The 121,132-nt window shown below is 43.8% G+C and overlaps 5 protein-coding genes and 1 long non-coding RNA gene across 21 annotated transcripts; 1 reads left to right on the top strand and 5 right to left on the bottom strand.

Moving 5' to 3' along the window:
- Positions 1 to 673: 673 nt before the first annotated feature.
- Positions 674 to 1,672, top strand: LOC143828903 (olfactory receptor 10Q1-like). The gene has a single exon (XM_077319067.1). It carries the CDS (start codon positions 674 to 676, stop codon positions 1,670 to 1,672), a length of 999 nt encoding a protein of 332 aa, XP_077175182.1.
- A 4,356-nt stretch (positions 1,673 to 6,028) lies between these two features.
- On the bottom strand, positions 6,029 to 7,443 carry LOC143828729 (olfactory receptor 6Q1-like). Of its 2 annotated transcripts, XM_077318980.1 has the most exons (2): positions 7,376 to 7,443; positions 6,029 to 7,101 (listed from the first exon to the last, which is right to left on the bottom strand). In XM_077318980.1, the coding sequence occupies exon 2, from the start codon at positions 7,099 to 7,101 to the stop codon at positions 6,151 to 6,153; it is 951 nt and encodes a 316-aa protein (XP_077175095.1). In that variant the 5' UTR covers positions 7,376 to 7,443; the 3' UTR covers positions 6,029 to 6,150. The 2 variants fall into 2 exon arrangements, with proteins under 2 accessions (XP_077175095.1, XP_077175094.1); XM_077318979.1 differs by lacking the exon at positions 7,376 to 7,443 and having other exon boundaries at positions 6,029 to 7,339.
- Positions 7,444 to 13,860: 6,417 nt separating this feature from the next.
- On the bottom strand, positions 13,861 to 14,938 carry LOC143828728 (olfactory receptor 6B9-like). Its single transcript, XM_077318978.1, has one exon. It carries the CDS (start codon positions 14,935 to 14,937, stop codon positions 13,948 to 13,950), a length of 990 nt encoding a protein of 329 aa, XP_077175093.1. The 5' UTR covers position 14,938; the 3' UTR covers positions 13,861 to 13,947.
- A 2,008-nt stretch (positions 14,939 to 16,946) lies between these two features.
- LOC143828727 (uncharacterized) lies at positions 16,947 to 20,419 on the bottom strand. The gene is made up of 3 exons (XR_013227836.1): positions 20,142 to 20,419; positions 19,319 to 19,485; positions 16,947 to 17,117 (listed from the first exon to the last, which is right to left on the bottom strand). It is a non-coding gene; the product is annotated as an uncharacterized LOC143828727 (long non-coding RNA).
- A 12,572-nt stretch (positions 20,420 to 32,991) lies between these two features.
- Positions 32,992 to 34,545, bottom strand: LOC143828726 (olfactory receptor 5G9-like). Its single transcript, XM_077318976.1, has one exon. The coding sequence runs from the start codon at positions 34,543 to 34,545 to the stop codon at positions 33,610 to 33,612; it is 936 nt and encodes a 311-aa protein (XP_077175091.1). The 3' UTR covers positions 32,992 to 33,609.
- Positions 34,546 to 43,813: 9,268 nt separating this feature from the next.
- Positions 43,814 to 100,143, bottom strand: CTNND1 (catenin delta 1). Of its 15 annotated transcripts, none has more exons than XM_077321019.1 (21): positions 99,645 to 100,143; positions 74,536 to 74,649; positions 72,584 to 72,892; positions 70,586 to 70,657; positions 69,737 to 69,895; positions 68,056 to 68,588; positions 59,409 to 59,872; positions 59,135 to 59,318; positions 58,272 to 58,389; positions 56,653 to 56,806; positions 56,291 to 56,308; positions 55,031 to 55,099; positions 53,215 to 53,342; positions 51,739 to 51,886; positions 50,672 to 50,864; positions 50,454 to 50,568; positions 49,612 to 49,699; positions 48,016 to 48,063; positions 46,496 to 46,587; positions 45,977 to 46,027; positions 43,814 to 45,776 (listed from the first exon to the last, which is right to left on the bottom strand). In XM_077321019.1, the coding sequence occupies exons 3-21, from the start codon at positions 72,776 to 72,778 to the stop codon at positions 45,765 to 45,767; spliced, it is 2,841 nt and encodes a 946-aa protein (XP_077177134.1). In that variant the 5' UTR covers positions 72,779 to 72,892; positions 74,536 to 74,649; positions 99,645 to 100,143; the 3' UTR covers positions 43,814 to 45,764. The 15 variants fall into 15 exon arrangements, with proteins under 15 accessions (XP_077177134.1, XP_077177139.1, XP_077177135.1 ...); XM_077321024.1 differs by having other exon boundaries at positions 43,814 to 45,773; XM_077321020.1 differs by lacking the exon at positions 99,645 to 100,143 and adding an exon at positions 99,286 to 99,505.
- Positions 100,144 to 121,132: the final 20,989 nt, after the last annotated feature.

Genomic DNA, 121,132 nt, shown 5'->3' with positions numbered 1-121,132 from the left:
GAGGCTGGCATCCCTAAACTTCAGTGGGATACAATGCTACAGAGTCAGCCCTCCAAAGCAGCCATTTTTGCCTGGGAAGCTGATCTTTATAGACTGGAGAGGAGCAGCAACTACAGGAGACTTCCTTGAAGTCTGGAAGTGGGGCCTCAAAAGTGTGTAATGCCCCCACGGCCACCTAGCACCCCCTGACCTATCTCAGGTCAAGAAAACATTGCAGAGATGAAGTAATGTTGCCAGACTGGTGTAGGTTCATGTTCTGGAATTCCACACTACCTAGGTTTGCATGAACCTAACTAGGGTTGCCAGCTTCCAAGGAAAGCACTAAACCCACACCAAACCATGAGCTAGCACCCATTGCATTACAGCATGCAATGGGCTTTACTACTAGTAAATAAATAAATTAAACATTTTCGTACCAGTTATAGTCAGGAGAACCCCTATGAAAAAACTGAAGCTCTCTTCATAATTCCTAATATTCCTAATATTCCATGAGTTTAAAGTGTCTCTTGAAATCAAATGAGAATGAGAATTTTAATTTTTCTTAAAGAAGATGCATTTGGAATTACAGGTGGATTAAAATGTATTATTGGAAATGCATTATTAGATCATGTCAGACTAGAATTTAGTAAATATATTGTTTCCTTTATCAGCAGGTGGAAAGCAAAGTGCCTTGATGTCCCCAGGGAACCACAGTTCAGTGACTGAATTTGAGTTCCTGGCTTTCCCCATCAATATACAGCTGCAAGTACTTGCCTTCATAGGCATGCTTCTGGTTTACATAGCCATCATTCTGGGGAATCTTCTCATCCTGGTGGCTATTTGTGGACAGCCCCGACTTCATACTCCCATGTACTTCTTTCTGGGGTCTCTTGCCATCATGGAGCTCTGCTATACTACATCCGTGGTGCCTCAGATGCTAGTGAATTCTTTACAAGAGAGGAAGAACATCTCTATTAGGGGATGTGGCACACAGATGTTTTTCTTCATAGCTCTGGGCAGTGCTGACTCTTTCCTTCTGGTGGTAATGGCTTATGACCGCTATGTTGCCATCTGCCAGCCTCTACATTATACACATATCATGACTAGGCAACGATGTGCATGGCTCGTAGCTATATCACTCATCTTTGGGGGGCTAATGTCTATGGAAATTGCAGTCCTGATCTTTCGTCTTCCTTTTAATGGTTCAAACAAGATTGAACACTTTATCTGTGATGTGAATCAACTGTTAAAACTGGCCAGTGCTAACACCGATTTTGAAGAAATTGCCCAGTTCGTTGGCAGCATCTTCATATTGTCTGTCCCCTTCCTGCTAATTACTGTATCATACATCTGCATTATCAAGACAATCCTGAATATTCCCTCAACAAAGGGCCAGATCCAAACCTTCAATACTTGCTCCTCACACCTCATGGTGGTATTGCTTCAGTACGGTTGTGGCTCTTTGGTGTACCTACATCCTAAATCCAGAACATTTGACAAGATGGATCACTTGCTTTCCTTGGTGTACATCTTTGGCACCCCTATTCTCAACCCTGTTATATACAGCCTGAGGAACAAGGAACTCAAGGATGCCATAAGAAAACTCCCTCTAAAGGTCAGACTAGACATCATAAGAGAGACTGAGCTGCCACCATTCTGTGTCACTTTAGTGTCTCTTCCTCGCAATGCCTAATGTAGACAATGCATAATCTGATGGCCTCACACTGAGCACCTGTCTTCCCCATCTTCCATCACTTGGTGGCAGAAGCAGGATGATTCACTGCTTGATTGTTATCATGCCATGCATTATTTATAGTAGACATTACAAGGGAAGAAGACTAAAGGAACACAGAGTAGCAGCAGCTGTGTGTCATAATATCTGCTTTGACCCTTAGTCATGTTCTATGGGCAGTCTTGGTTATTTGTTTGCTTGTTTACTTCCTCTGTACCCCAGCTTTCTTGCCAATATGGACACTGGCTTCCTTTAGCTACATAATATTGTGTTAGACTGTAACACCTTAAGTCAAGGAAATAATATTAAAGTATTCCCAAGAGGAGCTAAGAGCAAAAAGGCAAACATCAGCTGATCTTCATTTGCTTCCTGTTTAAGGTGAAGCTGCTGAACTGAGTGGGAAGGACGCTTTGCAGATGTGGCATAGGACATATGGAGTGCTGACACCATATTACATCTGCATTTATCACAGACCTTATAGAGGTAGTAAAAGTGTTATCAGAATTCTGGCAAAAGGTCAGATCTATTTTTATCACTCCTGCAGCTGAAGACAATGTCCTCTTAATCATCTCATCAGTTTGGCACACCCAGGCCATGGAGAAAATTCCTTCTTCCAAGGCTAACCAAGATCCTGCCATCTTAGAAACTTCTATCACCCTCCTGTTTAGGATAGTTGTCACTGAAGGAGAACCTATGCATGTTCACAAGCCCTTCTGCAATATTTTTAGCATCCATCCACACAAGTCATTTAGATATATATATCTTTGTTGTTAGTGTTTTAAAAAACATCAATGACAGAAGATAACGAAATCTACTTATGTGACTTCCACTGACATCCTAAGCAAAGTCCTCCTAAATCCAGTGAAGTCAGGTGAGCCTGCTCTCTGCTTAGGATGGTACAATTCCTTCGGCAGGTATGTAGATCATTTCAAGCATGTTTGCAATGAAGCAATGAAGTGTCTTTCACATTGTTGTCATTATCAGGGCCTTTTCGCACGGGGATCTTTGTTGCAAATTGTTTGCGGAATGAGTGATTAAAAAAAAATCCCCCCCCCTCTCACAGGCCCGATTTTCGGCTGAATTAATGTGTAAAAAATAAAGGGACTTTATTTCAGCAAACGGGCTTTTATGTGGTTTGTGCTTAGTGACTAAAGGTGAAGGACTGAAGCCAGGGAAGCCTCTAAACAGAAAGAGGCTCGCTGGTGCGTTTATCCCCGCTCGCTCGGAGAAAAAAAAATGGCGATCGCTTCGCCGGAAGTTTGGAGGACAGGCTCAGGAGGAGGGACTTTGAAGAACCCGCAACAATGGTAACGCACAGGTCTTTAGCACTATTGTTGCAGATTGGTTGCAGAAGTGTATCGCTATCCAGAGGGTGAATCCACTTTTCTGGATTCCCCTGAAAGCGCTACAACGAAGCGCTTTTTGCGGGTCGGTTTCAGGATTGTTGCAGATTGTCTACGACATCGTGGGTTATGGCAAATTAGTAGCGTTTCCAATTAGCAACCATTGTGCTATTTTGAAGCCGTGCGAAATGGCCCACAGTATTCCCAAATCGCTTTTTTTTCTTGTTACAGAAAGTTTTCCAGACCATTCTGACAAGCTATCTTAGAAGCACACATCAATGACAGATATATTTAGCAAGTTATCACTGGTGGAAGTGGTGCGTGCTCCAACTATGGGACATGGAGAAGTGGATAAGGAATTTCTAGATGAACATGGCAATCTTTTTTTGAATATAGAAGACATGAAGTGAAACCATTTCTGAGTGAACATTTAACGTCCAAATGCAAAATTAGTTGTCATCAAAGGTTGTCAAATGAGGAAGAATGCCAAGATGAAAGGATTTTGTAAAGTGAGGTGCCAATGTGGCAAAACATTTATTTGAATTTTTAGACAACCATAAGCAAGTAATCAATGGCATAAAACCGCCAGGTTTTGGTTGAGGCCGGGGCCAGCGAATGAGAGCCAGCATCCCCCCCCCTCCCTTGGGCCTAGCAGGTTATATCTCCTCCCCACCCTCCCTGCCACTCTGATAGCAGCGGGTGGGAATAATGAGAGTTTTTCCACCATGTTGGGATTGTTTTTAAGTCTTTTAATGGGTATTTTAATGGGGACGAAGGCTACTGTTACCCACCACGAACCTACGTGGAGTGGTGGGAAATAAATCTAACAACAACAACAACAATAATAAATAGATCTTCAGATATACAAAATGAGTATTCACAAATTCACAAAACAATTCACAAAACAAAAGCCAACCTAAACCCCATTCTGGGTTGTCTTGGGAGCCTTAGAACATTTTCACATAATTCACCCAGAATTACAACTGATTTTTAGACTAGAGAGGTGAGTTCCCCTAGAGGAAATGACAGCTCTACAGGATGGTCTCTCTGGCTTAGCAACCTCTCTTGTGACCTCTCCCGGCTCCACCCCTGATCCCCAGGACTTTTCGAACCTGGAGTTGGCAATGCTGTTTTCCCAAAAAGTTCAACCTCTGACTTTGTGGCAAGCTCCACAGCTATGAAGAATACCAGCCCCTGTGAGAGAGAAAAAATGTAGAAAGAACTCAACATTGTCACAGAACCTGTGACTGTGTATCACATCTTTCAGAGTAAATATCCATGGAGATACAGCTTTACTTGGGGGTGGTTGAGACCACTGGGCAGTTTCTAGAAAGTATCCAAGTTCAGAAAGTTGAAACTCATGCAGAATTTGTCAGAAGAAGGGGCAGTTCAAGATGTAATGAGAGATACAGCAATCGCTACAAATTATATCCGTTACCCCTTATCAGCCTGCTTGCAGAGACCTAAATCAAGCACCATCATTTTTAAACTAAAAGGAGAAGCCCATTATGTTAAATGAATTAATTGGTCTCCAAGGTGGAAAAACTTTTACCAGAAGTTGTAACTAATTGCCTGGAATAATGAGAAGCCATATTGAAAGTGAACATTAACTGAGGTTTACACCAATGAAACTTTTCATTCCTGTTGTCTAATGTCTTGAAAATGCTTGATTACAGCCAGAGTCGTTCCTTCTTTCAGGTAGCAGAGGAAGTCTCTTTGTTACCTATGTCTTTGAATTTGAGAGTCAGTGTGGTATAGTGGAGCAGGGGTTCCCATTATGGTGCCCATGGACCATTTTTTCTGATGCCTGCAAAGTATTTTTGGAAAGTGAACAGAACCAGGTAGCCCAGCAGTTGGCAGACAAAATAACATTGCATCAGCAGCTACCATCAGACTGTTGGTTTTATTCCGATTTGCAATCCTCTTCCCCAGTTTATTTTTTTTAATTGCTCGTCTCCTGCACTTGGGCTCCCTCTGTGTATAGTTCCTCCTCCCATGATGAACATTTTGTGACTGGCTGCAATGGCATTTCATGGTTGTGCTCACCATCTTGTGTCAGAATATCAAAGGTTCCTGCAGGTGCAAAAAACCTTAAGCACTCCTCAGTTCAACCTGGGATTGCCAGTGCCTGGTAAACTGATAAAGATTTGGGGGAAGAGCCTAGGGAAGGCAGAGCTTGGGAAGGGCGAGAAATTCAGCTGTGATGTGCTGCAACAGAGCCCACCCGACAAAGCTGCCATTTTCCCCAGGGGATCTGATCTTTGACCAGTTGTATTTCTAGAAGAATTTCAGCCCTAGTTTGAGTTCGGCAACCCCAATTCAATCTTTAACAGCAGAGTGGAAATCAGAATGCTGTAATACAACTATTGGCTCTAACACTAACATTGATCAGAGTGTATCATATCCATCCCTCAAGAGCTTAGGATAGCTTACATGAGGTGTTCTCTCTTCTTCCTCAAAAAGTCCTGTGAGGGTTTAGGCTGAAAGCTAATGATTTGCCAAGGCTACTCCACGAGACTGAAGACTGAGGGCTAAGATAGATAATATGCAGGTATCCTAAGGGTGCAGGGTTTTGTTTTTCTCCCCAGAGCAGCATAGGAGAGCATAATCATTATCAAATCCAAACAACCACCCTAGTGCTGCTTTTCCCCTAGGGAGAGGAGACAAAGATATATTCTACCACGTCAGGTCTAGCTTAGTTCAGTGTAGGAATTACAGCTATGGTTTCCAACAACAACAAAATTCTCACTGCTACACTGTAGTGCAGGGGTAGTCAAACTGCGGCCCTCCAGATGTCCATGGACTACAATTCCCAGGAGCCCCCTGCCAGCGAATGCCTGGCAGGGGGCTCCTGGGAATTGTAGTCCATGGACATCTGGAGGGCCGCAGTTTGACTACCCCTGCTGTAGTGTCTAACACTCCTGTGAAGTTCAGTACAGTTCTGAAGAATGCATTCTTGGATAAAGAAGGTCACTACAAGTTCATCTTCCAAACCACATGGCAGCATATCCTGTGAATAAAGGATTATTATGCAGATTCACAGAATAATATGGATTTTGATGTCTGAGCTGTGGTTGGCTGAGCTGTGGTTGTTTATCATACTGCAACCTGCTTGGTCTTCGCAATAACTCTGTACAAGGCACCCTTCACTTCGGTATTTCTCAGGCTATAGATTAGGGGGTTGAGCACAGGGGTGACTATTGCATAAAAGACAGAGACTACCTTGTTGAGGTTGACAGATGAGGCTACTTTAGTGCGGACATACATGAAGAAAAGTGCCCCGTAGAAGACAGACACCACAGTCAGGTGGGCAGTACAGGTTGAAAAGGCACGGCGACGCCCTGCCAAGGAGTGAATCTTCAGCATTGCAGAGATAATAAGAGCATATGACATAGCTATGATAATGGAGGAAATCAGAAGCACAGCCAGGGAGACCAGGAAGTCTATCATCTCTTTCAGGGAAGTGTCAGTGCACGAGAGAACAAGGAGTGGGGAAGCATCACAGAAGAAGTGGTCTATTACATTAGGGCCACAAAAGGTCACTTGTGACATATAATAAATAGGCAGCACAGGGGTGAGGAACCCTGCTAGCCATGAGCCACTAGTCAGCAGCAGACAAGTGTCATGACCTACCATTGCTTGGTAACGCAGCGGCACACAGATAGCCACATAGCGGTCATAGGCCATAGCAGCTAAAAGGAAGCACTCCGTGCTGCCCAAGAAGGTGAAGAGATAGAGCTGGGTCAAGCAGGCAGAATAAGAAATTGTCCTACCGCTTGGGGATCCAAATCCAGCAAGCAACTTGGGCACAGTGAGAGAGGTATAACAGATGTCCAAGCATGAAAGGTGAATGAGAAAGAAATACATAGGTGTATGCAGGTGCTTTTCCATTGCCACAACTAGGATCAGGATACCATTCTCCATCAGTGTCAGCAAATACATGACCAGGAAGAAGCAAAACACAGGCAAACGCCCCTCATGGATACCTGTGAAACCCACCAGGACAAATTCTGTTACCAGGGTCCAGTTATCAGGTGAAGGCTGCATCTGGAGAATCAACACAGGAGTATCAAAATATTTTCTCATGGTCAGAACAGCAAAGACATTGTAAACCCTCATCACCTATGGCACCTTGGAACAGTTGCTCTCCCTCTGTCCAATTTACCTCACAAGAACATTGTAAGGATTAACTAGACTAATCACACATACATTCTTCGGCTTAACCATGGGTTTTCATCCAAATAAAAATAGGCTCAGTTTCTCAAAGTTAGATTAAATATTACTGCAGCATTTCATTAATCACTAAAATTGGAAGACTTACTATTAGCAGACCACACACAAGTATGAGACGAATGTGACCAGTCTAACCTGGCAGTCTCTGCAGTTCCTTGACCAGCATATCTGAACAAAAAGACAAAAGTGCCTAATCTAAACAGAGCCTTCATTCAGCATAATTTCAGTTGTGCTTATGCAGACAACTACAGATTACTGCATATGATATGGTTGCATGTATAAACTGATTCATACATCGTTATACATAGGACAAACACCTGACTATGAACATTACCGCAAATAACAGATTTAATGAATTTGTATTACTTTGCCTTACTGGAATACCCTACTTAAAATAAAAAACTTCCCACACATTGAGTGTTTTTCCGGAATCTGGATTCCTCCCGAGATTGAAAGCTAAATGCTTTTGGCACCTGTCTGGAGATCTCTTTTGTCTGTTTATAGACTGTTGAGAACACCTGCCAGACAGTGATCTAACAAAATAGAGGTCTGTATATTAATGCATATTAAATGTATATTAATGTATATTAAAGCCTCTTGTTGCACAGAGTGGTAAGCAGTAGAAATGCTTTCTGAAGCTATGTCCATGAGGTTGGGAGTTCGATCCCAGCAGCTGGCTCAAGGCCTTCCATCCTTCCGAGGTCGGTGAAATGAGTACCCAGCTTGCTGGGGGGTAAACGGTCATGACTGGGGAAGGCACTGGCAAACCACCCCATACTGAGTCTGCCATGAAAACGCTAGAGGGCGTCACCCCAAGGGTCAGACATGACTCAGTGCTTGCACAAGGGATACCTTTACCTTTATCTTATATTAATGATGCAGATGTGCATTTCACCATGGTGCATAGCCAAACCTCATTCAACCAGATGAATACATCTGTTGTTGCAGATGGAGGCCTCTAATTCACACTGACCATGTATGTTGCAAAGTGAGTTAGTAGGATTTATCTCTCCACTTTATTTCACATACATCGAACTAATGACAGCCCATCACAAATTTACGAAATTTTATTCCACGCTAAATTTGTCTTTCTTGTTATAGCACAGCACTTCTTGCCGGGCTTTTTAATGGTGTAATGGAGCTTCTCACAATAAGTACCCAATGATTTTTTTTCATAGCCAATGGTAGACCACAGAAATATCTAACACTGTAGGCTTATTCACATGTAAGTGAGCTCAAATGAGAGGTATGATCCTCATCACATGGTCAGAACTGATCTAGATGGAGTTCTTGCTACTTGACTGCACCAGTTATGATGCTTTCTGAATTTACAATGTGTTCAGGGGATATTATTTAGCTTTTACATAAATCATCTCTAAATCAGGCTGGGCCAAGCCAGGGATTCATGCAATCCAGTGTGCTCTCTCTGATGGCACTTTGATTTCAGCAGACTGGTCTGTCAGGCTGCAACTCAACAAAAGAATCACCCGGAGTGTCCAAGTTCTGTTTTCAAAACCCAACAGCCAACCCTGGAATCATTCTGAAAAATGCCAGCACATTCCAATCAGACCAATTTGACCCCAGCAGAATGCTTGAGTATGGCTGCTCATCAATGCTTAAAAGGAATTACAAGCACCTGCAGAATAGATGCAAACCATTATCTATACCTTGCAAGTTCCTCCCACCCAGAAATAATGAAGGAGAAAATGGCTAGGTATATGAAGTCCACATGTCTACATCCTACCTCCAACCTTGTTGCTTATTTTGTATATTCGCTTCTAGATTCTTGAATATTTGCTTCTGTCCTTGCACAACCTTTGCATGTGTTCCCTTTCTCTTCTGCTGCCAACTGAAACTCACACTTCCATGAATTTGACAAAGTGGGCTATAAGGGGGCTACAAAATCTTATGTCACCAGAAATTGGTTGATTCTTTGAGTTGTCCAAAGACTGCTGTTTTTGTTGTAATAGACTAAACATGGCTGCTTTCTAGAATTTGTTCTTTGCTTATGGCACTGGATTGTTATGAATAACATGCATAGGGACTGACACTGATCCCTCCCCCCAGCTAGTAGCAGAAACTTTTGGGTCCTGCCCAGCTCTGTCATTCTGGCATTGTCTCCTTTTCTGCTTTCATCAGCTACTGCCCTGTACAATCTGTCAACACAACTGAAGACAGGCAACATTTTTCTATCTAACAAAGTCTCAGTCTGTAGATCATATTGCCACTGGAATGTTACCAAGAATAACTACTTAACAACCATTTTTTAAAGTGCAATGTATGTAAGAGTTTTCAGCAGAATGGGGATTCTCAAGTTATAAATCAAGGTCAGAAATATGTGCCACAGTTAATTTTGCACAAAGTTATTGCATGGCTTACATGATTCCTCTGATTCATTACTAGATGCCGTCCATTCTGATGGACACCGCCTACCTTACTCCCACCCCATGAAGGCTGCCTTATATGGTTTCATGCAGACGCTATCAGTATCTGGTGAGCCATGTGAATGCACTGGCTTATAGCCAGCCCTCAACAGCTCTTCCTCTGTCACCATAATATGCCAAGAGATCTGTGATAAGATGGAGGAAATGGACCAGTCCAAATGGGAGCAGCTGCCTCAACTGATCATTTCGGAATGTTTCTTAGAATCAATTCTGCTTCTATAGTAACATTACTCACCATCCAATATACGTTTGCCAACCTCTGCTTATCTTGCTGTTCTCCTTGTATAGTGAAGAAGGGTATCTGGGATTGTCTCTTTGGATCACATCATTGTCTTTCAGGCAAATGACTGGATGATCATAGGTGGTCAAGAACAAACACAATATCCATGGCCTCTAAAATGGCTTGTTATTACATAATCCTCCCCAATCCCTGCCAAGGGCACCAGGGATTGCAGCTTCCCATAAAAAGCAAAAACAGAATAATGAGTAGCTAGGGAACATTAAGACTCACAGGTGAGCTACAGAGATCTCTGTATTGGGCTCTGGTGATTGTTAAAATTTCATTTCAAAGTGACTTCAAAACTTGGTCTGAACACTGCAGAGGGGACATCTATTTGGTCAGTCACCAGCACCCTTGTATGCTAATAACATTGCTGTATTGAATGCTCAGCCAAAGGATTTGTACAGGCATGTACTCTTCACTGTACATTTGATGACCTTGCAAGTGAATGTGTGGACTGACTCCTTTAAAATTACTATGCCCAACGTGATATGAAAGTTTTCCCTCAGACTTAGTGATTCAGTCACAGATGTAAATCTCTACAATAGGCTCATGGCTGTGGAGTTTTCACAGCCATCGAAACAACAGGCCTGGGTCCACTTGCTATCCTTCTAATCTCTTTCACATCCCCAAACAGCAGGTGGTGGAGGCTAGAGAGGAACTGACACTGATGTTGTGTAGTGCCAGATCAGTTATCAAGTCCTCAACCCTGTGAAATTATTTTGCAGGGCAGGGGGCAGACCTGGTTTGTGGGACTGAGACCTGTGTGAGAGAGGGCAAGACTGTCACCCTTAAAGATATGGTCCCGCCCAGGTTTACAGTCCTTCGCCAGTCTCAGATCCATGGTAGGGGAGGGGGGTGACAATCCTACTCTGGGAGTCTTTCACCTACAGGGCTCACCGGACACCATGGATCGTTAGGGTGAAGTGTGTCAGAGTGGAGTGGGGATCAGTGGAGAACGTTGCTATCTGGGTAGTTTACAGTCTGCCCAATGTTCCCTCAGCTAGCCTGTTGAGCCTCCTGGCTTTAGGCAGCTCTCAGAAACCAAAATGGACAAGTTGCTGGGGTCGGTGAGGGATACCACTTGCCCCCCTTGATCCTGACAATCTTGGTTGCTCAAAACAGCGGACCAGCGGATAGGAGGCCTTGTAGGGGAGGTCATCAACCTCTCCCTGTCTACAGGGAGTTTCTGGAGTTGCTGGAGGAGACAGTGGTTTGTCCTTTACTGAAAAAACTATCAATGGAACCATGGGACCCGGCCAGCTACCACCCAGTCTTGCATTCCTAGGTAAGGTAGTTGAAAGGGCTGCTGTGGACCAGCTCCTAGCATACTTGGAGGAAGCTTCAGTCCTCGACCTTATTAGTCAAGCTTCTTCCTGGCGGTGGGGTGGAGATAGTGTTGGGTACCTTGGTGGATGATCTCCAGTGCCAGCTGGATCAGGGCAGTTCAACCATACTTGTAATGCTTGACCTGTTGGCCGCTGGAGCCTGAATTTGGGAGATGGCCCTTCAGTGTCTGCGCTCCTTCCTCCGGAACTGGACACAGAGTGTGATGTAGGAGAGGAATTATCACATCCCTATCAACTCCCTTGTGCGGTCTGGTCCCTCAGAGAATAGTTCTCCCTCACATGTAATTCAACATCTTTATGCACCCTTTGGCACAGCTGGTCCAGAGTTACAGGCTGGGTTGTCACCAGTATGTGGATGACACCCAGATCTATCTCCTCATGGATGGCCACTTCCCCCCAGATACATTTGCCAGATATCTGGAAGCTGTTGCTGAATGATTACAACAGAGTCGCCTGAAACATAACCCCTCCAAGATGGAGGTCCTGTGGCTGGACAGGAGGGGGGCAGGACAAGAAGTGCACCTACACACCTTGACTGGGGTACAGTTTAACATCTTGCCCTCAGCAAGGAATTTGGGTGTGATCCTGGATGCCTCCTTATCTATGGAGGCCCAGGTCTTGGGAGTAAACCACATGGTGTTTTTTTGGTCTCCACCAGGTGAAGTTACTAGTGCCCTACCTAGTGCCCTACCTGCCCCTGACTGCTTGGCCACTGTGATCCATGCAATGGTTACCTCTACACCTCAAGGCCAGCCTATCTTGGGCCTGGCCTATCTGAGGGACTGCTTGTCTCCCTATGCCCTGTGCAGGGCTCTTCAGTCTGTGGGTGCTAATCTGTTGGAGGTCCCTGGTCCCAAGAAAATATGGTTGGCATCAATCAGAGCCACAGCCTTTTTTAGTCCTGGACCCAACCTGGTAGAATGAGCTTCCACCAGCACTAGAATATTGCAATACAAATGTTACACCAATATGTGTACCAGGTTCTTTAAATCCAAGAAAGGCCGTACCAAATAAAGGAAACTGGACATTCAGAGAACCTGGTACGCATATTGGTGTAAAATTTGTATTGCAATATTCTAGTGCTGGTTTTTTAAAAAAAATGGGATAAGGTTGCCATGTCCCCTCCCCTGGCCTCTAGCTGGGGATGGGAGGTTAGGGTTGCCAACTCCAGTTTGAAAAGCCCCTGGAGATTTCGGGGTGGAGGCTGAGAAGGTCAGGGATCACAGTGGGGTACAGGGCCATAGAATCCACCCTCCAAACATCCATTTATTCCAGGGAAACTGATCTCTGCAGTCTGGAGATGAGCTGTAATTCTAGGGGATCCCCAGGTCTGGCATCCCTACCTGCAGGCTGAGCCAAGGGACATCACGCAGGGCTCAGTTTCCAACAGGAAGGACTGAAAGCTGGAGGAACTGAACCTTTTATTGTACTTCATTACCTATTCCCAAGGAAGGCCTCAATCCTAGAAATCATCATCCTAGACCAGAGACTGGTGAGGCTATGGATGCAAAACAATGAGTGGATATAGCTGTTTCAGAGCCAGACATTGAAACTAGTAAGTTTTCTTCCTTTGTTGTCCCAGTTAAAAAACAGCATTTCCCCCATCAACAGCCTCACACCCCTTTGGCAACCATTAATTTAGTCTTTGCTTTGAGTAAACAGTCACCTACATTACATGAATTAACAGGAGGAAAGAATTCGAGCCCTTTGCCCAGGACTGAAGCAATAGCTGTGTCATGCTTAGTAATCAGAATCTTCAGTTTCGGAGGCAGAAAACCAGTGTCTGTGTCACCTAACCACAGTGAGGAGAATTTTAACTCTTCTGCTTTCCCACTTTTTTATTGGTATTAATGTACCTGTCTAACGTGCTCCTTACTACATGGCCAGACACCACAGCAATCAGATTTCTATGAAGTTATATATGTATCCCTCCCCCCATTCCCCATAAAAAGTCATTTAATACTTTTTATTATGACCAGGCAAAATACAAAATTCAGGAGTTAGTCTAATGTTTTGCTGATGCCAAATGGAGCTCAGAGGTCCATTAGTTCCTTCCATTAATGACTGGTTTTTAAAGTTGGTTGGATGGCTTTCATTTTTTGTTTCTTCCTCCCAGAATGCAATGTGTTCAATGTGGGCAGTTCCCTATGATATGACAGCCAGTGTTGCCTGATAGTTAGAGTTTCAGACTAGGGTTTGGGAGTCAGGTTCATATCCCCCCTCTGCCATGGAAGACCTTTGGCCTCTCTCTCAGATTTACCTACTTCTCAGGGTTGTTGTGAGGATAAAATTGAGAAGAGAACGATGGAAGCTGCTTTAGGTTCCCATTGGCAAGATAGGCAGGATAAATAAATAATCCATCACAAAATGCCTGTTAATGGGAAAGGAATATCCTGTTTGGAAACCCACAGTTTGTCATACGTCGATATGTTCCTTAAATTATTTTAGATCACATTTTACTAAAACTGTATTTTTATATTAAAATTACAGTCCTGAGCCACTGAAAACAAAAAGCACTTTTTAAAATACCTTGACTTGAGAAAAAAAATCTTCAGCTCAAATTCAGATGTAGTTTCAACAGCCTTAATTATGGATGCCTTGAGGTTCCTGTCAATAACATAAGGAGTCTCTTTCCTCTGTGCTTCAGACACTTGTTCTTTACTCTCTTGAGTGCTTTCTCCAAGGCTTTTTTAACATCTTTGTTCCTCAGGGTATAGATGATAGGATTCAGCATTGGTGTGATGATAGCGTAGAAAACAGATACTACTTTGTCCATATCAGAAGGTTGGTCTGAGCGTGGGCAGATATACATGAAGATGACTGTGCCATAGAAGATGATGACTACCACCAAGTGGCTAGCACATGTAGAAAAGGCCTTGTGCCTTCCCGAAGCAGATGGGATTCGGCAGATGGTAGAAACGATCAGGCCATAAGAGGTCACAGTCAGGAGGAGGGACACAAGTACAACCACTGCAGAGACAAGGAAGACCATCGCTTCAGCAATGAAGGTATTGCTGGTTGCCAGCTTAATTAGGGGGCCTGTGTCACAGAAGAAATGATTGATATGATTGCTGCTGTTGAAGGACAGCTGGGAGATGAAGGCTGTGGGCAAGAGGGGTGTCAGGAAGCCACTGATCCAAGAACCCAAGGCTAAGTAAGTACAGGAACAACTGTCCATGAGTACTGGGTACCTCAGTGGATGACAGATGGCTAGGTATCTGTCATAGGCCATTGTAGCCAAGAGGAAGAATTCTGTGGTTCCAAAGAAGAAGAAGAAATACATCTGGGTGATGCACGTCCAGAAGGAGATAGCATGAGAGCCAGTAACAAAGCTTCCCAGTAACCGGGGCACTGTGACCGAGACGTAGCACATCTCTAGTAAGGAGAAATTGCTCAGGAAGAAGTACATGGGGGTGTGGAGACCAACATCCAGATTTGAGATTCCAATGATCAAGGCATTGCCAAAGAAGGTGAAGAGATAGGCAGTCAAGAAAATGACAAATAAAAGGAACCGGAATTCCTGTAATTCAGGGAAGCCCAACAGGATGAATTCAGGAACTGAAGAATCATTCAGCATATTCTTGGCACTCATGTAGAATCAGCATCAGAGGAAGAATCAGAATGAAAAAAATACAGTAAGGGAAATGAGAAAGAAAGACACCAGATAACAGAATTCACAATTCTAATATTTACATCAAGGACAAGAAGCTCTGAATCCCAGAGCCAGGAGGCAACATCAGAAGAAGGTCTCAGCCTCTATGCCCTGTTGTTGGCCCAGTGTTGGCTGATTGGCCACTGTGTGAGACAGGATGCTAGACTAGATGGACCACTGCTCTTATCCAGCAGGGTTACTTTTACGTACTTATTTTAAAGCAAGTTAAAATCAGAACTATTGTTAGCATTTTCAGGGGGATTTACTGTAAGAATAAGCAATAAATTTTCCTTCATAAAATCATTTGTGCATAACAAAGTCAACAGAAGATGACTTTTCAGTGATATCAGAATGTTTTTTGGTCTTGTGAATATCCTCTGTTTAAATTCCTCATATTCTGGGAGAATCTCCCAAAAGGGTTGGGCTGGGCTATCACAGGCCATGTATCAGTCACAGCTGGATCATTCCTAATACTTTCTAATAAGAAACGGTTATCCAAATCTGCTCCAAAATTGCAGGTTAATTCAACAGTTAAAGTAAGGGGCTTTCTGCACTCCTTCAAAATCGCACAATGGTTGCCAATTGAAAACGCTACTGATTTGCCATTATGCACAACGTCGTTGACAATCTGCCACACACCTGAAACCGATCCGCAAAAAACGCTTCCTTGTAGCGCTTTCAGGGAAATCCCCAAAAGTGGATTCACCCTCCGGAAAGCGCTACACTCCTGGAACCAATCTGCAACACTAGCAGGAAAGTTCTGTGCGTTACCATTGTTGTGGTTTCTACAAAGTCCCTCCCCCTGGCTCTCTCCTCTGATCTTCCGGCGAAGCGATCGCCATTTTTTTTTCTCCGAGTAAGCGGAGATCAAATCACCGGCAAGCCTTCGTTTACCCAGTGAGGCTTCCCCGGCTGCAGTCCCTCCCCAGAGCTCTTTACAGTCACTAAGCACAAACAACAGAGAAGCCCGTTTGCTGATGTATTTTCCCTTTATTTTTTACACTGTTTTCGGCCGAAAATCGGGCCCGTGGGGGGGGGATTTTTTTTTTCACTCGGGGGGAGCGTGGCAACGATGAAACGACAGCTCAAACACACCTGCCAGCTGGGTGGGTCTCTCCGTTGCAACGAATCAACGCATATTCGTTGCAACGGGTGTGTTTTTTTTTAAAAAAAAACCTTTCTTAAAGGGAAAGGGGCTGTTTGGGAGCATGCTAACGGCCGCCCATTGGCTGCTTGACGGCCAGGGGCGGGACGAGCTCGGCAATAGCGCTTCCTTTCTAGTGATTTTTGCTGAGACCAGAAGCTTGTGGGAAACGATGGAAACGCAACTGGATTCCACTACAAAGTCAGGTATGCATAACGACGAATTCCACTATTTTAAATGGCGATTTTTCGTTCAGCAAACAATTTGCTACAAGGATCCCAGTGCGGAAAGCCCCTAAATATTCTCCCATTTCTCATTGTGCAATTCAAATTATTTTCTTCCCATGGTCCCTATACATGGTCACATGTTCCCATACCTAATCAGAAAACACTTATAATATTGGTGAGGAGTTCTAAATAAATCATAAACATTTAGAGTTGAAGAAACAGAGTTATACATGATGAGTCAACAGAATGACAGCCTGCAAGGCAAATCTGAACATCCACACATCTCTAAAACAATATTTATGAGTTAAAGAAATCTAAATCTTGGTAAACTCCAATGACCATATATCATTGAGAATGAGACATTATACATGTTTAATTGTGCATTATTAGATTGGAATGATTGGTTTTCTGGATTTCATGGGCAGAGGGGCATATTTATGATCACATTTCATACAAATTACAAAGACATGGAAATGAGGTGGAGAGTTAAAAATCTTAAGGCTCCAATCCTACACATGGTTATTTTGAATAAAATCTACTGAGTAAAGTGAGACTTACTTGAAAATTGGGCAGGGTTAGGGTGCAAGAACAGAGTAGGCTGAGAAATTGATTTCACTCAGCAAAGTTGTCTTGGTAGGATATAAGTTTTTAACAGTGTGGTAACTCCCCCATAAGCATTTCTCCTTTGGTCTGCCATTCAGTCACAGCATCCCTGGGGGCTCTTGGACTCTAAGCTGTTCAAAAAGAAAGAGGGTGAGGTGATTCTCATATAGGCACTGGAGCCTAGAGAAATGGTTTTAATCTTGCATTAGAATTACTACTGCATACACCGTCAATGTCTTCAGAAGGAGTCTGGATGAGTATAGTCTGAAGCCACATGAGCCCTGCTGACCAGGATACCAGCAACTACATTTCTTATGCCACACAGCCAATAGGTGCATCCCATTTGAGAAGGTAGGGATGCCCAGAATTTTACAGAACTACTCTTCTAAATGAAAGCTCATGCTTTCCCAATGCCATGCAAGACCAGGGGAGTTTAATACGTTGCACTGAATGCTCTTCCATTGTCCAATATCTGCACATCACCTTTGCTGAGATCCTTTAACTAGATATGTCAGATGTCCTTATGCCCCCCCCCCCACAGGACACTGTGGGTGCTAATCTACTGGAGGTCCCTGACCCCAGAGAAGCACTCCTGGCCTCGACTCAGGCCAGTGCCTTTTTGGCCCTGGCTCCGACTTGGTGGAATGAGCTCCCAGGAAAGCTGAGAGCTGTAACAGAGCTATCAGAGTTCTGCAGAGCATGCAAAATGGAGCTCTTCTGTCAGGTCTTTGGTTGAGGTCAGAGCCAGGAACAATGGGGGACTCTCCTCAGGCTATGCAGTAACATCTAGCATACCTCACCCTGGGAAATAGATGGCTGCAGGGATGGGGGAAGGGATTATACCACCAATCTTGTTTTATCCTCTTTTTAACTATCTTATATTGTGCTGTTATGGAATGGGGTTTTATCATGCTTTTGGGGAGTGTTATATTGAACCCCACCACGAGTCTCTGGAGAGTGGCAAGCTAAAAATCTAAGAAATAAATACAATAAATATATAAATATTGAAACTTTTATGCATGCAAACTATGCACTCCAGGACCAGTTTCGGGTGTTCTTTTGGGAGGGAGCCTTGAGCAGAGAATGCTCCGTTTGCCCCTCAAGCCCACTACTTGGTCCCCCTTCTTTCCTTCCTACCTCCATGCCCACACCTACTTGTGCATCCTTCTTCTGCCCACTTGCAAGTTCTCCCACCACTTGCAGCCACAGCCAGACACACTGCCTGCACTCTCTTTCCCCAGTGATGCTCAATGGTGGTTGCAGCTGGAATCCCCACTGCCATGGCCGTCAGGAAAGCTGCTGCTTTGTGCACCACTGGCATACCCTTCCCCAGCAGCACCAGGCAACGTATGTAGCTGAGCTGGGAGCCCAGGCAACAAAGCACTCACAAGCAGACAGTGGAAGAATGAGCATGCAGGCCATGAGCCCTGCCAGTTGCCACACTTCAAGGTGTGCTGTGCTTCATTATTGACCAGGATACCAGCAACTACATTTCTTATGCCACACAGCCAATAGGCCTTGACATTTCTAGAAGCATGCTGGTAACAGTGCATGTTTCCACAGGGTTGTGCTTGTTTGTGATGCAATGGGTGTTGCTTCTAAAAGGTAAAGCTGTGGTGGCTACCTGTTCTTGCATCCTTTTTATGCCATTAAAATCTAGTCTTGTTATTCAAGCTGTTCTCTATTTTTAAAGTTCCCAAGTCAACTTCCTTTGTTTTACTCATTAGCCTTACTTCAGTGACTTTTCCAGAACACAAACAGGAAAAAACCTCCATGCCCTACACATACATGCTAGGTCAAAGAAGAAATCTAAATAGGGTGTGTCAAATTATGCATGGGAGAAAATCCAAATTTTACCATCTAGTAGTCTGCTGTTGAAGTAAATTATACATGCAGTTTTCCATATCTCAACTATTAAGACTGCCATTCATTGAATGGACCTCCATTCATTGAAAGCAGGGCTGATACAATCCTTGATTAATAAATGAACATAATTTTGCTTGACTAAAACAGGGTCCCCAATTAATATATATTTTAAACTGCAGATATTAAACAGCTTCTTAGAGAGGCATTCGCTCCCATGAGAGAAAGCAGAATGCATCTCAGAAGATGCTGCAGTTGGACCTTTCATGACTGTGACAAAAGCAAGGATCCTAGAAAAGCTTTCTAAAAGACCACTCTTCCATAGCACAAAAACACAAAGATTATCTCTTCTTCCCCTGCGACCTTCTCGTAAACCTTCCTCCTGGAGTGTCACAGCTGCCCATTATTTAGTTGTGGCTTATCTATTGAAGGCTGGACTTTTCTGATTTCCATATTTTAGCATTCTTACCATTTTTTACACATATGATGCTTAATTAGTTTCTCCAAGTTCATTTGGAAGCTTTGCTCTTGCTTTAAATTTCAGTCATCCAGACTACCAACCCCAAAACAGCAAATGTGTTATTTCCATCTTCTTTGTAATCTTCATTCTTTTCATCCTTTCCATCACCCCAAAATCTAAAACCGGAGGAGAATAACAAAGTAACAATTAATCCCTAACTCTTGGAAGACAGTCGGAAAAACATTAATCAAATATTATCTGCAGGTTCTACAGGCTACCATGTTATGTAACCTCCATTTAGCCACATTGATTTTGAACCAATCAGCATCTCTCAGCTTAATCTAGTACATGGAATTCTTGGGAGGATTAAGGGAAATGAGGATATCACAAGTCTGTACATCACTCTATGGAAAACTGGGATAGGGATACAAAAGGTCTTTAGAAGACAGCTAGTAACTGGTAGAGTAACACTACTGCATTTGCAGAGGAGGATATTAACTTGCTGAAGATCAGAACTCTTGGCACTCAAGTTATCATGTCAGCTATCCAGGATGATTGTTCTTTATTGTATCAATTTGCCTAGATAAAAAGCTGATGGATGGGAGTTGCACAGTCAAAAAACTTCAGAATAGGAACACCAACTGGACCTTTATCTCATACATATGTCTGCATCTCCATACACAAAGGGTATACATTCTTAGATGATGTGCAAGCGTTTTTATTGCTTTTCCTACCACGTGGGCAAACAAGTCAAATGCAAGAAAACCATTGTTTATGTGGTGATTGCATAAAAATCTGGGATTAGAGATGGGAAGATACCTTAAGCACATACCAGGGTGTCTTGAAGTTGTTCTTGCAGGAGCGATGTAACGATCCTTTCACTGTATTGCCTCTGGTCAGTTTGCTCCAGATGACGGAGGAAAAGGTCTTTCAAAATTATCTAAAATGTCATATTATTCATTCCAGTCAGTAGAGGATTCTGCTTACAGTCCATGTCAGACCTGGTTTATCTAAGCTCTGAACCGCATTGCCAGCTGATACGCTCAGCGTTGTTTTTCCAATGTGTCCAAGACTAGTGACAGCACTACATAGTACTACAAACAAGACTGCAACACACAGTCACATCTTTGGCTATCTCTAGGGGCAATTTGGAGAAAGTGGATGAAGTGTCACTAAAGCCTCTGATGGAAGGGTAGCATGAGACTATAATGGATTAACTTCTGCTGTGGGCCTTAGAGACTTTTCATTTGTTAGCAATAGACTCACATACCAATTATCCTTTGATGACCTAAGTGGAAGGCAAGCTGGATTCACATTGCATCAAATCACTACTTAAGAACTTTGTCTGAGGCAATCAGTACCACTCAGTCCTGAAAAGCCCACTAGAGGCTCTTCAACCCTCTCAGGAAGAAGGCAGTCAGTGGGGAAAGAGCCAAATGAACAGTTACAGCTGCACAGCTCAGATATTCTGTGGCCATTTAAAGACTAGCAGATGTATCATGGCACAAGCTTTTGGGGATCAGAAACCCATTTGATACATGTTCATAGGACTGCCAACTTTGGTCCCTCTAGCTGCCCTATAATATCATTTTGATCTGGATGCAACTGTCAGATGATGTTATTTAGCTGCATGCCATGAGAAGCTTCAACTTCCATTTCCCACTTGCAAAACAAGATGAAATACATAATTTGCAGCTTTATAGGACTGCACCATGGAGAAGCGGCTGCTGCACAGTTATGAGTGTATGTGGGAAAGCCAGACAATGGTGGGCTCCAAATGTCATTCATTGGTTGTCCATTGTACTTATGTAAGCCATCATTACTTAGGAGTTGCACACTACAACCCTATCTTGTACAACCAAACACTATCTTGTAATCTGCCACAAGCCAGCTTTGACAAGAGTGGTTGGCAATAAATTCAAATATAATAAAAATAATGATGATGATGATGATGATGTTAATAACCACCTCAACAATTCATCTGAATTCACCCTCAAAGGATTTTAAATGTGATCTTATCCTCAGAGATCAAACTTGTTTTTCTTAGTGTTTTTTTTTTTGGGGGGGGGGAAACAGGGAGGAAAAGCCTTACTAACTCATGCTGAAGATATTTCAGTAGGTCTTTCATAGGAACTCTATTCAATGCTAAATGCAGTGGTTATGTCTCTGGACCAAAAAGAAGAGCAAGGGAGTTGTCATCTCACTGCAAGAAGAAAAAAATGGTATTTTAACAGGTGAAGAACTTCGCAATTTCAGTTTTGCTTCAGGAAGCCTTAAAGAAAGACTAAAAGACAGGAAAGGTTCAGGACCTCAGAAAACAAAATTTTGCTCAAGAAAATTAACAAAATTTGTCTCTTAATTTCACAGGGCTTCAGGAATTTATTTGATACAGCTAATGTATTACTCTTATACCTCTAGTTTACATTACTGAACATATTACTCAAGGAAGCAGTCTCCTAATTAGTTGGGGGAAATTAATCCAAGGAAGACAAAGTGGACTAGTATTTTCCACCTATACATATTGGAATTGTTCCCTCAAGAACAATCTCAAAATAAACCAGGCTAAGTTCACCAGAAAGGTTTTATTTAGAAGCAATATAAAAGGACAATGCACTCATTGTTGTTGTTATTGTCAGTCATTCAGTTATGTCCAACTCTTGGCCATCCCATGGCACAGCCATCGCCACGCTCCCCAATCCCACACTGCCTCCCTCATCCATACAATGTTGTGGCCGGTATCCATTCCAATCACATCCAACCACTGTGCTCCTTATCTGCCTGGTTTCCTTTATAGACTTGGCAAACAGAAAGTAACTGCTATGAGAATGGCTGCTATTCCAATCCTAGCATATTGAGTTGGATCGCATGATATGGCCAAAGTAAGTGAACTGGAGTTTTGTGATTTTGCCTACTGGTGATATATCAGACTTTATGCACTGTAGTATTTCCTTGATTGGGATTTTTGCTCTCCATGGAACCCGCAGAAGCCTTCTCCAACATCAGAGTTCAAATTATTCGATTCTTCACTTGTCCAGTTTTTTCATTGTCCAATTTTCACAGCGATAAGTAGCTATTGGAAATATGATAGATCTAACACATATACATATAACAATTAAAACACATGCAGAGGTCATTAGCAGGTCAGTCACTCTCCCACATGTCTACACTATATGTCCAGACTTGTCCTGCCATTTATTTTAGTGTCATCTTAGTCCAGGCAGTATGTTGTTTCGTGTTATTTAAAATGATAGGGTGTTTATGGTTTTCTCCTCCTCCTCACTGAGAGAAGGGATCTGACTGCTAACTATTAGGCCTTCCTTTCTCTGCAGTCCTCGGGATACTGTGGGTGCCAGCAGGGGCTGTGGCAGGCCAGCGCTGTGTATAATTGCCAGCGCTGGGCCTTTCGGTCTGCCCAGCCCATGCCCTTGCGAGCTCCCCGCCGTAGTGTGTGGTGGGAGCCTGGCCGCTCCCCTCAGCCCCTCTCCACTCCTCCCCGGCCGCTGCCACTTACACCACCTGGCAGCGTCCCGGGCTTCCCGGGCACAGCACATGTGCATGCACTACGCCGGGGCATCCCTGGCAACGGCACGGCGGCAGCGTGGAGTACCTGCCGCCGTGCATAATGAGTCATTGAGAGGTAGGGATGCTCATTTTTTACTGAACTAGTCCTACAATTTTTTTTCACCAGTGTAATGTTAGAAATTCCTGTAGTGTAACAATGTTCAATTTTCTAGAAGTACAGCTTTCAGTAGTCTCCTGGAGATTCAAAACCCAATCTAGAAGAATGGCAACTAGGTGTTCAGAGTGATTCTGGATGAGGGGAATCACCTGTTCCAAATTAGCTGTATGAGTGCCAAGGACCTCAGTGGTGTCCTGGAAAGGCTTAAGGACATGGACCATTCTGGGTGAGTCAGCCACTCAGAGGAGCTTATGCTCAGCTCCTCTTCACCATGCATTTTGGGATTTGAGCATATCACATCCTGCACAACAGCTCTCTGCTCCACCAGACACCGTATCATCAAAAATGTGGAATTTCATTGGGTGGGCATGTCCTGGAGTAGCTTGTGCTCTGGACCACCCATCTCTGCTTGCCTGACATGCAGCCTCCATACAGACCGGGTGCAGTTTGCTGTAGTGGTTAGGAGTGCGGACTTCTAATCTGGCATGCTGGGTTCGATTCTGCACTCCTCCACATGCAACCAGCTGGGTGACCTTGGGCTTGCCACGGCACTGAAAAACTGTTCTGAATGAGCAGTGATATCAGGGCTCTCTCAGCCTGACCCACATCACAGGGTGTCTGTTGTGGGGAGAGGAAAGGGAAGGCGACTGTAAGCCGCTTTGAGCCTCCTTCAGGTAGAGAAAAGCGACATATAAGAACCAACTCTTCTTCTTCTGTGAGAGAAGTGTGCAGCGAGCTGATGACAAGTCTTCCAAAGTGATTGCGTCTCCGAAGTGGCATTGTCCCATGTGAGCTTCACCACACTCCCGTGACCAAGAGCCTCCTTGACTACAAAATGAAAAGTGTGAGCCATGCACACAATGTTTCCCATTCTGACATTCCAAACAGCAGACAACATATTTGCTCCCACATCTCTGACAACACAGCCCTGGTACACCTCCCCCACTGCCCAGCCACTTGTTCAAGTTGTCCTCAGTAACCACAGCAATGCTTCGTGAGGTGTGTGCCTCATCCATCACCTAAGTATGCAAAAGGAACAACTTGTATGCCAGAAGACAGATTTTTGTGCACTTCACACGCTCAGTGTGCATGCATTGAAGGGGGAAACTCCACCCAATGAAAAAGCGTGTATTTGGAGTTCCAAAATATTATTCTGGCATGTATTAAATTTGTCCCACTGCTTTTTAAGGTACTATTGTTTGTTTAATGCCCGTTCTAGCCTGTTCCAGGATTTTCCAGAGGCATTTTGGTCTGGAAAGGGTTAATATGCCAATGACACCCAGCTCTATCTCCTCCTAGATGGCCACCTGGACTCCCCCCCACCCCACTCAGAACCATTTGCCAGATGTTTAGAAGCCATGGCTTGAGCAGAGTCATCTGAAACTCATCCCCTCCATAGGATGGAGGTCCTATGGCTGGGTGGGAAGGGGGCAGAACAGGAAGCTGGCTTACCCTCCCTGGCTGGGACACAACTTATCATCATGCCCCAAGCCAGGAATTTGGGAGTGATCTTGGATGCCCCACTGACCATGGATGCACAGGTCAAGAAAGTAGCCCGCCTGGCATTTTTCCTTCTTCACCAGGCACAGCTACTGTCCCTTGAACATCTAGCCATGGTGACCCATGTGATGGTCACCTCTAGAACTAATTTCTGTACTTGCTCTATGGAGGCCAGCCCTTGTCTCTGATCTGGAAATTGCAGCTGGTGCAAAATGAGGCTGCTAGAGTCCTCACAAGAACAACTTGGAGGGCCCATATCCAGCCTGTGCATTGGTTGCCAGTTGCAGCCTGGATCAGGTTCAAGGTTTTGGTTTTGACCTTTAAGGCCCTTCGCAGTCTGGGACCCACGTATCTTAGGGACTGCATTTTGCCCTACGTCCCCCGCAGGGCTTTGCACTCTGCGGGTACCAACATGCTGGTCATTACCAGCCCCAGAGAAGTACACCTGGCCTTGATCAGGGCCAGGGCCTTTTCGGTCCTACCTGGTGGAATGAGCTCCCAGAAGAGTTGTGGGCCCTTGGACAAAAATCTCTACTGCTGAGTCAGAAAGCCAAAATCAGCTTTCTGCAGGGCCTCCAAAACGTAGCTCTTCTGTCAGGTTTATGGTTGAAGCCAGTGCCGATGGAAGATCGGATGGGGTTCCCTCCTGGAAGATATGGTCCCATGCTGGTTCTACCATTGGCATGGTTGGTTGTCACACACACCCCAGCCACCCCGGCTGGTAGTTGGGTTGTTACGATGGATTGTTATTATTTCCGCCATATGGTTTTGTACTTTTTTGTAATTTTAATGGGATTTTAATGGGGGTTTTAACTGGGGATTATATTTTATTGTACTGGGTTTGTTATGTAACCTGCCACGAGCTGGCATGCTGAGAGTGGCGGGTAACAAATCAAGATGATGATGATGATGATGATGATGATGATGATGATGTGGGTGTTCCACTTTTTCATTTCTAAAATATTGTTCCCAAGTGTCTATAATGCATCCCCCTGGTTTTTGTAGTACTCTTGTTTGTTGAATGCCTGTTCTGGCCCCATTCCAGGCCTTTCTGGCTTTGAACCCATCCCCTTATTTAGTGGTACTTTTCAGCTTCTGCCTCTAAACCGACATATTCCCCCTCTGAGCAATTCTCTAGAGCAGTGGTTGCCAACTTTTTATCACCGGGGACCGGTCAACGCTTGACAATTTTACTGAGGCCTGGGGGGGGGGCAGTCATTTGCCGAGGGACATCGCTGCCGCCTGAGCCCCTGCTCCACTTGCTTTCCCGCCGGTGCTCCTGACTTCCCACCACCCGCTGGGGGGGCGCTGCCAGCAGCAGCTACACAGTGCCACGCTGAGAGGGAGCCCCAGCCATGGCGGCAGCTGGAGAGCACCAAAGGTGAACCGGCGGCAGAGTGGCAGGGCAGCCCCCGAGGCAGCAGCTGGGAAGGAGGACAAGGAGGAGCTGCGGCGAGGTACTGACTGATCTACAGACTGGTACTGGTCTCTGGACCGGGGGTTGGGGACCACTGCTCTAGAGATTTCTGTTTTGCTATCTGAATTTTGATGTAATTGTTTACATTACATGCAAAAACACTCTTAAAGAGAAGAAGAAGAAGAAGAAGAAGAAGAAGAAGAAGAAGAAGAAGAAGAAGAAGAAGAAGAGTTGGTTCTTATATGCAGCTTTTCTCTACCCGAGGGAGTCTCAAAGCGGTTTACAGTCGCCTTTCCTTTCCTCTCCTCACAATAGACACCCTGTGAAGTAGGTGAGGCTGAGAGCCTTGATATTACTGCTGAGTCAGAACAGCTTTATCAGTGCTGTAGCGAGCCCAAAGTCACACGTGGGGGAGCACGGAATCAAACCTAGCTTGCCAGATTAGAAGTCCGTGCTCCTAAGCACTATGCCAAGCTGGCTCTTTGTCCACATCATAAGGCCATATATGCCTCCTGGTCCTATGATTCAGAGGTTTATTTCCTCTAAACATGGACATTCCCTTCAATCATGCTAGTTGCCACTGATAAATCTATCCTCCCTGAATCACTCTAATTTCCATTTAAACCCACCAATGTCTATGGACATCTCTACATGCTCTGGCAGTAATCACTCTCTGTATAAAAAATTATTTCCTTTTGTCTATCCTAAATCTACTGCGCATCAGCTTCATTGGACACCCTCAAGTTCTAATATTTTGGGAGATGGTGAAAAAATTCTCTTTGTCAACTATCACCCCTGAAATAGTCACCACTTTTCTGAACTATATTTTTGCACCAGCAATATTGTTTGGATTTCCAGTTTTAAAGGACCAACTTTTCTGTCCATTTCTCCATTAAAATTCACCTTTCCAGGCGCAGACCCGAATTACCCTCTGACTTACCATGTATTGAGCAAATTCTCGGTTACAGCGATTTCATCTCTCAAGGCAGTATCTAATTTGATTGATGCCATTGGCATGGCATGGCACCAATGAGGCAGCATGACACTTGGACGGCCTAGGCTAGACAGATCTCATCAGATCTCAGAAACTAAGGAGGGTGACCCCTAGTTAGTATTTAGATGGGAGTCTGCCAAGGAACAGTTAATCCAAGGAAGTCCAGACTGAATATCTCTTGCCTTCAAATCCCTGAAGTCAGTTGCAAATTGACAGCTCTTTCTACCACCCACCCTCATGTTTCCAGAGCAACAATATAAATTGGTCACTATTCATAAGAGTAAAGGTGGCATGGCAAAGACCGATCTCATCAGATCTTGGAAGCTAAGCTCCCTTGGAAGGGAGACCACCAAGAAATACTCCATGGGGGATGGCAAGGGCAAACTACCTCTGTCTCTCACTTGCCTTGAGAGCCATTGTTAGGGTTCCCTTAAGTAAGCTGCACGTTTTTTAAAATTAATTTTATTTTATATTTATGAAACAAAACAAGACAATAACAACAAAACTTAACTAACATTAAGGGCCATTCCGCATCAGGATCTATGTGGCAAATTGGTTGCGGGACGAAAAAACGCCATTTTAAATAGTGGAATTAGTCATTATGCATACCTGCCTTTGTAGTGGAATCCACTTGCATTTCTATCGTTTCCCACAGGTTTCCGGTCTCAGCAAAAATCGCTAGCCAGGAAGCGATATTGCCAAGCTCATCCCGCCCCTGGCCGTCAAGCAGCCAATGGGCGGCTGTTATCATGATCCCCAAAAGCCCCTTTCCCTTTAAGGAAGGTTTAAAAAAAAAACACGTTGCAACGAATCTGCGTTGATTCGTTGCAACGGAGAGATCCATCTAGGTAGCAGGTGGTGTTTGAGCTGCCGTTTCATCGTTGCCACGCTCCCCCTGAGTGAAAAAAATACCCCCCCCCGGCACGGGCGCGATTTTCGGCCAAAAATACAGTAAAAAATAAAGGGAAAATAAACTAGCAAACGGGGCTGTTTCGTGCTTGGTGACTTAAAACAGCTCTGCAGCCAGGGAAGCCTCGCTGGGTAAACAAAGGCTCACTGGTGCGTTGATCTCCACTCACTCGGAGAAAAAAAAATGGCGATCGCTTCGCCGGAAGATCAGAGGAGAGAGCTAGGGGGCGGGACTTTGCAGAAACCGCAACAATGGTAATGCACAGAACTTCCCCGCTAGTGTTGCTGATTGGTTGCAAGAGTGTAGCGCTTTCGGGAGGGTGAATCCACTTTTGGGGATTTCCCTGAAAGCGCTACAACGAAGCGCTTTTTGCGGATCAGTTTCAGGAGTGTTGCAGATTGTCAATGACGTTGTGCATAATGGCAAAACTGTAGCGATTTCAATTTGTAACCATTCTGCTATTTTGGACGAGTGCAGAATGGCCCTAAGTATTGCAAAAATACATAATAATTTCCCATACATTGAGTTTTGAAATTTTTATTTATTTATTTATTTATTTATTTATTTATTTATTTATTTATTTATTTATTTATTTATTTATTTATTTACATTTTCCCATACTGAATTAAATGCATCCCTTCTAGAAATTGCTTGGATCACTTTAATGTTGTTACTTATTCTTTCTAAAATAATAAATTGCTTAAATTTATTCCACCGTTTTCAGCACTTTTCCAATTGTTAGCAATTACCATTCTCACAGCAACAATTATAAAGTTTACCAGTTTTTTGTTTACAAGATATATTAGGATTTAAAAATTAAATTAAAGGCTGAAAGAATATATGGTTCTATCTTTTATGTTGTTGTTGTTGTTGTTGTTGTTGTTGTTATTGTTATTACCCTCTGCTCCCAGCAAGCAGTCTTGTGGCAGGTTACAACACAACACAATAAAATATAAACCAACCCCAACTTAAAACTATTCTAAGTCAGATGATTGACTAACTCTCCCTCCCCACCCCCCCGTCTGTTCAGCAAGTCCCCCATCTGATGTCTCAGAGGAAAGAATGTAACTGGAGAAGATCCTGATGTCCAGGCCGAACTGAAGAGGGGCACTTGATCTTATTGCAACCCGGCCTCAACCAAATGCCCAGCGGAAGAACTTCATCTTGCAGGCCCTGCAGAACTGTACAAGCTCCATCAGGACCCATAGTTCTTCTGGGAGCTCATTCCACCAGGTTAAGGCCAGGACTGAAAAGGCCCTGACCCTGGTCAAGGCCAGGTGACTTCTTGTGAGCCTGGGACCACCAACAGATTCATACCCACTGAGCGCAAGGCCCCGAAAATATTTTAATGAAACGACAATCCTACCATTTTTGTCCTGAGAGCTGTTTAAATAAAATAATCTAATTGGTGCATAATACCATTTCTATATTACTTTTATACTATGTTCTTGAACATTCCTAGATATTGAATTAAAGGGGACTTGATTAATATTTTTTATATTTTATATCATTCCTGTTCTTTAATATTCATATGAAGTTCTGATTCCCTTATCTTCTTTATGGATTGAGAGAATGGCTGCTCCATATCTAATAAGATTTTATATTATCTTGATATTCATTTGCCTTCTATCATTTCTATATTTTCCACGAATAGTTTAAATTCTATTGAAAGATTGTTAATTTATTCTTGATTTTTAAAATATAAAGGTAAAGGTAAAGGTATCCCCTGTGCAAGCACTGAGTCATGTCTGACCCTTGGGGTGACGCCCTCTAGCGTTTTCATGGCAGACTCAATATGGGGTGGTTTGCCAGTGCCTTCCCCAGTCATTACCGTTTACCCCCCAGCAAGCTGGGTACTCATTTTACCGACCTCAGAAGGATGGAAGGCTGAGTCAACCTTGAGCCGGCTGCTGGGATCGAGCTCCCAGCCTCATGGGCAGAGCTTTCAGACTGCATGTCTGCTGCCTTACCACTCTATGCTACAAGATGCTCTTTTTAAATATATATATGTGCGTCATTGATATTTCAGAAACTCTTTATAACTGGGAGGGAAATATCTTCCAATATGTAATACATCTTCTTCTACTGCTGATCATTTAATATTCTAAAAGTATAATTACTTGCCAGGAAATCTTTTAAAGTCCATAGCAGAGGCTTTAAGTGCTTAAAAACTGGGATGATAAAAATAGGTACAAGACAAGGGAATCCCAGGATACAATCTGATTGTGAAGAGTAGACATCAAACAAGGTAATGTTTTTCTTCAAATTTTTAGAAAATAAAACCTGGACTCCCCCTATAAATTGTTTATAAAATACAGCTATCAATCCATCCCAGATGCTGCTCCTATTTTTAGTGAGTTAATTGCTGTAGTAATTGTTATTTGGCTATCTAACCTATCTCTCTCTTCAGAAACTAACTGGGAGATACTGTATTATGAACCTATTCATCAAGCATCTTGGGATTCACCTCCTTTTATCGATATAAATTATTATACAATTCCAAGAAGGAATCTAATATATCCACTGATTTACTAAATAACCTCCCTTTGGAATTCTTAATTAACTGCAATCGTTTTTTGATTTCTTTCAATCCTAATTCATGATATGTTTGTTTCATATACATATATTGTTTCACATATACATATATTGTTTCATATACCATAATTTAATGTTTTTATTTATCTGTAATATCCTTAATTCTTCTTTTTAAAATCTTATTTAATTTTATCCCTTATAAACCTGGATGTATGTATGTATGTATGTATGTATGTATTTATCTGTAATATCCTTAATTCTTCTTTTTAAAACTTATTTAATTTTATCCCTTATAAACCTGTATGTATGTATGTATGTATGTATGTATGTATTTATTTATTTATTTATTTATTTGGTCACAGACCAGGATAAACCTGGATGTATTATAAATTTCTGTTAGGTTACTAATTTCTAATCCAGTATTTGCTCTTTTTGTTTCTTTATTATTGATAAATGTTTAATACATACACCCCTAATTACAACTTTCATTGCTTCCCATCTTGTTGAATTAGATATAGAACAATCCATATTTCCTTGAAAATATCTTTCTAAAGTAATTTTCAAATTTTCTTTACTACCAATATCTATTAAAAGAATTGGATTAAATACCTTTCTAAAGTAATTTTCAAATTTCCTTTACTACCAATATCTATTAAAAGAATTGTATATTTACAATTATTTTGCATTATATCAATTTTAGCTGTAATGGGGGCATGATCCAGTATTTTAATTAAACCAATTGACATGTCTCTAACTGATTGCACTGCTTTCTTAGATATAAAAACTGCATCTAATCTTGAGAAAGGACTCAACTAGATGAATAAAATGTATGAGAATTATCAAAAGGATGTAAATCTGACCATACTTCACAATCCATATTGATCTACAATTTTTAGCAAATTATACACCTTCTGAAGCCTAGGTGTAAATCCTCCCCCCTATTTTTTCCTAAATCCTTATCCTTATGACATAAACATGTGGATACATTTTATAAATTGATATTCATATCTTCCCCTGTAATTCCCCTGTAATTTTAATAGATGATGCAGAATTACCCCATTCGCTAAAAAATTATGAGCAAATTGAATTTATCTTTTATTAGGGAAATACACTAGAATCATAGAATCATAGAGTTGGAAGGGGCCACACAGGCCATCTAGTCCAACCCCCTGCTCAACGCAGGTTCAGCCCGAAGCATCCTAAAGCATCCAAGAAAAGTGTGTATCCAACCTTTGTTTGAAGACTGCCAGTTAGGGGGAGCTCACCACCTCCTTTAGCAGCCTATTCCACTGCTGAACTACTCTGACTGTGAAAAACTTTTTCCTGATATCTAGCCTATATCATTGTACTTGTAGTTTAAACCCATTACTGCGTGTCCTCTCCTCTGCAGCCAGCAGAAACAGCATCCTGCCCTTCTCCAAGTGACAACCTTTCAAATACTTAAAGAGGGGTATCATGTCCCCTCTCAACCTCCTTTTCTCCAGACTGAACATTCCCAAGTCCCTCAACCTATCTTCATAGGGCTTGGTGCCTTAGCCCCAGATCATCCTCGTCGCTCTCCTCTGTACCCTTTCAATTTTATCCACTTCCTTCTTGAAGTGAGGCCTCCAGAACTGCACACAGTACTCCAGATGTGGTCTGACCAGTACTGTATACAATGGAACTATGACATCTTGTGATTTTGATGTGATGCCCCTGTAGATACAGCCCAAAATGACATTCGCCTTTTTTACCGCTGCATCACACTGCCTGCTCATGTTTAGTTTACAATCCACAATTACCCCAAGGTCTCATTCACACAGTGTTACCTAGAAGTGTATCCCCAATCCTTTTCATTTTTCTGACCCAGATGTAGAACTTTACACTTATCTTTATTAAATTGCATCTTGTTCTCATTTGCCCATTTTTCCATTGTGTTCAGATCTCATTGAACTCTGTCTCTATCTTCTGGAGTATTTGCCAGTCCTCCCAATTTGGTGTCATCTGCAAACTTGATGAGTAGTCCCTCTACCCCCTCATCTAGATCATTAATAAATATGTTAAAAAGTACCGGACCGAGCACCAAGCCCTGAGGTACCCCGCTACTCACCTCCCTCCAGTCTGATGAAACACCATTGACAACAACTCTTTGAGTGTGGTTCTCTAACCAATTCCCTATCCACCTAACTATCTGAAAATCCAGATTGCAGTCCTTCAATTTATCTATCAGAACATCATGAGGAAAGCTTTACTAAATTTACTAAGCTTACTATCAAAAGCTTTACTAAAATCCAAGTAAATGACATCAACCAACATCAACTAAGGCCAGTGTAACTAACGGTGTGATACTCAACCTCCCTTCAACAAAACTAAATCTACCATTTGGATCTCTATGTGGTTCAAAATCTATTTTGGAATCTAGCACTTTAACAATACCACTACTTTTTGAAGATCCAGAAGCTACAAATTTCCTGGTCCACTCCCTAACTGGTATCAAAATTTGTTTTTGCTTTACTTTTATGGGTTTCTTGTAAAAATTGTATTCCTGATTTAATTTCTTTTATGTATGCACCAATTCTTGTCCTTTTAATTCAATCTCCTAAACCTCTAACATTTAAAGTAAAAAACCAAAAGATTACTTATACCAATACTTCCACCATCAGCCATTATTATTTCCTATGTATTTTACTGAAATCTCAGCAAGTTGACAGCATTATACACACATTCATAACATCAACTCAAATGATAAAAGTTACCCAGATTTTAATATGATGAAAGATTGTGTTTCTGCTTAAATTTCTCAAATAAGTCTGCTGCAGCATCCCTTTTGCTTTTTTGTTTGTTTGCTGTCAAGGCACAGCTGACTTATGATAACCCCGTAGAGTTTTCAAAGCAAGAGACATTCAAAAGTGGTTTGCCATTGCCTGCCTCTGTGTAGTGACCCGGCTATTCCTTGCCTTTGGGAAGTGATTCCTGCTATTTCCATCAAAATACTGACCAGGGCCAACCTTGCTGAGTTTCCAATATCTGACAAGATCAGGCTACCTAGGTATTCTTTATGCAAACATAACTGTCCCATGGACTTTTGTAAAATCCTGGTTATTCATAAAAGAATCAGAAAATGCATTGCAACATAATTCCCATATCATATCCTTTCTTCCAAGTATGTGAATGATCAGTCCAATACATGCTTCATGAAAAAGATGAAATGCACAGATTTTACTGGAGAAGCCAGAAGAAGAAGAGCACTGGATGAAATTGTTCAGTCTGTATCCAGTGATATCTGCTAAAGAAAGATTTTCTGATTGAGCTTTTTCCTCAGGGCTTTTCTCACCTCCTCGTTCCTCAGACTGTAGATGGCAGGGTTCAGCATGGGGATCACAATGGTGTAGAATACAGACACTACCTTGTCCTGTTCCACTGCCTCAATTCCTCCAGGCTGACCATACATAAAGGTCAATGTCCCAAAGTACAGAACAACAGTCATCAGATGTGAGGCACAGGTGGAGAAGGTCTTTCGTCTGCCTGTGGATGACCGGATCCTCAAGATTGTGAAAAGAATACAAATGTAGGAGATAAGAACAATAACTGCATTCAATACCACAACAAAAGCAGCGACAACAAAGAGTACTGCCTTGGAAACATAGTTGTCTGAGCAAGCGAGCCGCAGCAAAGGGGGGATGTCACAGAAGTAAGAGGTGATTTCATTGGGGCCACAGAAAGAAAGCCTGAATGTGCCACTGGTGTGGACAACTGAAATCACAATTCCCACCAGGTAGCAGCCAAATATAAGCTGGTGACAGAAGCTTTTTGTCATAGTGACTGGATAAAGCAGTGGGTTACAGATGGCCACAAAGCGATCATAAGCCATGGCAGCTAAAAGATAGCACTCAATTGTGGCAAAGGTGGCAGCAAACCACATCTGGGTTGCACATGCATTGTATGAAATCACCTTCCTGCCCATGAAGAGATCATACAGAAACCTTGGTGAGATGCTGGAGGAGAAGCACAAGTCAACAAAGGACAAATTGGTAAGGAAGAAATACATTGGAGAGTGTCGGAGGGAATCTGTCTGGATCAGCACAATCATCCCCAGATTTCCTATGAGAGTCAGTAGGTAAAAGAGAAGAAAGATCAAGAACAAACTTAACTGCACTTCAAATCGATCTGAGAATCCTAAGAGAATGAATTCAGACACTTGGGTCCAATTTGCCTCTTGCATTCTTTCAGTATGTTTACACGAAAGGAACAAAGTCTAAAATCAGAATAAAATATATCCATTTGTAAACAGTTATAAAATAATGAAAAATTTAAATGATTAGAAATCATGCATTTTGGAAAGCAAAACCAAATATTTATTTAACAATTTTAATTTTACCATCTGGGGGGGACCCTTTCCCCCATGATATACAAGTTCACTATCCTGGGACACAAGTAATTCCTGGCATTTTCACAAAATGTAGCTACTCCAAGATTCATTTTATGATTTGTGCTTTCAGTTTCAGAGACAAAAGTTAATAGCAATTTGATTCTGAATGTATGCAGCCACCATAATTTTTGTTGATCAACCAACTGTTTGTGCTCATGGCTATGATGCCTGTCTCATTAATGCATTCCTGGATGGAACTGACTTCTAGCAAGGAACTGTCAATTCAGTCTTCGATTATATTGCCTCTTAATCTCACCTTCAGGAATGAAACATTGGAATGCTTCTATAAAGACATTTCCCCTGAGTTTCATGGTATATTTATGCTTGTCTGACTTTTACAGTAAGCCCAGCACCATCCCTACAGGCTCCTCATGCACTAAAGCAGGAACAACCATGTGTCTGAACTGGACTGATGACTCTTGCTTAGAAATTGCCCTTCCTTCAGTTTCACCAGCATGGAACCAATTTCATATTACAGTCCGAAGCAATTTAACAACAGTGATTTCCAGGACACTATACTTTTTTGTTCATATGCATCCAGTATCTTTCATGACATGGTTATTAACTTAGCCTTTGATATGGTGGCCACTCGGAAATCCAGTATAGAATTAAACTGAATTCTCAATCCAATTGACAACCAGCCAAACCCTAACTCAAGAATTATACCCTTCTCAGTACGTATGTCTACAGTCCCAGCACTCCACTTTTTAGTGTGGAGTTTCCCAGCAGATATTATAGGACTGTTTTTCAGGTGAACATGTGTTTAACTATATTGAAATTTGGATTCAAATGGATAACCATGTTGGTCTGAAGCAGCACAACAAAACCAGAGTCCAGTGGCATCTTTAAGACCAGTCAATCAATCAGTCAATCTTTGTTGGTCTTAAAGGTGCCACTGTACTCTGGTTTTGTTATATAGAAATTTGTTGAAACTCATCATGTCACCCATGATTATCAATGCATTGTGTATTTTGTAAGAATGTTCTGTGCCATCATTTAGTGAGAATGTCAACTAAATGTGTTAGGAAAAACCTTTATTAATAGTCTTGCTGAAGCATTTATTTAAATTCCCTTGCTGAGATCTACTTACTAGTGCCTATTTGGTAATTTGTGTTGCTGTTTGTCTACCCTGCCCAGCCTTCCATCAGATCCAGGGAGAGCTCAGTTTAGCCAGATCCTTTGACACCATCACATGGCTGGTGGACTTCACTGTACAGAGAATGGAGAATGCAGGAGAGAACGGGTGGTAAAATATCTTCACTCACTGTCAAATGCCTTTGAGTCAAGTGGCACCTTTAAGACTAACAAAATTTTATTCAGGGTATATAGAAGCTTTTGAGTGCATGCCCTCATCTTCAGATACTGTTAAACAGAATTTCCCCAACAATTACATATAGGTAGAGGGTGGGTAGTAAATTAACATACAACATAATGAAGATGAACATCTTCAGTATCATGGACTTTTGTTCTGCTACTTCAGACCAACATGACTCTCCACTTGAATCTATCAAATACCATGAGCAGGAGAACACAAGAAGCTATCATACATATGTAAATTTAAAAGCTGATTTTTCTCCATACCTTGAAATTTTAATAAAATTATTACAAAATATTAAATATTTTGTTACAATCAACTAAGCAGTAAAATCATTTAGATTCTCAATTGAAAATGCAAGACTTTGTGGTTTATTAAAAACAAAACCAAGTTATGAAAAACATCTATTCTTACTGCAAGCAGCAGACTCTTCTTTCCACAGTACTGTTCCACTATTAAGGTTAAACAGAGTATTCAGCATGCAAAATTGTGTCTGATTGCACAGCCTTACCTGTAGTCAATCAGAAGCTTGATCATATTGTCTGTACAGGCTGAGCGTTCATGTTAATGTGGTAAAAAAATAAACAAAAAAGAAACCTCTTGGTGGGCCTTCCAAGATACACAGCCCAGAGGGGGCATGTTCTAATTATTGCAATAATATTAGTGGTGTCTAGGGGTATAGCCATTGTATGTCAATTAGGTAGTCTGTGTATTTCTTACCCCACAGAGAACCCTGTTCATGCAATCTGTGATTGTTCCTTGAGAGAGCTCTCCTGAGGCCACTAATCAGAATCCACTATGCAGAACCACAAAACTTCACAGGATTTTTCTTGAACAAGATGATAGACTTTGCATGGAAATGAATAGGTGCTTTTAGCAAATCCAGCCCTATGTTAAAATTGGCAATTGGGGAGAGTTGTACGTAGCATCAAGGGAACTCTACTCCTTTGGAAAGGAAAGACTACTCAGACCAGCATTCTTAGAATCGTCCACCTTCCTAGGACCCAGATTCTGAAGAATATGCACTAGAAGACTTGTGTTTTAAAAGGCACATCGCTGCAGCTTGCTCTTCTGACTTACTGTCTCAATCAGTAGGACAGGAGTCTCTAACATGGCACCCACAGGCACCACAGCACCGACCAAGAGTGTTTAGGAAGTTATCAGGGCCAAGAGAATATAATGCTGATAATATAGCTTTATATAAAATACTTGACCTGTGCAAACAGTAGAGGGATATTATAAAAATATACTTATAAAAATACATATCAAAATACAGGGGCCCCATGGCTAAAAAGCTTTGATGTATCTAAGTGGAACTTCTACGCAGGACATCAGACCCTGCCAATTTGAACATATTTTTAATGAAAGTACAAGTGGATAGCTAATATCACTACATCAAATTATGGTCATTTTAAAAAGTTGCTTATGTTATCCAAATCCAGCCAGATTCTCTCCTGAACTGTATACATTCACAAGGAGCTCTTATCAGCCCTTCAGTACCACCTGTCATTGTGACAATTAAGACTGCAGGCTAAAATGGCTGGACTGATGAGAGAGGACTACATGTCAAGAGGACAGCTGGAGACATTCTCCTCCCTGACCCCTTTCCTCTTGCATATCTGTGTTAGGTACTTACAGAATGAAGTCAGATACCACCAGGTGAGAATTTCTATATGTACTCAAGAATAGTTGTGAAATGTGTTTTTTTTAATAGATATTCCAATACAGAGAGCTTCTCTCTGAAATGTTGAAACTTACTGCCAAGAGTTATAAAACAAAATTAAAGTCTTTAAGACTTTAAGTCTTTAAGAACAACAAATATTTACTCAAGGTATAAGACTACCACTTGTGAACAGGCATGCAATAATTTAGAAAATGCTATTAAGATTATTGTTGTTGTTATCATCATAATCTTCATCATCATCATCATTTTATTTATATCCCGCCTCCCCCCCCCCCGGAGGCTCGAGGTGGGTTACATAAAACAATCCCATTAAAACAATATCATAAAAGCATGAACCCACAACTAATCCTTAACAACATAGTTATAGCGGCCAAGAGTGGCGGCAAGGTTCAATAACTAACCCGATCTCTACCCCCACTAAAAGGGAAGTGGAGGGGAGGGCTGACATACGCAACCACCACTTCATGAGGGGGGGGCAGATCTTCATTGCTGCCTGGCCTCAACCAAAAGCCTGGCGGAAGAGCTCCGTCTTGCAGGCCTTGCGGAATGTTGAAAGTTCCCGCAGGGCCCTCAGCTCTTCCAGGAGCTCATTCCACCAGGTTGGGGCCAGGACTGAAAATGGACATAAATGTATGCAGATTATAACATGTAGATAGATTATCAGGTGATTGATGGGGTCAGAATTGGTGACTCGTGTCTCTTTAATTTGCATAGGAAGTCATTGCTGACTCAGATGCTTCAGCAAAATAAATGAACACAGTTCAATGAGATAATTTGAGACTCCACAGCCTTGACTCTCCACACCAGAAGAGTGTTTGCCTAATTATATTTTCAAGTGATTAACAAGAACGGTAAGATATGAATTTATAGGCTTTGGGCAGTATAACATTTCTTCTAACAGTTACTTTCATGTTACAGACATCTCTCAGTGAATTTATTGAATTCATTAATAACAACCTTGTGGGGGTATGAACATTTTGTACATTTCCAATTATTATTTGTTATAGGTAAAAGTAAAGGTATCCCCTGTGCAAGCACCGAGTCATGTCTGACCCTTGGGGTGATGCCCTCTAGCGTTTTCATGGCAGACTCAATATGGGGTGGCCTTGTCAGTGCCTTCCCCAGTCATTACCGTTTACCCCCAGCAAGCTGGGTACTCATTTTACCGAAGGATGGAAGGCTGAGTTAACCTTGAGGCGGCTGCTGGGATCGAACTCCCAACCTCATAAGCCGAGCTTTCAGACTGCATGTCTGCAGCCTTACCACTCTGCACCACAAGAGGCTCTTTTATTTGTTATATGCTACACTAATAAGGATATTTTGTTATTCAGGACTCGTTTTGTCACTGATGAAAGCACTGAAAACAGAAAACAATCTAGAGACCGCTTTGGCAGAGACCAAGTGCAAATAAAAGAGACAACAGAGACTCTTACATTTTTGATCTTTAATTAAGCCATTGGACAGATTATTTTTTTCTTTTGTTATAGGTACAGGAAGAGCAAGTGTTAGAATCAGAGTTGGAAGGGCCATAAAGGCCATCTAGTCCAACCCCCCTACTCAATGCAGAATCAACGTAAAACATCCATGCTAAGTATTTGTCCAGCTGCTGCGTGAGGACTGCTTGTGAGGGGACACTTACTGTTTCCTTAGGAAGCTAATTCCACTGCTTAACTACTGTTAATTTTTTCCCTGATATCTAGTCAGCAGAGTTTGACATGTAATTTAATGTGACGACTTTTCACATACTTAAAGAGAGCAATTATATCCCTTCTCAACCTTCTCTTCTCCAGGCTGAACATTCCAAAGTCGCCAAGCCTTTCCTCATAGGGCTTGATCCCCAGGCCCCAGAACATCCTCATCACACTCCTTTGCACCCTCTCAATGCTGTCCACATACAGTGAGGCCTCCAGAACTGCACACAGTACCCTAGGTGGGGTCTAACCAATGCAATATACAATAGGACTATGACAGCTTCTAATTTTGATGTGATGCCTCCACTGATACAGCCAGACTACATTCGTCTTCTTTGCCACTGTATTGTTGTCTGCTCATATTTAGCTTACAGTCCACATGTACGCCAAGATTATATTCACACACACTACTGCCCAGAAGTGTATCTCCCATCTCATTTTTGTGACCCAGAAGTAGAATTCTACACTTATTGAATTGCATTTTGTTCTCAGTTGCCACTTTACCAGCATGTTCAGATCTCATTGGACTCCATCTTCCGGGGTGTTCATGATTCCTCTCAATTTGGTGTCATCTGCAAATTTAAGAATAGTCCACCCCTTTATCCAGATCATTAATAAAAACATTGAAGAGTACCAAATCCTGTGGCACCCCACTGCCCACTTCCCTCCAATCTGATGAAACATCGACAACTTCAATTTGGGTGCAGTTCTCTAACTAGTTCCCTATCCATCTAAATATCTAAAAAGCCAGTTTTACGTATCAGAACAGGTTTTCTCAACAGGTTTTATGAAACGCTGGGGTTTCTTGATAGCCCTGGAAAGGTTTCTAAAATGGGTGGGAGTTATTTTTGTATATACATTTAATTAAAAAAAATTGCACTATAACCCCCCAATAGCCAATTAGGAACTTGGAAGGGGTGGAAAGGGGAGGAGCCCCAGGTGAATGTGTACACAATTATACTTCCCATCCATACGCTGCACAACCATGCCAGTTCTGGGGTTTCTTGAAGCCCGAGTTTCAGCTGTTTCATAATAGTAAAAAGTTGAGAAAGGCTGCATCAGAACATCATGGGGAACCTTGTCGAAAACCTTAGTGAAATCCAGGTAAACAATATCAGCTGAATTTCCATGATCTAGTAAGTCTGTCATTCAGTTAAATTAGAAAACCAGATTGGTTGTTGGGAGACAAATGCATACTAACTTCCCTAGATCACTAAGTTGTCCTTAGACATTTGCATATCACCCCGTTTAAAATCTGCTCAGTTCCCTGCAACTGAGATCAGACTCACTGACTGGTAGTTCCCTGGGTCATCTCTCCTCCCTTTTGAAGATTGGGATATTTGCTCTCTTCCATTCCTCCAAGAGGTCCTGCAGATGGTGGATAAAGGTTTCACACTCTCCAGAAAGTTCTTTTGACACTCATAACTTCATTCCCTGATATTTGTAGACAGGCTCGGCCTCCTCCAGAAGCTGCTTTGTGGTTGTATTTACTGCCCTTCGTCAGAATTCCAAAGGTGCCCGTAGGCTTAAACAGGATGGATATCCCAACACCTGAAAGTATTGTCTTGAGTTTGCACGGCTGCTGCTATTCCACGAGTGACCAGGAGGAGGAACTAGAGAATTAAAAATTTTATAATAGTAACTATTTTGAATAATACCCTTGAGTTTTATGACATACATTTTCTGAATCAGAGCCTACTTCCAACATATTCCTGTCAAAATGTACAATAGGACAAAGAACATATAAAACTCAGTCAGGGATGGTTCCATTTCCCTTGTTGTTGACCTTTTTAGGTTCTTGTCTTTCCTAGAAAGGAACCATGGTCATGTGACTTTCCACTTGGTCAGACTGCAAACTGGGGTTGAGTGGGCAGGTTTATAACTACTGCATCAAGAATGCAATTATAACAATGTTATGGGAGTTCTTATTAGAAAAGTGTGCAGTAGACCGTGGGCTTTATCACACTATATGCATCATCACAGTTGGTGGAAATACGGGGGGGGGGGGGGGGGAGACACGACTCAATTTTCTCGCTTCAGCGTCTCCGTTGTACAAGATGGTTCAAGAAACAGAGAGCCACTCTGGAAACTTTGTCTTTCACAAGGCTTATCAGAATCAAAGGAAGGCATTTTACACAGGTTTCTCTGCATGAACTTTATTCATGTTGATGCTTAGAGCCAACACAGGTTCTTGTCTTGGACCCTATGATAGTCACATCTGCTTCAGTTCCTGGGACTGAGACTCCAAGACGAAGGGTTTGCAGCAGACCTTCTCCAAAGCACACTACCCATCCCATGAACACAGACTGACAAAAGCTAAACCAGTCTTCAGGGGCAGACCGTTTCTGGGACAAAGTGACAGCATACTACTGGCCCACCTACGACTCCCAACTAAAACCAGGCCGAGGTGTCGTTAGTGACTGCAGCCAATTCTTGACAGATGATAGTTCTTCACAGGCCTTGGATAAGGCTTTGACTTGTTTAGATAAAGCCTCCGTCTCCCAAACAGCCACCCTCCAGCAACAAGGCACAAACCCCAACACACATTCTACCAACAGATTTAGGGACACAATTGGCATATAGGATTGTTGTAGATCAGGGTGACATTATTTAAGTGCCCTGTGCAGTGGCCTGTGCCTACTGCAGTGGTTGTGAAAAATCACTGCGCTCACTTAGGGTGCGCTTTCTCACACACTAAATAACACACATTCAATGCACTCTGCAGCTGGAGATTACTGTGTGATTACTGTGTGAAATGAAAAAAATCCACTTGCAAAAGGTCACTGGAGTGGATTGATTCAGCAAGGTAGAAAGCTCCCTTTTTGTACAGAAACGCCACAGATCATGCCTGTTAACCCCATGTTCCACTGAAAGTGGGTCACAGAAGCTTAGGCAATAATAGCCTTTAAAGGTGCCATGGGACTCTTCATTTTATTAAGAGCCAGTGATTCGTACTGTTTCTCACAGAAATAAGTATGGAGGAAAGGCACAGCCCCTCACTCACTCCAAGTTCTATTCCCTGCTGCTGCCACTGCTGCCTACACACAGTGAGGCTCTCAGGACCTGCACCACCCTCCCACAGTTCTCAGATCTCAACCCAACGGTGCACATACACCACGCAAAGATGTGGCAGAGCAAGCAGTGACTAGCAACATTAGCAAGTCGGGGGAGACGGAAGCGTTGCAGAGCACCAGAGAGTATGTGTGCAGGAGGGATTTCAAGTGATCTGCAGGGGCCATCTCACCTTCCCTTCTGTATGGTGTGTGTGTGGAGGGGGAGGGGTCTTTGCTTCCATTTTTCTCACTGTACACCCCCATATCTTGGTTGCCCCAGAAAAGGCAAGTGCAAGAATATGAATGCAGAATGCACCACATAAGAATAAAAGGTGGTGAGGCAAAAATGAAGATGAAAACCTAAGATTAGAGTTAACACAGCATGGTGAAAATTCAGGTTATATCCCAGCCCCAGCAATCTCAAAAGGGAGGGGCTTATTCCACCAAGCAGATTTTGAAAAACATGATCCTAAAATCACACAAACAGCACTTTTGTTTCACTGCAGTTATAGATATTCAAATAGATTCACAGAAGCAACAGAACAAAGTTCAAGCCTAGTGGCACCTCCAAGATCAACAAAGTTTTAATCAAGGTGTGAGCTTCTGTGTTCATGCACACTTCTGGCTATCTGAAGATGCTTGCATGCACACAAAAGCTTATACCTTGAATAAATCTTTGTTGGTTTTAGAGGTGTCACTGGACTCGAACTTGTTAGGGTTTTAAATAGCAATGGTGTTAGATGAAACATGCAAAATAAGAATAACAGCAGCTATAACTTATAAGTTTTCCCCTGACAGTGCTATGGGAGGGGGCAGAGAATGTAGGAGATGACAGCCTCCTTAGAGGAGAGGGCTGTGACTGTGAGCTATGATCTTTTCAAGACATATGAGGGCTGGCTCATACCTGGAGACACTGTTTACTCTTATAAGGAACTAACTCCTCTTCCTACTAAGTATTCCAACAGGTTAAGAGTGAAATCTCTTCATTACCAAATGAAACAGAAAATATAGTTTCTGTCCATAACCGGAGTGCTAAGCATACGCTCAAAGGGCTACTGAACAGGTTTCCCAATCACAGGGAAGGAGCAGATGATGGCTAAATATGTCAGGTATTTAAAAAAGAAGAATGAGTTATTTCCACAAATAGTCTCTGTGGGTTTTGGAAAGACCTTGTATAGCAGATCACTGGACATTTTTATAACATGGACATTTTTTTGCAGGGGATGCAACTGAATATAAGGAAACTTGTATTTAAACAATGAAGATTGTGGACCAACAGCAAGAGACAGACTCAACAGAATATGGACAGGCAATTCCATTTTAACAAATACACACTTTAAAACTTTATTTATATAAAAATCATTTCATTTTAAAAGCATTACAGAGTGAGCGCAGGACTCAAAGAACAGCAGGATGTCCCCTTCCCCTGGGGTGCAAAGAGAAAGCAAAAGTCAGTGAATTATTAGTTCCCCCTAGAGTATTGAATTGGTCAGCGGGGAAGGGTATTTTTGGTTCATCTGTAATTATCAAAGGAAATAGTGTTTTAGTTTTTTTTAAAAAGTTGAGCAACTCCTCCCTCAAAAGGCTAATTTGCATGTTTAATCCCTCCCACCCACCCCCAAAAGGAAAGACAGAACTGGGATTAGAGCATACAAGAGGCACAGAATTGCCTGTGCTAGGCATACCATCCTGTGCAACGTGGCCCAAGTGTATACAGAGAATCCCAGGAGCTGAGGGCATTGGAGCTCTTTCCAGTAGCTGGGCTGAGGCAGTGCTTTGAAGCAGGACCAGAGCACAGAGAGGGAATGGCTGAGATCCTCTTCAGTAGAAAAGGTGAGGACACCAATGTGGTGCCCAGAGCTAGTCTCTATAGTCCCCCTTGGCTGCTGCTGCTGCCTGGAAGATGAGGAGAATGATCCATCAGACAACCCTAAACTCATCCTATTCCCTGAAGAGGCACGCCGTTAAGGTGCATTATGTACTAAGCATCATGATCCCCGCCCAACAATGCCTCTCCCTTTCCCAGCCTGGGAGCTTAAAGTAGTTCAGAGATCGACCCCAGCGCTGCCATTACACACAGCAATAGGATCCTGGTCCCAATGCAAGAGCCTGGGAAGAAGGCAGGTGCAGAACCCCTGGACCAAAGTCCCTCTTCTCCAGTCCAGTCCCTTCCTAGTTCTAAACCAGCTAAAGCACCAAGCTATTTCACAGTGGCAAAGAAAGGCACATGTAGATAGTGATAGGTGACCATTTCATTCCCTGCCAGAATGGGAGGATACAGGCAATATTTACAGACAGCCTTCCCGCCCCCTCATGCAAGCTTCCTTTCAGCCCCTGGCACCTGCGGCCCAACCTGGGCACCAACCCCTTGGGGTTCTGACTGTCATACCAGGACCCTCACTGGTATCCTCTTCACTGGAGATCCAACGTTGCTACTTCTAGGCATCAAGACTCTGTCCCCTCCCACTAACTTCCACTTGACATACTCTGTCATCTTCCTCCCGCTCCTCAAGCCTCCTGTGCACCTCAAGCTGCTCTCCACCCCTCCCTCACCAATAAATAGCTTTCTAAATGGGGTCCATCCATTACAGGTGAAACCACCGCGAAGCAAACAAGAACAGGAGAAAATAGATGCCAACCACACAGAGTCCTCCTCAGCATATGAGGCTAGGGAGGGCCATCTCCTCAAAGTGGCACTCTAAGGGCATCTTGCAACCAGATGGGCCAGATGTATCCTCTCCCAAGCTGTACCCCTCCTTTGTTGTTTCCCCGCCCAACTGCCCTCTCCACCCCCACCACCAGGAATGTTCCAGTAGTCCCAGCATCCTTTGTTTGAAAAAATGATCACACACAAAAATATATTCTATAGGCTAAGAGAAGGAGGAGACCGTCTCTCTGCTCTCTCCTGAGACAGCTCCTTAAGATAAAACTAGTTCCAGTATGTAAGAGTTCAGCTGAGATCCTTCTGCATCAGTGGCTTCCGATTGATGCAGTAGAAGCTTGTCCATGCCATAGTGAGATCCATCAACAATATTTGGTCTTCAGAAACTGTTGCGCTTTTGCAAGACAAAAAAAAAAAGGTGTCCAGAAGATTGGATGCACAGTCCTTGACAAGGAGGTGTAAGGCCCTATGGATTCAGGGCGCCAGTCATTTGGCTGGCTGGCCTTGTGTGCCAACAAGAGATTTTTAAAAATTAGTCCATTTCACCACAAAGTTATACACTTGCATGTTATAAACCCAAAACAAAGAAGGCAGGGTGGTGGCAAGACTAGATCTTCTGCTGTGGAGAGAGGAGAATGTGGTTAGCCAGGGCCAACACCACACAGAGAATCAGACAGAATCATCAGGCAGCACCAACATGTGCAGCCAGGCTCTGGAACCAGAGTGAATGAAACCCCAGATCTGACCCTGTGAAAGTTTGAGATTAGTTCGTTTAAATACATAGAAACAGAAGAGCCTCTCTGAAAAGGAAGAACGTACCATAGGAGGATAAAACTGGTCATTTTCCTCAAAGGACTCCTCCCCTTCCTCCTGTGGTAGACACATGTATTGTTAGTAGGAGTAGCATATTACACAGAAGATAAGGGAAGGGAAAGTGGGTAGCCACGATGGTCTGCAGGAGAAGAGCAAGACTCTAAATCCAGAAGCACCTTAAACCCCTGGGATTCTTGTTGGTCTTTAAGATGCTACTGGACAAAGGAAGAAAAAAGCAGCTATCTGAAAAGTCACTGACAAGAATGAAGAAGGACAAGGAGCCTGGTGGAGGGCCAAGAGGTCAACAAGAGAAGGGCGGGTTAGTTAACAGGCCATGCAGCAGCTCTCCAAGAAATCAGAAAGAGTCCCTTAGCATTATTCTCAAGGCATTCTTCAGAAATGTAGGCCTTCCAGACCACAAATTCAGCATTTCCCCTCCCCAACACCACCTGCTCTCCATTCCTCAGTGCCCCAAGTCCCTACTAAATGACTGGACCTCCGCCAATAGGATTCACAAGTCTTTACCATCAGTGGTGCTCCTTTCATAGATTCCATTTCTTCACCAGATTGGTCCAATGTCCTATTATGGTCTCTCTCATTCAATGTAGAGTAGTTATCTGAAACCAAGGACACAACTGAGGACAAGGCAGTCTCACACAGACCCACGGTTTGAGAAGGGAGAGAACAGCTTCCCCTGCCTCCAACTGCACCTTTCAATCTCGCCCACCAGTCAGGCAACAAGCACAATTGTCATATCCTACCACCATATACGGAAGAGCTTCAGGAGATGCAAATGTCCACAAGCTCACTATTGGGGTCACAGCAGGACAATATGGTCTCCCCCGAATCTTGGAAATGAGGTGAGCTACAAATACTAAACCCAAAGATGCAAACAATGACTGATGAGCGATAGGCTGGAGTGGAGATACTCATGTGCCCATGGAGCCAGAAGGAAGAAATACCCAATGGATGCTGTTGTCACCCACCAAAAGGCTGCTCAGTTCTGGGAAATCCTGGCAGAAACAAGGCCAATAACCTCAGCCTATTGCTATCATATCAGCCATATCAATTTGAAGATCATGTGTGCATGTACAATATAGATATTGAAGGAGATTGGGCTACTCCCAAATCTGAAACATCTACAGAGATTCTATCTTCATCTTTCCCCAGTAAGACCCCTATTGCAGCCTGCTGGGCTGTCAACTGGGAATAAGTGTCTACTAATAGGGTACATATACAAGCACTGGAGAACGCCACAGTTCCACATGCTGTACTACACATCTTTTCTCATCTTCTAGGAAGAGAGAACACTGCACACTGACTGAAAGCCATAAATCAGTGGTTCTCAACCTGGGGGTCAGGACCCCTTTGGGAGTTGAATGACAGGGGACGTATTACAGGGGGCACATTAGGGTAAGCAGCTTGAATCACAGGGGGCGCATTAGGGTAAGCAGCTTGGCTGGGGGGGGGGGCACTGCCACTGTTGCCACTCCTCCTGCAGGCGTCTGTCTGGAGCAGCAGAAAAGAGCGAGATTGGCATGATGGGACAAGAGGCAGAACTGAACTGAGAAACCCCAGAAAAAGACAATTTATATACAATCATGAACAATGGATCTTCACACCATTTGTCAAGTTTCAGTTCAATTTCTGTGAAAAAACACTTGCATAATTTTATGGCTGGAGGTCACCACAACATGAGGAACTGTATTAAAGGGTCGTGGCATTAGGAAGGTTGAGAACCACTGCCATAAATGAATCCCTAGGCATTGAGAAGGCACAAACTGTAGTGGGAGGAGGCTCATTCTCAACACAGATCCTGCAGAGATACAAGGCGATGACCTAATGTCTATGCAGTCTGTTGTGTCCAAACACAAGATTTAGCTAAGGAGGACAAAATTTCAACCACGCCAAAGGTAAGCATACTTTGGATGCCGTGCAGAAGGAGTGGTGTGTCCATTGCTTGGTAATATCAGCAATCGTCATTCCAGTACGGATAAAATGAAAAGCTCTATCGGAAAACTAGTATGCTTTGAAAGTTCCCATACCTGATCCCATGTTGCTCATCTGAATCTCTTCTCGAGAAGATTTCTTGTCTAGACAAAGAATTTTTAAAAACAGTGCAATCAATACAGAAAAATTCTAGTTTTGGCTAACTGGTCAATGTTTTATATGAAGGCCCTAAGCAGGCATTTCTCATGAGCAAAAAACCGAAGGGTAACTTTGCACAATGGAAGACAATAATGCAATTACCTTCTTTTGCAAAGTTTCAATGACAAATGTATAATTAGAAGATAGAGGATAATATTAAATCATTTTTGTATTCAAATTTTGGTTCCGATTTCTAAAGTTATGATTTTTTCAACCCTGAGCCTGTCCTGGTTCTCACAGATTCTTTCAATTTAGATGCCACCATAGGCCCCCAGTGTCAACTGCAATAATACAATAACTAAACAAAGTATCCTTCCTTACAATGGAACCAATATTGAAAACTAAAATTCCTCCATAAAAGGTAGGGAGCAAAGGCCTTTGAAGGGATTCTAAATATCTTTAAAGACTTCAATAAATACCAAAGAGGTATGTTCATGTGAATGGTTCTCCTCAACCAAATGCAAAACTCCTTTTACCAGGCAATCATGAATGTCAGGGAGACAGCTAGTCAAGGAGCTCATCAACCACTGTGCTTTTTAAAATATGCACGTTTTGGTGGCATTTCTACCCCATGCATGCTCAAATACGTAATTCCCTGGTTAAATGAATGGGTATGTCTAATACGAACTGTAGCGTATATCAATGATCCCCAACCATTCCGAGGCTGGGGACCGGCAGGGCATCGGGCCGCGCCCGCATGGACCGGCCGGCCGCGCCCGCGCCCGTGGGGCCGCCCCCATGTATCGGGCCGCGGCCGGGCCGTGCACGCACATCGGGCCGCGCACACACGATGCGCGGCGCGGCCCTGATTCCCTCTCCCCGCCCTCCCGCAGTAAGAAGCTTCCCGGGCCGCAAGCTTGTGGCCTGGGAAGTTTTTTACTGCGGGGGGGGGGGGGCGGGGAGGTGGAGCCGCAGCCCGGCACCATGGTCTTTGCGACCCGGCACCGGGCCGTGGCCCGCAGGTTGGGGACCACTACCGTATATGACTCCCTGCTCTCCTAAGTTTCTGGGCCTAATAATTGTGGAAGCATTCAACAATGCATAGGTGAGGGGTCAGGGACAGAGCTACTGTGATGACACAGGCTGGCTGCCTTCGCTTCCAGCAAGCTCTCCCGGCCACATGTACCCCTCAGGGCAAAGCCGTCACGTGATCAGACTAGCCCACCTGCCATTAGGCTGCTCTTTGCAGTTTCCTTTTCAGCAGAAGCAGTTTTGGCAGATACAGAAAGCATACCGACCGGGTTTGTTCCAAAAGGTTTACATATATTTTAATAACTGTCCCAAGTGATGCTTGCTTTCTAAACTTTCAACATACAAACTCAGAAAGTGGAAGTTTAGTAGAGTCAGAATGGCACTCACAGAGGAGTGATTCTTTGACAAGAACATGATTTTATTTTTGTATCAGAACTTGAGCTTTAAAAAAGTATTGGTCCCTTTTCTGACACAGAATTTGGGACTACAGATGCAGAAATGCCAGCCAACCTTGTACTTACCTCCCTTTTGGTTCTTATCAATGAGAGGCAAGGTGCTGTCATCAAAGGAGTTACCACCCTGGCTTCTGGAAGTGTTATTCAGATGCACCTGAAAGATAATTTTATGTAGCTTTATACTTTACACCAGGGACTTTTTTTACCTGCATTTTCAAGAAACCTCCTTAGACATTTGAAGCCTCAGAAGCCATCGAATCACTAGCAGCACCAAGTCCCACCACATCCGGAGAGGGTAGGGGCTGCAAGAACAAAAGCTGTGGGAATGCAAGGAGGACTGCCTCAGTCACATCTTTAGATCTGGCAAGAACCCTCTTTGGCTCAGAGCTCTGCTATGTACTCCAGCAGGGACACATATGGGCCTCTGCTTCTGTGACTCTTCTTGACAGATGCACAGCACCTTATGTGAGGGGCAGGCAGGCATGTTAAATGCTTCCTTGAATGGCTTTCTCAACAGAAGTTCACAATAAGGCCAATGTGTCAACTCTCTGTTTGAGAAATTAAGGGGTTGGAGAGAGACCAGTTACGTACCAAGATAATGCAATGTTTTTTTTCTTCTGCACAGGAGGCCTGGGACAATTATTTATCTTTCATCTTAAAAAATGGCAGTGCAATTAGGGTTGCCAGCCCCAGAAATCTTCTCCATAGCCTCCCATTTGTTGGTCCATGCAGGGGTAGTCAACTTGTGGTCCTCCAGATGTGGAGGAGAAAGCATTTGCTGGCAGGGGCTAATGGGAATTGTAGTCCATGAACATCTGGAGGACCACAGGTTGACTACCCATGCAATTAAGGTACAGCAACTCCCCCCACCAAGCCCCTCTAACACATTTTATTCAATCTGCAAATACCTGGAAATCAGATCTCTTCCACCCTTCTTTCTCAAGCGGCTTCCGTAGCTCTTTATAACCCCAGACCGTCTGTAGTACAAGGGCAGCTGCTCTGACTTCCCTCTCTGAGCGATTCCTGACAGGAGGGACCAAGATACATATGAGCAGGAGTATTGCACCCTACAAAACCTTTGGGAAGGCTTCATTAGCATACAATTCCCTACTAGGGCTGCACTCACCCAGATTTGTTGATTAGTACCAGTTTCTCAATGCCTTGCGTCTCCCGCAGTTTCTTTGCTGCTTCCAAGTTGTCCACTATGACCTCATTTATAGTGTTCAGCACAGAGACCACAGTATCTTCAGAGAGGTTCTTGGCTGGCATCTGCTGTCCCCCTGGCAAGTTTTTCACTAAGCTGGGGATAGCATGCTTACCTAGAGTTGAGAGTAGATCAGGGTCACCATCCAGGAAAAAACAGACAAAATGCTAGAAATATGACAAGTTCCCATGAAGTAGTCTCTGCCTTGCTCTAAATTCTGAATATCCTGCTCAGTTTTCAACTGTTCTGCTCTCAAAAAGGATAAAGCTTCCATAGCACAAACATCTCAGATCTTGGGACAGGATTCAAGCATCCCCATTAGTTTGCCCTTCTAAGATTTGTTGATTATTGGTCTGGTTAAGAAGCAGCAGCAAAAATATTTTAATCTCACTTCAACGCCCCATCTGGCACCTATTAATACAATGATGGTCCACAACCTGGACTATTCTAATGTGGCTTTCCAAAAATGTTCTAAAACAGAAGTAGGGAGAAGCACATAAACTCCTTAGGGGTTGTGCAGGACAAAATCAAAGAAGTTTCGACAGAAGGACACACATGATGGCTACTGAACTGCAATTTCAACTGTATAAGGTTCACCCATATCAGGGGTGCTTCTGCTTTTTTTTTTAATGGAATATCCTGATACTTATCAAGCTAGGCATTCAATAAGGGACACTTAGTATTCAAGGTTATCTACATACAACTCTCCTGCATATGTTTCCACCATAAGCCTTGAATTGTTAATTTTCCTTTATAGATGTGGTCTATAGGCTGTGTCCAGGTGACAGAGGCATATGAAAGCCATAAAATCTGTTAAAAACTCCCTTTCTTGTTCTCAGCATATTTTAGAAAGGACTGAACAATTATGAAGTGGTAGCTTGGTTTAAAATGAGTGTGCATGCATCCTTATATGTCAGTAAAAAATTCCCCTGGATAAGACCCACAAAATATACAATAAGCTCCACCTTTCCTACGCTTATTGCTCTCACCTATCAACTCTTTGTTGCGGCTATCCACCGCCAGGTTGCGCAAGGCTCCAGATGCAGCTTTCACCACACGCTCATCATGGGTTAAAAGGTCAGCAACGGCCGACAGGCCTTTTTCCTGGCGCAACGCAGATCGAATGTACCGCCCGTACTGCAAGAGACAACATTAGCACAGAGCATGAGAGATACCCTCAGCTTGTTCTTGTTCTTAATTTTGCTCCCCAGCCTCACCAACTTCTTTAAGGCACTACAGTTTCGTTAGAAACATTCTTACAGCCCAAACCCAACTAATTCAGTATTATACCAACTCTGGTTATTTACAAGTTATCTTACATGCTTAAAGTGGCTTATTATCTTCTCTGCCATAATTTTGATTCATTGTCCTATTCTGGAAATTCCCCATTACTCAGTGGCAAAGGCATAAAAGGGGAAGACATCCAAGTTTTGAAATGGGCACGAGAAGGTAGATTCTCACAGTCATTATACTGAGAGCAATTCATACAGGACTTCCTCTGTCACTTCTGCTCCTCCCAAGCTGCTCAGGACGGTGTACAATATACATTTACAATGAAACATAGATATTAAGGTGCAATTTATTTATTGTTTTAAGGTTTTTCTACTCGCCACTCACATACCTGCCTTTCACTCTACCTGTACAACAAAGCACAGTGCACACACACACTCTAACTCTGGGAGGCTCTCTTCAGATTTAATTAGCAATTTAATTCAGATTTAATTGGGCCGATCCTGAGTTGAGCAGGAGGTTGGACTAGATGGCCTGTCTGGCCCCTTCCAACTCTATGATTCTGTGATTCTATGAATTCCTGGCAGATGTTGTCTGGAAAGCTCAAAGGTTATGAGGGAGTTTGGACATAGGGTCAACCACAAGATTGTACTTCCACTGAGGAGGAGAAAGTAGCTGTGGAGTGATATCAGGTCTGAAAAACCCTTGGCTATTCTGGTCCACTCTGTGAGTGTCCTGCACAGTGCAGGGGGTTGGACTACATGGCCCAGGAGGTCCCTACCAAACTCTATGATTCTATGATTCTGACTCAATTTTGTAACTTAAAATGTACAGCTGAAACTCAAACATTATGCAAAAAAAGAAATAAACAATAATTATTTTGAGAGGGAAAAAGTTATGAGGGAGGAAAGGGTAAGAGATTGGGTATAGGAGATGAGGAAAAGACACAATGGAGACAGGCCAAGGACGGGAAACTAGAGCAATGAATCACGAGTAAGAAGACCAGACTGAGCAGAGACCTGCATGGAGTGAGCAAGAGCCTTCCTTTCACTGCTTGCCAGAGCCTTGCAGGCAGGGCTTGAAGGTCAGTAGTGGGGCTAAACCCAGGCACTGCCCAGGAGCATCTTGTAAACAGCAGCCTAGCTGGGAGCACCTGCTGCAGCAACAGTTGCAGCACAAAATGGCTCTCTCACAAGCTTCCTTAAAAAAAAACAACAGAAGCCAACTTCACTCACAGTCCAGCGGCCGGCACACAAGTTCTGGATGGCTCCCGCAGAGGCCTCCAGGATAGGAGGAGTTTTGCTCTCTTTCAACAGTGAGATGTATATGCGGACAACTTCCGGCTGGAAGAGAAGTTCATAGCCTGGCAAAGGAAGAGGAGAGGAGTTATAGATGAAGCCCATCAAGTACTGGGGGAGTGGAGACTTATGAGAACTTTGCTTTAAGTGGCCATGAAACCACTCCGTTCACTTTAGAAGGCGGGGATACCACCAAGACATGCTGCTTTTTAACACTGTTCGATTGGAATACCCTGCACCTCAGGATCACTGGCCATCTGATATTAACCCCCACCCAAGAGTACACTTTCATTTCCAGTTCTGAGCAGGAAATGCAGCTGGAGCATTCTGAACAGACTTCCCCAAGTTTTCTGTTAACTCTCCTAAAATTGCTTTATTACAGTACGTTTTAGTCATTTTATAATGTACTTTATCATCTATTTTAAACAGCCAGAAAGGCTTTTTGTAAAACAAATAAATATGAGAACCCATGTTTAGCAAAGCTGGGCCTCTCAGATTTCAGGGTAACTGAAATCTTCCATGATGATTCTTTCATTGCTTTGCTGAAACATCTGTAATGATGCACTGAATACAAAGTACTTTTTTCTTACAATCATTGGATTTCTCAATGCTGACCTTTCAGGTCCAGTTCCTGAGGCCACTGTGGTTAGCGATGAAAGCAATTATAAAAACAGAAGCCTTTGATTGGAGCTCATATATTTAAAAACATTTAAAGTATCTGTTGGCACACATCAAATATCTGGGTGAGTACACTAGTATTGCCAGGGAGATAGGACTTGTGCCTAATGTGTTTCAATCTAACAGATCTTCATCAGAGATGAATTGACAGATATACACGCAAAAATATATTTGTACAATATTACAGTGTGTGTGTGTGTGTGTGTGTGTGTGTGTGTGAGAAAAGACTTATTTAATCCAGTAAACTAGTTCTGGTCCTGCAATGTGTTCTTATTTAGCAGAATCCTCAGCCAGCTTGTATCTTATGCCTCCCCTGGATATTCGAGAGTCCTACTGCATGCTGCTCTGACAAAAGGTCCAAAATGAGAGGTACTCACCCAGCTATTTGATGTGTGCCAACTTTTGATGTGTGCCAACTTTTAATGTTTTTAAATATGAGCTCCAATAAAATGTTTCTGTTTTTATAATTGCTTTCATCCCTAACCTTTTCTGTTCTTGCCTGTTTTTAGGTTGGGTTTTTTATTTCCCTTTTGGGTACCAGTTTTTCCAGCACAGCTACATAGCAGCTTGGTGTAGTGGTTAGAAGCACCAACTTCTAACCTGTGAGCCAGGATTGCTTCTGCACTCCCCCACATGCAGCCAGCTGGATGAGCTTGGGCTTGCCGTGGCACTTTTACAACTGTTCTGACCGAGCAGTGATATCAGGGCTCTCTCAGCCTCACCCACCTCACAGGGTGTCTGTTGTGGGGAGAGGAAAGGGAAGGCGATTGTAAGCCGCTTTGAGCCTCCTTCTGGTAGAGAAAAGTGGCATATAAGAACCAACTCTTCCTCTTCTTCTACCATACCTTTGGTTCAGGAGTTGGGATCACTTTTAAAGCAAAAGAGCAATCTGCATCTCCACCCAATCCCTCAATAAAACAGGTCTCAACAGCGTGTAACTCATATCCTTTGCCTTAGTTAAGAATGTGCATGTGAAACTATGTGTAGCAAGAAGCCACTGATGAGGAGATAAGCGTCACTGAAGAAGACCTTTCCCCTTCTGCATTCCCTTGTTATGTTTTTAGGGTAAAGGTACCTTTTGCAGGAGTTTGTCTTTTGGGGAAGTCCACTATATCAGCAGAAGAATCCTCTGTTGGTTTTTTACCTTGAAAGAGTGGAAATGACATTAGTGAAGGGAAGGAGGGTCTCCCAAGCACAGAAGCTCTTCACTGCCTATACTAACTAATAAGGAAATTCTACTGCCCCACTTGACAACTAAAGTTTTGAGAACAAAGAGCACGGCTGGGGTCTGCTGAGTATTAGGAGGGATGTAGCCATCACACTACCTGGACTCAGGCCAGAACAATGGCTCATCTAGACCAGTACCATGTAGGAAGCTTGGGAAGTCTCCTGGCATCCTCTAGAAAGACACACACATACCTGTGCTTTCAGAAGATTCCAAAAACTGAATTTCAGACCATATAAACGCAAAGTAAATACCCTACTAATTCACTAGCCCTCCCCCCCCTCCCCAGTTAATTCAAATTTCCAAAAGACAGAGGAAGTCACAACTGTCAGGTCAACCTACCTTCCATTTCACACTAGCCTCAAGAAAAGAAAACTGCTGCTACCAAAGGTGAGAGGAATGGTTCTGCTCCCTCAACATCCCCACCCAGTATGCCCTGGAAGGATTTCCCCAATGGGTGGGAGTTCATTTGCTCTATATTCTTTTTAATTTGTTAAACATTTATCAGGTGGTAGGTCCATATAAGGTCATGTCAACCCATTTCCCCTCCTTCCAAAACGGCCAACGGTGGCCCTGGAGCGGGTGGGAAGGGGAGGGGGTCCTGGCATGTACACAGCTATGCTCCTGAACTATATTCTGCATGACCGTAGCACTTCTGGGGTTTCTTGAAGCCTCAAGAATGTTTCAGAAGTTTCTCAAGGGTAAAAATGTTGAGAAAGGCTGCTCTAGGGCAACTCGTCTGTCTTCCTTAAATCGGCTGTAATTCTGGGTGACTTCTAGGCCCCACCTGGAGGGCTGCAAGACACAACCTGTGCATTTTCAGAGTGGTCTGTAGGATTTACAAACCTGTGAAGTGACTTTAAGCTAGCCCTCACCTCACTCTGCAATGAATATTCTGGCAGTTCCAATGGTTGCACGCAGAAAGCCAGCACCTGCTCCCAAGAATGGGTAGTAACACAGAACTTGCATAAGAGTCCTGTTTCATGCCTAAGCTACTGGATAGGTGAGAATCCTATCCAGTGGGCAAGGGCAGAAGGAAGACATGAAAGCTGTTTGCAACGCTATGCGGTTTTAAAACCAAAGATACGCATGCCAAAGAGCTCAGCTTACCTCTGGAGAACCACTCGTCTTTTGGCGGACAGAAGGACAGGGAAGAAGGGAGGCAATAGAGAAGAGATGCCAGCAGGACCACAGGCCGTTTGGAAGGAAAGCAAAGAGAAGGGGAAATAGGCCCCAGATTAGTTGAAGACCCAGCCATCACCTTGATTGACACACTCAAAAAAAAAAAAAAGCCCACCATATAAGGTATTAGGCCATGACAGGTAAGGAGCAGGAGAGCCAGAAAGTTACCACAGCTACAAAAGGCTTGTGTGGCAAGCAGCAGCTTGTCCTCCAAAGCCAAGGGTGATTTCAAGCACTAGAAAATGCCCTCCCTAAATCTGCAGAAAACTGCACAGCCTCTGGGATCTTACCTTTGCCCTTTTTGGCACCAAAGCAGCTGGCAGCATGGGGGCCCGTGTTGTTGGCCACGTTGAGGGGGGCTTCCTTATAGTTCTCCGCATTGGGGATCTCACGGTGCACCTGATATGATAAGTTCCTCAGAAGGCAGACACAGTTTTCCACAAGCTGACAAAAGACAGAAAATTCTCAAGTTAAATGTGAGTGAAGCTCTCATTCAAGGGTCCCTGGTATACACACCAGGGCATGCAAGGCCAGTAAGCATTTAGCACCTTAGTGCAAAGATCGTCAGGGAGCCTGCGCCTACTCAGCCAGAACAAGGAACTGTAACATGAACCACAAGTTTACACTTTTTGGACAGTTCATCAAAAGTGACCACCAAGAGTCTATAACCCTGATATATAACCATCCTAGTCTGTTAGGTTAAGGCCTGCAATTGCTTTGGGAAAGATGCTAGTGGTGACTACACCCACCCCTCCCATCTCTTTGCCCAAAAGGATGAGACGTTGGCCAGAGGTACAGAAAGTCAATACTGCGTAGTGGTCAAGTTCTGGGAAGCTCTAAGTTTGAATCCTCAGCCTGTCAAAGAAGCTTCATGGGTGACCTTGGGCCAGATGCACACTCAACACCTAAGCCTACATCTCAGGGTTGTTGTGAGAAAAAATGAAATCAATTATATAAGTGGCTTTTGGTCTCCATTAGGCAGAATAGCAGGACATAAATGCAGAAAAATGAAATTAAAATCATGGTACTGACTCATGAGAGAGTGGGAAAGGATAGAAAATCTGGCTCCCAGTACCTGACATTTCCCCCTGAAAATAAGGGACAGTCCCATCCTTGTTCTTGCATGCCATTCTAACTCTAAAATTGATCTGGGGAGCCCAGATGCTCAATTACACGAAACAGATGCTCTGGCCTATAATCCGGTCAGCCCTAAAGGGGAGTGAAGATTTCTAAAACCCCATACATGCCAGAAAGATATGGGGACCAAAATCTGTACAGGATCCCCGGTCCCAGGGAGATCAAACTGCTTCAAGCAGGGCCAGGGGTTTTTCAGCCCCACAGGACCTATCAGTTCCACAGAGCTTGTAAACCAGGCCCAAAACAACACACATTGCTGGCCTCCCTGACACAACCCATTAGATCTCAGCTAAGGTCTTGTGACTCCCCCCCTGCTTTCTCCCATGGGATTAAGAGGATCAGGCATTCAGTGTTTGATTGTGGTTTTCATGTTTTTAAATATATTAATTTACTTAATTTACTTAAATATATTAATTTACTTAAATTCCTAAATTATATTTTATTTTCTATATATGATATATATTGTTGTGAACTACCCAGAGTCTCCAGAGAGTGGGTGGCAAAAAGAAATGTAACAATAAATAAATAAAAGGAAGGAAAGGATAATCAACTGCAGTGGTCTTGAGACAGGTGATGGAAAATAATCCTCACGTGACAGTAACTGCTTCTTTCTGCCACTACATCGTTCTTCAAAGCCCTTCACTGACTGTTCTCCCTTTGTCTAGAGAAAGGCAATCTGTCCTTAACAGGCAGACCATTCTGTGGCTCTGGCTGTAAAAGAAGCACCACTTATTTTTAGGAAGAATAATGCTGCGTGCCCCACATTCTTTACCTTGCTGTCGGAATCTTTCTGGCCAATTTCTGACTGGACAATGTATATGAGAGCATCCACCAGACCATCACACTCTCTCAGCTTTCGACGGGCTTCGCTTCTCTCTGAGCTGACATTTCTGCAATTTAGAAATAATTAGAAATAATTAGCAAGTAATGACTGAGTTCTGATGCATCTTACTGTCTTGCCCGCAAAAAAGAAAACACGGCATCTTAGAGCCTTGCATGTTATGCATTGCTTGAATACACTTCCTAACACTGACTCTGACAAACCCAGGATGGAAGCCAATGCCACATTCTGTACCTTATCCACAAGTCCCAGTGGTCTGCTGGTCAAACATAAATAGTAGCTAACAATCCCAAATTACCAAGTTCACCACTGCAGTAATGTCAAGGATCTTGCCTTCACCATATGGACCCTCCCCTCCCCAAACTAAAGATACAAACAGGGCATTCATGGCCTATAGTTTAGAATTCAATATGGTGGCTTGGATCCTGTGGACATGTTGCTCTACCATGCAGCTTTCTTTCACTCGTATGTCAGTCTGTGCAAAGGGCCACTGAAGAGTTAGGCAAATGGAAGCACCAGCAGAACAGGAAGCATGCTTCCAGGCATGCTGTCCAGTATACTCAGAATCCAGCCATAGGATCCAAGCCATAGGATCGACAGCTAGCTAGGCTTTCCCCACTACACTAACTAGACTTCCTTGTAGACAAAAGTACAAAAAACCACAAACTAATTTCAAGAATCTGATCTTTCCCTGCTGGTTGGGCTGAAGAGCTGTCAAAGCAGTGAAAAGGACTGCAAACATAAGGCAAAGTGACACTGGGGGTATTTACAACTGAAAGACAACTTCAGCTTACCTAAGGCAGCCAATGGTATTGGTGAGCACTGACTCCCACTCTATGTGGCGGGGCTTGGAATCTTCACCGGGGTCCTTCTCCCACCCAGAGTGTGGAATGATAACCTCGTCTGTGAGGGCATGTAAGGCATTATCCACAATGGCCATCTTTATTGAGTCATGAGAAGAGAGGTTCCAGAGCGTTCCTGAAACAGAGAGCACCACCACAGTTAAGAGTCCTTTACCTGTCGAGGAGAGGTGTGAAGCTCATGCCTCTCTCCAAAGGAGGCTATTACCTGTAATCACTTCAGTGAGGTCCAGGTCACGCGCCTTCCTCAGCAGCCGCACCAGAGCAGGGACACCGTCACAGTTCTTGATGGCAATCTTGTTGTCCTGGTCCTTGCCGAAGGAGATGTTCTTAAGGGCCCCACACACGGCATAGTGCACCTCCTTCTTGGGGTGGTCCAGCAGCCCCACTAGAATAGGAATGCCCTTCAGCTTGCGCACCTCCGTTTTCACCTTGTCATTGCGGTAGCACAAGTGTTGCAGATAGGCTGCGGCATTAGCCTTCACTGCATCCAGGCGAAACCCCAGCATAGCTATCACTTCGGGGAGGTCAGGCTGGCGCCAGTTGGCCGGTGGTGGCCCTCCTTTCCGTAGGCTGTCTAGGCTGGCTAAGCTCCCTCTCTCGTGCTGGGCCAGTGGAGCCCAGTAATACTGGTCTCTGCCCAAGTCATCCACCAACATGTCCTCATAACTCCTGCAGACATAGGAAAAAGAAAGGTAGGCAATTAGACCAACCGCAGCCATCTGCTATACTGCCTTACACTGGAATTAGTACAACAAACAAGTACTTGTTTCAGCAGCCAGTTATTGGGACTCCATTAAGATTTCCACCAAGTGAGAAAAGATAAACTATAAAGTAAGTGTCTTCCAGAGGCTTTCTGTGCTGTCTGTGGTCTAAGGATTTAGGGGGCTATTACATGGAAATTAGGCAAGTTTTGTTTTTTTTAAATCAAGTCACCAGCAGTGGTAGAAATGGACAGGTGCCCAGCAGAACAAGGATAACACTGAAAGCCAGCTTCGGTATGTTACTACCAGACCAAAAGCAGAGGGCTAGGCATCCCCAGGGCTCTAATTCTTTGGCACTTCTACTGATGAAGGAGTTGGGGGCAAAACTTTCCAGAGTCCTTTTCTAGCCCTGGGCCTGGGCATGAGATGAAGCTTCTGTCCTCTTTTACTGCAGAAGTCTTCAGAGCATAGGTCATCGCAGCCCCTTGACCAGCACCCAAAATGCGCCATCTTCCCCAACTTGACCTGACAGTGTCCATCAACAAGGCAGTGGGTTAAAGACAGGCAAGCAGCTCCTAATTAAAGAAACAGGCAAATTCCCAACCACTAGAGGTCAGCCTCCATGACACACAGCTGAACTCGTGGCTTTTCTGCATCTATAGGATTTCCTCCTTTCCCCTCAGAAGCCATTCCAGTCTGGCCACCAGGTGGCAGCTTTGTGCCACCAATCCTAAACTGTTAAATTTGTGTCCAATAGCACCTTTAAGACCAACAAAGATTTATTCAAGTGTGCATGCACATTTCCTCAGACAATGGAACAAGGATCATAAGGAGAAAGTAAATTAGTAGCAAATTAGTAAACTGCATCAGAAAATCCTAAATATGCAGTATGATAATTCTTTGCTAGAAAAGCTAATCAGTCCTTTGGGTTCAGTTGCATTCACAAAAATATTGAGGGGAATAAAAATGTCAAGGTTAGTAATTAATGCCAGACACTTTCCCAGTTGTGAAAATAATTAATTAAAAGAGACTAGTTGCTTGCCCCATCCATCTCCACGCAAGCGTGGAAGCATCCCCGCAAGTGACAAGCTGTGCTGAGTTTGTTATCTTGTCCTGAGAACAGTTAGATTTTAAATTACATTGCATACTACTTACATCACATTACAGTTACATTGTCCCAAATAAAGTACAAAGAAGAGGGGACTGTTAAGGAGTATGGTATATAAGAATTGAATGAAGTTAAACTAATGTGCCTGTTGAATCCTGGGAATTTCATTGTTTTGAGTGTTGTAATAACTTGCATTTCTGCAATCCTCTCCCTTTCCAGTCTGTTCTTGAAGTTTCTTTGCAATAAAACAGCTACTTTGCTACCAAGCCATGTCAACTCCTGCATCACCCAGCTTGCTCCTCAGCTCTGATCATAGGACACCCATGCAGCAATTGGCACAGGCACAGACTGGTGACTCAGATCTGTACGAACTCAATGGTTAAGTGACACTATCAAACTGCGAAGACGGATATTCAGATATAACACCTGCAGGCTTTGCTCAAGGATGATTGTTTTAAGATGTTTGTGGTTACATCTGATTTAAGATGGTCTCTGCAGATTTCACAGTTAATTGGGGGAACGGGGTGGGGAGACCAGCTTTCCCCCACAAAGCAGTTCTCACTGTGCAGCATTCTAATTACAGATGACATCCCAGGCTGGAAATTCTGCTCAGCCGCAACAGTTCCAGTCTGCGTACTCTTGCCCTTCACAGGCAGCTGGAACAATGAGGCAAGCCCTGAACTGTCCAGTGGCCAGTGCCAATGAAAAAAACGATGTGTCTCTTTAAGAAGGGAATGAAGGAGCAAAAAGAAACAGGCAGCCTCAAAAGCCACAAGACAGACAGAAATTTCACAAGTGTAGCTCACAAATGTCAGGCTCAGATCCACCAACCGTTCCTCCAATTCTGCTCTCTTGCAGAGACCTGAGAGCCTGAGCCAGAACCAAGGATCAGTTTTTTGCTTCCTTAAGGGCAGGTTTCTGGTTACCCCAATTCCGGAAAATGCTGAAGCAGCCGAGGAGGAATTTCGGAGGCCTACTGCAACCCCTGCCCAGACCCACAAAGCTTTGATGTCTGTCTATGGGGTCTGCATTTTAGACATTTTTTGGTTGGAAACAGCAAGCAGACATTCCCTCTATCACGGGTGGGGGAGCGGTGGCGTATTCCCTTCACCTGAATAAAGTATGAAGTCCACTCAGCCCCACCTTTCTTCCTTTTTCTTCCTACACATCAAGTCAGCAACTTGATCAGCAGGCATATTGCCTTGTTCCTGGGTTATTAGGCACACCCGATCACAATAGATGCCTTTTGAATGTAGCAAGCTGAGCCACAAGGCAGCCAAGCTGTTACTACCCAGACAGAGAAGCACAGTCAGCAAATTGACTCAGCTGTTCTTGGTTATAGCATGCCGACCTTTTGTCATTCAACTCTCATCAAGCACACTTTTGCGGATTATTTACAACACAGTTGAGGCACAACCAAGAGTCATTTCACATTTGTCCAAGGAGTCACATCCCAAGCTGGGGGCAAATTGTTTTGCAAGGCAAGGAGAAGAGATTCTATGCCTTTTGCTTCATAATCATTGTCCCAACAGGCCCTCTGCCTGTCAGGATGCATCATTAGACCTATGATTTGTGTCTCCACAAGTACTGGACGAAAGAGGACCCGAGGGGGAGACGGAGCCCCTTGTAGCTTCCTTGTTAAGAGAGGCCACAGCTCTCCAGCACAGAACACACCTTGCAATAATGGAATTTAGTCTCCAGTCCAAAAAAGGACCTCTGGTCTTGAGAAAGCAACACAACCAACCCAGGCCAAGGACCTCATGAGGGAACCAGCAAATCACTAGCCTCACAGAAACTGGCTTAGGCAGCCCCTTCCCCACAATCCCTGCTGAAAGACCTGCGTACTCTGAAGGAAGGGAAAACAAGAGAAGCCCAGGTCATCACGACTCCTGTTGTCTCCAGACAGGATCTGCTACTTGCTACAAAACCACTTTTATGTATTTTAACATATCTTTACACCGCCCGTGGCGCCATGGGCGCCACGGACTAAATAAAACAGTAAGCCCTTGGAAGGCGGGCTGTGTCCGGGATGAGGAAGGGTGCCGATTGGCCCCTTCCTCATAACAGACTATCGGAGGGACCAATCGGCAGGCGCGAAGCGCCTGCCGATTGGTCCCTCCGATTCCTTGCCGGAGCAACTGCGAGCCGCGCGTAGCGCAGCTCGCAGTTGCTCCAAGCCAGCCGGCCTCTAAGAACCTCTAAGCCAGTGGTCCCCAACCTTTATTAGGCTGGGGACCGGCAGGCCATCGGGCCGCGCCCGTGGGGGCCGCCCCCGCGGGGGCCGCGCCCGCGGATCGGGCCGCGCCCGTGGGGGCCGCCCCCGCGGATCGGGCCGCGCCCGCGGGCCGCGCCCGCGGGCCGTGCCCGCCGCCGCCCAGGGAGCCCCCAGCCTCTAAAAACGCATCGCCGGCACAAGAAGATGGCCGCCGGCAAGAAGACCGCGCCAGGGAGCCGCCCGCCGAAGGAGCTGCCCACCGCAAAGGAGCTGCCCGCCGAGAAGGAGCCACCCAAGGAGCTGCCCGCCGCGAAGGAGCTGCCCGACGTCGCTACAGCCCTCTCACCGGTAAGCTACCTTTCCTCACCCTGCCCTCGCCAGTCCCTCGCTCTCCCCCCCCCTGCTAGGGCCCATTGTATTTGGAATACAATGGGCTTTTTTACTAGTTTTAAACATAAAACCCTCCAGCTAGAGATCATGTAGAATAACAATAGTGCCAATGTCAGGTAGTAGACAACTGGCCCAAGTAAAGCAGCTGCTGATACCCTCAAAGCACTGCTCAACCTCATGTTCATTTTCCTCGGTGGGTATCCAAGCAGGAGTGCAAAGGAAGCACAAGTACATTTAACTTCACCACCAGTAATACTAACCCAGAAAGTCCAATGGCTTCCGGACAATGACCCCCAGTCCGGGGAGAGTGGAATCCCCATGGGGACCACAAGCACCTATCAGATGGCACTTTCTCAGTGCCTGGCATCTGCAGAGGGTGTGCTTGGTGATTACATGTAATAAAAATTGTAATTCCCGTACGCCCCCCCCCCCAAAGCATCTTTAAATGGAGGTTCAGAAGGCCTGTAAGGCCCCAGCTTTTTTAATGAAGTAGGCAGTTTGATGAAAACTGAAGAGCTGGTCAGAAGTAAGCTGATTCTTTTAGGCAGTTCATAATCTGCACTCCACTAGGAGGGTTTTAAAAGCACATATTATGAAGCCTTTTCTTTCATACGTTTCAAGAAAAGTTCCTGAGCAGTGTTGTGTTGACTGGATCATCACACGTCAAAATGATTCTGGAAACCTCTGATCTAAAGAAAACGAGGTCTTCGTCAAATAGAAAAATCAACAATGGTAACCAACTTTCCTGAACAGCTTGATAAATGTCTAACCTTCTCCTTATCTTCAACCAACAGCTGCCTTTGCTAAACTGCAGGACACACACAAGTTCCTGTAGGGAAAGAGCAGAACCCCAACAAGCTGGGCTGGAGTCCTGTGTAAGCCACGAATGCATTCTAACCTCCCCTGGAAACAGAAAGGGAAAGAAAGGATACATATGGGCTCCTCATCAGGCAAATCAATGCGGAAAGGGAAGGAGGTTTGACAACTGCTGCTCCAAATAACAAATGTCCAATTTTAATAGTTGATTCCCATCTTGAAATGTTCACACCAGTCACTCCCATCTTTCTGGGTTATTTTTGAAAGCACATACCGCTCCCTTTTTGACCTAATCTCTTAAATCCCAGAACATACAACCCACACACATACACTCCCCAAAGCACCACAGACTCACATGTAATCTTATCCCCAGCAGTTAAACCCAATGATTCTTAAAGCTCTATTGCAAATAAAAGGCATTTGATCTGGCATCTATTCGGGGGAAATGCAGCAGAATAATCATACCCTCACAAAACAAAAATCAGCAGAAGCGAATATAAAGTCTTGGATGATACAATAAGAAAAGGAGAAAGACTCAACCATCTACAGTGACTTATTGTCAGACTACCTCAACTCTTCACGTTCTATGGATGCTGTTTGATGAAGTTCAGCAGAACACACCAAGCAGGTCCTGTGACCTCATGGTCAATTAGAGTCAGAGGATACTGAACCTCCTGAAAGTTGTTAAACTTTCCTTCACAAGGGCAGACTCCCCAGCAACAGCATGTTCCTTAGTCAAGAACAAGGATGCCAATATGTTATGTGGCTAGCTATCTTCCATAGATAGGCAGAGGAAAACCCAAGGCTCTAAGACAGGATGGTAACTGAGAAGACAGTAATGAGGAGCCAACTGCAACAAATACACAAATTCCACAGACGTCTGTGCTCTTCATCAGTCTGCACAGGACACAGCAATTTCAGCACTGGCAAGCTAGAGGACAGGGATGAAGCATACAATGAGTTACACAACGCCTTTACTGGTTAGACACAGCACAGGGAGGTGCAAATACTACTTTTAGATTAATGTGCAAGTCTGCAAGTTGTTTTACTTTTACCTCAGTGGGATTCAAATACTGGAGAACTGGCCTCTTAGTTCAAGCAGCAATGAGTCCATGAGCAACAATGAGTGCATCGAGCCACAGGACATTTTGTGAGGTTTTTCTTTTTTATAAAATGGACATTTTGGACTGCTGGAGTTCTTGGGCATTACTGCCCAATCAAAGGCCGTAAGAATATATCCGCTGTTACTTCTCCACAGAGCAGGGCACGTATGGGTAATGATACATCATGGGGAAAGGTTCAGCACAAGGTGTAGAGCTACTGTGTCACTGGCATTTATGACTTGTCACCAAAAGCATGCAGATGTGTGGGTTTTGCCCCAAACCTTCATGTACTGAATGCAAGTCTTTGGTAGACATGACTCACTTCACTGCATTCTACATGTTTGAGCCCTACCGCCTATTTATTGGATTGTCTTCAAAAATGACCATTCCTATCTCAACAGAGATAGGACTACTCAACAGGGACCTTAACTACCAGTTGCTCTGTAGTTTATGGAAAGCCCTTATGCAGAGCAGTAAGGAAACAAGCTGCATGTAAACCTAAAGTTGTAAGTGTCCCTTAGTTAGGCTTCTGCTGAGAGAACTGTGTCCTACCACGGTATCCAATTGCTTCAGTAATCAGAGGTCAACTGGTACCTCCAGCCATTTCTCCTGATTTCAGCTTGACCCTGCAGGTTTGTTTTTCAGTGGTACTTTTGTACTAAGCCTAATTAGGCAAGAGTCATTGGCACTGTGTTTGGAAGAATTTGTGGAATTCAGTAATTGTGCAAAGTTGCCATGTGTGACACCACTTTACCCACTGTAGGCCTCCACTCAGGAGTCAAAGCTATGACAGTGGAACATTCTCTTGAGCAAGATACAGACTTGAGGGACTAACAAAAGGGGTCAGAATTCTTTACTGATATGGACAAGTCCAGTAACAACTAACATTACGCAACAGGGATGCGGTGCATGCATTTAACCCACCCACTTCATTTTATCTACAAAAGAAAGAATTTGGAATGCTGTTCTAGTGTTTATCATGGATTAAGATAGGACAAACTCAGGAATAAACTCTAAGGAGACAGGAAGGCGGAGGGATCAAACTGGCATGAAACAGCAAGATGACAGCATGAACCCAAGTCATGTTAGGCAAAGCAGCACCGCCCAGCCCTATTTTGCCAGAAGCCTCAGCCACACCCACTGAAATAGAAGTCTTTAGAAATATTTATGCCCATGCCCCTAAAATCAGGATAGTCAGGATAGGGCCTTCTGTTTTATTTGAAGCTAGAAGCTAACAAATTTCCCAAAACTTCACACACGCACTTGTTGAGGGTAGCAAAAAGACAATTTTCAGTGATTATTCTTCCTACCATCTACTGTCATTTCTGGATTATCCACTGATACTATTCTGGAGGGAGGGGAACACCATTAGCTGCAGCAGGAGACGGAAAGTGGTAAAGTTCCACTCCCTTCACAGAGATCTGCTATTCTGGATCTAAGCCACTGGCAGTAACTATGCTCTGCACTCGGCAGAATCCTTGCAGCTAAAGCTTGCTAGGCTGCCTGGCCTAGATTGGAAAAGAATGTTCAGTAGTAAAGGTTTTCCAAACTTTGGCACCAAACAAAGATGACTTTGGCTGCAAATACATCACAGCCACGCTCTTGTATGAGCATCTGAAGAGAATCCACAAGGTTATTGATCGTGCAGCAGAAAGAGATGGTGACCTAAAGGAAGAGCAGCCCTGTAGTCACCACTGCAGCCTGCATTCAGGCATCCACACGGTTCACACAGCCGTGGTCTCCTCAACATGGACAAAACATCTGCCTGCCTATAGCAGAGTATTTGCCAGCTGCTGCAGCTGGCCTTGTAATTCAAAATAGGGCAAGGGAAGAAATCTTCATGTTACTAAGAACAGTGACACAAGGTCCATACATGATATTTTGATTGAGAGCACTTTTCACGCAAGCTTTCCTTGCAAAGAAACCTTTTTTTGTATTCCATCATTCAAGTGCAACCTGGAGCAATATGGCTCAGCAATACAACTTACCACTTGAGAGACCCAAGTTACACAATCTCACACCATTCTTGTAATTAACTAGAGAGCAATATGATGGCATAGCCCTCTCACAGTTACAGATGCTACAGCTGGAGGGAGAAACCTGGGAAGGACTGGCATATGCACCATTTTTCTCCCCGGAAAATCCACCCCCATATACCACATAAAGCAACAGAAAAAAGATAGTTTTTTCACTGCCCTCCCACAATGGGGACACTGAAGCCAGGATGAGGAAGTACCTTTTCTCTATAATACATAACTATATTCAGTAATGCCCAGGATGGGGGGGGACAGTTTTAAAGCCTGGTTTGGCTATGACTTGTTCACTTTTGAAAACCACATTAACCCATTAAGTAGAGAAGTTAAAGGTAGCCCTTTCCCCAACAGTAGATAAATTAAAAGTAGTCCTTTCCTAAAGACTGTGGGTTTGTTCCTCAGTGCCACTTTAGACACGGTACAACCACCAGGGACACCATGCTATTACCAAGGACTTCTACAACACACGCAGCTGTATGCACCTACCTAAGCCTCTGGCGGGGGTCAGAAGGAGTCCCAGTCCGCCTGGCGGTACCGTAGTCCGTCATTGTGCCATAATCCAGGTCTTCATATCCCATACTGCGCTGGTCATCCTCCAACCCATAGGGCTCTGCATGGAAGCGGTTCAAGTCCATGTTGCTTCCGCCCACTCGCACCTGTGGCTGGGGCCCATAGACGTCTTGACGGCTAGGGGCTCGGTAGCCATCCATGGAGGGCCGGTAGCGCTCATCAATACGGGTCACACGGGACAAACTACCATAGTTGTGTTCACTACCATGGTAGCCATCTTCGTAAGGACGGCCATAACCATCTGGGTAGTGGTAGTTTCGTGGAAGGGTAGCTGTGCCTGGCTGGCTCATGTAGGCACCGGGACCACCGTTGGTATTTTTCCTGAAGTTCCTATCCATAGTCTGAATGTAGTTGTTGGTGACTGGAGAGCCATCTACAGGCAGCCCGTCAGGACCAACAGGCACCTGCTGTACTGTGCGTGTGGTCATGGTCTTCACCACCTTCTTCACCTAGAAGATTAAACAGGTGCTGTTAGGTACCTGAAAATTTTCCCTCTCACCATAGTTGTCAGAGGCCTCAACTTTGCTCTTAGTACAGAGTTCCCCATTAGACCCATAGAACATTGCTCCGCCGTTCGCCAATACACTCAGCATTAGCAATTTTTTGTTGTAAACCACCCTTCTGTGGAATTGCATGTTCCCTCCTTCCCTTCTTGAGTGCGAAATTCTGAAACTTGGTGTGGAGTAGTAGCAGATGTCAGACTATAATTGAGGCGATCCAGGTTTAAGTATTTATTAAGCAATAAAGATCACTCACTGACCCCTCGACTTAGAATCATAGAGTTGGAAGGGGCCACACAAGCCATCTAGTCCAACCCCCTGCTCAACGCAGGATCAGCCCAAAGCATCCTAAAGCATCCAAGAAAAGTGTGTATCCAACCTTTGCTTGAAGACTGCCAGTGAGGGGGAGCTCACCACCTCCTTAGGCAGCCTATTCCACTGCTGAACTACTCTGACTGTGAACATTTTTTTCCTGATATCTAGCCTATATCGTTGTACTTGTAGTTTAAACCCATTACTGCCTGTCCTCTCCTCTGCAGCCAACGGGAACAGCATCCTGCCCTCCTCCAAGTGACTTCTCTCAGACTACCCTACTGCACAATGTTATGGAAAGAAAAAAATGGAGGAAGCAAGCATGATGCATGCTAACTTGAGGCACTTTGATTAAAAGTGGGTGAGATGTTCCTTAGCCCATGGCTTCAGATCTGGGCTAGGTGGTAACTCTGGCCAACATTATTTCCAGTGTAAACAATTAAAGGGAGTTAAAGCCTGGTAAGAGGAATGCAGAGTCTTATAGTCTTCTCCCTATTAGTTAATCATGGTCAAGCTGGTTTCATCATCTGCACCAAACTTTTGGGATGCTAGCAACTAAACAAGCAGTCATGTCAACAAGCCATCATGGAGGAGACCACATCAGAGGACAAGCTGAGGCCATTCCCATGCATCAGCTTGTTTGTGTGCCATCAGCCCTTCTCTGCCATTAGAGGCACTGAAAAGTGACATGGCACACAGAATGAATGTGCACCCTGCCCAGCTTCAATCAAGACATCAGAAACAATTCTGTAACGTGACACTTGCTAAGTTTTCTCTAGGCTTACTGTAGTTTCTGTACGGCGAGTTGTTCCATCATCTGATGTCTCTACAGAAACAACAGACATGGCACCTTCTGGGTCTTCCTCCATGGTGTAAGTCTCTTCCACAATCTGTCCTGGATCCTGCATTCTGGGAATGGTGCTGTATATGAGATGACTGTGGTCCTGGGGGAATTATTAGGACACAGCATTTCAGTTGAAATCTGCTCTGACTATATCAGAAAACTCCATATAACATATCCATCTAAAGACTCCTTAAGCTCCTGACAGAGGGGCAAGAAAGGCCAAATTTTGTTTTGCTTTGTTTTAATGACTAAATAAATGTAAAGTGCTCCTTGAGTGCTGAAATGTATACAGGATAGAACTAAATGATGCAGTGTAAGAGCAGAATCAAAGCTCCTATACATATCAGTTGACTATTTAAACAAGGGCCTGGAGAAATCAGATGGAAGACAGAAATTCTGGGTGGTTTTTGACCCAATGCAGAATGAAAGACCAAGCGACTCATGCTTGTGCTCTGAATCATATCCAAAGATACTGACAAACTCCAGGAATAACTGACAAGCATCCTTCAGGCTTGAAGAATCCTGGACCAGTTCTTAATTTTTTAAAAAATGGGTCCTGTTCATGAGCAAGACACAGACAAACAAGGGAAAGCCCCAGAATCAGTCCCTGGCCCCTTCCATTAAAGGCCATGGGAAAGGCCACTCGCTACCTGAGGCCCAAGAGAACTGCTATCAGTCATGACAGATGAATCAATAGCCTGACTCTGTATAAGGTAGATTCGTATTAACATCAGCATCCCATTCCAATAACCGAGAGTCACCAAAGCACGAAATCCTTTGTTATCTTTACCTGCGGTCCGTTGAGTTTCAGTTCTGAGAATTTCTGCCTCTCCAGGTCAGCATTGCCCAGAAAGCGGCCGTTCTGTAAAAGACAAGCAGGAGTGAATCTGAACCCATGACTGTGAAGCAAGGGGGAAAAGTTCAGCCTCTGCATGTAGCTTTGTAAATTCAGCTGGGCCACCCCATAGATTTTCTGTATGCCTGACCACCACATCCATCAAGAGGCCAGAAGTGTGCACTAGTATGATTTGAAACCGTGCGGTACACATTGGCTTTATAGGTCCTTGCAGGTTTATAAAAATGGAAAAGTTTCTGAAAAATTACATATTAAAGTCTGCATAGGCTAAAATTGTACAAGCTGGAAAAGCATTCAAACTTCTGTTCTATAATGCCCCAAACCCTACAAGTACTTAACAGTCTATAAAATAGGTGATTGTATACAGAAAGCCGTATTGACAAACAGTTCAGAGACCAGATTCTCCCCAACATCTCGATATAATAAATCCAAGTTGTTTTTCCCACCCTATATATCTAGGGTGACTCGTTTCATTAGAACCTGTCATCACCAAAATGAAAATAATTGAAGGCAGGGTCATAGGAGCACTCAGATTAACTATCTTGTAAACTTGGACTTTAATTCTTCTTGCACTGACAGCTTCTGATTCAAAACTCCGAACAGATTTTATCCCTACTGAGGCACTGGTTCTTGGCTGAATGGGAAAGAAACACTCCTATAGCCATAAGCATAATTCACAGTTGCAAAACATTACTTTGTCTAAGCTTGTCCTTCAGTATAAGTAGACAATAGAAAAACAAACAAAGTGAAAACCAAAATAACTTCTGCCTCAAAGCCCAACAGAAGCCGTTTGAAGTCAGTAAGGTGACTTTTCCCTTGAACAACTTCAACAGTTCAAAACCAGCTTCGTGCAAGGATTGCTTAGAGAAGACTGAGCTTTCTAAGAAATTACCACCACCATATGAGTAGGGAGGGTTTCTTTTCATCATCACAATTCAAGAATTACTGTCTATTAGCTCTTTACTCTACCGAAGAGATTCCCAATCAGGGGTCCATAGACCCCCAAGGGGTTTGCAGGAGCTCCGGAAGGGGGTTGCAGCCTTTCACCTCCTGTCTTCATGGATTTGACTGCAGGCCAAGTAACCAGCCGCTTCCATTGCTCCCCCATCCCAGGCATGAGCAAGTTCACTTGTGGTTTCTGCACCGGGGAGGGGGTGGAGCCTGCACACCTACTTCCACCTTAAACCACCTCTGGTCTCTCTCTCCCTCGGTCCTCCTCAAGCCTGCCTATTAACACGAATGGTGGTATCACTCCCAATGGCATGCCACCTCCAGAGGGGGTGTGGCAGGGAGGCATAACCATCTGACGTTACTTCTGGGGTTCCACAAAGCCTGAAAATTTTTTTCAGGGGCTCCTCCATGGACAAAAGGTCGAAACAAATGTTCTACCATATTTTAGAGGCTACCTCTTGCTAAATATGTGAAAAGCAACTAAAACACAGAGACATCAATGGATATTTGAGAATGAAGCCACCTGTATTATCCAGCAAGCAACTACTAAGAAGCTGTGGGTGCTAATCTTCATCACAGTGCTAGGGAGGTCGCTGCATGCAGTTTTCCCCCAAAGAATAAAGCACACTCAACCTAATGTCTGCCATGGTCTGTTTTTGCACTGTGTATCCATCTTCACATTCAGTAGCTCTACATTTATGCCGGTCACTATAAGTATACAAACACTGAGTAGGCACACTGACCATGGAGTCTAGTGATTCAAACTCTTCTCTATTATAGTGTCCCCCAAAAAATGGCTTTAAGGGACCTGATCTAAACAAGCACTGCCATGGCACCTTGTCAAGCACACACAGCTGCACAGAATACTGCCGGTTGTGGAGCTTGAACCAGACAACTATCAAGGCAGAGCTCCAGCAGGCACCACTTAAATCGGGAGCCGACAAGCAGTCCGCTTGTCCACCTCACCTGAGGCAGTTTTACCTGGTGCCGGCGGGTGAGGGTGCCGTTGGCCATGGTCTGGCTGGCATCCTGTGGGGAGACACGGACACGCTCCAGCTGTGCAGAGACGTGGCGCCGTTCTTCCTCCAGTGCCCGTGTCAGCTTCTCAAATTGTGCCTCCTGCTCTTTGACGGAGGCAAGTATACTGGCAGTCGACTCCACTTCTGAGTCATCCATGGTTGTGAAGGCCCCGCACGGGGGGAGGGAGGGAGCAAGGCAGGAGGATGCCACGGGTTTGGTGGGAACTGGTGACACACAGAAAGGGGGCTGGAGGGGAGAAGGAGCCCCTCACTTCACAGATGGGAAGAAAGTGAGAAGAGAGATCTTCAGTCAGGGAAGAGAGATTAAAAATCAAATTTGAAAGGCCAAATCCTACACGCACACCCCAACCCAATCAACAAAGCAGAAAAATCAACACTAGGATTTCCCCATCCAGTCTCTTCATGTCCACAACCACAGGACCAAGAGCAGGGATCAGAGTGCAACAGGATTGCCTTTCACAAAGGTGCCCCTGCCACACTGAAGGAAGGAAACTGGATTGGGAATCCAGAACTCCATCCCACTGCCTCCTTCCCTGCTGACTTAAGCACATCAAGGATACTGGGTAAGACAGATCCAAGTTTCAGCGATAAGCTAATATCTACACCCCAATATAAGCAGTTGTCATACGTGCTCAGGGAGGAATCCATCTCCCCAACAAACCAGAGGTCTCTATAATCCCTGAAGGCTGATTCTCTTGCTTAAACTCATGTTACTAGATCATAGCTTCCTCAGATATATGGCACTCCCTTCTGTTTTCACCCTTGCTGAATGACTCTCTGGATGGGAAACTCGGTCAGAATGAAACTGTGCAATAAGGCATAATATACAGAGTGAGCAATTCTGTACTGACCAAAATAGTCTGGACTACATTATCAGTACAAGATGACTTCCTGTAACCAAAAAATGGCCCACGTAGCCTGTTTTTATGTATAGAGCCTTAGAATTCTCTCTTGATTCCTTATTACCTTATTTGCAAGGTAAAGGTCTTTTCAAAGAAACGATCCCATCCTTAACATATTGTATTTGTGTGCATAGTGTGCTCTCACACCGATTTCTAAAATCTGTTGTATCAGCACACACCTTTTTCTCCAAAGGAGAAAGATGCATAATAATGCAGTACTTATGGACTCCTGCCTTGAAATAGTTGCAGAAGAAGAAACTTGCCAATTCCCGTGTATCCTCCAAACGGTGGTTATTTTGGGCAGGGAAAGGGTGCAGCTCCACAGTCCATGTAAGTGAAACACTATGGCTTCCCCATGTAGTCCACAAGAACCGTTGCCAGTTGATTTGTACTGCTTGGCATACACCCACAGAGGAAACACTGCTATGGAAGCCACAGCCTCACGGAGCAGATTAACCTGGACAGGCCAAGATATTATGGGGAGGAGAGGTCTATTTCTTTCACACAAAGATGTATGCATAGCCTTGCAGGCTGCAATTGAGAAATAAGGACGGGCACTATACAGGAAAGCATTACCACTTGGGAGACTTAAATCTCCTGGCTCATTTTACAGTGAAAGCTGTTCCTCACACCAGTGCAATCCAAGAGGACTTTCCTTCATCACTGTTTATCTGTTTAAAACTGTGAGTGTACAGATGAAGAGTGAACATGGCTGTGAACTCCCAAAACAAGACGGGCAGGGAGAACAAGCTTTTTTACCTATCGTATTTCCAAGCCCAGGGCTGATGCAAAGGTGCTCAGCATAGGCAGTGCCATTTACACACTAAACTGGAATGTCTTGGGACACCGAGCCAATTCCCTTTAAGGATGTGAAGCTAGATTTTTACACAATCCATGCACAAAAGATTCTTAAAGAGTTAGTCAACAGGAAACAGAGCCCACCACCCACACCAACAGTCAACATATTAAGATTTTCCCGTATCATACACACCTGTGAAGGAAGGCCGATCTGACACGATTGGCTAAGGCACAGCTTGGTCTAAGTGCAGAAAGTCATGGGAGAAGCAGCCCAGCCACCAGCAGCAAGGAAGCAGGAAGGAGAAGGCTGCAGAGATAGCAGGAAGGGAATTTTTAAAAAACAAAAATCACAAGTGTAAATTTAAAAGGAAGCCAGGGAGGTAAGTAAGGAAGTGTTCAAGATATTTTTTTTTAATTTTAAAAAATTGTACTTCATTGTAGAACAGCTAAAACACAAGAATGTTATTCATTAGCAGAATTAAAAATAAGGAGATTGGATTATGGGGTGGGTGATCTGAAGCACAATGATTCTCTTACAGTGGAAGGGAAAGTTGACAATCTGTCCTTGGATGTCAGTAAAACCAGACAATAATAAGGACATGCTCATAGGAAATTACTTGAAGGTCTTATCTGTCTCTTAATCTCTATTAATAAAACGTTAAAAGTTGTACTACGTAGCTAGTAGTTCTATCACTACCCAGCTGGTTTATGATCAGCCCCTAAATTTTAACAATTATTATTTTACTATGAAATTACCACCATCTCAGAGATCCTTTAGTAAGCCAAACAGGCAGGATAGACGTGGCCAAGAATTATTCCATAGGCTTAATGCTGCCACTTAGTGGACCGAACAGCTTTAACATCTTGGCATTCTGGTTAAGGAAAAATACAGGAGGAACAGGGCCCTCCAGCACAGGCACACATTCCTTGCCCAAGCACGTCAGCAGAGGCAGAGCTTTAAGACTCCAGCAAAATCAAGGCAAGATGACTTGCTTGGACTAGTCTGGCCTCTAAGACAGATAGCACCTCTACCCACTTTCCCACGGTGCTGGCGACACACCAGCCCCTAGAACAAATTGACACATAAGGCCAGGGGCATAAAAATACGGAGGGAGGACTTTATAGAGCATTTAGGGGGCAAGGTCTCATGACCACTATCTTGCTTGCAGAGTCATCCCACAGCATTTAACTCCCAATGTGCCCTTCTTCCCCAGTCTCTCATCCTATTGGAACAAGTTCCTCATCACAGCCATGCTCATGGTTCCTCCTCAAATTAAGCGGTGTGGCTTTCGGGATGCTGGCAAATAAGTCTTACGCTCCCAAAATTCCATCATGGGCAGAACTGCTCCCATCTCCCCCTTCCAACGTGGCACAGCAGTTAGTGTCCGATTCGCATCTGGGAGGTCTACATTCAAGGGAGAAGTGGGAAGGGAAGGGGTCTGCAGGTGTGTGTTTGTTTGAGAGGGGGTGAAGGAGATGGATGAAACAGGCCCCAGATAATTCTCGTCACTCCCCTTTGCACCCTTCTCAATTTTGTCCACATCCTTTCTGAAGTGAGGCTTCCAGAGCTGCACTCCAGGTACAGTATGACCAATGTGGTATACAGAAGAGCTATGACATATTGTTATTTTGATGTGATCATGCTATGGGACTTCCCCCAATAGTTCTCCATTTTGACCAAGGTTTATTTTCAATGCTTTCTTCGAGATCAATAGGTCTAACCCCAAATTTCCAGAATTTCACAAATTCTATCTGAGTCCATTGCAACCAAAAGCAGCAAAGTCTGACAATACCTTGAAGATATCTCTTGCTTGCAAATACTTATGCCACTATATTTGTTAGTTTTTAAAGTTCACATGAGTCCTATTTTTCCAAATCTCCAAGGAGAGTTTTTTATTCCTTTAAGGTTACTATTAAAAATGTGGGACAACTCCCACCCTCCATAATTTCATTCTCTCTAGGAGAAATCTCAACTGTGGAAGTGTGGGGTGTTAAAGAAGGCAAAATGGGAAATGTCATTGAGGTTTATAGTCACTGAAAGGTCAATCTCCTTCTGTGTTGCATGACATCCATTTCTTGAGTAGGCAGAAGTTATACTTAGAAGACAAGTCGCTGATTTCAAAAAATAGGAACAAAACTCCATGGTCAGTAATAGTACACAATACATCACACCATCATATTTCAGTCACATGCACAGTTGCCCAAAAAAGCAATTCTGTTTTTCAGTTCAGACACCTTGGCACCAGGAGGACTTTGACCCAAGAAGAGGCTGCTGTTAGTTTGTTCTAGACTGTCTTATGTTTTCACCATCTGGTGGCCTCCACCCTGTAATCTTCCCCTGCCAAAAGCAGTCCAGTTGCACAGCCCTGAGGTACCCAGGGCCTGGCCATGGTCAAGAAATACTTCCTGTTCTTTCCTCTCCAAGGTTGTTCTGGATGATCTTCTGGGCAGCCTACCAGTTCTATGCCAAACTTCATCACCTAAACCATCCCGTCTAGCACACGACAGCATCGTCCCACTGTTGCAGTCACAACTTTCTCAAGCCTTAGGGCATACCTTTGGCTATGGGTCCAAAATGCAACAGCTGGCCAAGCTGTTTACATGCAAGACTGGGAGTTGGGAGTTCATGTTCCCAAACCTAGGTGTAAACTGCACGGAGCTTTTATTCCAACCCCAGATTAATTCAGTCCCTGCCCTCTCCACAGAATGCCATTTCCATTTGGATTATGGCAGATTTAAATTTTCCTTCTGCAGCAAAAAGGATTGATCCAGAGTGACCCTACCTTTATTGTGCGATATCTCAGAGTGCTGGTCATGTGACATGCTTGACTTAAAGGAGAAGCCCCTAATTTCTCTCAACTTCTGTAGGTCCTGGATTTTTCCTCCCTCCTCTGCCTTTTTCAATCCTCTCCCCCTCCCCTCCAAGAAAAGAAAGAGGCTCCCTGCCTGGCTCCTCTCCCCCCCCCCCTTCAAGAAAAGAAAGAAAGAGGCTTGGCTCCCCCCCCACCTTCTGAGCCTCCCTAACCACATGCAGAAGACTTTCCTGTCTCAATGGGGAGGAAGGGGGGAGAGGAAGACCCGAGTTCAAAGCGATCTGAATTCAACAGGATTGACAATGGAATAAACAAAGTAAGTGCAGACTCTTCCCTACAGTCAAACGATAATTTCCTTCCCCAGCTAGATATTCAATGCAGAAGCACCACAGCTTATTTAGGAGCAGAAATTCCCTACAGGGCAAGCTGCTCCTTCACACCTCCCCTCCACCAACCAAACAAGACAGAGAATGGAGTTGTCTCAATAAAATCCACGCAGTTCAGGAGCCTGTCCTGGCGCCTGTAGAAGAACAGATAGCTTGGATCGTCAAGAGAGCTTAATGAATGAATTCCCCAAGAACACCAGCTGTTATACTCACTGTAACAGACTCCCTTTTTGAATGTCTAAGTCTTAAAAATAGTGTGCAAAAGCCTGAGATCTCAGGTATGCTATTATCTGCTGCACTAGGGGAGACAATTTCAGCATACCAAACAAGTCTCCTTCCCGCGCTGCTGCCTCCTCCATTTAAAACACGGATAATGGCTATTGCAACGCCATACATCTTGCAGTCTAGTGTTACAGCCCATCAGGCTCAAGAAAGCTACATTCCAGAGCCAAACATTTTCTGACAGAGGATTATCCTCTAGGCAGCGGTTTCAGAGAAGAGAAGGCAGTGTATTCCTGCTTGCTTCACTTGATCTAAACAGCACTGTGCAATCTGAACTCTGCATATTCTGCATTCTACAACCTGCATGAATTAGATGAAATTACATGGTTTCTTTCAACTGATACTGCTATCTGTGGGATTGCTTCTGGGTCATCAAGTAGAGCCTGGGGTAGTCAACCTGTGGTCCTCCAGATGTTCGTGGACTACAATTTCCATGAGCCCCTGCGTTTGCTGGCAGGGGCTCGTGAAAATTGCAGTCCATGAACATCTGGAGGACCACAGGTTGACTACCCCTGAAGTAGAGGGTCAAGCAAAACTTATCCAGGGGCCACATTCAACCCACAGCCTATGTTACTTCTCTCACTAAGGATAGATTCAAATGGGGGTAAGTCTGAGGAAGAGTGCTTGCAATTGAAAGCTCGTGCCCTGAATAAATCTTTGTTCGTCTTAAAGGTGCTACTGGACTCTGATTCTCTCGCTAAGAGCACAGTTCTCAGACAAACATCCTGAAACATTTAGCTGCCAATATTATGGCAAAAATTGGGAGAAATCAGATTCTTGAGGATGGTGAGTGACATATATGCACTTTTTTGTCTGCTTCTGGCAACTTCTACATGACATCACCTTTACTTTTTAAATGGCACGTTCATATAGCATTTCCCCAAGCCATCCTGCAAACCAGCTAGCATCAGCTGCTGATCAACAAAGATGAACTGACAGTAAGAAAGAATAGCTTGCCAAGTTCATTCCAAGAGTGTTCTGCTTTGACAAGGGACTTTGCAGCTCTCAATTCACAGTGTTTATCATTATGCTACACAAAAGCTGCAAGGCTCTCTCTTCTCTAATAGGAAACTTGTGGGGACCAAGCATGTGAAAGGCAAACTCTCTCAGCTCAATCTCCTGGCTGCATGGGGCCACTCACTGCAACAGAGGCAGCTGTGTGAGACTGTGGACCCAGTGACTTCACCCAGTGTGAGGTTTCTTGTGTTATCACTCTAAGAGGAAAGCATTCACCACTTAAAGTGTTCTGGTAAGGAGGGGTGGTACACAAGCAGCCACAGCAAACAAACTTGCAAATGTATGCAAGAAGAAAATGTGCAAAGGTATCCAAAGCTTAGAGTTCACACAAAAGGGGGGGTATTTAAAGAACATGCAAGCAACGTTTAAATTAAATGGGGTCTCAAAGAAGAAAAGGCACAAACATGTTTTGTGCATTAAGAAGAAAGGCAGCACCACTTTTGCATACAAAGAGGAATAGCTTTGCTGGCCCAGTCCAGACCAAAATCCGACAATTTGCTTTCAATGGCAGCCAGCTAGATGTGTCTATAAGTGCATAAATATGAAGGACAAGGCTTTAAAAGAATCTCTAGTATCTAAGGCTCAGAATTACAGTACCTATTAAAAAGCAACACTTAACTATTCTGCCAAAAACAGCCACTTAGGGACCTACTCCCCACAATGCAAAGAGGCATCATCAAATTAGTAGCCAGCACCACATCATGTGGTTATGACTACAGCCACTCCTGGAAATACAACTACTCCCCCCCCCCAATTAAGAACTGTAGAACTTCATGGCAAATCTGTCTTGCCCAGTTCAAGGGCCCCTGGACACTTCATGTGCTATCTTGCACTCTGAAACTCTGGAGAGTAAACAACAACAAAGCAAAGATGCATCTAGGTGCATGTAATGGACTTGGGATATTGTCAGGGCAAAGACTGGTCAGAGAAAGCCAGCAGCAAGCTGAAGTTGTGACACCAGTTTAAAATTTCAGACTGGTATATGCCAAGCAGGTAAGCAGACAAATGTCAAGACAAAGAAAAAGTGTTCTTCAAAATAGATGGAATACAAAGACACATTTTAAAAAAGGGGTGTTGTCAGGACTTTCCTAGACACAGCCCTAGGGGGATAGAAGCCTGGTCAGGACTCCACGAACCTCCCTACAAAACAAAGAAGGGCACACACATAGCTCAAGGAAAAGGAAAGCAGCATGACTTCAGTGAGTTGTTTACTGCCAAGGGCGTGTCAACAAACTGCAGCAAGGACCTATACACCAGTTGACAATTTCTACAGGTTAATTCAGCAAGGAAAGCTTCAAAAACTCAGCCCTGAAAAAAATCCCTTCACATGCAGGCCACGACAAGATTGGGATAATCCATAAATTCTTTTCTAATCATCCCTGAGCAGAAGTCAGATATTTACTATCTTATCAAAACCTTATTGTTATGCATACTACACACGAAATGTGACTGCTTCACATTTCAAGCCTAATTATATTACACTTCAGTTACAAATACCCAGCTCATAAAGAAGTACAAAGGGAAAGACAAGCCAACTTGGAGTATTTCAAAACATGTTATATGCAAGAGATGTTCTTGGAGTGCTTTCGTATATTTGTTCCAGAAACACTATCTAGATACCCCACTTCTCTCCCTAGTTTACAACATTGTTCTCTCTATTTTATCTCAACCATCACCATGTGTGGAAGATTAGGCTGAGAGAGAAAACTTCTATGGCAAATGCAAAGTCTGAAAAGAAACTATAACACTGGAAGACAGAAGTTCTAAAGAGAACTTATCCCACTTAAGTAACTTTTCAAACAGTCAGTCAGTACAGTGCAAATGATTAATGTTTGCTGCCCCTCCTCTTCCAAAGAAGTCTTTTCTCATCATTCCTGGTAAGCGAACATATCCTACAAAACTGCACAGACTTCCATTTCTGCTTACCTCTTTGGTACTTCTTTCCAAATCAAGGAGAAAATATAGCAGGACAAAAAGGACCACAAAAACAATCACACACAGTATGCAAGATGCTTAACATAGCCCAGAACCAACTAGAAATAGAGCTGCCAACTCTGGGTTGGAAAACATAGGCATGCCGCCTGAGGGGGGGGGGGAGGAGAGAAGGACTTCAATGGGGTATAATGGCATGGAGGCCATCTTTCTCCAGGTGAACAGATCGGTTACCAGGCGATCCATTGTATGGGAGATCTTCAGCCACCACCTGGAGGTTAGCAACCCCAATTCGGAAACCAGGGAGAAATTTTGAAGAAGAGTTGGTTCTTATATGCCGCTTTTCTCTACCTGAAGGAGTCTCAAAGGGGCTTACTATCGCCTTCCCTTTCCTCTCCCCACAACAAGCACCCTGTTAGGTGGGTGAGGCTAAGGCCCATTATGCACGGCCGCTGAAACAGCGATTTCGGGGCACATGGAAAACGTGGAGGGGGAAGACGCGGAGCACACCGGTTATGCACGGGACGGGGCGCAACGGCGGCAAAACCCAGAGTAACCGATTATGCACATGGCTATCCTGGCGCCGCTTGTGGTTGCGCCCCGGTCACTCGGAAGCTGCGCTTTCTTCCGCGTTTCGCTAACGCGGCTTTTTTGGCGGCATGCACTGAAGCTGCGGCCGGTTGCAGCTGGCTCCGTGCGTTATCAGTGATTTTAGTTGCCGCCATCCCACCCCGAATGTGCGTTATTCCCCCGTGCATAATGGGTCTAAGAGAGCCCTGATATTACTGCTCGGTCAGAACAGCTTTATCAGTGCTGCGGAGAGCCCAAGGTCACCCAGGGGAATGCAGAATCAAACCCTGTTCGCCAGATTAGAAGTCAGCACTCCTAACCACTACACCAAGCTGGCTCTCTTTTCTTCCTTTTAAAGAAAAAAAGGCCTAATACAATAGGCCTTATAGATGTGAATACAAAGTGGTAGAGCTGCCTGAGCTCTATCAGTCAGAAAAGCACCTTCACTGGCATTTGTTTGCTCTCTAGACAATGCTGTTTGCCATCATGAGTTCTTTGCATTATTAAAACCAAGCCTGGCTAGGCAGAAAACCTAAGGTTTCAAACAAAGGACTACCCAATCCTTTCTTCGCAGAAGGATATTCAAGTTAGATGCTGAAGATTTCTTAATGCAATCACAGCTAGTTTGCAGAGGGATCTTTTTTCACCTGCCGCCCTTGCTACAGGCATCTGTGACTTTTGAAAAAGAGCAGAGGACCAGGGATAGAGCGGGATGTCATGCAAAGGCTGAAGCAAGCAGCAGTAATGGGCAGAAATGCCTCCTGCTCCTTGGGCAAACAGAACAAAGTTTTTGCCCATCCCCCTTCTTGTCACAACTGGCATTGTTTCTAAGAAAGGAAAACAAAGGAGGGAAGGCAAGTACTTTTTCAAAGTTGCTCTGTTCACAGAAGGGCCGGATCCAGTGCTAAAATATTTCAAACAACCTTGTAACCATCAATAGGACTCTATTACAAAATAGGAGGTGAGGCAAGCACACACGGCCCTATATAAAGGCAAATTCATGGGTTTTCAGCTCAGGATTTCCCTCAGAAGAGGAACTGGAGAGCATGGCAAGCATATACAAAAAGTGCTGGGCCAGGCTTTGAGAACATGGCTGAACCAACACTCTCTCTGAGCCCCATCTGGAAGTCTCTAAGAATGTCTTGTGCTAGGGAACAGAACTTTCCAGTGACTTGGCCTGGTACATGGGTCTCACACGGTGTTGCTTAATATGCACCCCTTCACCTAGCTAGTCTGGAGTTTGGGGCTGGGCTATCATCAATATACTGATGACACCCAACAGTATTAATTGATATTCATCCATCCAAACCCCCAGGCCCTCAGGTATCTGGAGAGCGTGGTGGATTGGCTCAAGTGGAGTTGGCTGAAGTTACATCCAACTAAGACAGAAGTCCTCTGGCTGGGTGATGCATCCCAGGTAAGATGGTGCAGCTCCTCACAAGTTCCAATTAACAGCTTGGGCAACCATCAAGAGTCTGAGTATGATCCTGGATGCCTCTATCTGTGAAGGCTCAGGTGAACAATGTTGCCTACCAGGCATTTTACCACCTTCACCAGGCATGATAACTAGCACCCTACCTAGTTGCTGTGAACTATGCAACAGTCACCTCTAAGCTGGACTACTGTAACTTGCTCAATTTAGGACTGCCCATGAAGTTGAAGCAGCATGTGTCCTTACTGGGACTGAATGGAAAGCACATATATAACCTCTGCTTTCCCAGCTACACCGGCTCCTGATTGAGGACCAGATCAAGGTTTTGACCTTTAAGGCTCTAAACAGTCTAGGAATATCATATCTGCCTCTCCTAGGATCCTTGCTCAGGATCCCCAGCCCCAAATAAATTAAATTGGTCTCAACAAAGACAGCCTTAGTCCTGGCTTGGTGGAACACTCTGCCTAGTGAGATTCAGACCCTGCAGAACCTTAAACAGTTCCATGGGGTATTTAAAACAGAGTTGTTCCACCAGGCCTATGGTTGAGGCCTGGAATTACATACCAGAAATTTGCTGGCCTTCCTATCTAATTTCATCTAACCCAAGCTACATCTTGAAGAGATTTTATTTTGTCTACCATCCCTCTTCTTTTTGTTAAGGATACAGTGCTGGGGAAACTGGATGTTTTTAAAAAGTACAAAAATAAATAGTTTCCCATAATTTATGTTACAGGAAAGGTTTATGTGTTAGGGGTCAGGAAGAAAACCAGTAGTGGCAGTAGCATTTTCCTACATTCATCCAATTTAAACAGCATAACTTAAGTCAATTCCAAATAAGTTCCATGCCAGCAGAAGGTTAACTGAAAATGAGTCCACATGGACATAGGATGAATTAACCTATACATCTAAAAAGAACTTCTTGCAGCCTTCTGATCCTGACACCCTCAGCATCTCACACACACAGCCAGACAGTCTAACTTGGCGGGCAAGTAATAAGTTGACAAGAGGTCCAAATCTTGACTAGCAGATACAAATACTGGTTTCTACATGGATCTTTGCTGGAAAATCAATTTATTGCCTAGCCTTGCAACATACTTGTTGTCAAATGCCCTTTCCTTCACAGCAGGTGCCACAGGACTCAAGCTTTTTTCAATACACTACTCAAGTCATTTACTGAATACATTACAGTACAACTTTCATCATTTCATCTAATTAAAACTAATTTCCATCTTGAAAATAATTGTGGAAGATGCAGCTGAGAACAATTCTGAGGAGGTCAAGAAAAGAATTTAAGGGGCCTTGAAATAAAGGGGGAGTGGTTAACAGTTGTGTTAAAATCCAAGATTCCAGGTTCTGTAAAAAGATTCTTGACACCAGGCAAGAACAGAGCATAAGTTGATGCACTCTCCTGTTTGCATCTTGGCCAAATTCATACTCATCTAAAGGTTCTTCTGAATTCTTTGGCACAAATCGTAAAGTTACAAATTTCTTGGCAAGTGATGTTACTGAATCTAACCCCTTTTCCTTCAAGGCATTTTTAGATGTACACTGTATTTTCTTGCACAGGTGCACTGCACAAATATGTATGCCAGGAATCCAAGGCTGCTAGTACTCTCCAGGTATACACTATGGCAAAGCCTAGGTTTGCTGTTCTGTGCTATGTGAATTGGTCTTTCCTTCTCCAGTAGCCTCCCCCTTTTTATTTACTGAACCGTTTCTCTCATGCCTCCTCCATGCCTTCCTCCAAACCCATTTCTCTAATAAAGCCACCTCCCATAGCTGAAGCTTTGTTTCTGCTCATCATCTTGCCTCCTCGCCTTTAATGATCCAGCTTCAGACTACTGGAAATGCTTATATGGGCCTCTCATGTTTCTACATTAGCAAAAATATTTCATATTTTTACTTATTAAAAACATTTATTCACCATCTTTCTCCCTTATAGGACTAATAAAACAATTAAAACACAATAAAAACAATATGAACAAAACAAATTATAAAGACACATAATATATAGCAGCCATACTTTAATGCCCATCCTGTCAGCCTTTAAGAGCTAAGAGTGTATGGGACAGCAAGTGTGGCATATCCCAAAACCCCAGGATGCTCACATATTGCAGGACTCCCATTTGTCAGGGGATGTGATCAATCACCTCCTCTTATGCAGCAGAATTATGCAAAATAAGGACGTTTGCAGGGATACAGAGTTTGCATCATGCATGTCTCTTTACAGCAGAGTGCAACAACACAACTTAAGAATATTTGTAACATTTTAACTGTCTACAACAATGTAGTGAGGTAGACAAGTGGCCCAGTGGTCAAGAATTACAAAATTCACACCTGTAGTGGAGATCAGAGGAAGGCAAAAGGTTTGCATCTTCACAACTTGATTTCCCCTTCTTGACAGCATTTCTTTGTCAAATGGCAATCAGGAAATAGACTCCAGGTTTGCGTTTCCTTCAACTGCTATTCATTTTGAGACTTACCTTCCATATTGCCACACTGATCTCAGTTTCAACAGAAAAGGCACCTTCCAAAGCCAAAGGTAGAGAAAAAAGTGATAGCTTTGTTACTCTACGTGGACTTTGAACACTTTGCCACTCCCTCCCTACACCAACATGTTTGTGTGCCTGCAGGAATGTTAAGGACACAGAAACCCATGCAGTCAGACAGTCCCTTCCACAAGCTGCCTCTCCTTCTGGTAACCAGCCAGACTTCAGCAACAGAACTGAGGCTGCACGCAGGGTGTGTCCCACACTGATTACAACTGGCCCAAGGCAGAAGCATAAAGCTTCGCCCTAACGTGTGTCACATACAGAAGACTGGTCTAACTAGTTGATCTCATCTCATCAAGAGACTAGTCTGGCTTCTTACTTGACACATGGCCATGCCTACACCTTCAAGGGATGAAGATTTACAAGCCTAATCAGGAGAGGCTCTGGCAAGCTCAGAGTCCCAGCTTATTATACACACAAGGATCTCACCTGGCTGGGTAAGGGGACAGCTAGGCAAGGAAGATTTTTTTTTTGTAAGGATGTTAGAAGAACAGAAATGACAGACTGCTAGGGAAGTGCAAATGGAGACATGAGAGCAGGGTGGGGAAGGAAAACAAAACAAGAAGCTCAATCAGTAGCCAGAGTCTCCAGCATAGCCTCAAGGAGGGGGGGGGTCTCAGCAAAAATTTCCTAACAGAGGGAAATGACTGAGTGTGTGGGTAAAGCAGTAGACAACCGAGAAGACAGAAGACACTATTTGGCATCAGTCGTTGGTAGGGAGAAGAGAAGGCAAAGAAGAGGAAGCAAAAAACCCTCTGCGGTGTCATTATTAAACTGGTGCCCTGTCCCCACACACCCCATGAATCCAACCAGAGCACTTCTATTGCTGGAAATTCTGTTCTGAAGTACATTTCAATACAAAATTGCTTTGGGGTGGAGAGCAGAAACAGAACAGTTGCAGTCAATCTGGGGATGGCAAGTGAAAGTACACATCAGAAGCCAGTGAAATATGAGCTCTGGCCTACCCAGACCAAGGTTACACCCAAGGCCTCTCAGGAAGGGAGCAGCAATTCTGAGGTGGAGGGGGAAGGGAAAGAACATACAACGAAAGGAAATGGAGCCCGGTCGGTCGGTCGGCAGCAGGACAGAGTGAAGGGATTGTTCCAATGGTATGTCAGCAATCTGGCTCCAGGGCAGCTGTCCTTGTGGACAGTGAAAGGAGGGTTTGTGTGTGCATGTGTGTGCGAGCTACTTGGTAGAAGCCATAATCATAGCTAAGCAAGCCAGATAATGTGGCCATCCTTCCCCCTCAAGTCCTCTTTAGGGGCCAATGTAAAAGGAATGCAAGAGTGAAGTACTCCCAGTTTGAAACAAGGAGTTTAACCAGCAGGCTAAAAACACTGACACCCACACAATGCCTGGAGTACCATCTCCAACAAGCTAGGAGGAGACATCTTAAATACAGCCCAACATGGCTTTAACAGTCCGGGTGAGGTGGCCTGGCTATTGCAACTAGACTCCCTGCACAAGTAGTCCTTGACACTATGCAAAATTTATTTATTATTTAGAAGATTAGAAGCTTGTGAGCCCACACATCCTGTCTGAAGAGTCCAGATCACTAGTAGGTTTTTCCAAGGCCTTTCAATAGTAATTACAAGAGTGTGTCTGTATACCAAGTCTGGTGAGCCTCTTCTTCGGAGTGCTTGCACAACCAAGTACAACACTCAACAAAGGAACTGTGGTGCATGAAGCAGGGAAAGGACCGCATTAAGCAGTCAGTTACCCTACCACCAATACGTCTTTCTGCAATGCTGGGATACGTATCTATGACTCATTCTTACCAATATTACTGGAGTTGTGTACCTCAAGCTAATTCTCAATGTTCCAGCATGCAACAGGAGTGTCCCCAAATTAATGCTACACTACTGGAAAAAGGCTATTTCACTAACGATACTGCATCCCCAATACAAGTACACAGTTCTTTGTGTCCCCATAAATAGATCTGTGCATGAGGTGGTGGACAAGGCAGTCTGGATTCACATTCCTAGCCCTCAAGTGCAGCAGATTCACAAGTTGGAAATCCTTTCACAACAAAAGGCCACTCTTTTCTCTGTGGGAATTTGCAGCTGAGTTCTAGGGACAAAGGGATTTCACAGGCACATACACAGACGTCTCCCTTCTCTCCCCCCACCCCAGCTTCCCCATTTCCTGTCACAGTAGCACCAGACTTCAGGCTCAGAAACAAACAAACACAGAGTTTGGATTCTGGGAAGCAGGCCAGAGCATTCCAGGGCAGCTGGGCCACCAATCAGCAGCAAGAGCTCCCACTTCACCCAGCACAGCTCCTTATCATTTTAGTGGAAAAACAACCCTTCCTGAACTCATTCCCCCCTCCCCTTTCAACTCAAGAAAGGATTTGGCTTAAGAGGCAGTGAGGATGCTTGGTTTGTGGCTAAAATGTCAAGGATCTGAAGTGGAGGGGGAGTACCAAGCTAGCCATTTTGCTTCAAGACCACTGGGCATATAGGCCAGTAACTCCTTGCTGCCCAACAAGCTTATGAAGAGAGAGAGCCACGGACAGGATATAGTTTAAGGAATCAAGGTGGTCTAGGTTTCCTGTACCGTAGTTACACTTAGCCCTTCTAGGGGTGTCAGTATATCCCTACTCTGTCCAAATGTGCCTTGCATCCCTTCAGTGTGTCCAAATCATTTTCAGGTCTTCCTTTTCACCACTACGTCAACAACTCCAGCTTTCAATTACAGCCTTAAAGCAAACAGAACTCTGGTGTTCTTTGAGATAAGGCTCTGCCTATCAGCTACACGGGAGCAAAGTCCTTTGCAGTCCAACACCCGCAGTCCAACAGCCGTGCCAGAGGAATCATGGATACTGATCACAAGGAAGCAGCCTGCAGAGATCAGTCCTACGGCCAACACCCAGCTGACTCAATTTTGCATGTCCTTTCCATGTTGACAGGGAGTGGGCAAAAGAACAGCACTGAACGTGCTCTGCCTAAAACATAGGGTTTCCCTAAACCTTTTGCCGTAAGCCCCACAGTAAAGAAGCAGCTGGTTTCCCCCTCACCCCCACTTCATTTTAGCTTCGCTTGCAGATTGGCCCTTATTACAGTGTATTAAGTACCCAACTGTGAATTGAAATCTATCTCTGCAGCCAGAAACTCCTCAGAAGCTCCACCTGTCTAGGTAGGGCTTCTAGACTAGCAACAACTACTTGTTTCTGCATAATGTCCCCATCTCGCTACGCAATCTCCATGAAAGGATATTCTATTGAAACAAGTGACCTAAAAGTTACTGAAGTGACTCTTAGGCTGGCCCCAGAAGATCACTACCCCAAGTCACTCCTGCCTCTACTATAGGCATTTCTATGCCATTTGTCACCTATTGGCATAAGGATTCAACAGACTTTAAACAAACATGCCTTTAAAACTTTTGTTTTATAAGCATGCCGTCACCCATGAGGCACAAACGAAGCCTTAAGTAACCTGCTATTCAGTTCTAAAATGCTTTTTAGATCATAAAACCAGGACCCAGTAAAAGGCCCCCCACTTGTAGCCATTTCAGCACTTACCAAGGAATTTAAACTATTTCCAACTTCACATGCAGCATAAGCCCTTCTGAGGCCATACTGCTGCGCTATAAAACAGCTTCCAGCAACAGCTTCCTCTAGGTTACAAACCATGCTGTCACATACCCCTGGTGCCAGCAAGAGTTGTGTTCACTCATATTGTCATTCAAGTGTGGAACAGGTGCTTTGGTATTTCGTTTTTACTCCCTCCTTCAGGTTTTGTCTAAAGCAAAGAACTTCTGAAGGAAGTTTCTTACCCCAGTGTCCCACAGATGAATGAACCATGGTATTAGAAGATGATCCCAGGCTTCAGCAATGTGAATCTACAACCAATGGTGATTGCAAGAAACGGCTGCTGGCGACTGACTGAGCTAACCCCAAGGTAAACTGATCAATAACTGGCTGTACAAAATTTAACTGGCGACAGCCTCTACCTTTTGAAATCTGGCATCTACTGTGTCATGGTCTGTGCTAATAAGACAAGCCCCCACCTAACATGCAAAGAACAGGACATACTACTGCTCTGAAGCAAGGGCTTTGTTTCCTCAAAAGAAAATCAAAGCATCATTGCTGCGTCCTCTTCCCACCCCCAGTCCCTTCTGCCAGACTCTCAAGGCGCCATCTTCTTTCTGCCTGGTCCAGACTGCTTCCTCTTCTCCATATCCAAATATGGGATCAAAGAGACAGCACAACAACTTAACAGACTCCACCATCAAACAGGTTAGTGCAGGATTGGAACAGCAACTGCTACTGGGCTACTGTAGCAGTTACTAACAACTCTGCACTAGACCAAGAGCAGGACTTGCACAATGCTGATCAGCTGTGGGTGCTTGGTGCAGGAGGCTTTCTCTTCAAGGACGCAGCCGTTAACTTGCCTGATTCCATGCAGGTATGGGTGTTGGCGAAGAAAGCACTAAACAGGTTAACATAATCATGATTTTTCCGTGAAAAGCAGTCCTTTGTCAGATGTCAGTTCCGCAGTAGACACACACACATTCTATGGAAGATTCTTACTTTCAAGGTTGGAGAAGTTTTGCTAACATGCCTAAAAGTGCTTGCAGGTTTAATTTCTTGAGTCCATCAGCTATGCTTCCCAGACAGAAGGTGGTGGTCTTTGCAGATTGCCCAATTCCAGCCACAAATTTACAGCATGCAATATAACTAGCCAAACACAACTATACCAGTCAACACAACTCCTCAGACCCCTTTTGACCCAGCAAGGTAGCCAAGAAAATCAAAAGTCTACTTATATGGACTTCAGTCAGTGTATTTTCACTAGTGCTAAATACATTGCCAGTACTGAACACTCTTCCCCCATTTTGTAATCCTAACAAAGCACAAATACAAGCAAGTGCACCTATACAAACTGTACAATGAGTCAGCTAATTAGAACATCTCAGATTTTTACACTGAGGGCAAGATGCGAACTAACTGGGTGCAGTCAGGCAGCTTATTCTAAGAGACTTTTAGAAGAAGCTCTTCCATTTAGTCAAGGGAGGAAACATCCCTTTTCAGCCTCTTTGTCATTCAGGCAGAATGGAAGGAAACAAGCTTTTCCTGGTCAGACAGGAAATGACATTGTTTAGAAACTTACAGGAAAGACAACATGTACCCCGCTGAACACTAGATTTTACCCATACTGTGTATGAAGACTGGGGGAGATTGGGGAGAACAGTTACATATTAGCTCTCAAAGTACCACATATTAATAAATAACACCAGATATTTATACTTATCTTCCACAAAGCACTGGGCTGTTTCTTCTTAGAGAGGCTTAATTACTACATTTAAAGAAAAAGATTCCACAGTCATTCCCAAACAGGCAAGCTACTTTACAGTAATGTGTCTGTTCACATCAGCCCTCAGGGAAGTCAACATTTTACCTGGGGGATCCATGACTGGATCAACCTTACTGGAAAAGTAGAAAGCAGCTGCAGGGAAAGCAATTTAGATCATGCTGCAACACCTGGAGTAGGGAAGAGTTAACCTTTCCCTCATTTTCCAAGCTGCTATTACTTCTTTATTTTAAAAACCCCTCTCCTCAACTGAAAATAATTGCATATGGTAAACTCTGAGCCTACGGGGAAGGCAGTATATAAATACCATGCTTACCACTTTGTGGCTCTAATCTTTGGACAGAGCCTTCCCGGGCAGAGTGTGTACGGCCTGTGTCCGGACTCAGTTTATTTTGTCCAGCTTCTGTTTCTGGCCGGACACACTTTGTGAGCCATTAGGGCCCGCCCCCACAAGCCAGCCACGCACCGTGTTGGGGAGCTTGCCGCCAGATGCAGCCTCACTGCTGACAGAGACCTCTGGTGCCCTGCCATGACTACTGCTTACCGCCACCACAGCTGCAGGAGGAGATGGGCAGCCTTGGGGCAGCCACCCTCCTGCTCGACGGGCCAGCCATCACTTAAGCATCAAAGAGGTTTGGCAGCTCCGAAGGCAGGCCAGGCCCCAGTCAAGCACCTGTTGCCTTCTCTGCAACGGGCTTTCTTGCTAGTAATAAAAAAATAAATATTAATGCACTGGAGGTCCTCAAATATCAAACACTTCTGGAACATCAGCTCTCCACCCCCGACTTCCACTAACACTGATGGGTAAATTGCATTTGAAACTTAAATTGCCTTATTTCACCCCACAACATATGAAACCAGCTGTTACTTGCAGAATTATCACAGCAATCTGCAAGTTAGTCAGACAAACTTTTACCCAGACATATTTCTCAAGATAGGAGAGGTGCTGTGAGTGGATCAGGGGGACATTTCCTGTGTGTTACTGGCTGAGGTAGGCTTTTGAGGACATCATCAAGGAGAACAGCAATGTGAATTAGCAGACGGTAGAACTGAAGGAGGTGGGTGGATCACAGAATTGCAATATCTTGGCCGTTCATTTTGACTCTTTGGGGTGGGAGCGGCCCAGCAAGATATGCAAGCCAACAAGAAGCAGGTATCACAGGCTTCTTTATCTAGGCAAAACCAGCTCAATTCAAACAGGGAGGCAGCAGTGGCAGCAACGCTGCAAGCAACAACATGCTCAGAAGAATGTATGTTCTACTCTAAAGGGCAAGGAAAGGGGTGGGGCGATAACATGCTGAGAGGACTATGCTGTTCTACCCTCCTAAAGGAACCTGGTTTTAGCAATCTAGTGTTGCAATAAGGCTGGTCTCCCCTTGTCCTGAACAGATGCTCTCCTGATAGAAAATATGGGGAAAGTGGCTGGGGGCAAGAGCAGAATAGCTGTCCAGTTTTAAAAGGTCACTAACAATGGAAAACAACATGTTTCTAGAAGGTGTTTAGCCAAGAACATGATAAAAGGAGATCTGTGAAGGAAACAGGGCATCACTGTTAGTTCTACAAACTCAACTCCAGGGCATTTCCATCATTTATATAGGTGTACACTTAGCTTTGTTGAGGCGGAACTGTGGCCAACCAGCATGAAGTGCTCACTTCCAAACCTATGTCGGTCTTATTCTCACATTACATTTTAAAAGATATACACCTAAATGTGGAACTGTGTGAATCAGCTAGCCAACTGAGGAGAGCACTCACTCCTCAGGCCACACCAGTCTTGGAACTCAGCCAGTGACACAAGAGTAAACTATTGCGAGTATATTCTAGTTTGTTTCCCCAAGATTATTTTTAACATGTAGGGACTGCAGCAGCCATCTTAAGTGGAACAGTCTGGGGAGCCTCACTCAGCATTTTGGCTTTGTTTGGCGACTGTGGGTCCTGGCAATAGCTGCAAGCTGAAGAACTGCAAGAGGGCGTGTCACAGGACTTGCTCCTATTTAGCAACAAAAGTGGTTATGGCTGCATGGGGCTAGCAAGAAGGCAAACCAATTGCCTTTCTAATGGCAACAGTAGTTCTTAATCTCATCATTAGTAAACTAGTTTCAGCAAGTCTCCTCTCATAACACCTTACAAATTTTGAGAGGGCCTGGGGCTCAGCAGCAGAACACCTGCTTTGCATGCAGAAGGCCTCACATTCAATCTCTCGCATCTCCAGTTAAAAAGATATAATTGCAAGGGATGCAAGAAAGTTCTACCCTGCCATTCACTCAGTGTAGAGAATGTGGATTTCAAAATGCAGTTTTATGAGCTGTTCCATTTTCCCCACGCTTATCCCTAGACAAGAATTGAGGAAGAACTAGCTTACTAGTAATGTACCAGTTTGACTTCCCTAGAATTATATCAATGGTCTTCCTTACCTCTCTTTGTCCCACTGAGAACCAGTTTGGTGTAGTGGTTAGGAGTGCATACTTCTAATCTGGCAAGCCGGGTTCGATTCTGCACTCCCCAACATGCAACCAGCAGGGTGACCTTGGGCTCGACATGGCACTGATAAAGCTGTTCTGACCAAGCAGTAATATCAGGGCTCTCTCAGCCTCACCCACCTCACAGGGTTTCTGTTGTGGGGAGGGGAAAGGGAAGGCGACTGTAAGCCGCTTTGAGACTCCTTCGGGTAGAGAAAAGCAGCATATAAGAACCAACTCTTCTTCTTCAATAATATCAGGGCTTTCTCAGGCCCACCCACCTCACAGGGTTTCTGTTGTGGGGAGGGGAAAGGGAAGGCAACCGTAAGCCGCTTTGAGACTCCTTCGGGTAGAGAAAAGCTGCATATAAGAACCACCTCTTCTTCTTCTTCTTCATCTTAGATCTCCAGCAACTGGAAAAGGCAGAAAGCGTACTTCCATAACAGTATAGTAAACTTTGTAACTGACTTCCATTCCTCCTATATATCCTTCCTCCAAAGCTCTATAGGAGGGGTGACCAAACGGTGGCTCTCCAGATGTCCTTGGACTACAATTACTATGAGTCCCTGCCAGCATGGTGCTGGCAGGAGCTCATAGGCTTTGTAGTTCATGGACATCTGGAGAACCAGTTTGGTCACTCCTGCTCTATCGATTCATTTTAGCCCAATGATTAATGGCCCTTTAAGGGAATCCATAGTTTTGGAGGAGGGGAGCACATTCAGAACTTTGTGGGGCAAATGGAGGTGCCTGATGGCTTTGGACATCAGTGAAGTGGAGCTGATTCCATCCCAAAGATAAAATCTCAAATCTTTAATTTCTTCCCTGGATCCTTCAAAAAGTAGCACACAACAAAACTCATTTCACATATAACATTCAGGAACTAGGCCAGTCTCTTTCAACCCGTTGAATGTGGAGGAACCCCTGAAATAATTTTTCAGACTTTGAGGAGCCCCAGAAGTGATATTATCTGGCCATACCTGGAGAAGTGACATCACTATCCACACCCTTAGCCATACTTTTGCTCCCTACCCCTGTCTTTATTACTACTTTGCTGGCTCTGCCTCATGTAGGCCAGAAAGAAGAGTAGGAGCTCAGAAGACAACCCAGACACACACATACCACACCATTTCAGAGCTTCCACGGCTGATGCCTATTTTTTATTTAAATTTATAACCTGTTCTGTCCACCAAAGGATGACTAAGACCCGTATATGTATATACATAGCATATTCTGATATAATGCAAACTTAAATGGACTCCGAGGAATGGTGGAGGACAGGAAGGCCTGGAGGATCATTGTCCATGGGGTCGCGATGGGTCGGACACGACTTCGCACATAACAACAACATTCTGATATAAATGAAGCTGCATTGCCGGGAATGCTGTTTTATGTCCTAGTGTTTTACTGGGTGGCATTCAGTTGTTACATGGTACATGTGGTTGGTGGCAGTACACTGAAGGTTAAGAAACCCCATGTTAGCCAAGGCCTCCATTGTCCAGTAGCCACACCAGCTAACACACGTACCAGTTTGTTTGGATATGCAGCAGGATATAAATACAGGTATATTGTTTTCATGAATATTAAACATGAGATTTAAACATGAGATTCTTGAATTCTTATTAGTCCAATAGATGATGTTTCAAATACATTTTACAGCACACAGAATGCAGATAGCCATGCCACTACATGGTCAGAGAATGACTCAATTGAAGTAGCATTAACAATGTACTGTCAGAAGCAGTTCTGTATCTTGAGGAGGTCACAATCTAGCTTTCAATGGGGTGGGGGTTGGAGGGAAGAATGGGAGATGACATCATGCTGTCTCTTCCGGAATCTGCTCAGCCTCCTTCATCAGTGCTTTTTAACCACATCTGCCCACCTTTTCCTTTTTTCAGTTTGCGTGGTTACACACAGGCCGCAATATAGGAAACTTCACTAGAAAGGAGTAGAGTAGAAAGCCACTATGGTTTCTACTTCCTTAAAAAGTCACACCATAACCTTGTCCCACACTCTGATGACTCAGATAATGGTGACAACCAAGCTCAACCCCATCCCCCAATTTGTCCCTAAACCCATTCTAGCTCTTCAGACAGCTGACAAATCCCTTGATTAGTCAGTTCTTCAGTAGGTCTTACATCAAGTCTTGCATCATCATGTTTCCAGGATAAACGCACTCTCACTCATCAATGGCAACATCACCATCTCTCAACATTCATCACCTCAGTGACCTCAACGTACAGAAGTGCTTTGTTCTAACGCTCTATATTTAGCTTATCGAAATCCAGACAGAGCTGTCGTGCTACTTGAAAAACTTATCTATCTCAAAAACTATTTGTATCTGACAAAGGGAGCTTTGATTTTCCAAATTTATTTCTCCAAAGTCGTCTCCAAGGTGCTACTAGACTTGAATCCAGCTATTCTATTGCAGACCAACATGGTTAACCTCTGAAACTATTTGGAAAATTGTATGGTTCCTAGAATATCACATCTATTAACAGCTCCCATCTATCAGGAAGTAGCCAAGAGAAAAAGAATTGAACAGCTATTCTGAACCACAGTATTCCTTTCAATCATAGACAACTGTGGGAAATATAATCTCCTCAAAATGATGGGATATAAGCCTTCTCACACAAACAACCAGATCTCATAACAGCAACAGCTACCAACACAGCTTAAAATCTGTACACCCCCTCTGAACTATGCAGAAGCTGTTGCTTCTCTTGTGAAAAGCAAGAACAGAACTGAAAAACTGAGAGTATCCAGTTCACAACACAGGACTAATATCCACAAACGTGGTTTTGCTTGTTTGGCCACCTCACTTCTCCAGCTGGCAACACTTCTCCATCCAGCTCCTGATCATCCTGATTTAATGTGGGAAGCAAGTGGTTTAACTTGAAGTTTAAGGAACCTGTTTTTATCCTAAATGATGACTCAGACTCCAAGTCAAACCACTTGTTTCCTACAGGTTAAAGACAATTAGCTGATATTTTAAAAAATATAAAATATAAGGCCACATAAATAAGCAGATAACTTATTTTGCTTACCCTATCTTCGTTCCAGGAAACACAAATGTTTAAAGAAGCCCTGGTTAAAGGAACATGTTCAAAATGCACTGTAAGTTTTACAATAAAGCTACTAACTCCACATTACTGGCTTTGCCCCCTGTCCTCTTCGGTACCGTGGGCTGTTGGTGCCTGAGATTTACTTGCAGCTGTACTCTGAGGATATTATACATCTCCAAGCACGTCACTTCCTTCCTATTTGAGTTCTAAAGAAGGCAGAGGAAAGGAAGTGACACACTTGAAGATCGTAGATGCTAGTTTTGGATACACAGCTAGTAAATGTACACTCTACAACGGCACACAAACAATACAAACTCATAATTATGACAGCCCCCATAGACAGATAATTATAAAATATAAGGGAGAAGCATTGGCTATGCCATGCAGCTGTGGGAAGAAGGCTGTATGTAGACCTGGGGCAAGAACCAAGCCCCACTACGGTTGTCTGTTTTATATCAGCCCCCTCTTCCCATTACCACCAAACTGTCAAGCTAATGTGCCCTGCCTAGCAACATCCCAAATTTTCAACTCTGTTGCCTCCCATCACCCACCTACAGCAGAAGCCAATCCTTACTTTATTTTTTTTCACTGGCATGGAAACATGTATATATGAACTGTGCCAAACCTGCAGAAGAGCCAATGGGAGGAAGTGATTACAGATTAGGGCAACTAAATCCTGGTTTCAAATTCTCATTCTGCCACGAAGTTCACTGGCTCTCCTCTTTAGCCTGCCTTACAGGCTGCTGCAAGAACAAAATGAAAGGAGTGGGAAAATTCTAGAGCAGCAAATAGGCCAAGGCACACTTGGTTTGTCGTCCCCCCTTTAAGATCAGTTTGTGCTCCTTTCTGCCCTTTCTTTAAGCAGCTCAGGCTGGCTGGTGCACACAGGATATTTATACTGTTTTATCTTTGCCCTGTGCGATAGTTTAGGTAAAGATGCAGCAAATGGTCAAATATCCCAGTGTACTGAGTGGGGATTTGAACCCTGGCATCCTGATTCCAATGCAAAACTATCCCCCACAGCACCCCAATTCCAGAACTTCTTATGTCGGGGAGTTAATTAGTCTTTTCAAGAGCTCCTTTGAAGAAAACTGCAACAGGTAGATTTCTGTATCACTGGTCTTTGAAAAGCCATGGCAACTCTCTACAATGAAGGCAAAGAAATCTCAATACGTGTACATTCTAGTTGTGACACACTTGAAGATCTATCGTAGATGCTAGTTTTGGATACATAGCTAGTAAAATGGGATCCATCCAGCTCTGTGCCCTTTGAAGCTCGCTTGACAAAGGAGCTTTGGGGAAGAACCCTGCCAACAAGGAAGCAAGCAAGGCATCTACAGTTCAGGCATTGAAGGGTTGAACTTTGCTTCCTCCAAGGGCAGCAGTACATTTCATAGAGAACTTGTGAAATTACTACTTAGTAGTGAGCTCCCATAGGTTAAGAACTTGGTCCCATGTATCTTTTTTTGTTCTAACCCATCTAAGCAGGAAAAAGGTGACTACTAACTCCATGAGTGAGAGTATTTACCCAGGCTACATGATGCCTATTTGAAGTCTCTAATTCTAACCTCTCCCAGCACCTGCTGCTCAATCTCTTCTTTGCTGCTAACAATCATCAACAGTTTGAAAATCAGTTTGCTTTTCTATGTGCAATCCTTCACTTTTCAGTCTGACTGCTTGATGTTCTGGTCTCGAAACTAAGCCTTAACTACTATCCACCTCATCAGGAAATACACTTGCAGCCCAAGAGCATAATTATATTCTCAAAGTGGAAGATGAGAATTCGGCAAGGTTGGCTTGAACCTCTAAATGGCTCTTCCTCTAACATTAAAGCATTTATCTCCAGTTCTCAAGAGAACTGGAGAGACTATGTACCCAACCAATCTCCCGCTTCCTTTGTGCTAGGGAGGAGATGGTTTCTTCAGTTACATGCATTTCTCCACATTGGCAGAAACCCAGGATTTCTGGCATTTTACAGATTACTATAGTGTATCACAATTTCTGGACCCAAAAGCCATACTGCATTTTTGTTGGACCCAAAGATACATAGCCCCTCCCAGGTCCTTTCTGTAGGGTCTTTGTGCTCTGCTTCTAAGGAGAGAAAGCTCTTTCCTTTTAGGTTTAGTGGCCAAAAAAAGGTTATGCAAAACTCAATTATTACCTAGCTCAGAAAACCTGAGCAGAAGCAGCAAAATAAACATAATGACACAGGGCATGATAGAATCAGCCTTCCGTTCAGCTGCTGTATTCCTTTCCACTTTGCCAATCTACTCTCTCACCACAACACACAGGGGAGGGGGCTATGAAATGCATTAGTGTTTGCTATAATCCTTCTCCAGTAGCCACTGCCTCCATAAAATCCAAAATCTAGAGACAGATTTACCTATTTTGGGAAACTGTCTCCAGAAACTCCTTCTGGTTGTCTTTTTCATCACAACAGCAGATTCTACACAAAGGAAACAAAACCTTAAGCTTATGTACATGTGGTCACAACTGACCACCACTTAGGGCCCAAAACAGAAGCAGATCAAAGAAGGAAAAATTAGTTTGGGCCATATACGCAAACAGATCATGTTCAATCAGGGGTGTGGGGGCCTGGGGGGGGGGATTCTGAGTGTCCTGCCAGCTTCTAGACCAACAACATTTATGAAATGAGCGATTCCAGTTACTACAGACTGCCATACAGTGAGTATTTGAGGCTGCAATCAGACAACAGTCCTTGGGAATAAAACCCCAAAAGCAGCTGGTTTCAAAAGCATTCCTGCATTCAGAAGATTCCTCGAATTATTAAGCACACAAGAACGCTGCCAGTAAAGACACTCGCCGAGTATTCTCAAATGAAGTCCAGTGGCCCAAAGAACTGCTCAATTCTTTGTAGTAATGAGATCCGTTGCATAAAACGCACACGCCCCACAATCTGAAGCAGGTAACGTGGACCTTTGCGTTCCACTGCTGAATGGCAAAGGCCCTCGTCCCAACCAGGTGAGACTGAACCCTCCACCTTTTAAAGAAGCTTTACATTATCCCCTCCCCCCGAGAAGAAAGTTCGGCCTCACTATGGAGTCCTGTGCGAAGCGCTTGCTGGCGAACAAGACAAGGAAGGCCACCACCCAAACGCACCTGGGGGAAAGCAAAATGGGATCCACCCAGCTCCGTGCCCTTTGAAGCTCGCCTGACACGGGAGCTTCGGGGAAGAACCCCGCCGAGCCGCGCAGATCCCGTCTTGCTCCGGAGAAGAGGTGGGAGTTGGGGGGGCTTCGTGTTCTGTTTGAAGAGCCGCGAAATCAAGCCCTCTGCCCTGACCCTCCGTCACATTCCTCTCCCTCGGCCCTCGCCACAAGAAAGGAAGGGGGAGGGGACGGCAAGGAGAGCTCCTCGCAGCGACGGACGCAACACTCGCCGAGCGCAGATGCCCTTCCACACGAACTAAAGTTGGGGGGGGGGGGGGGGAATCGGCGCTTGTTCGGAAACAGCCTTACCTTTGTCTGCTTCGCCTCCTTCGGGAGCCGCGCAGCTCCTTCCGCGGATGCTAACCGGGCAAGTTTGGCTTCTCCCCCTTCGAAGGCTTAAAACGAGAGAGGGGAAGAGGCAGGAATGTTTTAGTTAAACAGCCGCCGCCGCACCTATTCCTTTCTTTCACGCCTCGAGCATTCAGGTTGACAACTTCGAATAAAAGACTAGACTGAACGTCTATTTTGCCCCTCTGCAAGCACAAGAAAACGGGGGAGGAGAAAATAAACGTGCACTTTCCTAACAAAGCGCTAAAGAATTTAAGAATAAAATGTTTGCCAAGTCAGCATTTAAGGGGAAATAAAGCAGGCGAACGAAAGTCGGGCGCCTCGGTTTCGCACCAGCTTCTTTTTTCCGGATTTTTTCCCTTGCGGGACCTTTCTCTCGATTCCCCCCCTCCCCTTTGCTCAGCTCCAACACCTAAAATGGAAGTTGCACCCAGCCAAAAGCAAAGCAAGCTGGGTGGTGACAAACCGTACGCTTCAGCCCAGCCTCTCTTTTCCTAAGTGATGTCAGCTTCTGCACAGCTCCAATGGGAGGCAGGCATCAATCAGGGAGCCGTCGTTATCCAATAGGAAACTTCATTGTACAATTTTCCCCCCTAAGATAAGAGCGATCACATAAAAGGGGAACTACTAGGAAAGATAACTTTTACAATCATTAACCCGAGAACAAAGGCAGATTTTCGCCTGAAATATACATACACGATGCTTCGTTCTGTTTCCATTGAAGGATGCACTGGTATTTTATTCGCAAACAATAGAACAGACCCAGATTTCAACTTGATTTTAATGTTTCCAGCGCTTTAGATTATGCACAATAGCATCTTTGCAGACCAATGCATGGTTTCTCGGAAGTAAATAGCAGCCGCCCTGCACATACCTAGCGCTATATACTGAGAGTTGTGGCCCACTGAATTCAATGGAATTTAGGACTGCACATTTAAATTTTCGTTTATTTTACTTTGCCGTCCTTTGTGTATAATCTCGCAGCCTCAAAAATAACGAGAATGGAATTTCAAGATCCTACCTGAACTATTTTAGGATTCCGTTTAAATAGCCAAAACCAAATTAAGTGATTTGCAGTCAAATCTTGATTTGGGGGCATTGTTTAATTATCAACCCCCAACTTCTCCCCCCCCCCAAAAAAAAGTATTAAGAAATTACTTCAAGTCTACAATAAACACATAATTTCTTCCCCCTCCCCTTACACCCTATTTCATTAGAAGAAACAGTTTTTCTTCCGCTTATATTTTTTCTTGTGCCTTGAAGGATGCAACTCTGCGTTTTACAGCTTTACTTGGAGATAAATTCAACTTAAATTAATTTGATTTATTTACATTTGTGTAAACCTAAATTAGGACACGTGAGATTATTATATATATATATATATATATATATATATATATATATATATCCCCCTTCAAGGATCGCTGCCTTGTTGTGGCAAGGGGGCTTGCGTAGTTCAGTGAAGCTATGAGCTATACCGTGCAGGGCCACCCAAGACGGACAGGTCATAGCTGAGAGCTCTGACAAAAGGTGATCCACTGGAGAAGGAAATGGCAAACCACTCCAGTATCTTTGCCATGAAAACTCTATGGACAGTTCCAATAGGCATAACGATATGACGCTGGAAGATGAGCCCCTCAGGTCGGAAGGTGTCCAATATGCTACTGGGGATGAGCAGACGGCTAGTACGAGTAGCGCCAGAATGAATGAAGCGGCTGGGCCAAAGCCGAAAGGACGCTCAGTTGTGGAAGTAACTGGTGGCGAAAAGACAGTCCGATGCTGTAAAGATTTTTATTCCATAGGAACCTGGAACGTCAGATCCATGAATCAAGGCAAGCTGGACGTGGTTAAACAAGAAATGACAAGACTGAACATCGACATTTTAGGAATCAGTGAACTAAAATGGACAGGAATGGGTGAATTTAATTCAGATGACCATCAGGTATACTACTGTGGACAAGAATCTCGCAGAAGAAATGGAGTAGCCTTCATAATCAATAAGAGAGTAGGAAAAGCAGTCTTGGGATACAATCCCCAAAATGACAGAATGATCTCAGTTCGAATCCAAGGCAAACCATTCAACATCACAGTGATCCAGGTCTACGCCCCAACCACTGCTGCTGAAGAGGATGAAGTTGATCAGTTCTATGAAGCCCTACAACACCTTCTAGAAGCAACGCCCAAAAATGATGTGCTTATCATCATGGGGGATTGGAATGCTAAAGTAGGAAGCCAAAAGATAACCGGGATAACAGGCAAGTTTGGCCTTGGAGTACAAAATGAAGCAGGGCACAGGCTGGTAGAATTTTGTCAAGAGAATACAATGGTCATAGCAAACACTCTTTTCCAGCAACCCAAGAGACAACTCTACACATGGACATCACCAGACGGTCAACACAGAAATCAGATTGACTATGTGCTCTGCAGCCAAAGATGGAAAAGTTCTATCCAGTCAATAAAAACAAGACCAGGAGCTGATTGTGGTTCAGATCATGAGCTTCTTGTTGCAAAATTTAGGCTTAAATTGAAGAAAGTAGGGAAAAGCACTAGGCCACTCAGGTATGAACTAAATCATATTCCCGACGAATACACAGTGGAGGTGACAAATAGATTTAAGGAATTAGATCTGATAGACAGAGTGCCTGAAGAACTATGGACGGAGGTTCGCAACATTGTACAAGAGGTAGCAACTAAAACCATCCCAAAGAAAAAGAAATGCAAGAAATCAAAATGGCTGTCTGAGGAAGCTTTACAAATAGCTAAGGAGAGAAGGGAAGTGAAAGGCAAGGGAGAAAGAGAAAGATACACCCAACTGAATGCAGAATTCCAGATAAAAGCTAGAAGAGATAAGAATGCCTTCTTAAATGAACAGTGCAAACAAATAGAAGAAAACAATAGAATCGGGAGGACCAGAGATCTTTTCAAGAAAATTGGAGATATGAAGAGAACGTTTCATGCAAAGATGGGTATGATAAGGGACCAAAATGGTAGGGACCTCACAGAAGCAGAAGAAATTAAACAAAGGTGGCAAAATTATACAGAAGAACTATACAAGAGCGAGCTTAACATCCCTGATGACCACAATGGGGTAGTTACTGACCTGGAGCCAGACATCCTGGAATGTGAAATCAAATGGGCCTTAGGAAGTCTGAGCAACAATAAAGCTAGTGGTGGTGACAGCATTCCAGTTGAACTATTCAAAATCTTAAAGGACGATGCAGTAAAAGTGCTACACTCAATATGCCAGCAAATTTGGAAAACTCAACAATGGCCACAGGATTGGAAAAGGTCAGTTTACATTCCAATCCCAAAGAAGGGCAATGCCAAAGAATGTCCAAACTACCGCACCATTGCACTAATTTCTCATGCTAGCAAAGTTATGCTCAAAATCCTACAAGCTAGGCTCCAGCAATATGTGGACCGAGAACTTCCAGAAGTACAGGCAGGATTTCGAAGAGGCAGAGGAACTAGAGATCAAATTGCCAACATACGCTGGATCATGGAGAAAGCTAGGGAGTACCAGAAGAACGTCTACTTCTGCTTCATTGATTATGCTAAAGCCTTTGATTGTGTGGAACACAACAAATTGTGGCAAGTTCTTAAAGAGATGGGAATACCAGAGCATCTTATTTGTCTCTTGAGAAATTTATATGCAGGTCAAGAAGCAACAGTGAGAACTGAACATGGAATCACTGACTGGTTCAAAATTGAGAAAGGAGTTCGGCAAGGCTGTATACTGTCGCCTTGCCTATTTAACTTGTATGCAGAGCACATCATGAGAAATGCGGGATTAGAGGAGTCACAAATTGGGATCAAGATTGCAGGGAGAAATATCAACAACCTCAGATATGCAGATGATACCACTCTAATGGCAGAAAGTGAAGAGGAACTAAAGAGCCTGTTGATGCGGGTGAAGGAGGAGAGTGCAAAAGTTGGCTTGAAACTCAACATCAAGAAAACAAAGATCATGGCATCCGGCCCTCTCAATTCCTGGCAAATAGAAGGGGAAGAAATGGAGATAGTGACAGATTTCATTTTCCTGGGCTCCAAGATCACTGCAGATGGGGACTGCAGCAAAGAAATTAAAAGACGCTTGCTCCTGGGGAGGAAAGCTATGGCAAATCTAGACAGCATCCTAAAAAGCAGAGACATCACCCTGCCAACAAAAGTGCGTTTAGTCAAGGCTATGGTCTTCCCAGTTGCAATGTATGGCTGCGAAAGTTGGACCATAAGGAAGGCCGAGCGTCAAAGAATTGAGGCTTTTGAACTCTGGTGCTGGAGAAGCCTCTTGCGAGTCCCTTGGACTGCAAGGCGAACAAACCGGTCAGTCCTAGAGGAGATCAGCCCTGACTGCTCTTTAGAAGGCCAGATCCTGAAGATGAAACTCAAATATTTTGGCCACCTCATGAGAAGGAAGGACTCCCTGGAGAAGAGCCTAATGCTGGGAGGGATCGAGGGCAAAAGAAGAAGGGGACGACAGAGAATGAGGTGGATGGATGGAGTCACTGAAGCAGTAGGTGCAAACTTAAATGGACTCCGGGGAATGGTGGAGGACAGGAAGGCCTGGAGGATCATTGTCCATCAGGTTGCGAAGGGTTGGACACGACTTCGCACATAACAACAACAACAACATATATATATATATATATATATATATATATATATATATATATATATATATATATATATATATGTATGTGTATGTGTATGTGTATGTGTATGTGTATGTGTATGTGTATGTGTATGTGTATGTGTATGTGTATGTGTATGTGTATGTGTATGTGTATGTGTATGTGTATGTGTATGTGTATATGTATATGTATATGTATATGTATATGTATATGTATATGTATATGTATATGTATATGTATATGTATATGTATATGTGTGTGTGTGTATATATATATATATATATATATATATATATATATATATATATATATATATATATATATATATATATATATATATATATATATATATAATATTATAACAAAGGGGAATTTAATTTAAGGTGAATTTAATTCAGATGACCATCAGGTATACTACTGTGGACAAAAATCTCGCAGAAGAAATGGAGTAGCCTTCATAATCAATAAGAGAGCAGGAAAAGCAATCTTGGGATACAATCCCCAAAATGACACAATGATCTCAGTTTGAATCCAAGGCAAACCATTCAATATCACAGTAATCCAGGTCTATGCCTCAACCACTGTTGCTGAAGAGGATGAAGTTGACCAGTTCTATGAAGCCCTACAGCACTTTCTAGAAGCAATGCCAAAAAATGATGTGCTTATCATCATGGGGGATTGGAATGCTAAAGTAGGAAGCCAAAAGATAACCGGGATAACAGGCAAGTTTGGCCTTGGAGTACAAAATGAAGCAGGCCACAGGCTGGTAGAATTTTGTCAAGAGAATACAATGGTCATAGCAAACACTCTTTTCGAACAACCCAAGAGACGACTCTATACATGGACATCACCAGACGGTCAACACAGAAATCAGATTGACTATGTGCTCTGCAGCCAAAGATGGTCCCCTGACCACTTGGCCACAGTGATCCATGCGACAGTCACCTCCAGAATAGATTTCTGTAACTCGCTCTACGCAGGCCTACCCTTGTCCCTGACCCAGAAACTACAGCTGGTACAAAATGCAGCTGCCAGGGTCTTCACTGGAACATCTTGGAGGGCCCACATCCAGCCGGTGCTGAGGCAATCTGCATTGGCTGCCAATTGCTGCCCGGATCCGTTGGTTTTAACCTTCAAGGCCATACGTAGGTTGGGACCCACATACTTGAGGGACCGCCTACCGCTCTATGCCCCCCGCAGGGCCTTACACTCTGCAGGTGAGAACCTGTTGGTCGTCCCCGGCCCGAAGGAAGCGCGCCTAGCCTCGACCAGGGCCAGGGCTTTTTCAGTCCTGGCCCCTACCTGGTGGAATGAGCTCCCAGGTGATCTGCGGGACCAGCGGGATTTGTCAGCTTTCCACAGGGCCTGTAAAACGGAGCTCTTCCACCAGGTCAATGGTTGTACTGGGGTCAGCGAATCAGGGACATCGCTCCCCCCCTAGGAGTTGGAGTGTACACTACTCCCCTATCCTTTCCTCTTCACTTCTTTGATAATTGGGGGAGGGATGGGATTTTTAGCCATCATGTTAGTAGATGGATGTTTTAATGGGAATTTTAATGGGATTAGTTGTTGTCGAGCCTGTCGGGAGAGGCGGGAAATAAATCTAATAATAATAAAATAATAATAATAATAAAATAATAATAATAATAATGGAGAAGTTCTATACAGTCAGTAAAAACATGACCAGGAGCTGACTGTGGTTCAGATCATCAGCTTCTGGTTGCAAAATTTAGGCTTAAATTGGAGAAAGTAGGGAAAAGCACTAGGCCACTCAGGTATGAACTAAATCATATAATTGACGAATATACAGTAGGTGACAAATAGATTTAAGGAATTAGAACTGATAGACAGAGTGCCTGAAGAACTATGGACGAAGGTTCGCAACATTGTACAGAGGTAGCAACTAAAACCATCCCAACGAAAAAGAAATGCAAGAAATCAAAATGGCTGTCTGAGGAAGCTTTACAAATAGCTAAGGAGAGAAGGGAAATGAAAGGCAAGGGAAAAAGAGAAAGATACACCCAACTGAATGCAGAATTCCAGATAAAAGCTAGAAGAGATAAGAATGCCTTCTTGAATGAACAGTGCAAACAGAAGAAAACAATAGAATGGGGAGGACCAGAGATCTTTTCAAGAAAATTGGATATATGAAGAGAACTTTTCATGCAAAGATGGGTATGATAAGGGACCAAAATGGTAGGGACCTCACAGAAGCAGAAGAGATTTTAAAAAGGTGGCAAAATTATACAGAAGAACTATACAAGAGCGAGCTTAACATCCCTGATAACCACAATGGGGTAGTTACTGACCTGGAGCCAGACATCCTGGAATGTGAAGTCAAATGGGGCTTAGGAAGTCTGAGCAACAATAAAGCTAGTGGTGGTGACAGCCTTCCAGTTGAACTATTCAAAATCTTAAAAGACGATGCAGAAAAAGTGCTACACTCAATATGCCAGCAAATTTGGAAAACTCAACAATGGCCACAGGATTGGAAAAGGTCAGTTTACATTCCAATCCCAAAGAAGGGCAATGCCAAAGAATGTTCAAACTACCGCACCATTGCACTAATTTCTCATGCTAGCAAAGTTATGCTCAAAATCCTACAAACTAGGCTCCAGCAATATGTGGACCGAGAACTTCCAGAAGTACAGGCAGGATTTCGAAGAGGCAGAGGAACTAGAGATCAAATTGCCAACATACGCTGGATCATGGAGAAAGCTAGGGAGTTCCAGAAGAACATCTACTTCTGCTTCATTGATTATGCTAAAGCCTTTGATTGTGTGGAGCACAACAAATTGTGGCAAGTTCTTCAAGAGATGGGAATACCAGAGCATCTTATTTGTCTCTTGATAAACTTATATTCAGGTCAAGAAGCAACAGTGAGAACTGAACATGGAATCACTGATTGGTTCAAAATTGAGAAAGGAGTTTGGCAAGGCTGTATACTGTTGCCTTGCCTATTTAACTTGTATGCGGAGCACATCATAAGAAAGGCGGGGTTAGACGAGTCACAAATTGGGATCAAGATTGCAGGGAGAAATATCAACAACCTCAGAAATGCAGATGATACCACTCTAATGGCAGAAAGCAAAGAGGAACTAAAGAGCCTGTTGATGCGGGTGAAGGAGGAGAGTGCAAAAGTTGGCTTGAAACTCAACATCAAGAAAATGAAGATCATGGCATCCGGCCCTCTCAATTCCTGGCAAATAGATGGGGAAGAAATGGAGGTAGTGACAGATTTTATTTTCCTGGGCTCCAAGATCACTGCAGATGGGGACTGCAGCAAAGAAATTAAAAGACGTTTGCTCCTGGGGAGGAAAGCTATGGCAAATCTAGACAGCATCCAGAGACATCACCCTGTCAACAAAAGTGCGTCTAGTCAAGGCTATGGTATTCCTAGTTGCAATGTATGGCTGTGAAAGTTGGACCATAAGGAAGGCCGAGCGTCAAAGAATTGAGGCTTTTGAACTCTGGTGCTGGAGAAGACTCTTGCGAGTCCCTTGGACTGCAAGGCGAACAAACCGGTCAGTCCTAGAGGTGATCAGCCCTGACTGCTCCTTAGAAGGCCAGATCCTGAAGATGAAACTCAAGTACTTTGGCCACCTCATGAGAAGGAGGGACTCCCTGGAGAAGAGCCTAATGCTGGGAGCGATCGAGGGCAAAAGAAGAAGGGGATGACAGAGAATGAGGTGGCTGGATGGAGTAACTGAAGTATTAGGTGCAAACTTAAATGGACTCCGGGGAATGGTAGAGGACAGGAAGGCCTGGAGGATCATTGTCCATGGGGTTGCGATGGGTCGGACACGACTTCACACCTAACACAAAACAAAGGGGATAACTAAGGAATAAAGAAAGGCGGGGAGATGTCAGAGAAGCTCAGTGAATTTTTTGCTTCTGTATTCACTGTGGAAAGTGTGAGGCATGTACTCATGCCACAGCCCCTATTTTCAGGAAGGGATTTGGAATAACTGAGTCAGATTGAGATGACAAGAGATGAAGTTCTAGAACTACTGGGGAAATTAAAAACCAGTAGGTCTCTAGGTCAGGATGGCATATACCTGAGAGTTTTTAGGGAACTCAAATTTGAGTTAGTTAAGTATAAGTAACCTATCACTAAATTCAGTTGTTGTACCAGCAGACTGGAGAGTAGCAAATTCACACCAATTATAAATGGGTTCAGAAGGGATTCGGGAAATTCAGAAGGAAAATTACAGGCTGGCTGGCCTAATGTCTGTCGCAGGCAAATTTGTAGCAACTGTAATCAAAGACAGGATTATTAGGCACACAGGATCAATAATTCATAAACTTGTCAGTTTCTCCCTTCAATGAATTTAATTAATATCCAAATTTGCTTGACAAACTGAAAACTTTTCAGTCTGTATGTTCTTCAGTTCAGTTCAATATCAAAGTGAATAAAAACTGTTGTATGTTACAATCAAACATGAAAACATTGGTTGGCAAAGAACTTACAGAGGGCTTCTCAATTACTGCCTCTATATCAGGTTATCTCAACTTTTGATCACTGAGAAATGCCTGAAATATTATTCAGGCCACTGTTCATGTATGCCAGCCCCTAGGTGGGACCCGGAGAACCTCCAGAATGAAAACTCCTCTCCAGACTGCAGAGATCAGTTCCCCTGGAGAAAATGGCTGCTTGGGATGGGGATGAGGACTGTGTAGTCACCATTTGTCATCCTATGCCCCCCGCAGGGCTTTGCGCTCTGTGAGTACCAGTTGGTCATTCCTGGCTCCAGGGAAGAACGCTTGGCTGTGACCAGGGCCAGGGCCAAGAGGAGGCTTGCTCCCGTCCCACGTCCTCTGAGTTGAAAGTAGCCAGGACAACTTATTCACTGCAGGATATGCTCTGAGGCCAGCACCTCTTCCTCCCAACAAACTTCTGAAACTTTTTGGCTGATGGCTCCCTCCTAATTGGGGCTAAACTACCAGGGTGGGTCATTCCTGGCTGAGGGCCATCTCCTATTGGGGGAATATTGGGGCCTATCAGGTAGGGAGTGAGTTGTCTGCATGCAATTTAAGCTGATTGATCATCATTGGCAGAGTGCAATTCGAACTTATTGGCAACTTGAACTGGAGTGGCCCTCATTGGCAGAGTGCTATTTCCCTGTTAGTGGCACGCCCCCAGGGATGGGCCAATCAAGTAGGTAGTGATTTGTCTGTATGCAATTTGAACTGATTGGCCCTCATTGGCAGAGTGCTGTCTCTCTGCCACTGGCACACCCCTAGGGAGAGCCAATCAGGTAGAGAGTGAGCTTTATTATGTTTAGTTATATCTAAATGATACTTTAGAAAATGTATTGTGCACAAAATCTGTTTGATTAAATAGTGGTATGTTAATTATAGTATCTCAATGTAAATTTGCCATATGCTCAAGATTCCAATGCATGTATACTGATGGAGTCAAAAGCTGTATTAGTGGTTGCAATTACCAAACTGAGCAGTAGTAGTTTTTAGGCCAGAGTAAAATACTATAAAGTGAGGATAAGGCATGGGAAATGTAGATTCCTTGATATCATCAGTTCTACCCTCCCATCCCCTTCAATGCTTGAATTAATAGAACCTGCATTTTACTTTAGGCATAAGCACAGTTAAATTCTTTCTATGTATTTTCAGATCACAATTCTAAATTGATTTAGCCAGATCAACTGCAACATTCATGCTGGTTTAAAAGGACAAATAATCATTTAGGTTAAATGGATTAACTTAATTGGCAGCCTAAGTGCTTTGAAGATCAGCAATTGATACCAGCTATTAGTTAAATTATTTTACCTACTATGAAGTAGATGAAAGTTTAGAATCATAGATTGGAAGGGGCCATACAGGCCATCTAGTCCAACCCCCTGCTCAACGCAGGATCAGCCCAAAGCATCCTAAAGCATCCAAGAAAAGTGTGTATCCAGCCTTTGCTTGAAGACTGCCAGTGAGGGGGAGCTCACCACCTCCTTAGGCAGCCTATTCCACTGCTGAACTACTCTGACTGTGAAAAACTTTTTCCTGATATCTAGCCTATATCGTTGTACTTGAAGTTTAAACCCATTACTGCGTGTCCTCTCCTCTGCAGCCAACAGAAACAGCATCCTGCCCTCCTCCAAGTGACAACCTTTCAAATACTTAAAGAGGGCTATCATGTCCCCTCTCAACCTCCTTTTCTCCAGGCTGGACATTCCCAAGTCCCTCAACCTATCTTCATAGGGCTTGGTCCCTTGGCCCCAGATCATCTTCGTCGCTCTCCTCTGTACCCTTTCAATTTTATCTACGTCCTTCTTGAAGTGAGGCCTCCAGAACTGCACACAGTACTCCAGGTGTGGTCTGACCAGTGCCGTATACAATGGGACTATGACATCTTGTGATTTTGATGTGATGCCCCTATTGATACAGCCCAAAATGGCATTTGCCTTTTTTACCACTGCATCACACTGCCTGCTCATGTTTAGTTTGCAATCCACAAGTACTCCAAGGTCTCGTTCACACACAGTGTTACCTAGAAGCGTATCCCCCATCCAGTAAGCATGCTTTGCATTTTTCTGACCCAGATGCAGAACTTTACACTTATCTTTATTAAATTGCATCTTGTTCTCATTTGCCCATTTTTCCATTGTGTTCAGATCTCGTTGAACTTTGTCTCTATCTTCCGGAGTATTTGCCAGTCCTCTCAATTTGGTGTCATCTGCAAGCTTGATGAGTAGTCCCTCCACCCCCTCATCTAGATCATTAATAAATATGTTAAAAAGTACCGGGCCGAGCACGAGCCCTGAGGTACCCCGCTACTCACCTCTCTCCAGTCTGATGAAACACCATTGACAACAACTCTTTGAGTGCAGTTCTCTAACCAATTCCCTATCCACTTAACTATCTGAAAATCCAGATTGCAGTCCTTCAATTTATCCATCAGAACATCATGGGGAACCTTGTCAAAAGCTTTACTAAAATCCAAGTAAATGACATCAACCGAATTTCCCTGATCCAGCAAACTTGGTCAAAAAAGGAAACCAGGTTGGTCTGGCAGGACCTGTTGGAGACAAATCCATGCTGACTTCCTTGGATCACCAAATTGTCCTCCAGATGTTTGCAGATTGATCCCTTTAATATCTGCTCCATTATCTTCCCCACAACAGAGGTCAGACTCACTGGTCTGTAGTTTCCTGGGTCATCCTTCCTCCCTTTTTTGAAGATCGGAATAACATTTGCTCTCTTCCAGTCCTCCGGGACATCTCCAGTCCTTAAAGAGGTTCCGAAGATGATGGACAAGGGCTGTACAAGTGCTCTGGAAAGTTCTTTGAGTACTCTCGGGTGCATTTCATCTGGACCAGGGGATTTGAACTCATCCAGTGCAGCTAAATGCCTCTCAACAACCTCTCTATCCATGTTAACCTGCCACCCAGACACCATCCTTTGGCTACGGCCATCTCTAGATGTGCCTAAACACTTTGACCTGTGGGAAAAAACAGATGTAAAATAGGCACTAAGCCTTTCTGCTTTCTCTGCATCTTCCGTTAGAGTTTGTCCATCCGCACCCAACAGTGGGCCTATTGCCTCCTTTACTTTACGTTTGCTCCTCACATAACTGAAAAATCTTTTCTTGTTACAATGGACTTCCCTGGCCAATTTTAGCTCACTCTCAGCTTTGGCCTTTCTGATGATTGATCTACAGTGCCTAGTAACCTGTAGGTACTCTTCTTTAGAGCTCTGTCCTTCCCTCCATTTCCTGAACATTTTCCTTTTCTTTCTTAGTTCCTCTTGAAGTTCTCTGTTCATCCAAATAGGCTTCTTAGAGCTCCTGCAGTGTTTTCGTCTTTCTAGGATAGTCATTGATTGAGCATGCAATAGCTCTTGTTTGAGTAGCGCCCACCCGTCACATGCTCCCTTCCCTTCCAGCATTTTCGTCCATGGTATGACACTCATCATGTCTCTGAGGGGCTTTTCGCACACCTTCAAAATCGCACAATGGTTGCCAATTGAAAATGCTACTGATTTGCCATTATGCACAACGTCGTTGACAATCTGCCACACACCTGAAACCGATCCGCAAAAAGCGCTTCCTTGTAGCGCTTTCAGGGAAATCCCCAAAAGTGGATTCACCCTCTGGAAAGCGCTACACTCCTGCAACCAATCTGCAACACTAGTGGGAAAGTTCTGTGCATTACCATTGTTGTGGTTTCTACAAAGTCCCTCCCCCTGGCTCTCTCCTCTGATCTTCCGGCGAAGCGATCGCCATTTTTTTTTCTCCGAGCGAGCGTAGTTCAACCCACCAGCAAGCCTGTTTAGAGGCTTCCCCGGCTTCAGTCCCTCCCCAGAGCTGTTTATTCACTAAGCACAAACAACAGACAAGCCCGTTTGCTGATGTATTTTCCCTTTATTTTTTACACTGTTTTCGGCCGAAAATCGGGCCCGTGAGGGGGGGGGGATTTTTTTTTTCACTTGGGGGGAGCGTGGCAACGATGAAACGACAGCTCAAACACACCTGCCAGCTGATGGGTCTCTCCGTTGCAACGAATCAACACATATTCGTTGCAATGGGTGTGTGTGTTTTTTTTTTAAAAAACCTTTCTTAAAGGGAAAGGGGCTGTTTGGGAGCATGCTAACGGCTGCCCATTGGCTGCTTGACGGCCAGGGGCGGGACGAGCTTGGCAATAGCGCTTCCTGTCTAGCGATTTTTGCTGAGACCAGAAGCTTGTGGGTAACGATAGAAACGCAACTGGATTCCACTACAAAGTCAGGTATGCATAATGACGAATTGCACTATTTTAAATGGCGATTTTTCGTTCAGCAAACCATTTGCTACAAGGATCCTGGTGCGGAAAGCCCCTGAGTTTATTAAAGTTTTCCCTACGAAAATCCAACATCCACGTCTGGCTACAAGCTTCCTTGGCTTCCCATCTCAAAAGGAATTCTATGAGGACATGGTCACTTCCCTCTAGGGAAGTGACCATGTCCTCATAGAAGTTTACCTAAGTTGTCTTAGGTAGACAAAGGTTCTAGGAATATGTGCACCACTCAAAAGCTACACAACATCTTTAAGTAAAGGCAATCAAAATGACAAATTACACAAAATGGTATGAGGGAGTTCACTACAACTTTTCTCTTAAGCAGGAGGGAGGAAATGCTTCAGGTAATGTTCTTGAGACCTTTGAGCTCTAAGGAAACATTTTACTGATGCAGCTTCTGGAACAGCAATAACAGTTTTCAAGGATAATATATTTCCCAGTCACTTTCAGTTTGCAAGTAAAAAAAGGTAAAGGTAAAGGTATCCCCTGTGCAAGCACCAGGTCATGTCTGACTCTTGGGGTGACGCCCTCCAATGTTTTCATGGCAGACCCAATACGGGGTGGTTTGCCAGTGCCTTCCCCAGTCATTACCGTTTACCCCCCAGCAAGCTGGGCACTCATTTTACCGACCTCGGAAGGATGGAAGGCTGAGTCAAACTTGAGCCGGCTGCTGAGATTGAACTCCCAGCCTCTTGGGCAGAGCTTTCAGACTGCATGTCTGCTGCCTTACCACTCTGCGCCACAAGAGGCTCTAGTTTGCAAGTAGTGGAGGGCAATTTCATTGGGAAGTAAATTAACATGTGGCAATTATTTCTCTTTATATAAAATCTTATATAAAAGTTAAGTGCTCCTTTCATCCTATATAATGTGCATCTATTCCATAGCACAAATTAGTAGTATAGCAATCTAGAATAATTTGCATTAATTATAAAAACAGAATGAAAAACACCAGTTCTAGTTCCTCTAATACTATGAGTATTTTTGCCTGAGTTAATAATTTTCTCATTCACTTTAAAGATTGCATCAATCTGATTAATATATTCCATGCTGATGTTTTTTTATGTCCCATCTGCTTTAAATGTTGGTGGCTGTTGTAGGTGGTATAAAGAAGAAGACTATCCCAAAGACAATGGGGGGGAAAGGGGGGAAAAACAATGGTAGTGGGGAAAACAACTGTAACTTAATAAAATACTTTTTATACTCACTACATAGTTCTTCCTTTTTTCTTTGCTCTGTTCTAAGTAGTAGCCATAGGCATTGTCTGAGATTCTCTGCATTACGTAGACGGAGCCTGTGTCAAAAGTTCCTCATCTATTGTCATGGTTTCTGTGTGGAACAACCTCCAGCTAGATGACATTTAGGATTCTTGTCACATGGTGATCATAATGTAAAAATCAACTGTGATCAAATATTTCTGCAGTATGTATAAATGAACTTTGCCAACACCTTTCTTCTACCTAACATTTTCTTAAATGTTTTATTTGGGGCAGAGAACTCTCTGCCAAGGAACATTGTTTTCAGAATTTCTACCGCTGCTGCAAGAAGTGAGCGTTGGGAGAATGCGTGTATAAATTTTATATTTGGATCATTTCTATTATGCTGTCTGAAAGCAATTGTGGCCCTTAGGCCATAGTTTCAGATTTGCTGAACAAATGCAATATGTACAATGGGCAACTTGTTGAACACCGTTTCTTTAAAGAGAAGGATGCTATTGGTGTGAAGTTATCTTCACAGCATTATTTGTACGGCAGTGCAGTACTGCCAGAGCCACCATGAGTCCACTGACAAAAATTCCCTTTGGGCCCTCCTCACATTCAGGATAATGGATGCCACCTCCCCAATCATCTTGGTCTGCCTATCTCTTCACAGCCAACACATCCTGAATCAGCACTATATAACCAAGTTGGGGCTAAATTGCAGGAATGAATGGCAGATTCTTAAAGCTCTGCTTAACAAGAAGAATCTTACTCTGTTGGCTAAAACTGCAAATGTACTGTATTCTATGTTAAAAGTCAATATTGTGTATTTGCAAAAATGCCTATAGGCCTATACCCTATCTTAGCAGTTCAGTAGGCCTATACTAAAATGACAATGGAGTATGGAGCTGATATACTATTCCACAAGACAAAAATGTGACAGCCTTAATTAAAACTTTGGTTGGAGTCAGTTAACCAGTTAGATTTGTTTAACACAAGAGGCATATACTGCATAGCAGCATACAAAGAGAAAATGCAACAAAATGTATAATGCACAGCTTGTGTTTTCTCTAAGACAAGATTCCCCAGCATATTGAATTAAAAGGACCAGCTAGAATGTGATACAAAAGATTTCAATCTGAAATCCTGAAGAGTTGCTGTCCATCAATGTAGACAAAGGTCTGGTTCAGTATAAGGCAGCTCTATGTGTTCATAATTAATTCCCTCCAATGATTCATAAGCCTAATAATAGATGCTCCCACTTTTAGATTAATATTGGAATGTCCTAGGGTGACACTTATAGCCAATTAAAAATGATATATTCTTGTTCATATATTCTTAGTTACAGTGCACCCCCTTTTGATTTTAATTAAGGGCCACAGCTAGGCACACAGAAGTAAATGATAATAATTTATTAGCATTGCCCATGGCTTCAAACCACCTAGTTATCAAGGAGGGTTGGAATATCTTATCCAACTATCTAAATATCTACCAAGTTTGCATACTGCCCTTTCTCCAAGAAACTCAGTGGCACAGATGTCCCCCCCCCCGCGCCCCTGCCCCTTCCAACTACACGTGACCCCCCTCCGATCCTCATAATAGTCTAATTGAAGTTAGACTGAGAGAGTATGTCTGCCTTAAGTGAATGCCATGTGAATCGCTTGTGAGAGAAAAATCCTGGGCCTCTAACTACTGCATACCCTGGCTCCAATGTCTATCTAAAAAGTCTTCTACTATAGGTAGGTATGCCAGCCTTCAGCTGGTACCTGGGAATCCTTTGGAATCTCATCTCCAGACTACAGAGATCAGCTTCCCTGCAGAAAATAGATGCTTTGGAGGGTGAACTCTATGGCATTGTACCCTGCTGAGGTTCCTGTCCTCCCCAGGCTCCATCCCCAAATCTCTGGAGTTTCCCAACCTGGATCTGGCTAGTAGGGATCTGGTAACCCTAACTATAGGGGAAATGTCTACTTATTTCTTTGTACATTTCCTCTTTAGGAAGCTCACAAATTCCTGCAAATGATGGTGTATGTTTCATCTGTCCCCATACCACTGGAACAAGAAAGTATATTCAGAAGTATGACCTTTAATCTGCTCTTGTTTGCAACTACAACTGGAAAGCATTTAAGACAGCTGATTACACTTGTACTTATGAATGAAAGTGAGCCTGCTTTGTTCTCTATGCTGAGGAAACTAAGCTAGAGACCATAATTTGACACTGACATACATTTGGACACTTGGATGTTAAAAATATATGACTTACTAAAACTGACTGTCTCTGCATCACTCTTTGCATTCTAAATAACATACTTCAGGTTATTTTTGGAAGCTCTTATCTCTAAGGCATGTGCTCTGTGCTTACATGGTAATGAACAAGAGTTTAGAAGCATATTCTAATAATTGAAATTTTTTTGTTTTCTCAAAAGTATCCATGGAACAGGCCAGGGGGTGTTTTATGGCAGGTTGGATGGCTACAGAGGCATTATATTCTTTTGATGCCCCCACTTCCAAACTTCAAGGAATATTTCCAGGCCAAAAATAGCCAACTCCAGGTGGGGCCTAGAGATCTCCTGGAATTACTGCTCATCTCTAGACTATAAAGACATGCTCTGCAGGCAAACATTGCTGATTTGGAGAGTGGACTCTGAGGCATTGTCCCATTTTGAAGCCTTACCTCAAAGCCTCTCATGTGTGCCCCCTCAAAATGAATGCACACACACATCCACAGACTCCCCTGCATTGCTCTTGGAAATGTGTCCCTCGCCTCAGTCAGTTGTTGCTAGAGGCACCCTTCACAGCAAGCCTGGAGGGAAGGGGTGTGTGGAATCCTGAGCAAGAGCAGCAATTGGCCCTGAGGGGAAGAAATTCCACCAATAGGAGACTCTGGAACCTTCAGCATGTCAGAAGTACACAACGCATTTTATTATATTAGACTAGAAACAAAGCCCATTGCAAGTCGTAATGCAATGGGCACTAGGATGGGCTTTGAAGGGGCGGGGCAGCCTGCCTCTGCCCCCGGCTGCCCCTCCCCCTGAGTCCAGTGGCCCCCTCTTTCCCTTCCCCCCCCCAAGTCCCCGGCTTCGGGGTGGGCAAAGGAGCAGGCTTGCCGCGTCTCTGACACAGCAGGCCTGCTCCTTTGCCTTCTCCAAAGCCTCTTGGATAATCAGCTATGTGTGAAGACTGGGTTCTTGTAAAGGGAGGGGTTACTAATAAAGATGAAGCAATGTTCTGGAGGATTCAACTAAGAATGGTTTTAATTGCTCAAATCAGTCGCCTGACCACTGGGTGCCCAAAGTTATGTCTGGGCTTTATTTATTTACCACCCTTATCTGTGGGCAGGCTTGGGGCAGTTTACATATTAAAATTGGTTGAAAATAAAACAATTGATAGACATTATACTAGCTTGGATTCTCTTGGCCCACATCTATTGATTTGCTGTAGCATTGGAGAGTCTCTGATTTGGGGCCTACTTATGTAAGTAACTAAAGATGCACCTCCTTACTTAGATTCTCCAATGTCAAGTTGTATGTTAACTTTCTTGTTCTGTGTTGTTTGCATTACGAGTGTACTAATTAAAATTTCAATTTAAATAATTTTCCTAAATTCTTTATAACGAATTACACATATTTTTAAGCAAATGTCTGGTTACTTGCATACACTTATCCAGAGAACCCATGGGGTTCAGCCAGGAACGTCTTGACATCTTCTACCCCATATATAATTTTATAAACCTCTATCATGTCCCCTTTTAGTTTTCTCTTTTCTAAATTGAAAGGTCCGAGACTCTTCAGCCTTCCCTCATAGGGAAGGTACTCCAACCCCCAAATTCTCTTGGTTGCCTTCCTCTTTACTTTCTCCAGCTCTGCAATGTCCTTGTGGAGATATGATGAGCAGAACTGTACAAAGTACAGTTCTATGGCTACATCATAGATCTATACAGGGACATTACAATATCAGCCATTTTATTCTCAATCTGTTTCCTAATAAAAGAGTTTGCCTTTTTCACTGCTGCAGCACACTGAATTCACACTTTGACTGAGCTATCTACTATGATCCAAAGTTCTTTTTCCCATTCTGCCTTTGTCAAAAATACAGCACTTAGAAACCTGAAGCAATATTTGGATCTTCCTGTTTCTCTTAATTTCACAAACTGCTGCCTAGTTCAGAGATGAAAGGATGAATTCAAACTACATACAGCTCTGACCATGCAGCAAGCTGATGACACAAAAAAATTGTATCTGAGGAAGTGTGCATGCACAAAGAAAGTAATGCTTGTGTTTTATTTAATAGGGCAGGCTTTGTTAACTAGGACTTCATGAAACCCTGGGTTTCTTGACAGCCCTGGGAGGGTTGGGCTCGCTTGGACTATTCAGGTCAGGGCCTCAGAACTATTATCCCCTAAGATAAAATGCAACTGGAATAGGTTTTTCACAAGAGAGCAATTTGAAGAGGAAAGTAATGAAGCTATGGCATATATAAGTAACAACTTTTATCTTTAGGAGTGTAGCCTGTTTATTAGTGGTGCTTGGGACCATTCCCTGTACAAACTACTGCTCGTGGAACAATATTTCATGTTAGACCAGTATCTACACACGGACATGCAGGCTTTTCCGGAAAGACTGGGAAGTACTGCATCTTTTGAATCCATGCAGTGAGATAGTTTCAGAGGCTGAATAGAATGAATACAGTTTCAGAGGTTGAATAGGGACATTGGATTTTTATCTCACTACAGATACTAATTTTGTTCCCCAAGCGTTTTCCTTCTTCTCTAATCAAGTTGATTACAAAATACATTGTATCTTCACATCCTTTACCACACCCCTCCCCACTTTCTGAATAGGATAAAAGGACTCAAATCTCCACTTCTGTTCTACTGTGATTGACAAAAGGTAGTTTTGATTGACTCTTGAAAGCTTACATATTGTAACTCTTATGGGTTTCTTAACTGTTGTACCTGCAGTGAGATATCAGCTAAACTTCAGCTGCTAAAGCAACCATAAAGCAAGTCCTATATACCCACAGAGTGAGATAGCATTTAAAAAGTCAGAGGAAGTATCTAGCATTAGGGAGGCATTGTAAAAAATGTGGCAAGTTGAATCACTTCAGCAGTATTTATAAGATTTAAAAAGAACGTCAAAATGACTATCAGATTTGTTCAGGAAGAGACTCACATTTCAGACAGCAATGATGATGTCATAGCTCTCCCTCAGTCCACAAAAATGGCAGGCTCAGACTGTTGAGTCATAGAGCAAACAAAGTATTATATCGATTACAATCTGTACAGCAATGTTGGTGGGAAAATAAAAGGTAAAGGTAAAGGTATCCCCTGTGCAAGCACCGAGTCATGTCTGACCCTTGGGGTGACGCCCTCCAGCGTTTTCATGGCAGACTCAATACGGGGTGGTTTGCCAGTGCCTTCCCCAGTCATTACTGTTTACCCCCAGAAAATACCTAGCACTTTTTCAGCTAGAATGCAGGGACTTCAACGAGATCTGAACACAATGGAAAAATGGGCAAATGAGAACAAGATGCAATTTAATAAAGATAAGTGTAAAGTTCTGCATCTGGGTCAGAAAAATGAAAAGCATGCCTACTGGATGGGGGATACGCTTCTAGGTAGCACTGTGTGTGAACGAGACCTTGGGGTACTTGTGGATTGTAAACTAAACATGAGCAGGCAGTGTGATGCAGCGGTAAAAAAGGCAAATGCCATTTTGGGCTGTATCAACAGAGGCATCACATCAAAATCACAAGATGTCATAGTCCCATTGTATACGGCACTGGTCAGACCACACCTGGAGTACTGTGTGCAGTTCTGGAGGCCACACTTCAAGGACGTAGATAAAATTGAAAGGGTACAGAGGAGAGCGACAAAGATGATCTGGGGCCAAGGGACCAAGCCCTATGACGATAGGTTGAGGGACTTGGGAATGTTCAGCCTGGAGAAAAGGAGGTTGAGAGGGGACATGATAGCCCTCTTTAAGTATTTGAAAGGTTGTCACTTGGAGGAGGGCAGGATGCTGTTTCTGTTGGCTGCAGAGGAGAGGACACGCAGTAATGGGTTTAAACTTCAAGTACAACGATATAGGCTAGATATCAGGAAAAAAAATTTCAGTCAGAGTAGTTCAGCAGTGGAATAGGCTGCCTAAGGAGGTGGTGAGCTCCCCCTCACTGGCAGTCTTCAAGCAAAGGTTGGATACACACTTTTCTTGGATGCTTTAGGATGCTTAGGGCTAATCCTGCGTTGAGCAGGGGGTTGGACTAGATGGCCTGTATGGCCCCTTCCAACTCTATGATTCTATGATTCACATTGTGAGCCCACATTGTGGACACTTATCAAACAGAACAGATACAATATGCAGAATGTTGTTACTCACCCTCATGGAAAACAATATCTAGGCTCCAAAACTGATCATTCTGGGCATCATCCCTGTATTGGGCCCATGCTGGAGAAATCAATTCCTTTTCTTTCTGCAACTTTGCAGTAGTTTCCCCCACCTTCAGTAGCTAATATCCAGCCCACTCTGAATCCTAAATTTTTCAAAGTGATTAATACATTATTGGGCCTGAGTCCCTACCCTGTGCCCTATGTAACTGTTGTACCGAGGACCCAGAGTAGGGATCTTGGACCCAACTTGTCTTCTCTGTAATTTGTGAACATGGCACTTTGTCCTTTCTCACCTACAGAATGTGTGAATATCTTTGAAAAGCTGATAATATGCATGCAATCTCTCAGGTTTCAGAATCTGACCATACATATCTCCAGATACCCAGACTAATCCATTGTCTTGCTTACTGGAACAGATAAATACATTTGCAAAACAAACACATTCAATATT

This window comes from Paroedura picta, chromosome 2, assembly GCF_049243985.1.
Source record: "Paroedura picta isolate Pp20150507F chromosome 2, Ppicta_v3.0, whole genome shotgun sequence".
NCBI classification, from domain to species: Eukaryota; Metazoa; Chordata; class Lepidosauria; order Squamata; family Gekkonidae; genus Paroedura; species Paroedura picta.
The sequence above is the reverse complement of the archived record's forward strand: the minus strand, read 5'-3'. Positions and strand labels throughout refer to the sequence as shown.

Bases quoted from the DNA above. Each gene is read 5' to 3' on its own strand.
- LOC143828903 (XM_077319067.1), top strand. From the start codon at position 674: ATGTCCCCAGGGAACCACAGTTCAGTGACTGAATTTGAGTTCCTGGCT.
- LOC143828729 (XM_077318979.1), bottom strand. From the start codon at position 7,173: ATGAGGGTTTACAATGTCTTTGCTGTTCTGACCATGAGAAAATATTTT.
- CTNND1 (XM_077321019.1), bottom strand. From the start codon at position 72,778: ATGGATGACTCAGAAGTGGAGTCGACTGCCAGTATACTTGCCTCCGTC. The intron at 70,658-72,583 runs GTAAAACTGCCT...TGTCTTTTACAG, and splicing joins CCCTCACCCGCCGGCACCAG to AACGGCCGCTTTCTGGGCAA. The intron at 59,319-59,408 runs GTAATAGCCTCC...TCTCTGTTTCAG, and splicing joins CCTCACTGAAGTGATTACAG to GAACGCTCTGGAACCTCTCT.
- LOC143828726 (XM_077318976.1), bottom strand. From the start codon at position 34,545: ATGCAAGAGGCAAATTGGACCCAAGTGTCTGAATTCATTCTCTTAGGA.
- LOC143828728 (XM_077318978.1), bottom strand. From the start codon at position 14,937: ATGCTGAATGATTCTTCAGTTCCTGAATTCATCCTGTTGGGCTTCCCT.